The sequence below is a fragment of the Hyperolius riggenbachi genome, chromosome 1 (genome assembly GCF_040937935.1).
Source record: "Hyperolius riggenbachi isolate aHypRig1 chromosome 1, aHypRig1.pri, whole genome shotgun sequence".
NCBI classification, from domain to species: Eukaryota; Metazoa; Chordata; class Amphibia; order Anura; family Hyperoliidae; genus Hyperolius; species Hyperolius riggenbachi.
This window is the reverse complement of record NC_090646.1, coordinates 177,661,859-177,806,037: the sequence shown is the minus strand read 5'-3', so window position 1 is coordinate 177,806,037 and position 144,179 is coordinate 177,661,859. Positions and strand designations below refer to the sequence as shown.

Sequence of the window (144,179 nt, the reverse complement as noted above, 5' to 3'; positions counted from 1 at the left end):
CAGGTGTTCCCCAGGGCCGCTAGCCTCCTTTGTGGAGATCTGCTAGGTTGGATCACATCACCTCAGCCCTCCTTTGTTCTGTCTGAATAACAAAGAAAAAATTCCTGCAATGTAGTGCTGCCCCATCTACAGAGAGCAGCACAAGTGGCTATCTTTTGGGTCACCTTTTTGCTTTCCCTTTTGATTTGCTTTTTTTCTCCACTTTTGCTTTTAATTTTTCTACTTTTTTTTAGTAGCCCTTCTGCATTCTTATTTAAGTTTATACTTCCCTGTTTGCTTTCTCCCCCCCCCTCCCCCCTTAGATTAGCTTTTGCTTTCCTCATTGTTCTAATTTTTGATTAACCTTTTAGTTTGCCCTTTAATTTCGTAGTTGCTTTACTTACGTAATCAAAACAGAGAGAAAAACAGAAACATATAAGAAGCCAAAGGCAATGTAAAGCAGTAGGGCAGAAAATGTTAGCAAAAAGGAAAAAACTAAAGGTAGTCAAAAGGGGAAGTAAAAAGAAAGCATAAAAAAGCAAAACAAGTGGAAAACACAAAGGAAAGAAGAAGTTAATAAACAGGAAAACCTAAGGTACATCAAAAACGAAAGTGTAAGTTAACTTGAACCACAAAAGAGGAAGCAAATATGAAAGCAAAGTGAAAATTAAATATACAAATAAAAACATAAAAAAGGGAAAGCACACATTTCTAAAGGAAAGGCAAAATATAAAGCAAAAGGAAATCAAAGTGTTTATCTTTCTAGAGGCAAAACAAAAGGGAAAGGCAAAAGGAACAGAGATGCAGGTTTCATCCTTCTGAATCCCTATCATATATCACAAATTGAAATTAAAGGGACACTTAAGTAAAAAAAAAATGAGTTTTACTCACCTGGGGCTTCCAATAGCCCCCTGCAGCTGTCCGGTGCCCTCGCCGTCTCCCTCCGATCTTCCTGGCCCCGCCGGCAGCCACTTCCTGTTTCGGTGACAGGAGCTGACAGGCTGGGGACGCGAGTGATTCTTCGCGTTCCTGACCACAATAGCGCCATCTATGCTGCTATAGCATGTATCATATACCATATAGCAGCATAGAGGGTGCTAATGTGTCTGGGAACACGAAGAATCACTCGCGTCCCCAGCCTGTCAGCTCCTGTCACCGAAACAGGAAGTGGCTGCCGGCGGGGCCAGGAGGATCGGAGGGAGACGGCGAGGGCAGCGGAGAGCTTCAGGGGGCTATTGGAAGCCCTAGGTGAGTAAAACGCATTTTTTTTGTTTGACTTAAGTGTCCCTTTAAGTGCACTATTACCATTATTCCCAGTAGTATAGTGTTTATGTTAACTACCTCAGCCAAGAAATCAAAAAGATGAGCAAAAATGAAAGCAAAAGTGTATAGCAAAAGGAATGAAAAGGGAAAAGGCAGCGATAGATGAAGATAGAAAGCAAAATGGAAATCTAAAAAATGATTAAAACAGATAAAGAAACCAGAAAATGTATCAGAAAGTCAAAGATAAAGTAAAATGCAAAGCAAATGGAAACACAAAATGTTAATAAAAAGTAAATATAGTATTAAAGGCCTGAAAAAATGAACATCTTGAAAAGACTCCCATAGAAATATTGCTCCTGGTAAAAGACACAAGGAAGCTAATATCTGTGTATTATAAGTAAAGATGTCGCGAACCTCCGATTTTTGGTTCGCGAACGACGTTCGCGAACTTCCCCGGAAGGTTCGGTTTGCGTAAAAGTTCGCGAACCGCAATAGACTTCAATGGGGAGGCGAACTTTGAAAAATAGAAAAAATTATGCTGCCCAGAAAAGTGATGGTGGCGGAGTGGGATAGACACCCATAGATAGACACTAAAAGTCCTGGGGAAAAATCTGGATTTGACGCAAAGCAGCATTTTAAAGGGAACCAGAGAGGTTGGGAGGAAAGGTTTTATACATACCTGGGGCTTCCTCCAGCCCCATAAGACTGGATCGCTCCCACGCCGCTGTCCTCCGCTTCCTCTGTCCGCCGGTACTGGGTCCCGTTACTTCCGCCAGCCGGCCAGTCGGCGGGCAGACGCGACCAATATTCCGCATCACAGGGGCTCCCTCCTTGCCATGCGTAAGGCTATGAAGGGAGCCCCTGTTCATGCGGAAAATTGGCCGCGTCCGCCGGAAGTGACGGGACCCGGTACCGCCGATAGAGGAAGCGGAGGACGGCGGCGTAGGAGCGATCCAGGTTTATGGGGCTGGAGGAAGCCCCAGGTATGTATAAAAGCTTTCTCTATTTTTAACATAGCTTCCTCTCTGGTTCCCTTTAAGGGCAGAAATCACATTGAATGCTAAATTGCAGGCCTAAAGTGCTTTCAAACATCTTGCATGTGTATGCATCAATCATGGAGTGTAATTAGAGTACTGCTTCACACTGACACACCAAACTCACTGTGTAACGCACCGCAAACTGCTGTTTGCGTAGTGACGGCCGTGCAGGACTGGTGCGCAACATGGCCAGAGTGCAGGCCGTGGCAGTTTTCCAGCCCATATGGTCGCCTGTCAAGCTGATCAAATTTGGTCTGTCCACAATGAAGCAATGACCTTATTATCTTCTTGTATGTAGGTAGGCATAGGTAGGAGTCCCAGTATAGGTAGGTAGGTAGGCATAGGTAGGAGTTCCAGTATAGGTCGGTAGGCATAGGTAGGTGCCTCAGTAGTTATTTAGCTAGGCATAGGTAGGAGACCTAGTATAGGTAGGTAAGCATAGGTAGGAGTCCCAGTATAGGTAGGTACATGGCTCAGTAGTTAGCTAGGCATAGGTAGGAGGCCCAGTATAGGTAGGTAGGCATAGGTAGAAGTCCCAGTATAGGTAGGTAGGCATAGGTAGGTGCCTCAGTAGTTAGCTAGGCATAGGTAGGAGACCCAGTATAGGTAGGTAGGCATAGGTAGGAGTCCCAGTATAGGTAGGTAGGCATAGGTAGGTGCCTCAGTAGTTAGCTAGGCATAGGTAGGAGACCCAGTATAGGTAGGTAGGCATAGGTAGGAGTCCCAGTATAGGTAGGTAGGCATAGGTAGGTGTCCCAGTAGTTAGCTAGGCATAGGTAGGAGTCCCAGTATAGGTAGGTAGGTGCCTCAGTAGTTAGCTAGGCATAGGTAGGAGACCCAGTATAGGTAGGTAGGCATGGGTAGGAGTCCCAGTATAGGTAGGTAGGCATAGGTAGGTGCCTCAGTAGTTAGCTAGGCATAGGTAGGAGACCCAGTATAGGTAGGTAGGCATAGGTAGGTGTCCCAGTAGTTAGATAGGCATAGGTAGGAGTCCCAGTATAGGTAGGTAGGCATAGGTAGGTCCCCTAGTATAGGTAGGTAGGTGTCCCCGTATAGGTAAGTAGGTGCCCCAGTAGTTAGGTAGGCATAGGTAGGTGTCCCAGTATAGGTAGGTAGGCATAGGTAGGTGTCCCAGTATAGATAGTTAGGCAGGGCCTGGCTGGCACAGTAATAACAATTACCAAGGTCCAGCTGCAACAGTTAGGGCTGTATAATGTCAGTGTCAGTGAGCAACACACACACAAAAAAAAACACATCAGGAAAACATTAGCTCTCGAAAGAGCTGTTGATGGGTGCTATTTTAGCAATAACAATCAGCCAGGAGCAAGCCAAGAGCCTAACTAATCTTTCCCTAGGAGAAAAAATCTGCAGCAGCTCTCCCTAGTCTGTCTATTTGCTAGTGTTGTCCGGATCATGAACGATTCGGATCTTTGATCCGAATCTATTTTGTGAGTCGAATCATCCGAATCATCCGAATCATCAAAATGAGTGATTTGGATTGCAAAGGGGGTGGGGCGAGGAGCGACACGCCCCCTCTCAGCGGGCAGCGGGGTCCTGGAAGCAGAGCAGAGATGGATTGCTCTGTTGGAGGGGAGGCAGCCTTGCACAGCCACAGGTAGATGAGAGAGGGGGGACATCGGTGCCACTGCCAGATGTGTGTAGAGAACACATACTGGCTGCAATGTGCTGCTCATTATAGGCTGTCTGTTCCGCAGTTGTGCACAGTGAACACATTGGAAACTTTTGGCACAGCTCAGTAACGTTACAGGCAGCATGCTGGGCTAGGACAGGGCAGGCACTGTGATTGCTGTGCAATATGATCCTCCTGCACTGCTCTAAACAGCTGCACTTTACTTCTGGGAATGCTTTGGGGAATGGGAGTTGGGAGTATACAGATGAACATATAGGTGAAATGTATGTAAAGCATATGATTGCAGCATGTGGGTATGGTGTGCAAACAAACATTTCTGCTCTCCGCTCGTCCCTCCTCCCTTCTCTGTCCGCTCCCTGCCCCCTGTCCATCTTCTCTCCTTCTCTGTGTGTCCACCCCCCTCCCCTTCTCCTGTCTTGCTTGTCATTTCACCCCCGAATGCTTCCCTTGTAAAATGATCCGAGATTCGGATCAAAGATCCGGATCTTTTCAATGATCCGATTAGAATCATTCGGATCATTGAAAAGATCCGAACTTCGCATCTCTACTATTTGCAGCAGGCACACGAGTGAGTGTCATGGCCAGCGAGCCTGCCTTATATAAGGGGGGGTGGGGCTCCAGGGCTTAGTGTAGCCTGAATGGCTACAATGTGCCTGCTGACTGTGATGCAGAGGGTCAAAGTTGACCCTCATCAGGGCCGGATTTACCATAAGGCACTGTAGGCACGAGCCTATAGGTGCCTTTAAGTGACAGAGGCGGGTCCCGCCCGAATCTCCCCTCACTGGCTCTGCCGCTCTCTGCATCAGTGGGATCCTAATCCGGTTGAACAGCAGCTGCCCGCCCCGCACAACTCGGCAATTGTCCCCTGCAGGCATTAATAAGCAGCTGCTACTTCCCCAAGGATAGGCATCTAGAGGCAGCGCGCTGACTTTTTGTTGATTACACGGCTGCCAGGAGCCATGGGGAAACTATGTACTAGTTTTCCCATGGCTGGCAGCAGTGCCAGCCTTTCTCTTTTCTACCTGCCGAGGCTCTGACAGCAGTGGAAACCGGAGCTCAGTTAGTCAGGTTAGTTTAAAAATCAATGAAGAAAACTCCCCTTAATTTCTGCCGGTGCTCGAAACGTAGTAGCGGACAGTCCAGGGCAAGGAGAGGAAAGAGGATATTTACAGCAGAGTGCAGCCTGGACAGTGGAATACAGTCTACAGGGGATAGCTGCAGGGGATGTAGGCAACAGCTCCGCCCTCCTTGCACTCCAGTCTGGTGTGTGCAGCTTCAGCCGAAGAGAAAGTTTAAAGGCTGTGTATTTTTATTCCTTTGGTCAGTCTGTATGTGTGGTGGCTGCGTGTGGCTGCGTGTGTGTGCGTGTGTGTGCGTGTGTGTGTGTGCGTGTGTGTGTGTGTGTGTGTTATTCTTGCATTGTGTGTGTGTTATTTCTGCAGTGTGTCTGTGTGTATTGTGCACTGTGTGTATTGTGCAGTGTCTGTGTGTATTGTACAGTGTGCATCTGCGTGTATTGTGCAGTGTGTGTATTGTGCAGTGTCTGTGTGTATTGTGCAGTGTGTCTGTGTGTATTGTGCAGTGTGTGTCTGTGTGTATTGTGCAGTGTGCATCTGTGTGTATTGTGCACTGTGTGTATTGTGCAGTGTCTGTGTGTATTGTGCAGTGTGTCTGTGTTTACTGTGCAGTGTGTGTCTTTGTGTATTGTGCAGTGTGTGTCTGTGTGTATTGTGCAGTGTGTGTCTGTGTGTATTGTGCAGTGTGTGTCTGTGTGTATTGTGCAGCGTGTGTCTGTGTGTATTCTGCATTGTGTGTCTGTGTGTATTCTGCAGCGTCTGTGTGTATTGTGCAGCGTGTGTATTGTGCAGCGAGTGTATTGTGCAGCGTGTTTATTGTGCAGTGTGTGTATTGTGCAGCATGTGTCTGTGTGTATTCTGCAGTGTGTGTCTGTGTGTATTCTGCAGCGTCTGTCTGTGTGTATTCTGCAGCGTCTGTCTGTGTGTATTCTGCAGTGTGTGTATTCTGCAGCGTCTGTGTGTATTCTGCAGCGTCTGTGTGTATTTTGCAGCGTCTGTGTGTATTCTGAAGTGTGTGTCTGTGTGTATTCTGCAGCGTGTGTCTGTGTGTATTCTGCAGCGTGTGTCTGTGTGTATTCTGCAGCGTGTGTCTGTGTGTATTGTGCAGCGTGTGTCTGTGTGTATTCTGCAGCGTGTGTCTGTGTGTATTCTGCAGCGTGTCTGTGTGTATTGTGCAGCGTGTGTCTGTGTGTATTGTGCAGCGTGTGTCTGTGTGTATTGTGCAGCGTGTGTCTGTGTGTATTGTGCAGCGTGTGTCTGTGTGTATTCTGCAGCGTGTGTCTGTGTGTATTGTGCAGCGTCTGTGTGTATTGTGCAGCGTCTGTGTGTATTGTGCAGCGTCTGTGTGTGTTGTGCAGTGTGTGTCTGTGTGTATTGTGCAGCGTGTGTCTGTGTGTATTCTGCAGCGTGTCTGTGTGTATTCTGCAGCGTGTGTCTGTGTGTATTCTGCAGCGTGTGTCTGTGTGTATTGTGCAGCGTGTGTCTGTGTGTATTCTGCAGCGTGTGTCTGTGTGTATTCTGCAGCGTGTCTGTGTGTATTGTGCAGCGTGTGTCTGTGTGTATTGTGCAGCGTGTGTCTGTGTGTATTGTGCAGCGTGTGTCTGTGTGTATTATGCAGCGTGTCTGTGTGTATTGTGCAGTGTGTGTCTGTGTGTATTGTGCAGCGTCTGTGTGTATTGTGCAGCGTCTGTGTGTATTGTGCAGCGTCTGTGTGTGTTGTGCAGTGTGTGTCTGTGTGTATTGTGCAGCGTGTGTCTGTGTGTATTCTGCAGCGTGTCTGTGTGTATTCTGCAGCGTGTGTCTGTTTGTATTCTGCAGCGTGTGTCTGTGTGTATTGTGCAGCGTGTGTCTGTGTGTATTCTGCAGCGTGTGTCTGTGTGTATTATGCAGCGTGTCTGTGTGTATTGTGCAGTGTGTGTCTGTGTGTATTGTGCAGCGTCTGTGTGTATTGTGCAGCGTCTGTGTGTATTGTGCAGCGTCTGTGTGTGTTGTGCAGTGTGTGTCTGTGTGTATTGTGCAGCGTGTGTCTGTGTGTATTCTGCAGCGTGTCTGTGTGTATTCTGCAGCGTGTGTCTGTTTGTATTCTGCAGCGTGTGTCTGTGTGTATTGTGCAGCGTGTGTCTGTGTGTATTCTGCAGCGTGTGTCTGTGTGTATTGTGCAGCGTGTGTCTGTGTGTATTGTGCAGTGTGTGTCTGTGTGTATTGTGCAACATCTGTGTGTATTGTGCAGCGTCTGTGTGTATTGTGCAGCGTCTGTGTGTGTTGTGCAGCGTGTGTCTGTGTGTATTGTGCAGCGTGTGTCTGTGTGTATTGTGCAGTGTGTGTCTGTGTGTATTCTGCAGCGTGTGTCTGTGTGTATTCTGCAGCGTGTGTCTGTGTGTATTCTGCAGTGTGTGTCTGTGTGTATTGTGCAGTGTGTGTCTTTGTGTATTGTACAATGTGTGTCTGTGTTTTGTGCAGCGTGTGTATTGTACAGTGTGTGTCTTTGTGTATTGAGCAGTGTTTGTCTGTGTGCTGTGTCTGCAGTGTGTCTGTATGTGTTGTGCAGTGTGTGTGTGTGTGTGTGTTATTCCTGCAATGTGTATATATATATATATATATATATATATATATATATATATATATATATATATATATATATATAGGAAGCCAACTAACTTGTTTGTATGTTTTTAGGGTGTGGGAGGAAACCAGAGTGCCTGGAGGCTCCACATGTTTTATGTGGTTCATTGCCTGGAGGAAACCCACACAGACACAGGGAGAGCATACTAACTCCTTGAACATGGTGCCCAGGCTGGGATATGAATCGAGGCCTCAACGCTGCAAGGCGAGAGTGCTAACCACTATGACACTGTGCTGCCCAATTTAAAGCTGCATATGGATAGTCCGTGTAGTTTATTTACCATCATGCAAATATGTGTAAATAACCACTGTGCCCTAATGATTCACTGCAGTCGATATTTAACGTGTGTCTTGTGTAGTACGTTATTTACCGGTTCTGGTACTATATGCTGCGTTACTGTTTGTAGCTGAAATTTACTGCAATGTTTGGTTGGTCCCTGGTGTGCGTTATTTAATGTACACTAGTCAATCGGTGTTGTAGACAACGTTACAGCAATGCCCTGATGATCCGCATATTTTGGCATGCATATATACAAAATAACCGCAGCTCCCTAGTGTTTCACTGCAATCATGTTTAACGTATGGTTTATATAGAAAGTTATTTACTGGCACAGGCACTGAAAAGCAGCATTAGTGTTAGCCGGCAGTTACAGTTATGACTGCTTGGTCCGAGGTGTACATTATTTTATGTACCGTATGCTAGGCGATTTGTTTCAATTGTGACACCCAAATTGTACAGGAGCCGCTGTGCCCAAATAGTCTGTTACAATTGCAAAAAGCATTGTGGGCCGTTAAGGATCTTTCATCCCCTGTATATACATACAACAATCATTGGCTGAAATGGTCATTATCGGCCATTTTTGCCAACGCTTACTACATGTGCGTGCGTAGCGTTAGACTTTTTTTTGGGAGGGGGGTTCTTGTCTAGGCCTCAAGCTATCTTTTATACCTGCCTGTGATTAGAAACTATCACAATTTTTTTGTTATTGGTATTATTTCCTTTTGTGTGGTTTTATTTCCTAAAAGGAGGAGGCGTGTCTTGGAGGTGTAGCCTGAGCTGGTGGGCAGGTCTTAGGGCGCCAAGACGTCTGTGCCTATAGGCTCCTGAGCTGTAAATCCGGCCCTGACCCTCATAGTGCATTATGGGGCAAATCGAACTTCTGCAAAAGTTCGCCTGTTCCAGGCGAACGCGAACCCCCAAAGTTCACCTGGAACCGTTCGCAGGCGAACCGTTCGCGACATCTCTAATTATAAGGTGTTATTAAAGAAAAAGCTAAGTAAAAAAACTGTAAGGTTAAAGCTACATTGGCAGAGAGAGATCCCAGAAGCTATGGGTGATGAGTGGGAGTCAGTGCAAAGACTTTATGGGAGAATTGTAATAGCTTTAGCAGATATAATCATATTAAAACATCACATAAAGTATAGTATAGCCCAGTATGTTTCCATGTAACGTCAATGACTTTATGTTATGCCTATGTTTTGGCAATAAACTACAATACTACTACTCAGATATTATGCAGTTTACAAGCAAGCTATTAGTCAAAAATGTCATTATTACACCTCAGTCAGCATTGTTAGGCATACCCACTGCAGAATCTTTTAAATAAGCATGAAAAAAATCATCTTACAATGATGCTAGAAAAGGTATCCTTCTATTATGGAAATTACAAGTGCCTCCCAGATTAAATTATAGAAACTTCTTAAAGTGGAATAAGACATAACAGTCAATAAAAATGTGTTTTCCTACTTTTATTACCTCTTCAGTTATCATATATGCTTTTGTTCATAAGTAATATTACCTGTTTGCAAATTACAAGGTCTCAAAGTACTGTTTATCTGCACTGCGCTATATAAATACTTAAATAAATAAATATGGCATGAATGAGTGTCCTTTCCACTGACTACTCATATGAATTATGCTACAGATAGTTCTTGTTGTCATTAGATTTAGCTGCTAAGGGTTTCTCACAGATTTAGCTGCTAGGGGATTCTCACAAATGTAGCTGCTAGGGGCTTCTCATAGATTTAGCTGCTAGGGGGTTTGGGTTAAGACACATATACTTAATTGATCCTTAATGGCATAAAATGGATCCTCAGCAGGACTGTGCTTGCTTGTACACTGTAACATTCTGTCATAGTGAAAATGAATCACTATAATACTATAGTATGTGCTTTTCAAAGACAGAAGTTAAAGAGACTCTGAAGTCTCATAAAAATCATTTTTTTATTTCAAAAATGTCTTCAACATGATAGCCTTAACTAAAACGCTGCATCCCCGCGACTGTAATCTAACTAAATCCCCCCTAACTCCCCGTGGGGCAATTTGGGCAGCACTTCCGTGAGAGGCAGAGCTTTCAGCTGCAGCTCTGCCTCTCTATCAGCGTTGGATCGCCTCCGCCCGCCCCTTTATCTGGTGTGTCTACATGCCTGCCTAATTTTTCTGACTGCACTGCGGCTGCAACAACAAAACAAAAGGCATGTGCATGTGCCAATTCGTGATCATTACCTTGCCGCGGTGAAGGGGCTTGTGTATCACAATGAAGCAATGACCGATGGCTATATGAGTGTTTCTGGGCGGGACACATCCAAGATAATAAGGTCGTTGCTTCATTGTGGACATACCAAATTTGATCAGCTGGATAGTCACTGTTGTTATATCATTGAGCTACCACAGCCCGGCGACCATATGGGCTTGAAAACCGCCACGGCCTGCACTCTCGCCATGGTGCGCACCAGTCCAGCACGGCTGTCACTACACAAACAGCTGTTTGCGGTGTGTTACACAGTGAGTTTGGTGTGTCAGTGTGAAGCAGTACTCTAATTACACTCCCTAATTGATGTATACACATGAAAGATGTTTTAAAGCCCTTCAGGTCTGCAATTTAGCATTCAATGTGATTTCTGCCCTTAAAACGCTGCTTTGCGTCAAATCCAGATTTTTCCCCGGGACTTTTGCCATCTATCCCACTCATCCATGCAGAAACTCAGATGTTAGAGCCCTTGAAACATCTTTTTCATCACTTTTGTGGCCAGCATAAGTGTTTCTAGTTTTCAAAGTTCGCCTCCCTATTGAAGTCTATTGCGGTTCGCGGAAGTTCGCAAGAACCAAACTTTTGCGGAAGTTCGCGTTTCGCTAACCAAAAATCGGAGGTTCGGGCCATCTCTAGCTACCTATACTGGGGAGGGGGGAGGCAAATCTGGCTATCTATATTTTAGGGGGCTAATCTGACTACCTATTCTGGGGGCCCCTCTGTCTACCCATACTGAAAGTACTTCTAGTTGCTTATAATGTAACAACCTATACCGGGAAGTGACCTAATACTGAAGGGTATCTCTAGCTCCCTATAATGGAAGGCTACCTGGAGGACAAAAGGTACACTATAAAAAATAGTGGGGGCAATCAAAATTTTGCTATGGGGGCACAGGTTTTCTAGCTGCTACCCCTGCTTAGAAATTATCTCATGCCAATGTTATCTACTGCCTGAGTCTCCAGCTCTCTTCCTGAAAAACTCACACACTGAGTGGCATAGGCAGCCTCTGACTTCTGTACTGCAGCGGATTAGAACCCACATTTTTGGCTGAACACAGAGTCTACACTCCTAGTGGCATCATCAAGATGCCCATTGGGGAGCCTCCAGTCCCCAGAGACCATGCTAGGGCTAGGGCAACAGCATGTTTTCACCCCTGAATGGGAGGTCCAGGGCATCCTCTGCCATTCATGTAAAATAATTCTAATTTTTCAAACCCTACCCCTAGCGTGGCCTCCAGGGACTACGGAATCCCTGTTGGCTATCTTGATGACATCACAATGGAAATAGGCAGGCTTCATGTTCTACTTAAAATGTGGGTTCCCTTGGTCGAATGTCATGTTCCCAGCTGCTGTAACGCCCTACTGCTAAATGATAAATAATGATCCACAAGCTGGATTTTTTTTTTCTAAACAGGTAATAAAGTAGTAATTACACTTCTTCCTAAAAAACACAATAGTTTGCACTGCAGTAACTTTCAACCTATCTCTATAATTAAGCATTTTAGCCTTTTGTACGTTGCTGGTATGTCCAAAAGGCTGCTGCCGTACTGCTGAACGCTCCCACGGGCCGCTGCCCATTATCCCAGAGATCAATGAATGGGTACGCAGTTTTCATGCATTGATCTAAGTCCCCGTTACAAAGATTGACGACTACTATTAGAAGCCGCAATCTTTCTAAAGAAAAAAAAGTTTCACGTCCTCCCTTCACTTCCTGTAAGGAAGGGAAAAAAATGACTGAGGCCATCTTGTGGCCAAATAGTTAAACTAAATCTACATACATTTTTTTTTATTAAACACACAAACAATTATATTTAAAATTAACTGTTTACCTCCCACACTCCCAAAAAAATACCCAAATAAAATTTATAATGAAAAAAAAAAAAATTACAATAAAAAAAAAACCATAAATAGTTAATTAAGGTTTTCAACTTTTTAATGTGCATGTCAAGAGGGTATATTACTATTACTTTTTAAATTATAAGCTTGTAAATAGTGATGGACACAAAACGGAAAAAACACACCTTTTATTTCCATATAAAATATTGGCGCCATGCATTGTGATAAGTACATAATCTAAATGGTGAAATAACCAGGACAAATGGGCAAATAAAATACATGGGTTTTAATTAATATTCCCGTTAAAATGCTTTTAGAAAAAAATAATTCTTAGCAAAATGTACCACCCAAACAAAGCCTAATTGGTGGTGGCGGTAAAAACAAGATATAGATCAATTAATTGTGATAAGTAGTGATAAAGTTATTGGTGAATGAATGGGAGGTGAAAATTGCTCGGATGCATAAGGTGAAAAACGACTGAAGGCTGAAGTGGTTAATGTTGATATTAAAATCTATATTAAAATATTAGCCTTCAGAATAAAAAAAAATATAGATACATTATTAGGAGACCAGCAAGGAGGTTTTTCAAAAAGCTAATAAATAAGAGAAGGCCTTTGATCTGCTCAGTATGGGCTTTGTTTTCCATGTGCTGGACCAGGACATGTATGGGTTCGGCCTCCTTTTTCTATCAAGACTGAATTATCTATATTGTAATCAAATAGCATGCATTAAAGTCAAAGGTGTAAACTTTTTTTAGCTTTTTTATATCAAATGGTGTTAGACAGGATTGCACACTGTCCCCTTACTTGTTCAATCTTGCAATAGAGCCATTTTTTATAGCTTTTGAAAATGAAGGGAGTGTATACGTTCTGAAAATTGGGAAAACAGACTTAAAAACAATAGCATATGAATATGATAACTTATTACTCAAATTAACAAAGCCTCAAACCCAGGGGTCTCAAACTTAATTTACCTTGGGGCCACAGGAGGCAAAGTCAGGATGAGGCTGGGCCGCATAAGAGATTTCACAAAAAAAGTCAATCAGCAGCTCCTGATACCCCCCCCCCCCCCCCCCGCCACGTCCCTTGCATTGATTTTTATTTCAAAATCAAATTCACACTGAAGCAAACTATTTTGCCTATTTTATTTTATAGTTTGCTTCAGTGCTCCCATTATAAGTAATCCCGTGTGTCCCCGCCGCAAAACGAGGGCTGCAGAGCCCCGAAATTGCCCGGGGGGCAATCCGCCGGCATTTCCTGGAAGGGGCAGAGCTTTCAGCTTCAGCTCTGCCCCCAGAGAGGGGCGGGGAGAGGCGGCGATGCGCCGCGATTGATGTCAGGAGGGGCAGAGCTGAAGCTGAAAGCTCTGCCCCTTCCAGGAAATGCCGGCGGATTGCCCCCCGGGCGATTTGGGGGCTCTGCAGCCCTCGTTTAGTGGCGGGGATGTGGCGGAATATTTGGGAGCACTGAAGCGAACTATAAGGAAGCTTTTTCCTGCACGGGCCACAAAATATTGTATCGAGGGCTGCAAATGGCCCGCGGGCCGCGAGTTTGAGACCCCTGCTCAAACCTCATTCAAACATGTGGGGGAAATACTGGAGGCTTTTGGAGAAAGTTGCTACTTTAACCACTTCGCCATATCTGGACGCATATATCCGTCCAGATAGGCAGTGGTGCTGCAGCCGTGTGGTGCGCGCGATCGGGCGCGCGCCCGCGCGCGCCCCCGCTGCCTCCCGCTGCCCCCCCGATCAGTGAATGGGAATATAATTCCCATTCACCGATCCAAGTCCCCGGCAGAAATACCGACGCTTTCTCATCAGAGAGCGTGGTATTTCTGCCCCCAGGAAACAACTTCTCTTCATTTTAGTTCCTAGATGCGACATCGTTCGCATCTAGGAACTTTTTGAATGTGGCCATCTTGTGGCCAAATAGTAAACTGCACCCACATACCTGTATTGAATAAAAAATACATTATTTTACATCTAAAATTGGCTATTTACCTCCCAAACTAAAATTACCCAAATACATTTTTGTATTAAAAAAAATAATAAAAAAAATTACAATTAAAAAAAAAAAAACTACATAAATAGTTACCTAAGGGTCTGAACTTTTTAAATATACATGTCAAGAGAGTATCTTATTACATTTTTTAAAATTATAAGCTTGTAAATAGTGATCGACGCAAATTGAAAAAATGCACCTTTATTTCTAAATAAAATATCGGCGCCATAAATTGTGATAGGGACGTAATTTAAATGGTGTAATAAGCGGGACAAATGGGCACATAAAATGCATGGGTTTTAATTACTGTAGCATGTATTAATTTTAAACTATAATGGCTAAAAACTGAGAAATAATGTTTTTTTTCCATTTCTATCTTAATCTTCCTGTTAAAATGTATTTACAGTAAAGTGGCTCTTAGCAAAATGTACTACCTAAAGAAAGCCTAATTAGTGGCGGAAAAAACGAGATATAGATCAATTAATTTTGATAAGTAGTGATAAAGTTATTAGCGAATTAATGGGAGGTGAACATTGCTTGGATGCATAAGATTTTCGAAGCTGTAGGCTGAAGTGGTTAAGATTAATACAACTAAAACAATAATTCTATATTTGGGTTACAGAGCTGAAACTAAATAAAACATCTAATCTATATGCACATTTGGCTGGTTCAGTAATTTTATTAAATACCTTGGATAATTAATATCAGTGGAAACTTCAGTATCTCTTTAAGATCAGTGGAAACTTAGAGAATATGTATGGACTAAAATGTAGCAACCTTCTCTCCGACTTCAGTTTAAACCCCTAGAAACATCCTTTAGCTACTTAAAGAGCAACTGTCGCGGAAATCTTAAAAAAAACATACAAATAAGAAGTATATTTCTTCCAGAGTAAAACCCAAAACCTATCGGTAATGTCAGATTTTTACTACCTACTGTAAGTGACAGCAACATAAGAGAAAAGTAATGTATGGCACATTACTTTTTCTCCTATGTTGCTGTCACTTACAGTAGGTAGTAGAAATCTGACATTACCAACAGGTTTGAGTTAGTCCATCCCTTCATGGGGGATTCTCAGCATGGCCTTTATTCTTTATAAAGACATTCCCTGAAAATGATTTATACACATATGCTGGCCAGCCTCTCTGCTCACCGTACACTTCTTTGGCAGTTGTATGGAGCAACTGCCATTCACTAAGTGCCTTTAAAAATTAAGTAAACCCTGAGAAACGCCCATGAGAAGATGGGCCAGTGCAAAATCTGTTGGTAATGTAAGATTTCTACTACTTACTGTAAGTGACAGTGACTTAGGAGAAAAGTAATGTATGGCTCATTTTACTCTGGAAGAAACATACTTCTTAATTGTATATGTTTACATGTTTTTTAAATTGTAAGATTTCCGCAACAGAGGCCCTTTAATGAGCTTGGTACCCTCCCTAACCTGTTGGAGACGTGGGAAAGGGCGGCACGGCACAACTTTCATTCAAATCTGGTGGTCCTGTCCATTACTATGCACATACTTGGCTAACATTGAGTCGCACATCCAGAAAATAATTAAGCTTTTTTGGAGTGAATAATACTATTTCAGTTTAAATAAACAGAATTTCGGGGCTAAACTGTTAGTGCTGTGGGAACATGATTTGCCAGCCTAGGTTCTTCTACTGTTCTTTTTTCTTATTGTTTTTTTCTATTTTCATCCCCCCCCCTCACCCCTCTCTTTCCCTGCCCTCTTTTTATGTATATTTTAATGTTAATAAAAGCTAGAAAGCAAACTATGATGTTATATATGCTGCATCCTTCTATGTTGGGCATCATACAGCTATAACTGATGGTTTAAAGAGAACCCGAGGTGTGTTTAAAGAATGTTATCTGCATACAGAGGCTGGATCTGCCTATACAGCCCAGCCTCTGTTGCTATCCCAAACTCCACTAAAGTCCCCCTGCACTCTGCAATCCCTCATAAATCCCAGCCATGCTGTGAGGCTGTGTTTACATCTGTAGTGTCAGTCTCAGCTGCTCCCCGGCCTCCTGCATAGCTCCGGTCCCTGCCCCCGTCCCTTCCCTCCAATCAGCAGGGAGGGAAGGGATGCAGGCGGGGACTGGAGTTCTGCAGGAGGCGGGGAGAGCAGCAGACTGACACTATAGAGATAAACACAGCCAGCTCTGACAAGCTGTTTGTCAGCAGCATGGCTGTGATTTATGAGGGATTGCAGAGTGCAGGGGGACCTTAGGGGGGGTTAGGATAGCAACAGAGGCTGGGCTGTATAGGCAGATCCAGCCTCTGTATGCAGATAATATTCTTCAAACCCACCTCGGGTTCTCTTTAAAAAAAATAAAAAAACAGTTGTGCTGTATGACTTGTGTTCCCCATTGTTCTCAAATCTTAGTAAATGAAGGGTAAACGATGGTGCAGTATGTTTTCTATTGTCTGATCTGGCCGACACACTCCTAAAAGATTGATTTATGGTACATGAAGCATTGAACCTTACTGTTATGTGTCTGTAATGGAGCAATTCACAACACCAGAACCATATTTTGGCTCCAAAAGCGTAATCTATGATGTAAGCTCATCTGATGCGTTCTGTTCAACAAAAATAAAATGTTACAGGGCTCAGAAACGTTCCAGATGCTCTCAGGAAACCATGTTTGGTTGTTCTCTTGTTGTCACATTGACCTTATTTCCTGTATTTCTGAAAGACACTGTTTAACAAATTTTTAGACTCGTGAGTTGCGACAAAAAAAAAGCTGGTGAATCCCAAATACATGATGAAAATTACAGTGAGATGTTCTTTGCTTTAGTTTGCAGAATAAATAAAATGCATAAATTAGTACTCATGTTTAAGTTAAATGTTCTACTTTAACGCCAGGGGAAAAAAAAAGAACACCATTACCAGTTTTATGGTCTGTACAGTATATAATAAAGATGAAAGCTGACTTTGCTGAGCAACACCATTCTTGGCAAGCAATGCCTCAAAACATTAATAATTGCTATGTAAAGCAATAACATCCACAAATCTGTTTTCTCTACTGTCAGCTCAGAGGATGACAGTTAGCTAACTACGCAATGATGACCTAAAGGTTATAGAGCATAGGCAAACAGGGGTTAGGTTTCTTCTGTGATTGTAGAAAGGATGACATAAGTTCCATCCTTGACATGGTAACAGTTTCCTGTCTCAAACCTCACCCTAAAAGTTTGGAACCCTTGGACAAGAGTTTTCAGGTCTCTGTAAAGCCTTCTTACCTGTGTGAGAAGCAACATGACTTACACATAGCCAGCAACAACAGCAAGGAAGCAAGTTCCTGAAACGTTTAAAATGTGGAACTCACCAAAAAACAAAACAAGTAAAAATGTAGGCGGCAATGTTAATAGCCGTGACTGGAGACTATTAGAGGCGATTAGCAGCTAATAGCGGTATTTGGGGCTGAAGGTGCCCTAAAAAATAGCAGGTGTCGGGGCCACCCGCTATGCAATCTGCGGCGACAAATAGTGAGCGCAAAATAGTGAAAAGGAACACTTTCTACAAACTAAATCAAATGAATTAGCATTAGATATACAGTATGTAGGCAGCCACATATGCTGAAAAAGGGTTTTGCAGTAGTGTGTGTGTGTGTGTGTGTGTGTCACTCCAGGCGAGAAATCCTGTGGTGATTGCCCCCAGCCCCATACCCCCCCACTCCTGTGGTGAACCCCACCCCTGAAAATCATAACGCAGCAGCGTTTCACCAGAAAATACACTTATTGCGGCATGGGTTCACCAGAAAATAGTTGTAACGCAGCAGAGCGTTTCACCATAAAATATACTTATTGCGGCATGCACTCACACACAACACACAGTATATACACACACACACTATCCACACACTCACACAGTACACACACACTATACACACGTACACAGTACACACACATACACCGCACAAAATATGCACACGCACACACACTACACACACACACTACACTATACACACACACACTATACACACGCACACACAGAGCACACTATACACAGCACACAGTAATACACTATACTATTATACTAATCCCGGTTTTCACTATCTTATAGTGTGTCTGATCCCTTATGTAGAGAAATAATGAGGAGAGAAAAGCTGAAAGAGAGGGAAGAAGATATTTGCCTCACCAGGATTGCACTTTTATTTAGCTTTCCTGTATGACAAGAAGACAAAGACACCCAGCACTAGGGGAAGAGGGAAACAAAGGTGAATGAAGAAGGCTGGTGCACACCAAGAGTGCTTCAGAGCGCTTTTCAAATGTACAGCAATTTGAAAAGCGCTGGGCTAATGTTACCCTATGAGGGTGTTCCCACAGCAGTGTTGTGATCGCAAACATGCTGCAGGTAGCATTTATTGGAGCGATTCTTTCAGAAATCGCTTCACAAAGTCGCATTCGCGAATTGCTAGCGATTGCGATTTTGTTGTGCACTAGCCCAGAGATAGGAGTGGAGTGAGAATGAGAATAGCCTGAGATGGAGCAGAGAGCTTATCTGTATTGCAGTCCCACATTACACAGAGGCTAGTTGCTGTTAATAGGACTGCTGTCCCTGCCAGTCTCCCACACAAGTCAGAAAGAAGCCCTCCTGGAGTCTAGGGACTGTCAAAACTTTTCAACCTGTTTAACACCTTATCTGCACGTGCAGTCAATTTAACAATGGGGAGAGACCAGACAGATTTTTTCCCACCGACCCTCCACTGCATCATGCTGTGTATATTTACCAGCTTGCCTGCCCTATAATTGCACTTTTATCAGCTAGCCTAGTGTTTTACAATGCCTTACAACAACAAACCTGAATACAGCAGACACACCAACCCTAAATCACTGAACGAAAGGCGGCCTCTGGGGCAGGCAATGCCTGGCTGCTACAGTCTCTACTTCCACGCAGTTACCAGTTGCAGAGAGAGGGACTGAATGAATCTCAGGAGCTTATGCTGTACTTGGATCCCTGACTAGGATGAATGCCTTCTCTCACTGATTCATTCATTACTGTGGTTCTTTGAATCATTGAGCTGAAGGAAATTAATGAATCAGTCAGTAAATCAGTAAATCAGTCATGAGTCAGGCGCTGCTGCTGTGTAACCTGATACCTGAGTGAGTTGAGGCATTTCTCCTCTCACTACTCAGTTCAGCAGCGCCCTTCCCTCCTCCTGTCGCCCTTCCCTCCTCCTGTCGCCCTAGGCAAGAATTTATAGCTGCCTAATGGCTCAGATGCCTCTGAACAATACAGTTTATGGTGTTCATGTTTTTACATTTATTCTCTAAAGCTTCCACATCTGAAATTGCCTTTCAAATGACTGAACTAGCTGCCTTTAAATATATTTATTAGGTAATGGAACTCATAGTTTACTTTATGTAATCTACAATGTAAAGCAAAATAGTTTCAGATTAATTCTATAACCAGGTCATTAATGCAATACTTAGTTGAACACCATAAATGTATTAGACGATGTAACTTTAGCAAATGACTGTTATGAATCATCCTAATGCACACTAACTAAACAAACAGGTGGCTGATTTGGGCCTTTGCAGAGAGCAGCAAGAAAGAGCGAAGTTTTCATGAGCTAGCTGCCTGCAGTAATGCCAATGACATCAACCTGGCACAGCGTTCACCATATCCATTAATTGATGGATGCAGAAATTTAGCTTTTTGCTATTCTGCTCACTATCTGGCTGATGAATGATTGATTACAGACTTCCCAGAGACAGAAAAATGCTCATGGTCAGCGTGAGTCATCATAGGGTGGGGTAAACTTGAGTCAATTAAAGTGAATGGGAACTGCATTTAAAAAAATGAGACAGACACTTACCCAAGGAGAGGGAAGGTTCTGGGTCCTATAGAGCCTTCCGGCTCCTCTCCTGGTCCCTTCGTTCCAGTGCTGGCTCGCCCGGTAGCAGTATTTGGCTAAATTAGTCAAATACTGCTTTATCCGGCTGAAGGAGGCTTCAGAAGTCTTCAGGGAGCCCGAGTGCTCCTGAAGAAGGGCAGCCTGGTACTGCGCCTCTCTTGCACGCTCACGTGTGTGAAGTATGGAGCCGCCGGTCTTCGGGAGGACACGGCTCCCAAAGACTTCCAAATACTCTTTCGGCGGGGGATTGAAACGGGGGGGGGGGGAAGCCAGCACAGGATAGAGAGCACCGAGAGAGGAGACAGAAGGCTCTATATGACCCAGAGCTTTCCCTCTCCTTAGGTAAGTATTTGCTTCTTCTTTTTTTAAATGCGGTTCCCATTCACTTTAAAGGAGTTTAATGATCTTTGCTAGAACAGTTTTGTCTAGGATCCTAAAGTTTCTTGATACATTGATACTACTATTGGTGATAATGTTCATAACAGGATTCTACTCTTTAATGTAAACCTGAACTGAGTAAAATTATTTAAAATAAACACATGATGTACCTGTAAATGAATATTACAAACCTACCTCGGCATCAGTTCCTCTCAGAAGCTCATCATTTTCTTCTTACAATGATTCTTTACAGTTCTGTCAAGATTTTGTCAGAACTAAAATATATCAGTTGCTGCCAGTTATATATCAGTTGCTGTCAGTTATATCTGAAAGGACAACTGATGAGCAAGGTAATGTCCATGTTTCCCAATGGCTCAATGGGCATTATTACAGTTTAACAGTGTGCTAACCAGGAAGCTGTTATGGGGTAATGACCATTTTCAAAATGGAGGACAAGAATTCCATCGATCACAGTGGAAAATCAGGATGCAGCAGGAGAGGAGAAAGAGATTGATGAGTAGATTACACGGGAGGTAAGTATGACCTGTGTGGGTTTATTTTGACACAGGAATAACTGCAACCCACCATTTGGTCATTTCACAGGACTTGTGCAATCTGCGTAATCCTTGCTGCTTTGGCTTCTGAGAAAACTACTTACTGTCATCTCTGCAACACCTGTCAGGCAGTCAGAATAGCTTAAAACAAGGCTGGAATATGATCAGCCTGTCACCATGTGCATGATGAGCAACCACTTGAAACTTTAACACTCAGTTCCGTTAAGGGCCAACTTGAGCTAAAAGACAGAACAGCTGCCTCACTGTAACGATCGGAGAAGATCAGTGTCACACCCAGAGCCTTGATGATTTGTGATCCGCAGAATCACCAATAATACAAGGATTGACCCGATTATATAGCAATCTGCGTAATTGCCAATAATGCGGGCAGATCAAAAAGGGAGTGTACACAGGAACAGTGCAACAAAATACAAAATGCAGAATAAATACACTAGATTGTGGAAATGTCCACCACCCGGTAATTCCTCAGAGGTGTGGTTACCTCTGAATGGGAACCCCGTGTGTGAGATCCTCCAAGGAAGCAGTGAAGGAATCTCAGCCTCTGGCAGTAACGATCTGCTAGGGCGGGCGTCTCAGAGAGGCAAGCCTCAGATAGTACCCTACAGTGGGAGACATTCCACTGAAGGGAGAAAGGTCAGACAAATAGAGGTTCGGCAACAGATCAGGCGGCAACAGTACAGAAACGTGAGACGAGAGAATAGTCAGAAACCAAGCCAATAGTCGATAACGGTACGGGCTGGCAAAGTACAGAATCAGAAAACAGAAGGATGGTCAAGACAGGCACAGAGTCATACACAGGAAATCAATACAGTTCAATATGCGTATATACTGGCGATGAACCAGTATATAACGCAATATCAAATACAAGACTGGCTAAGTGTAACAAGAGCCAGAGTCCTGCCGGATTGTCACACGGGAACTAACTAGGTCTGAGTGCTGACACAGGGTATCGCAAACACAGTCGAAGTGTGACTGCAAAGCACTTCCTTATATACTGCCTGTGAGAGAAGTCTCCACCCCAAGCAGCAACCAATCAGGGCTGGCAAAAAACGTCAGCTGACCTCTAGGTCAGCTGACACGCTTACTAGGGGTATAAAGGCGTGCCTGATGCGCGTGCGCATCCCCTAGAGGTAAGATGGCAGAGCCCTGATGTGCAGCACGCTGGTGAGTTTGGCGTGGTGCGCCCGGAGCGGATGCGGACAAATTTCCGCATTCCGCATTGGAAAGTCCGCATGCCGGAACGGATGTGACCATATTTCCGCAATCCGTCCAGCGTCGTGGAATTTTCGTTACACTTAGCTAGCTTCTTCTCCCACTATTATATCTATACTGACTCCTCTACCTGCTGAAGCCATTCAGGTGCCCTCTTCTGCCTCTATACAGAGGGAGAAATATCCTGACATGGCCACTTTTTCCTTTTTGCAATCCACCACACTATACCCCTCCTTTCCTAGCTCTCACCCCTCCCAACAAAAGAAGGAAAGAAACAAAAGAGATTAATATAACCACTAGTGCTTTCAGGTAGATCAGAGGTGACCTGTGAGCTACTGTTAAAAATTAGCAAGTCAAAATGATCTACCTATGTACAATTTTAGGAGCACAACTCGTGATCTACCCATTGGGCACCCCTGAGGAAGATATATCTGCATTCTAAGGCTTTACTAACTTTTAGCAAGGAAGACTTCTCTAAGAGCATACCAGTAATGATGATAAGGCTCTTTTTTTTGGGAGGGGGAGGGGGGAGTTCTAGATTTTTTGATGCCTGAGGCAAACCTATGTGGATGAGCCCCCCTTCCCAATTTAGAATAATCGCACAGCACCCTACAATTTACACTGCTTAATTTAATGTTCTCAGTCAGCAAGGGAGCATATGCAACAACTTGAGACATGACATGCTGCAGCTCAACACAATCACACACTAGCTGGCTGTGAGTCTGTGACAGACAAACTGCTGCTAGTCAGCCGTCCTCCATTCCTCTTCAGTCAGGACAGTAGCACCACCTTCTCCCTTCTGCTGTGCAAGTCAAATGAAACACTACTGCTCTCTTGCATTCCCCCTCCTCACTCACTGTCAGACTCCTCACACAGCAAAACAAGCTGATTTTCCCTAGTGATGACCTCTTCACCTCGCTCTCCTCTCACTTCTCCTCCTACTCTGACTGCATTCTGTAAGCGTAAACACACAGTACAAACATGCTGCCCCTGTAATCTATACGCCTGATGCAAGTGTTTCACCTTGCTTCAGGAGAGAACCGGCCCTCGGGGGGCTGTCAAGTGACTAACAAGTGGCATTTGCTAAACTGACAGCAATTAAGGCTCCTCTAAATCAACTGGGATCTGTAAGGGGCATATGATAAAGAAAGGCGCACAGCAACGTACTTAGTAAAATATCGTTATGAAATGCTGATATTTTACTATAAAACATAAAATATCGATATTAAAGAACAATATTTTACTATAGGCAAACCTAACCTTCCCCCCCCCCCCCCCTCGTGCCTCTCCCCCTGTGCGGGTGCCTCCTTTTCCCCATGCTGTGAGCTCCCCCTGCGGCAGAGCTCAGGCAGCCACCTCCGTCCGCCCCTCTGTCGGGCAGGCTCAGCAGCAGACAAGCAGTCTCATCCTCACTCCTCCTCTTCCTGTCTGTCTACATCAGCACAAACACTGGTGCACATGGTAAGGGGAACTTCGATTATGTCTGACCGAACCCTCTCACCTGAATGTTGCTGAACTTATGCAATTCCTAGATTTGGTGCTGGAGGCACAGGTGTATACCATTACATTTGATTGGCTGACGGACTGTCTGCGCCCCATATTAAAATGGCGGATTGCTGGCTGGGAGTGAGCATTTGCTTCTCGTGTGTTTTGCTGTCTACATCAGCTCCAGTGAGCCCCACAGACAAAGGGATGGAGGCGGCTGCCTGAGGTCTGCTGTGGGGACCGGACTTTGCGGGAGGAGGGGAGTGGGTCAGGGGAGCGGAGCAGGAAAAAAGTTACATGCAGCAAGTGGGCTTATGGGCGCCGCCATAGACGACAATACAAAATAGCGGAATTTTGGCACCCACAATAGCCGATATATAGCGGGTGCTATATTAGTGCCTGCTATATATTGGGCGCCCAAATTTCCACTCTGGCGCCCAAAGATCGCTATTTTGTATTTGTGCCAATGGCAGTACCCAATTAGTCCACTTGTGTCCTTTTTTCCTGCTCCGCTGTAAGGGTGCAGGCTAGTGGTGTACCATATTTTCTGGTTGATTTTGATGGACATATGTCAGTTTTCAGCCTATCCGTGTAACGAGAGAGACATTGGCAACATATTGTGTGGATACTGTCAGGCTCAGACATAAGCCTTAGTGATTTAGTAGTACATTCAACATTCAGGGATGCCAGAAAGCTGTAAATTTGAGGATTTATGGCTTTCCCATAATGTCCTCCAAGCCACATAAAATGGCCCCTTGACACCTCTGTACAAATCTTTTCTTTATTTTTCTTTTTTAAAGACCAGGGCCTAGTGTGTCTTATGACAGGAGCAAACTTTGCTGTTCCCGAATGAAATTATTCCCTCATATATTTTTAAAAAAAAACATAAAGCCTGGTCTGTTAGAGGGGTGGGGGTAACACAATTGGGCTAGACTTACTGCTTTTGCATACAGAGCGCACCCTAGTGGCTGCAGCTCTGGCGCTTTGAGTCTGCCAGGAGAAAAGCGCAATATAAATGTTCTGTCAAAAACAGGAGTTGGAGGAGCACTCATCTATAGGAAGGAACTATTGTGTGCCCAAGCCTTGGATTCCTGTATCCTCAGAATCCTCAGTAGTCAAATGTAGAAACGAGGCTGGCACCACCAGAAGTAGAAAAGTAAAAAAATAGCTCTTTATTGATCAGTCATTAAAATGACAGCATGGTCAAAAAATAAGGCTTTGGCGGCTGCCAAAGCCTTATTTTTTGACCTTGCTGTCATTTTAATGACTGATCAATAAAGAGCTAATTTTTTACTTTTCTACTTCTGGTGGTGCCAGCCTTGTTTCTACATTTTATATAAATGTTCTGTGTATTGCCTTATCTTCCTGCCCTCCTTTTCCTGTCTACCCAGGCTGACATGTTGCACAAGAGTCCAGGTGTAACACTAAAGGGAAACTCAGAACTGTTTTTGTTTAAAAGGAACCTGCAGTGAGCGGGATATGAAGGCTGCCATATTTATTTCCTTTTAAACACTACCAGTTGCCTGGCTGTCCTGCTAATCCTCTTCCTCCACAGCTTTAAGTCATAGAACCTGAACATGCAAATTAAACACAAATCTGAGAAGATTAGCTGCATGCTTCTTTAAGGTGTGTGATTCAGATACGACTGCAGCCAAAGAGATCAGCAAGACTGCTAAGCAACTAGCATTGCTTAAAAGCCAATACTGTAAATATGGTTGCCTCCATATATGGTACCTCTCAGTTCAGTTTATCTCTAAATTATTATTATTATTATTATTACAACATGTGCACACAGCGGTGAGGGCCTCCTATGCTATTTATCTGCCTCAGCCACATGTGAAGCAGGAAAATTCTGTTTGCGTAAAAGAAAAACGACAGTACACACAGTACATCTACTGCTAATTTACGGCGCTAACTTCAGATCATTGCTGCTAACACTTGCCTGCATTTGGCAAAGGGGGAAAAAATCCACAGTGCAAAAAAGCATGAATATGGGAAAGAAAAAGAATGCAGAAAATGTTATACATTAGTACTGTCCCCCACACAGTTAATATATTTTCAGCACTTAGGGCTCGTTCAGGATTTTTAAAGTGCCAATGATTTAGAAAATCGCCCTAAAAGCGCTTGTTCACATCTGAGCGGTTCAATTACGATCCGCTCACCAAAGCGCTGCCTGTACAATTTTTGAGGCGAGTTGCCTATAATGGAAGGTATAGAGAAATTGCAAAACGCTTGAAAAAGCGATTGGTATAGAGATTTCCCGAGCGCTTTTAAAGCAATGGTCCAAGCTAGAAAAAAAAAGATCCACTTACCTGGGGCTTCCTCCAGCCCGTGGCAACCGTCCTGTGCCCTCGCCGCAGCTACGGTGGCTCCCGGTCTCCTCCGCTGGCACAGCTGACCTCGCCAGGTTGGGTTCCGGGTCGGCTTCTGCACTCCACCGCGCGGGTCACGTGGTCTCCCCAACATCATCAGGACGGTACTGCGCAGGCGTAGTAGTTCTGCGCCTGCGCAGTACCAACCTGATGACATCGGGGAGACCACATGACCCGCGCGGTGGAGCGCAGAAGAAGCTGACCCGGAACCCGACCTGGCCAGGTAGGCTGCACCAGCAGAGGAGACCGGGAGCCACCGGAGCTGCGGCGAGGACACAGGACGGTTGCCACGGGCTGGAGGACGCCCCAGGTAAGTGGATCTTTTTTTTTTTCTAGCTTGGATGTTTCCTTTAAGAATAAATACATTGTATTTATTCATTTCTGGGTGAAAGAGTTCACTTCCTGACGTCAGGAAGTGAAAAAAAAAGAATCGCTCTGCAAAAGCGCTTAGAAAAGCACTTTATAAAAAATTGCGCAAAAAAAAATCACAAAACGCTGGCGTCAGTGATTTCGATTTTAGATGTGAACAAGGCCTTATGTTTACTTTTAGCATCAGGGGTTTTTTGTTTTGTGATGATATTCTTGTTTCGCTGGGTGTGGCTCCCTATCTAATAGAGCATTACTTTTATGAGCTACATAAATGTGATCGTGTTACCGCATTGAGCAACTTGATATATGATTGCATTGTTGTGAGAGGTCAGCATAATGGTTCCCATTAACGATACAATCCCACAGGCGATCGATCAATTGTTTCCGATCTCCACAGTGATCAAACGGAAATGATCATTAACTCAGCTCGTCCATTACCGCCGGAGGGTGCCGCTCAGGCCCTGCTGGACCGATTTTCTTCAAATAAAAAGGTGCACACGCAGCCGGCACTTTGCTAGCCGCGGGTGCTACCTGATCGCCGCCGCTCTGCGGCGATCCGCCGCGAGCAGCGGTGAAAGAGGGTCCCCCCAGCCGCCCGAGCCCTGCGCAGCCAGACCAATCAGTTCCGGCCAGTGCTAAGGGCTGGATCGGAGACGGCTGATGTCAGGACGTCGGCTGACGTCCATGACGTCACTCCGCTCGTCGCCATGGCGACGAGGAAAGCGAAACAAGGAGGGCCGCTCATTGCGGCCTTCCTTGGTACTTCTGATCGCCGGAGGCGATCAGAAGTACGCATCGGGAGCGCCCTCTAGTGGGCTTTCATGCAGCCAACTTTCAGTTGGCTGCATGTAATAGTTTTTTTTTTTTATCAAAAAAAACCCCCTCCCACAGCCACCCTGGCGATCTTAATAGAACGCCAGGGAGGTTAATGGATGCCTTCCTGCTAACCAATCTGATCAGATTGATGGGATCGACTCCCCCGCACCAAAATAAAAAAAAAATTAGATTGATTCCATTAATCCAATCAAATTGGCTAGTAGGAAATTAGCCATTAATGGGAGCGACTAATTGTTTCCATTCGATTACCGGAAGTGATCGATCGGCCATGGCATTGTATAATTAATGATGAGCACCTATAGATATACATGTGAATTGGGAGAATGCACTGCTTTACACATCCACCAAGTGCAGCACAGTACATACTATAGTACAAGTTAATAAAATGACTTAAAGAGAACCCGAGGTGGCATTGTATTACGTTAGTGGGGCACAGAGGCTGGTTGGGCACACTAACACCAGCCTCTGTTGCCCCATCGTGTGTCTCAAAGACCCCCCTGCTCGCCGCTATACTCCCCGCAGTGCTGGCGACACGCAGCGCGTCGCCAGCACAATGTTTACTCTAGCGCTGTCTGTCAGCGCCGCTCCCCCGCCTCCTCCGCATCGCCGCTACCCGCCCTCGTCCCTTCCCTCCAATCAGCGGGAGGGAAGGGACGAGGGCGGGTAGCGGCGATGCGGAGGAGGCGGCAGAGCGGCGCTGACAGACAGCGCTAGAGTAAACATTGGACTGGCGACACGCTGCGTGTCGCCAGCACTGCGGGGGTATAGCGGCGAGCAGGGGGGTCTTTGAGACACACGATGGGGAAACAGAGGCTGGTGTTAGTGTGACCAACCAGCCTCTGTGCCCTACTAACGTAATACAATGCCACCTCGGGTTCTTTTTAATGGTAAAAAGTTAATCTATTCCAGGACATTTGTAATTAAAAGACTACAGTAAATATTCCATGGTTTGAACAAAAAAATACTTTTTTTTTTGCAAAAGTTTGCTGTTTTCCTTCTTATTGCCTTTGTTATATATACTTTTCTCTCTTTCCTCTCTTAATGACTTCTCAATTCTCTGTGTCCTTTTGGCTTCACTTTCTTTCACACTTAGCTGGTTGGGATTGGTAATGTGTCAACACTGTAAGCTCCTATGTGTACAGAATAAAATTGCGCCTGAAATATTCTTATCCTAAGTAGCAGAGTGTTGGCCCTCTGGGACCAGAGCTTGACCTCAACAATGAACTTTGCTAAATAAAACTGGGCAAATGTATACTGGAGCAACAGTAGGCTGCAGAATCCAGCAGTAGTAGGATATATACAGGATCTTCTCAAAAAATTTGCATATTGTGATAAAGTTCATTATTTTCTGCAATCTACTGATAAACATTAGACTTTCATATATTTTAGATTCAAATACACACAACTGAAGAAGTTCAAGCCTTTTATTGTTTTAAGATTGATGATCAATGCAGCTAGCTATCAGGAGATTTTAGAGCACTTCATGCTTCCATCTGCTGAAAAGTTTTATGGAGATGAAGATTTCATTTTTCAGCATGACCTGGCACCTGCTCACAGTGCCAAAACCACTGGTAAATGTTTTACTGACCATGGTATTACGGTGCTCAATTGGCCTGCCAACTCTCCTGACCTAAACCCCATAGAGAATCTGTAGGATACTGTGAAGAGAAAAATGAGAGACGCAAGACCCAACACTCTGGATGAGCTTAATGCCGCTATCGAACCATCCTGGGCCTCCATAATACCTGAGCAGTGCCACAGGCTGATTGCCTCCATGCCACGCCGCATTGAAGCAGTCATTTCTGCAAAAGGATTCCCGACCAAGTATTGAGTGCATAACTGAACATAATTATTTGAAGGTTGACTTTTTTTGTTTTAAAAACACTTTTCTTTTATTGGTCGGATGAAATATGCTAATTTTTTGAGATAGGAATTTTGGGTTTTCATGAGCTGTATGCCAAAATCATCAATTTTAAAACAATTAAAGGCTTGAACTACTTCAGTTGTGTGTATTTGAATCTAAAATATATAAAAGTCTAATGTTTATCAGTACATTACAGAAAATAATGAACTTTATCACAGTATGCAAATTTTTTGAGAAGATCCTGTATATGTAGTAGTAGGATATATTGATATTGTTTTCATACATTCTGTACAAACGAAAGAAGTCAAGATACATGGGCAGCACGGTGGCGTAGTATTCTGAGCTGCCCTCAGGGGCATAGCAATAGCCATAGCAGCCATAGCAGCTGCTATGGGCTCCTGGAGCAGAGGGGGCCCAGGCGGTACTCACGAGAATGTAAATTTCCATGATGACACTTAGCGGCCGACGTGATGACGCCTAGCATCACTGTTAAGGAAGTGTCGGGCCGACACTCAGCCTGGGTGTCGCCAGTAGTGAAGTCTGCAGCAGGACCGGGAGAGGAGCCAGGAGGACGCCAGGGGACCTCGCAGCCTACGGTGGGCTGGATTAAGCCCCAGGTAAGTACCGATTTCATTTATTTCTACTGCTCAGGGTCCCTTTAAAGTCTACCAGAGACGACAGATACTTACCTTTTTATACATACCTGAGGTTTCCTCCAGCCCAGGGGCACGGATCCCTCCCACGCCGCTGTCCTCCGGAGGAGGTTACGGGACCTGGTACCGGAGCTGCAGGCAGCGGAGGACAGCAGCGTGGGAGCGATCTGTGCCCATGGGGCTGGAGGAAGCCTCAGGTATAAAAAGGTAAGTATCTGTCATCTCTGGTTTCCTTTAACCCCACATGTGTCAATGTTTGATACGGTGTGGAGTTACCTATAAGCTAAAAAATACAGAAAAATAGTATCAAGTGCAAATCACTGTTTGCAAGCTCTGTTATAAATCCAATGCTATGGGATAAGTCGTCCACCCATCACAAGGGCACCCTTTGGGGAACAAACTCACCAAAGATGAATGACCACCGTTAGGTTGGTCAATTGCGCTTTATCACCGGGATCCTCCGTGTCATCAGTGTCCCAGTTCCTTGTACTTCCTTATGTGTAGTTTGTATGCAACCTCAAAAGAAAAAAGCTTCCATAGTGTAATACTGTTTTTTTAAAGGAGTTATCAGGGCAAATCTATGAAAAAGAGTGGTACTTACCGGGGGCTTCCTCCAGACCCAAGCTCCCAGGTCCTCCCTCGCCGCAGCTCTGAAGTCAGCCGTTCGGCAGAGCTCTGCCCCGGTCCCCGGTAATGACGTCACAGCGACCTCCAGGTCGCTCTGTACTGCGCCTGCGCGATCGGCGCTGTCAATCACCGCCACGTGGGCCGGAGCAGACAGCGCAGGCGCAGAACTACTGTGCCTACGCAGTCCGCTCCGGCCTACGTGGCTTAACTCCTTTAAATTGGGACTTTATTTATTAAAAACACTCACATGTTCCTCGGGGCTATTTACGCTTAGAGTAATTATTACGGGCTCTCCCCCATTGCCTTCACGGCTAAGGCTTGCCGCCACTCCGTTCGGCGTCTCTTGCAGGTCTGCACTCACTCCTCACCACACGCTGCTCTGTTTCCTGGTTCGTCTAAGCCTTGCCCTACTAGTTTCGTCACTGCCTCGTGACTCATCAGGAGCACCAAGGCCCAGGTGCACTACCAGGATATTTACACATTGGTGCAAGCTGCTATTGGATGCATTTCTCATCATCTCTCCTCCCATACTCTTTCCTCCTACTGCCAATCACTTGCAGCTACTCTATCACTGCCGCGCTTAAACTTACAGGGGAGAATCCGTTTACATGCAAATATATGCAAACTTTGTTACATTTAAATTAGGTGATTACAATTGTTATTTATTATTCCAGTCATTATACACCTTAAACCCTCAGACTTTACAAATTATTTAACACTTTACCTATAAAAAAACATTATAATATTTCATAAACATAATAAACCAAGTATCCGTAAATGCCGACTCCTAACCCAAATCAAATGTGCATGCCTAGACTCCCAATTGCATTGCACACCCCAATCTTAATCTTTCCTACCGCCTGCTAATATGCACTAGGACCACTACACACCCCAACCTTAATCTCTCCTACCCCCTGCTAATATGCACTAGGACCACTACACACCCCAACCTCAATCTCTCCTACACCCTGCTAATATGCACTAGGACCACTACACGCCCCAACATCAATTTCTCCTACACCCTGATAATATGTACTAGGACCACTACACACCCCAACCTCAATCTCTCCTACCCCCTGCTAATATGTACTAGGACCACTACACACCCCAACCTCAATCTCTCCTACCCCTGCTAATATGTACTAGAATCACTACACACCCCAACCTCAATCTCTCCTACACCCTGCTAATATGTACTAGGATCACTACACACCCCAACCTCAATCTCTCCTACCCCCTGATAATATTATGTACTGGGATCACTACACACCCCAACCTCAATCTCTCCTACCCCCTGCTAATATGCACTAGGACCAGTCCACTACACACCCCAACCTCAATCTCTCCTACCCCCTGCTAATATGTACTAGGACCACTACACACCCCAACCTCAATCTCTCCTACCCCTGCTAATATGTACTAGGATCACTACACACCCCAACCTCAATCTCTCCTACACCCTGCTAATATGTACTAGGATCACTACACACCCCAACCTCAATCTCTCCTACCCCCTGATAATATTATGTACTAGGATCACTACACACCCCAACCTCAATCTCTCCTACCCCCTGCTAATATGCACTAGGACCACTACACACCCCAACCTCAATCTCTCCTACCCCCTGCTAATAGGCAGGAGAGATTGAGGTTGAGGTGTGTCATGAAAGTGGGACACCTAAAACAGTATAATGTTTTCATCAGATGAAATATTTTCACACACCTTTTATGATAGAATGTAATTGGAAGGTAATTCTCACTTGTTCCAACAAACAGGTCGATTAGGGCATTTTCTCTCTTCGTAAAATCCAACTCTCGGATTGACTGAATTTTTAGTTCCAATCATCCAAGGAATTGTTTCACATTGATTTTCACCAAAATTCGATTGTAAATACTGCGTCAAAAAATATTGTACTGGTAGAAGGAAAGTCTGCTCGTCCAAATGACATAAAAGTCCAATCTTTATTGGCAAATCATTCTGGGCAGAGACATGTCAGCTGATATGAACGGACTTTCCTTCTATCTGTGACGTTTGGTCTGGCCACGCTTGGTCCTGCTTCCATCTCGGCATGGTGGTGTGGTGAGCAGTGTTTCCTTCTCAAAATGAAAATGTTGTACTTTTAATGGGCACCTTACGACTAAAAGTATTAGAGGCAGAGGATCAGAAGCATGTGTACGTGTAGAGGGGGTGCAGTGGTAACTCGGCCATCAGGGGAAACTGCTATTAGAATATCGGTTAAAAAAAACTAACTCTATTCTCAATTGAACCCTCCCTTTACGAAGTCTTGGAATTTGTTGTTAATTGCATCGCTTGCACTCTTTTATACATTTATTTCATCATGTTACATCTGCCATGGTAACCACCAGTTCTGTATTTTGTGCCAGTGTCCATATTTCATGTATAACATTATGTACCCCTTGTTCTTTCCCTACTTTGTACAGCACCGCGGAATATGTTGGAGCTTTATAAATCAATAATAATAATAACCACAACCAACCCCCTGCTGCAATCTACACTGACATCAGTGCCACCTTTGCTGTTAAATTCACCCTCTGCCAATATCAATGCTACCTAATTAAAAGTACCTACTGGTTGCCTATGCAGCGCCCATTTTACAGAAGTGTCGCCAGTTGCCTAAATTACCCGTTTCATAGCAAGACAGTCAGGCAATTTGCAATGGTTAGAATCAAATAAATATGACAGCCTTCATAGCCCTCTCACATCAGGTGTCCTTTAAGAGGGGTTTGTATGTTGGTACTGAAGGGGTTAATGTAGCCACACAGCTGTGCTGGAGAGATGTTAGCCTATGGGCTGCTATCTACCAGCACAGTTCCGCTGAGCATCAAGTCATCAAGTTAAAAAGCAGGACTGGAAGTGCAGGAGGGTGGTGTGATGCTGCATGCTCGGTGCCTCCCCCAGTCCTAGGCTGCTCCCCGCCCCCTGTAGACTCCAGCAGACATTCATGTGAAACCTTAGCAGAGCTGGGGATGGGGTTCTGGACCTGTTATTAGACTGCAGTGGAATTGCAGAGCGCAGATCACCTGCATCACATGAGCCGACAGCGAAGACAACATGTTCTGCACCAAGCTGAAAGACTTGAAGTTAACAGGAGAATGCCCCTTCTCCAGGCTGAGCCAGAGATCAGAGGAGGCTGAGGACAGTGATGATCTGGCTGCTGCTGCCGCTGCTGGACCACCTATCTGTACCGAAGTGGCAGAGAGCAGTGTCCGGCATAGGATAACAGCTGAAGAGCCTCCGCAGAGGAAAAGCAGCCGTACCAGGGTCTACCTGCACACTTTAGCAGAGAGCATCTGCAAGTTAATCTTCCCCGAGGTAAAGCTCCTTTTGTGGATTCTTTCTATGATCTGTAATGAGAAAATGCACTTTTTGCAGGCAGTGCCCGCTGCTATCCATCTCTCGCTTGATCAGTTTGCAGCCAAAACACATCAACACATCACTGGAGTAAATAAACACTCTGATAACTCTTCTGAGCCCCGATCTGGTGATAAACAGTATTGCCATTCAGAAAGAGCTTACACCTTTGTATTTGCAGTAATCTGCTTAATAGCAGTGATTTGTTATCAGTGCTGAAGGTGAAGGTGCGTTTTGTGCTTTATTTTGCTTACAAGTAGTGTCATCTATACCTATCCATGCATTTAGGAAGTAAAACAGGAAGCAGTTAGCTGAGTGTACATGAATATAGAACTTTCTTGTTTTATCAGCAGCGTCATCATCATTATCCTTTTCATCATTTGTATTATTTAGTCATTACATAGTATTATTTATTAGGTGACTGGGCAGGAAAGGATACAGTTATTACCACCCCAGGCAGATGCAGAAATAAATAATAAACACACCAGCAGCCACATCATTGCTTTTCTCAGCTGTTGAATCTAGCCAAGCTCCCAAATACAGTCCCTACAGCCTGGGTAGGATTCTGTAGACTGTGTCTGCACCTAACATTTACCTCATAGGTGTACTGTATTGGTACATAAGATAATTCTGTGATACATAGTTCCATGCTGCTGTCTTATATGGTGTGCATTGCTGTGCATCTGCTGTATATTATTCTTGTTTATGTGTTCATTACAAACAGAAAAAAAAAAATACCACTGCCTTTCACCTATACTGTCATCATATGTGCGAATTACATACAGTGCTGTGCTATGAATAGCACAAAAGTGAGCTCCCTCTATTAGCATACCATATATATATATATATATATATATATATATATATATATATATATATATATATATTTATTTATTTATTTGCATGTGCGCCCAATTATCCACAACCACTAGTCAGGCACAGTATTCATTATTTATAAGTGATTACTCTTGAAATGAGTAGTGTATGCTGTGTGGTTACACAGTGTACACTATCGTCAGCAGATGTGCCTAATAACTTGTTCTTCTCCTGTCTGGCACGGCTCTCCTGACGTACTTTGTCAGGTTGTCAAAAAGCCAAATGTGATCTTGTTTCTGGCTAGGGAAAAGCAGTCATAGAATTTAAGTGCGTTTCACTGTGTTTTATGTCCTACCTGTAGCCATTCATATTCTTTAGTTTCCAGGCTGCCCACTCCCAGGAGTCTCAGAAATAATGGTTTTGTTATGTGGATTGGTATAAACCCATAACACAGAGATCTGTAGTGGGGCATAGAGTAATATGTTACAGTAATGAATGCTCTCGAGCTGGTCGATTATCACAGGGGTCAGGCAGGGATGCTCGTCCAACCATCTGCCCTAGTGTTCTGGAGACCATCTCTTATTAACAAAGCATATATCTGAAATTCTCACCTGCATGGCTATACACCTATTGGAAATCACCTGTGTGTGCATATTATTATTATTATCCTGAAGAGATGTATAATGTATTAATAGGGGGCAGCAAACCTAAGCTGAATTCAATTATCACCTGCTATATTCTTTGAGAATTTACTTTTTATAAATGTATACCGAAGATCTGCCTTGCAGGCCCAAGAGAGTGTATTTCAATAATTGCTTAATTTTAGGATAGGATCAGTAGGCCTGTTATCAGACTGAAAATCTATCATAAGCTTATGAGCTGTCAAGTGATAGTTGCCAGGAAAACTGGAGAAAAATTGGAGAAGTTACCCAGAGCAAACAGTTAACTGTTCTATAAACCCATGTAACTGTCTGCTATGGGCACCCTGTTACTTTGCTTCAGTGTTCTTAAAGCAAACCTGAACTGAAAATGAAGTCAAAATAAACATACGTCATACTTACCTCCCGTGTAATATACTCATCAATCTCTTTCTCCTCTCCTGTGTCCTGTTTGTCCACTGTGACCAATGAAATTCTTCATCATCCATTTTGAAAATGGCCATTACCCCATAACAGCTTCCTGTTCAGCACATTGGTAAACTGTTATATTGCCCACTTGAGCCATAGGGAAACATGGATATTACCTTGCTCATCAGTTGTCCTTTCAGTTATAACTAACAGCAACTGATATATAACTGACAACAACTGTTATATTCCAGTTCTGATAAAATTTTGTCAGAACTGGAAGGGATTGCTGAAAGAAGAAAATGATGAGTTTCTGAGAGGAACTGATGGCGAGGCAAGTATGTAATATTCATTTGCAGGTACACCATGTGTTTATTTTAAATTTTATGGGTTCAGGTTCACCTTACCGTATATCTTCGTGAATCAGCGCCTCTGCTCATAGAAGCTATTAATAGTTACTTTCAGATGGTCGAAGAGATGCAAAAAATTCTGAGTTGATGCAGGATTCGGTATTCAATTGGCCCATTTTCATGCAAAAAATTCTGAGTTGATGCAGGATTCGGTATTCGATTGGCCCATTTTCTAGCTGCATAAGTTTGCATACAAACTTTTCATAATCCAGAATTGATTTGGAATTATTTGCATCTCATTGACCATCACTATTAATGGTATCCCTCCCTGTCAGGAGAAATATAAAACGTTTCTTTTCTTCTTTGCACAGATAGGTAATATAGAGAGATGTTCATTTTATTACGCTATAAGGTGTCCACAGGTTGTACATTCAAGATCAGTAATGGGTGTGTGGCTGACATTGTGGTGAAACTCCTCCCACAGTGTGATGTCATGACCATGGTCTTGAAAGTTTCCTTTTTGTGAACTTTCTTGCATTGTGGGAAGTAACCGCTGTTTCCAACTGCCAATCAACCAGTATCTTCCTCTGTGCATATGTATATGGCAGTTGGTGCTGTGTAGTTTTTTTCTTGTCTGCCAGTAGTGAAGAAGATTATGTGCAGGCTGAATGTGGATCAAACAACATGAATGAATTTTATGGCAAATAGCAATCATTTTTTGTCCTCTCTTCAATGTTTTAAATATTCACTTTGCAATGTTTTGATTTATTTTTCCCACCACTACTATTTTTTGGTACCGTTCCTCTTTAATTCTGCATTTTCCCCCTTAACCCTTGGCACCCAAGGGGGCCAGCGGGTGGCAGGCGCTGGAAGATACTGGAAGGGCCCGTTTCCACTAGGGCGGTTTCGCGCCGATTCTGCAGAGTTTCCCCGCACATCATTCGCACGGGGAAACTCTGCCATAGGGGATGACGGCGCCGCGGCGGAATCGCTTGCGGGAGCGATTCGCCCGGAACCCCCCGCAGATTTCGCCACGGAGGCTGCGAATCCCATAGCCGTGCATGGCACGGCTCATGGGATTTGCCTGCGATCCCACCCACCGGCTCATTGCGGTGTGCGTCTGCGAGACGCACGCCGCACTAGTGGAAACGGGCCCGAAGGCACTGGGAGCCCAGACAGCAGATCTCTGCTGGGGGGCATGGCAGATTGTAGTTATGCAATGTGTTTGCTACATTTGGCTTAGGAAAATGTGAGCACATGCAGAAGATAATAACAATGTTACCATTTGTATAGGACTCAAGTGCTTGAGAGCCGCAGCCACTAAGGGCTAATTTCCATATGCACGCTTTCAGCTGCGCTTATGGCAGTGTGATCGCATAGACTGCACTCTCTGATGTTTCCATACATGCGCTGCGATTCATCGCTAAATCACAGCGCATAGTTGCTTGCATTTTAGGGCGATTGCGCCTACGATACCATTCATTATAATAAATGGAATCGCAAGCACAGGGAGTCACGTGTAACGCAGAGCCCCGCTGACCAATAGCTCCTGCATTGCCTAAATAGATACTAGCCCTAAGGCCTTGTTCGCAATAGGAATGTTGCTGTACACTTTTCACAGTGCATTGCGCTGCACGCTTTCATAGGTACAGCCATATCCATTGATTCTAATGTAACAAGTTCCCATCTATATGCTTTGTTATTGTCCATTTGAGAAACGTAGTGTTGCATGCATTTCTGTGCGTTGCGCTGTGAAGCCCACAGTAATACAAGTGAATGGGTGTGCTTTTTAAGTCCATAGAAGCGCATAGCAATGCGCTTTGGCGATGTGATTTTTACCCCTAATTAAAAAAAAATTCAAATCAAAACAAATCTTTATTGACAACTGCTACATCAAATAAGCAAAACTTGCTTAAAATGCATTCAAGGGTTTTTAAGTGCATGTAAACGCATAAGTCCGCTTAAAAAACGCACTGAAACACATTATGAAACACTTATCAACGCATGGATTTTCTATCATGCGCTTAAATACGTTTCTGAGCGCACCCAATGTGAACAAGGCCTAAAGGCGTGCAAATTAAGCCACCCTGGAATGTTAGTGACTCCTTACTGAATAGGTAACTGGCTCCTGCAACAAAGATGCTATGGTAAACCAGTCCACTATCCAGCCACCCCATGGAAGCCATGCTGTTTCAGAGCTGTTTCTGGTCCTGCTTTTTTATTTTATGGTATAGCAGCTCATGTCTCTGTACATTCTACAAAGCACTGTAACCCTCACTGAATATGCTGTGGGAATACAAACAGAGGTCCCATATGCAATATATATCCAATCCATCAGACGGAACATGAAGGAAAGCTTAGATTTTCGATTACTTGTCATGGCTTTTTGACAACACGCAGCTCAGCAGTTTGACGTTCACTGAAAACCCTTACTTTCTGCTCCCAGGATGACAAGCAGTCATGTTCCCAGGCACAAGTCTAAACGTAGCGACATTTGCAATAAAACGCCTAAGCATCATGGTAGTGCTGGTGTGGGTGCAGTTACTGGTAAACTGAAAATGCTTATAATATTGTTTTCTTAACATGGTTGATTTAAAGCCTAACAACAAGATTTTTTTCCCTACTATTTTAGTTTTCAGCAGCGTGGAAAGGGGTTAGAACCTCGTGTGGGTTTTTATTGCTTTTTGGAGTTTTTCTGAGGAGATTTTCCTTCACATCCTGTCCCTGGGACCACCATAAATTCAATATAAATCCTAGGAGGCCCAGGGTCGGGATGTAGGGAAGAACTATAAAATCTTGAATATTTAAAATCTTTCCTACTCTACCAAACACTTCCTGTCAATATGTGCACACAGACAGCAGTAAAAACCTCAGTAAGCCTCTCAGCCTTTACAAAACTTAAAGAATAATAAATAAATAAAAACCCATAGTTAGGTTTAAAGAGAACCCGAGGTGGGAATTACTTTTACTATTGGGGCACAGAGGCTGGTTGTGCGCACTAAGACCAGCCTCTGTTGCCCCATCGTGTGCCTCCATGTCCCCCCTGCTCGCCGCTATACCCCCCGCATTGCTGGCTGTGTCGCCAGCTCAATGTTTACCTTGCGCTGTCAGTCAGCGCCGCTCCCCCGCCTCCTCCGCATCGGCGCCACCCGCCGCGTCACTTCCCTCCTATCAGCGGGAGGGAAGGGACACGGGCGGGTGCGCCGATGCGGAGGAGGCAGGGGAGCAGCGCTGACTGACAGCGCAAGGTAAACATTGAGCTGGCGACACGCTGCGTGTCGCCAGCAATGCGGGGGGTATAGCGGCGAGCAGGGGGGACATGGAGGCACACGATGGGGCAACAGAGGCTGGTCTTAGTGCGCACAACCAGCCTCTGTGCCCCAATAGTAAAAGTAATTCCCACCTCGGGTTCTCTTTAACACACTTTACGTTTTCTTTCAAATATTCATTTTAAAACAGATGTTTTAGGGGGTGTGCTTGACTGCTAAAGAGCCCAGACAGGAGATAAGAACTTCACAGTGCCATATACTGTATACTGTAAAGGCAAAAGGCCCTTTCTGCAGAGAGCATTTCTATTCTAATGTAAGCCTGGTGACATCAGACTCCTGTCACTCAAAGTCATTAAAATAATTTTATGTGAGGCTGAGAGTACTATAAGCAGTACAGTACAGTTTTTCATGTGTTTGTTGTGGAATCTTTTGTGCGTTTCGCGTTTGGGTTTTAATTAATTTCCCTAATCAATGGAGTAAAATAGATTATCATATTAAAAAACAAAACTAAAAAAATCGCATGTAAAACACATTCCTCTGTGTCTCCATTGAGATACATTATGTGCATTTTATTTACATTTTTGAAAATCACCATATTCGCCACCGTATAAGATGCTCTATAAAATAAGACACACCTAGGTTTAGAGGGCAGAAACCAGGAGCGTCCATGTTCCAGGAGCGTCCATGTTCCAGGAGACTCTTGTAGATGTTCTTCCCCGATTGGTGTCCTCCTGTTTTCCCATGTGTCCTCCCGTGTTCCCAGTGTGTTCCCTTTTGTCCCCAGTGTGTCCCCTTCTGTTCCCCATGTCTCCCCAACTGCCCCACCTCCTGTCCCCAGTGTGTCTCCCCTATGTGTCCCCAGCTCCCCCTGTGTGTCCAATGCCCCCGCGTCTCCATTTCCCCCGCCTTTGTCTCCTGCTCCCCCATGTATACTTAGCAGTGTAGCGGGACCATCTCTCACCTAATCCATGGCTCCCGCAGTGGAGGTGGTGGTGGGGTGATAGGAATGTGCGGTAGCGGCAGGGATCCAGGAGGTCTGTACCTTCTTACACTAGAATGAGGAGGTGACCCATGTCTGAAAACTTTGGGGGGCTGTGATTGGCAAGGGGGGGGGGACCAGAGGACACCATGGGGAGCCTCTACAAGATCCAGAGGTTTCCCTATTCTTAGGTGAGTATTTTCTTTTTGACCCGAGCTTTTGCTCAGGTACACTTTAGACCCCTTTCACACTGGGGCATTGCGTCGCTCTCCCTTACCGCTCCCCCACCGCAATTGCTATTAGTCTTTTAATGACTGTTAGTCTCTATGAGACTCTGGGCAACACGTTGTGACAAAAGTTCTTCTGGCAACACATAGTTTGCGGTGCGTTGCCAAGCGGTATCACCCGGTGCACGATTGCACTGGAGTCAATAGCACCACAACAGTGTGGGGGGGCATGCGCATCTCGGCAAAGTTGCATGACACACTGCCTGTCTGGAAGAGTGCAAATGACTTAGATGTCAGACGTCTATGATGTCTGACATCACATGCCCGCATGTTCGTGGAGTTGTGGCATGCAAATTTCCCTCGCAGGGACAAATCTGCATGCAATGGTGCAAGGCTATTCTGCTGTATGCAAATTGCACTGCACCAAGTGTGCCATTAGCCTTAAAAATAAACAGGTTGTAAAATTGGTCAATCAAAGATGTGGGTATGCAAGATATGATCTGTTAAAAGCAATTGCTGGCACCCAAATTATATTGAAATCCCACTATAGCACTAATAACATTACATTTATGGCGGCACCCAGGTCAGGCGCAACGCATGTATGCCAAAACTACCTGCTTCACTGTGGTTACTTGTGCAAATGCAGTTTTTCCTCTTTGTTGCCATTCAATCTATCAGATACAGTCCCCCTATTCAAATAAACAACTCAAAAGCCACAAACAGGAAGTATGTTAGACAATATACTCTGTACAGCGCTGTGGAAGATGTCTGCTCTATATAAATACTAAATAATAATAAAATGCTAGGCACATGTATTACAGCACATATGAAGCCAGCATTTTTGAATTTTGTACCAGTATATAGTAATAGGAAGTGTTTCTTATGCTCTTGTGTTTCATTAACCAATGCCCATATCTTTAATTCTCCATGTAAGTCTCTGCTGTATAGGTTCGCCAGCAGTGAATTCCGTTCCATAATGACCAGCATGATCTCTGACCTACTGTTATCTGCCCAGTGGCATACACGAACCTGCAGTCTACATAATAATCAAATATTGATAAACTGATGTCAGGGGCAAACCCAGGATTTTCAAGGGGGGATTCCTGAAAGGTGTCCTTCAGCCACGCACAATACAGTATAATAATATGGTAGGACATCATGCTGGGTACACCCAATGCAATTTCCTGTCCGACTCACAGGATCTGACGATTATTTCCGACATGTCCGATCTGCTCCTGATCGACAACTGGATAATTCAGGAGCAGTTTGGATACAGATAATGAGTACAGCCGACATTGCTAATGAAGGGGAAAGTGAAGCATTCATACAGCAGGGCACAGGGCTGTGCTAATACCTGACTCTCTTAAGTTCCCCAGAGCTTCTCCATGCTCTGTACACACACTGCTGCTCCATGCTCTGTACACACACTGCTGCTCCATGCTCTGTACACACACTGCTGCTCCATGCTCTGTATGTACACACACTACTTCTCCATGCTCTGTACACATGCTGCTGCTACATGATCTGTACACACGCTGCTTCTCCATGCTCTGTATGTACACACACTACTTCTCCATGCTCTGTACACACGCTGCTGCTACATGCTCTGTACACACGCTGCTGCTACATGCTCTGTACACATACTTTTGCTCCATGCTCTGTACACAAGCTGCTGCTCCATGTTCTGTACACACGCTGCTGCTCCATGCTCTGTACACACGCTGCTGCTCCATGCTCTGTACACACGCTGCTGCTCCATGCTCTGTACACACGCTGCTGCTCCATGCTCTGTACACACGCTGCTGCTCCATGCTCTGTACACACGCTGCTGCTCCATGCTCTGTACACACACTGCTGCTCCATGCTCTGTATGTACACACACTACTTCTCCATGCTCTGTACACATGCTGCTGCTCCATGCTCTGTACACACGCTGCTCCTCCATGCTCTGTATGTACACACACTACTTCTCCATGCTCTGTACACACCCTGCTGCTCCATGCTCTGTACACACGCTGCTGCTCCATGCTCTGTACACACGCTGCTGCTCCATGCTCTGTACACACGCTGCTGCTCCATGCTCTGTACACACGCTGCTGCTCCATGCTCTGTACACATGCTGCTGCTCCATGCTCTGTACACACACTGCTGCTCCATGCTCTGTACACATGCTTCTGCTCCATGCTCTGTACACACGCTTCTGCTCCATGCTCTGTACACACGCTGCTCCATGCTCTGTACACACGCTGCTCCATGCTCTGTACACACGCTGCTGCTCCATGCTCTGTACACACGCTGCCGCTCCATGCTCTGTACACACTCTGCTGCTCCATCCAAAATTAACTATAGCAGGAAATGTAAGGGGGCAGTGATGTGAACTGCGGGATGCCTGCAGATATTCTGGTGTCTCAACTTGCGCTGGTCCTTAGACACTGCACCGGCCCTGATCTGAGGGGGGATTCTGGGCAGCTGTAATCCCCCCTGCATTTGCCTATGGATATCTTACCATTCTTTTGGTTTTCTATCCTGATAATATGCAAAACATGCAGGAATGCTGTGCCACAGTACCTGAAAGAAGCAAGCATCAGCATTAGGGCCTCAAGTCAATACCAACTTCCAAACTGTATCGCAGCCTGTATAAAAAACAGCGAACAGTGTCACTGAAAACAGTGGGGATGGATGCAATGCCCAGACTAATGACTATTTCCTGTCATGCTTCAGGTTTGCAGGACACAGACCATCTGGGATCCACATTTCTTGTTTGATGACTAACTCCAATAATCCTTGTTTAAGATCCCTGTTTAAAATCTACTGTACATAAATGTCTCTTCATCTCCACTTAACATACCATTTTCAGAGCAGCCATCTTAACATTGGAAAATGGTGGGAGAGTGGCTGAACAAAATAAGATGGAATTAAAGTATAGCTAAGATGGCATGTAGATGTACAGAGGCGCCAAAAGTATAAAGTTTGCTAAAATGTTTAAAATATTCGGGTGGCGGCGGTGGACCGGCCACTCAGAAATAGACTCGATGCTGTCGCTTAAGATAAAGACAATTTATTCACATACTCCATGAACAGAACCGCAACGCGTTTCACGGGTATATTCCCGCTTCCTCAGGCAAAAAACAGACAGGAGTACACTGTAAAGACAGAGACAGATAGCGTGTCCTTAGACCAATGTATATGTGTGCTGATGATTTTTGGTGCATAGTTATGTTAACGTGAATAATGGGTAAACAATGCTGTGGTTAGAGGTATATTGGGAGAGGGGGTGAGGGGCTGTGCGGAGAATGTTATAAGAGTTAAAAATCGTAGTGAAAAACCGGGGGGGGGGGGGGGGGGGGGGAGTACAGAAAGGGGGGGGGGGGGAAGGGAGGGCTATTAGAGGAGGGGGGTTAGGGAAAAATTAAGGGTGGCAAAACACAATGCAATCAGATGTAGTAAAATGCAGAAAATCAGACTCACCAGTACAGTCTCAAGGCCCACAAACACGCCCCCAAGCTTGTCTCCTCCCCACCCATAGAAACACATTACCTGCCTATCACACAGCCCCCACCCCTTATTAACCATGCAATTGGTCCATCCACATACTCTTAGGTATATAAACCTTGATCTCCAGACTCACTGGTACAGAGGCGCTATTCGTGACCTTGAGACTGTACTGGTGAGTCTGATTTTCTGCATTTTACTACATCTGATTGCATTGTGTTTTGCCACCCTTAATTTTTCCCTAACCCCCCCCCCCCCTCCTCTAATAGCCCCCCCATCCCCCCCTTCTGTACCCCCCCCCCCCCCCCGGTTTTTCACTACGATTTTTAACTCTTATAACAATCTCCGCACAGCCCCTCACCCCCTCTTCCAATATACCTCTAACCACAGCATTGTTTACCCATTATTCACGTTAACATAACTATAAGATGACATGACTAGATAGACATGTAGATGTGCAGTGGCAAGCATATTAATAACTAGGCTGTGTTCCTTTTTTTTATCTTCGTCTGCCTGAAAGAGTTAAACTTTCAGATATGCAAGTGACAGTTTCTCTCCATTCCAGACTTGGTTGGACTATATAGCATAAGCCTCACTCATAGGGAATTACAGCCATAAAACTCTTTACTCAAGAGAACAGCTTTTGAGTGCAGGGAATAGATTAAAAAAAAGGTCAATAGTTCATATATTTGAGCTCTGGGACACTTGAAAGACTGCGTCATTAAATGTAGACAATAAAACATGAAATCTACTTTTTAAGCTTTTAAACATTAAATAAAACTGAGATATCTAAAAATAGGTCGTGTATAGGAGTAGGGGGATTGATATAACCGTCTATCTCATCAGTTTAATTTGACCTTGGGCTCACTTTAGGACCTGAGCACCCTTGCCCACATCTGTGCATTTTTAAGCAATGTGTATCAGGGATGTATTGCTGAAAAATGTACCGAAGTGTTCAAGTGTGCTCACGCTATAAGGATCTGTTCACATTACATCCATGGTATTGCAACAGACAATATAATTGCATCACAATGCGATGTAATTATATTTATGAGGGTTTTTACACTGTTACTTTTCTGGAGCAACAATTTCCGACAGGACAATGCACAGCATGCAGTACGCTATGGATGATACTTGGCCTACAAGCATAAAGTCTATGCACTGTTGCATCACAGCGGTAGGCTGCCATGCAGCATTACATCACCGATGCATTGCAATCCTGTTTTTCAGGATTAGCAATGCAATGTAAATAGGGCCATATGCAATTCACTTTTTCTCCTGAGTTTTCTCCTAGGTGATATTTCCACACCTTGTTATAAAATGCCCAGCAAGTAAGAATATTCGCAAAATAATTTTTTGGCCTTTGATCTCTTTGATCTGGAAAATAATAAATACAATGTATTTATTATTAAAAACGCAAACGCAGTTGCTGCACAAAGCAATTTTGTGAGCGTTTGCGTTTTTCCTATACCTTTCATTGAGGCAAAATCTCCTCAAAAATGGCCCATGCGCCAATTTTCTGAGCGAATCGGAAACAAACCGTTCAGGTGTGGACTGTCTCATAGAGAATAATGATGTAAGTGCTTTCAGGGCGATTTTTAAAAATCGGCAACGCTTAAAAAATGCAAAAAAAGCCTCTAGTGTGAACAAGCCCTAAAAGTTATTTTAAACAGAATAAGAAAATTATCTCCTAGGCAGGGCCGGCCCTAGACTTTTTGCCGCCTGAGGCAAATTTTGAAAAAATTGCCGCCGAGCTGGAGGTGTAGCTGGCAGGACGGGGGTATTCGGCCTAGCGGTGGGGAGGGGGGTCGGACCCCCCCTCCCTCGCCTGGGTTCCCCGATCTGCACTCCCCTCCAGCTTTAAATGTAGAGTAAGCAGCCGACACAGTAAGAGGCACGGGCGGGGGATCACTCACCTCTTCCTCGTTCCAACGTGCGCTCCACTGACGTCACTTCCTGCAACGCCGGCCACGTACAATACAGTGGGCGGGGTTTCAGGAAGTGACGTCAGTGGAGCGCACGCTGGAACGAGGAAGAGGTGAGTGATCCCCCGCCCGTGCCTCTTACTGTCTGTCGGCTGCTTACTCTACATTTAAAGCTGGAGGGGAGCGCAGATCGGGGAACCCAGGCGAGGGAGGGGGGGGGTCCGACCCCCCTCCCCACCGCTAGGCCCAATACCCCCGTCCTGCCAGCTACACCTCCAGCTCGGCGGCCGGCCCCCCCGCACCCACGGACGGGCGGATGCCGCCCCTAGAACTTTGCCGCCTGAGGCAAAAGTTTAACCCCGCCTCATGAGCGGGCCGGCCCTGCTCCTAGGAGATAACTCAGAAGAAAAAAAATATTTCCTAGGAGATAACTCATGAGAAGAAAATAATTGCATATGCACCAAAGTGTGAAAGGAGCTTTGAGGGCTACTCTGCTGTAGAACAAAAAGCAGTATAGTTGTTGTTGTTGTACAGTCTATCATTTTCCAATGCCAGCCTGCAGCTGTCCTAACACCTTTAGGCCTCTTTTCCACGGACTGTTGATGTACAGTGAAATGCCTCTCAAACTCTCTCACAACTGCTCACTGGTGTCTGATAACTGCTTGTTGCTGCCTGGTAACTGCTCAATGCTGCCTGGTAACTGCATGCTGAGCTGCAAACAGTTGACAGGCGTCATTGAGTAGTTACCAGGCAGCAGAGAACAGTTACCAGGTGGCAGCAGCAAGCAGTTGTGAGAGTTTGAGAGACATTTCACTGCCTATCAACTGCCCGTGGATAAGAGGCCTTAGGAAACTTCCTGGAAACATTGGCAAGATACAAAGAATACTCCCTGGGCTTGATTCACTAACCGGCGCTAAGTCGGTTAGTGTGCCCTAAGTGTTAGTGGGCGCAAACCACGGCGTTAGGAAATAATCACGCTCACTGCGCGCGCAGCAGTCGCACCCGATGCAACGAAAATGACGCATCGGGTGCCCGTTAAGCAGCGCTATGATGCGCCACTTCGGGGGCACCCGATGCGTCCTTTTCGTGGCATCGGGTGCGACTTTTAAGGACCAGCGGGTGCAACGTTATTGTTGCACCGCGCACTAATATTGGCGCACCCGCACTGTGCACGCAGTGCACGGGGCTTTTCACACCGGCGCAAACACTTAGCGCCGGTTAGTGAATCAAGTTCTATGTGTCCAATTGGTGCAAAAATCTGCACAAAGCAGGAAGTAACATTCATTGTTGCCTTTATCTGTTTAGCAGTGCTAGTTTACAGGAGTGACACATTCATTCCACACAGTGAATAGAGCTCACATCTGTGATCACTCCCAGCTTATTAACAGCTGTCACAGCCATGCAAAGCAGTGTTTACAGTTGTTTTCAGGTTTTAGGTTTTCAGAGCTTTTAAGGGAAGAGCAAAGAAAAAACTGAAATCACAGGTAATGCAGGAGGTAAAAAAAAAGATTTTTTTTTTTATTTAGAGAGCAACTGTAGTGAAAGAGACATAATTAATAAAACTGCTTATTTTTTTACAATATTAATGTATAGATTATTTAGTCAGTGTTTACCCATTTTAAAACCTTTCCTCTCCCTTATTTACATTCTGAAATGTATCACTGGTAACATCATAAGTCCTGCCAGGTGATCTGTATAAAATGTTCGCTACTGAGAGTTCTATGCACAGAGGGAGATACTGCTTGCTTGGCAATTGGAAAAAGCTGTTATTTCCCACAATGCAACTAGGTTCGCAGACAGAAAATTGTCAGGACCATGGTCAAGACATCACATTGTGGGAGAGGTTTCACCACAATATCAGCCACACAGACCCCCCTGATAATCTATTTGAGAAAAGAAAGATTTCTCATGGGAAAGGGGGTATCGGCTACTGATTGGGGTGACATTCAATCAATGGTTACCCATTGTTACCCTTTTTATGTCAGTTGAGGCTCCCAGAGCTTTAAAAATGAGGGCTTGGCCCTTCCCCTATTGCTTCTCATTTCTGTTGTACTTATTCTATTATGTACTTATTCTATTATGTACCAGTATTGCTTGATGTTTTTCTACCATGTATGAATACAGTATATACAGTCAGTTACAGTATATACTGTATGTGGCTGATTGTTAAATTGTAATATATATGACTTATTTATGTTTCTATGGACCCTACCACTGTCTGTTTTTTCCTGTTCAATAGAATGAGAGTCACAATGGGATCCCAATCGCAAATGCCGCAGTGAGAATGTATCCATAGGAATACATTAGCAGCAGCGCTTTGCTGATCGCCAGCGGTAAGCAAAGTGCTGCAAAAGCACCCAGTGTGAACCAACCCCTTAGTGTCTGCACATAGCAGGAAAACCTATGTGAAGTTTATCTTTAAATATATAAACATTTTCCACCCAAATTTGCAGTTATTACTCATCAAGTGTGTATTGTTATTTTTAGAGAGAGCTTTTCATAGGAATACATTGATTACAGAGTTACAAACTGCCAAACGCTATTCAAAACATGGAACAGGGAACAACTGAGAAGATAAGGAAACCAAAATGCTTTTATGTCAAGAATTCTTTCCGAAAGGGAAGTCATAGCAATAATGTGAATTCTAAGCATATTGACCTAGCCACACAAAGCAGAAAAACAACTTCATGCTTCCTAAGGCTACATTTTTATGCAAATGTAGCTTTGTATTATCTTTTAATGCTTGGTTCAATTTACTATCATAATAAATTATCATATTTTTATGCTTGTTGTGAATTAGTATGTCTACTTGCTGAAATATTGCCAATTGAACACATTAATTCTGTGTTCTACAGGGTAGAAATGCTCCTGCAGTGACTAGGTTGATGTTAGTTATAGGTAATTCAGTCTATAAAGCAAGCCATAGACATACTGGCCAATGAATGTCTCCTCATCTCCAACACAGGTTTGGCTACTGCTAAGTGGAGATTTCTATTGGCTAAGAGATTAGGTTCTGGTATGGATATTAGATCGAGAGGCTCTTCGAGGGACAGTTTGTGCCGGATTTATTATGGTTCCTGAAGGGTGGAGAGCAAAAAATATCAAGCCAACCAGTATTTTTTTTAAACTGTCAGCTATTAGGTGGCAAAAGTTTACATTTGCATACCTTGCATGGGTCATATCAGATCACAGGAAAGATTGCTGCAAGCTTACTGAAACAGTAGTAAGACTGCAACTGCATGTACACATCTGCAGTTTCCTTTATTAAACCCTTGTACACACATACGAGTATTCTTGCCTGCAGGGATCCGGAAACCTCAGGTGGCGGTTTGGGGCTGAGTGTTGTACAGACCCATTACTAGCCTATGGGGTGGTGCCTGGTGGGTGGGGTGAGGTGCTCAGGTTCCGTCAGTCATAGAATGTGGGTAAAGAGCCGCTATACTGGGGGCTCCTGTGCAAGTGTTTTGTTCTTGACCGAGACGGTCCTTAAAGAGACACTGAAGCGAAAAAAAAATGATGATATTATGATTTGTATGTGTAGTACAGCTAAGAAATAAAACATTAAGATCAGATACATCAGTCTAATTGTTTCCAGTACAGGAAGAGTTGAGAAACTCCAGTTGTTATCTCTATGCAAACAAGCCATTAAGCTCTCCGACTAAGTTAGTCCTGGAGAGGGCTGTTATCTGACTTTTATTATCTCAACTGTAAGGGCCCTTTTCCACCAGCGCGTTTGCGCTGGCTGAATCGGAAAGACGCAAACCCCTAGCGATTTACATCGCTACGGTTTGCTTTTTAACATAGGAATCGCGGTAGGTCATTTCCACTACCACGATTCGTTTTTGACTGTAACGCGAACGTGCGGCGGAGCGATATTTGCCGCGATTTTGCTATGCAGTGCATAGCATAGCAAAATCGCTGCCGCAAACGTCGGGGAATCGCCGGTAATTGCGATTCAGCAATCGCTAGCGTTCAGCGTGAACGCTAGCGACTGCTAGTGGAAAAGGGCCCTAAGTGAACTGTTTACGTTAATGCTGAGTGTTGTGTAATCTGCACATATTATAGAATAATGCAATGTTAGAAAAAACACTATATACCTGAAAATAAAAGTATGAGAATATTTTCTTTGCTGCTAATCGTCTAGAAATTATTCATAGTACACAACCAATTCATTATATCATATTTTTTTTTTCGCTTCAGTGTCTCTTTAACTGCTGCCTTGGCCTTTAATCCAGCACTTGTATGAAGCTTTAGACCTATAAAAGTTGTTATTTAATGTAAGGACTCCTTGTTACAGATGCATGAAAGTGACAACAGTCACATGCGTACAATTCTACTAACCTTCTGCAATCCTCCCTAAATTATGGTATGACCCAAGAGTGGGCTGCACAACATTTCTGTGACCTAATAGCAGACCATTGGTCAAACAATTCCATTTCCTGCTGGATTCTAGTGGTTTCCAGTTACATAGTTAGTTGGGTTGAAAAACAACATACGTCTATTGAATTCAACCAGAAAATATGGTGCAACACTAGCCTGCAGCCTTATGTATATATGCAGACGCTGCGCCTGGACCTGGATTGGTGAGTAACTTGGCTTCTGTTGATTACACATAGGCAGGGAGGGGGAGGGGGGATGAGGTAGAGGTAGACTGCCCCTTTTTTGGCTGGTGAAGGGCGGATGGAGGGGGGATCAAACCACACTGGCCGCTTTGGCTCTGGTGGTGTGGGGAGCCATTCACTCCTTCTGGTCCCCAAGTGCAGCCATTAACTTTGCTGAGTATTTAAATGATAAACAAATTCCAGCTTAAGAGGGTCACATGTTGGGGCCAATTTATACACTAGGTCGACTTATATCCGGGTATATACAGTAAGTTATTTTTTGCAATTTATATTGCACTCTTTATAATTGCTACGTCAGCTGCGATCCGTCCTGGCCTTACAAGCATTCATTCTCAGCTTTATTTTATCTCTAACCTTTCTGTTCATCTATAAAGGCCTTTTTTATTCATTGAGAAGATTTGTAAAAGTTTGATCAATTTGAAATGACTAAATCCAGTAGTGCATTCCCTTTAATTGGTTTACGGTAGTTACCATTTGAGTCAAGTAACTGTCTTGGTGGAACTTTTCAAATTAGGCCATTAGAGAAAAGAATTGTTCTATGTACTCTAAAAAGTGCTACAGAAAATGATCAGTGCTACATAGGATGCATATTTATGCAATTAATATTGTGTGAACTTTCCTGATTTCCCCGAATATCTCTGACATTCATCCACCATGGTTGGCCTTGATCATTTGCCCTGTGCCTTGTTCGGTTTGCTGTAAACAGATAATGTCACATTTGGGAAATGCAGCAATTCTTTAGTCTGTCCAATCCCGCCCTCCTGGCTCTGATGATGGTGCTATTTTCAGTGCCTGCTAGATTGTGCTTTAAGCCCATTTTCAGTCATCTGTCCACAAGCAATTGGATGTTGCCTGACTCTGTTTATGGTGATTCTTATATAAATAGGAAGGGTGGTGCAGAGACAGGCTTTGAAGGAGTAAGGGTGTTCTTTCATGTGTTTCTAACAGCTCTCCAGCCCCATTTCCACCTTAAAAAGCTTCAACGATTTAAGAAATCTTGTAATGTTTTATTCCTGTGCTTGTTTTGGGCCATCTTGCATCACACACCCATTGTAGGTCATTAGGTACCCGCTGTTATAACATGCACCCACACGTCACACGGTCCGGGCAAATCCACAGCGGATCCGGTGCTGCTTATGATTTAAACTCTAAATGCAGTTTCAGTTTAATATGAGTGATGCATTTTACAGTTTATATGTTTTTGTTTACAGAGTTTATATTTTAATTCTATTTTGCATAAGTCTACATTACGGCAATCTAATCTTTGTACATGCTGGACTCTATAAAGCGGTGAATAATACTGAATGAGGTGGGATCGAAACACTTTAATTAAGCTGTTGTTACCTTCACACATGTTACTGCAACTTACTTCATGCCTAGAGATGAGCGTAATGGCGTAATTACGATTTCACGAAATTTCGCGTAATTAGTGTAATTACGTTTATGGCCGTAAGTACATAATCGTAATGAAGAAGGATTTCGCGAAATTTCGCTTAAGCGTAATTTTCGCGTAATTTTCGCATTGCAACGGGTATTACGAAATTAATGCGTATGGCCATGCTCCCGAAGCTGAAAAGTTGACACATGGATCAATGTTAGGTAGCCGCCGACTTTAAGGGTTAATAGCAAAGCCCCCTTAAATGCTAAGAGCCTCAAATTTTAAGAATATATTAAGGAGATCAGAAGGAATAAGAGGAAAAAATTTTTTTTCAAAAAGACCTTATAGTTTTTGAGAAAATCGATGTTAAAGTTTCAAAGGAAAAATGTAAACATTTAAAAACCCGCCGACTTTAACGGTTAATAGCAAAGCCTGCTTAAAGTTTAAGAACACCAAATTCCCAGGGTATATTAAGGGGATCAGTGGGAATAAGAGGAAAAAAATTTTTTTCAAAAAGACCTTATAGTTTTTGAGAAAATCGATTTTTAAGTTTCAAGGGCGAAAATGTCTTTTAAATGCGGAAAATGTCAGTTTTTTTTGCACAGGTAACAATAGTGTATTATTTTCATAGATTCCCCCAAGTGGGAAGAGTTTTACTTACTTCGTTCTGAGTGTGGGAAATATAAAAAAAAACGATGTGGGGTCCCCCCTCCCAGACCTCTTTAACCCCTTGTCCCCCATGCAGGCTGGGATAGCCAGAATGCAGAGCACCGGCCGCGTGGGGCTCCGCACCCTGACTATACCAGCCCGCATGGTCCATGGTTTGAGGGGTCTCGGAAGGGGAGGGGCAGCCAAGCTTTCCCCTCCCCCTCCGAGCCCTTGTCCAATCCAAGGACAAGGGGCTCTTCTCCACCTCCGATGGGCGGTGGAGGCTGCGATTTCCTGGGGGGGGGGGTTCATGGTGGAATCTGGGAGTCCCCTTTAAAAAGGGGTCCCCCAGATGCCCACCCCCCCTCCCAGGAGAAATGAGTATAGAGGTACTTGTACCCCTTACCCATTTTCTTTAAGAGTTAAAAGTAAATAAACACACAAACACTTAGAAAAAGTATTTTAATTAAACAAAAAACATAACCACGAAAAAAGTCCTTTAATATTCTTAATTAACCATTAATACTTACCTGTCCCTTTAAATAAATGATCCCTCGAAATAGCCTCGGAAATGTTCTATCAGTTACAATGTAACAAAGTTATTACAATGTAACAACTTTGTTACATTGTAACTACGCCGCACCCGACGTCACTCGCCGCCGCCGCATACGCGTCTGCGCTGCACGGACCCGACAGAGCTCTGAGCTATATAGCTCAGAGCTCTCTAAAGCATCTTTGTATTTTGGCTCCAAGGAGCCCCATTGGTCCTTAGCAGACCAATGGGGTTCCTTCAAATCAGAAGGAACCCCATTGGTCTGCTAAGGACCAATGGGGCTCCTTGGAGCCCAAATACAAAGATGCTTTAGAGAGCTCTGAGCTATATAGCTCAGAGCTCTGTCGGGTCCGTGCAGCGCAGACGCGTATGCGGTGGCGGCGAGTGACGTCGGGTGCGGCGTAGTTACAATGTAACAAAGTTGTTACATTGTAATAACTTTGTTACATTGTAACTGATAGAACATTTCCGAGGCTATTTCGAGGGATCATTTATTTAAAGGGACAGGTAAGTATTAATGGTTAATTAAGAATATTAAAGGACTTTTTTCGTAGTTATGTTTTTTGTTCAATTAAAATACTTTTTCTAAGTGTTTGTGTGTTTATTTACTTTTAACTCTTAAAGGAAATGGGTAAGGGGTACAAGTACCTCTTTACTCATTTCTCCTGGGAGGGGGGGTGGGCATCTGGGGGACCCCTTTTTAAAGGGGACTCCCAGATTCCACCATGAACCCCCCCCCCCAGGAAATCGCGGCCTCCACCTCCACCGCCCATCGGAGGTGGAGAAGAGCCCCTTGTCCTTGGATTGGACAAGGGCTCGGAGGGGGAGGGGAAAGCTTGGCTGCCCCTCCCCTTCCGAGACCCCCCAATCCATGGACCATGCGGGCTGGTATAGTCAGGGTGCGGAGCCCCACGCGGCCGGTGCTCCGCATTCTGGCTATCCCAGCCTGCATGGGGGACAAGGGGTTAACCACTTGCCGACCGCACGCTTATACCGTGCGTCGGCAAAGTGGCAGCTGCAGGACCAGCGACGCAGTACTGCGTCGCCAGCTGCAGGCTGATTAATCAGGAAGCAGCCGCTCGCGCGAGCGGCTGCTTCCTGTCAAATCACGGCGGGAGGCTCCGTGAATAGCCTGCGGGCCGCCGATGGCGGCTCGCAGGCTAAATGTAAACACAAGCGGAAATAATCCGCTTTGTTTACATTGTACGGCGCTGCTGCGCAGCAGCGCCGTAAGGCAGATCGGCGATCCCCGGCCAATCAGCGGCCGGGGATCGCCGCCATGTGACAGGGGACGTCCTGTCACTGGCTGCACAGGACGGATAGCGTCCTGTGCAGCCCGGATCTCCGGGGAAGGGAGGTAGGAGAGGGAGGGGGAGAATGTCGCCGCGGAGGGGGGCTTTGAGGTGCCCCCCCCCGCAACATGCCTGCACGCAGACGCGATCAGACCCCCCCTGCACATCATCCCCATAGGGGGGAAAAAAGGGGGGCGATCTGATCGCTCTGCGTGCACCCTGATCTGTGCTGGGGGCTGCAGAGCCCACCCAGCACAGATCACATAATACAGCGCTGGTCCTTAAGGGGGGGTAAAGGGTGGGTCCTCAAGTGGTTAAAGAGGTCTGGGAGGGGGGACCCCACGTCGTTTTTTTTTTATATTTCCCACACTCAGAACGAAGTAAGTAAAACTCTTCCCACTTGGGGGAATCTATGAAAATAATACACTATTGTTACCTGTGCAAAAAAAAACGGACATTTTCCGCATTTAAAAGACATTTTCGCCCTTGAAACTTAAAAATCGATTTTCTCAAAAACTATAAAGTCTTTTTGAAAAAATTTTTTTCCTCTTATTCCCACTGATCCCCTTAATATACCCTGGGAATTTGGTGTTCCTAAACTTTAAGCAGGCTTTGCTATTAACCGTTAAAGTCGGCGGGTTTTTAAATGTTTACATTTTTCCTTTGAAACTTTAACATCGATTTTCTCAAAAACTATAAGGTCTTTTTGAAAAAATTTGTTTTCCTCTTATTCCTCCTGATCTCCTTAATATATTCTCCAAATTTGAGGCTCTTAGCATTTAAGGGGGCTTTGCTATTAACCCTTAAAGTCGGCGGCTTTTTTATATTATACGGAGCGTTACGGTTTCACGCGAAATTACGGTAGCGTTTAATGCGAAATTACGGCATGAACGAAACGCGAAATTACGCGTTGAAAATTACGCTTACGTTATTTTCAATTACGATTTTAATGGCAATTACGCTACCGTAATTTCGCATCGTAATCGCAAATTTCGCATGCGTAATTTTAGTAATGCGAAATTACGAAAATTTCAGCTCAACTCTATTCATGCCAGATTCTAAAAAAAAAAAAGTGAGATTTAAAGAGGAACTGTAACCAAGGATTAGACTTCATCCCAATCAGTAACTTTTGCCATGAGAAATCTTTATCTTTTCTTGAATAGATCATCAGGAAAGTCTGTATTCCTGATATTGTAGTAAAGCCCCTCCCACAGTGTAATATCAGACCCTAGCTCCTGATAGTTTCCTGTCTGTGAGCCTTGTTGCATTGTGGGAAATAACAGCCATGTCCAACTGCCAAGCAAACAGTATCTCCCTCAGTGCATATGTACTGTATATCTGAAAAAAAACAACAACAACCTTTTAGCCTATCACAATGTTAGTGGGTGTGGTTATAAATAATTGCAGTTGGTGCTGTCTAGTTTTTTTTCTTGTCTGCCAGTAGTAAAGATGATTTTGTGCAGGCTGATTGCGGATGAAACAACATGAACAAATTACATGGCAAATATCAATCATTTCTTGAGCTTTCTTCTATTTTTTAACTGCTCACTTTGCAATGTATTGATTTATTTTTTTCCGCTTTTCGCTAAAGTTCCTCTTTAACTCACTCATAAGCTGGTGCATTATGACTTTGCATTGCTCCATACATTCTGTGACTGGCTAAGCTAATTTGCTCAGTGACCACAGCTTAAACGGACCTGTGGATGAGATAGAGATTTGCATGCAAAACCTATCTTTTATACTTGTCTGTGCTCCTTTTTATATTTTTACATTGCAAGATTTAATTAACCAGAGCTTTATCTGTGTAGCGGATTCAGACTGTTACACCTCTCCTGACAACAAATTAATAGGTCATCAAACTTATATTCAGCCGTCCAAACAGTTATGGTAGCACAAGTTCAATAGGTCATCATTTCTTTTTGCGGGAGCTAATTAAACAGCATTGTCAGAGTGATGCTACATCTGGGTCAGACTTAAAAGGGGACCTGAACTCTTGCACAGAAGAGAAGGAGAACACAGAGAAATTCACCTTGTGTCCACCCTGCATATGTTTATAGAGAACAACCTGTCTAATTCTCCCTTCTCAGCAACTTATGAGCTAGTGTAATTGAGCTCACAGCTGTTGGACGAGTTGAGAGCTAATATGTTCACACAGGAGTTTAACCCTATTTAGTATCAGTTATAAGAATTGAAGTATTTTAGTAAGTAAGCTTATTTTCACTTCAGGTTTGCTTAAAGAGACACTGAAGCGAAAAAAAAAATGATGATATTATGATTTGTATGTGTAGCACAGCTAAGAAATAAAACATTAAGATCAGATACATCAGTGTAATTGTTTCCAGTACAGGAAGAGTTGAGAAACTCCAGTTGTTATCTCCATGCAAACAAGCCATTAAGCTCTCCGACTAAGTTAGTCGTGGAGAGGGCTGTTATCTGACTTTTATTATCTCAACTGGAAGTGAACTGTTTACTTTTCCTCTGGCAGAGGAGAGGTCATTACTTCATAGACTGCTCTGAAAGACTCATTTTGAATGCTGAGTGTTGTGTAATCTGCACATATTATAGAATGATGCAATGTTAGAAAAAACACTATATACCTGAAAATAAAAGTATGAGAATATTTTCTTTGCTGCTAATCTTCTAGTAATTATTCATAGTACACAACCAATGCACTATATCATATTTTTTTTTTTCGCTTCAGTGTCTCTTTAAAGAAGTTTTCCTTTGCTGGGGAACAGGGAAATCTTTCAGGAAAACCTCCTGACCTGGTTCAGTGCCCAGCAATGGGAGTAATGCTAGGTACACACGATACGTTTTTTCTGCTAAATTTTTCCATCCAATCGTTTTTTCCATTCGATCCTCTGCTCGATTCTCTTATGTTCGGCTCGTTTTTCTTATCGTTTTCCATTCACTTCTTTGAGGAATCGACCAGAAAAGCGATCGGAAGGAATATCGGACATGACGGAATTTATCTATCGGATCATCTATCGGACGCAAAAATGTATGGTGTGTACTTAGCATTAGGGTTTATATTTGGTTGCCCCAAAATCAGAGAGACAAGATAAGCACCCCTGCTGCAGCTAATGGGCACAGGGTGTTCTTGGGACCCCTTACACATCGGCACCTAGTGTCAATAAAGATACTGGTTGTGGTAATATTTATTATTTATAACTTGGTAGAAGTACTTAGGAGTCTTCATTGGAACCCTCATCTTCATCACCAACTTTGATTGTAGCCTGAATCCCTTCTGGTTGTTTGCAGCATTCTGTTCATGTTGATTGCAGTCTATCTCCTTCCTTGATGGTGGAAAGCTTGTTCTCATGTTGCTTGCTTGCAGTCATCTGTCTTGCTTAAAACATGCCTGGAGGAGTTCCATACTCTTTGAGCTCTTCCACTCAACCTGCTTCCTCCCACAGGCTACAGTTTAATTTGCAGAACAGTTGGGTGGCATGGCTGATCGTGTCTGCTGTGGTGGGAAATTCAAATACTGTTATGCCCTTTCAATTTCCCATTGTGGCTGGTTTGACAATCTCATACCAAGTTTGCAAACAGAGGCAGAGGCGGTGAGAGGAAGTCAGTGGGTAAATGGAAGTGTTGAAGACTACACTAGTTGCAGTTCTAAGCACTTGAGTCATACCCATCCACTTTCACCGCTGTATATTTTATCTTTGGTTGAATGGTGGCTCATCTACTTGGCAACTGCATGGTTTAGCCATTTGTGTGATCTAGGCCTGCTATAAAAAGAACTTTGATTTTTCATATTGTTCTTTACTACATCATGGACAAGTAATTTACTGTTACTAGTAATAATTCAATATGTTTTTCTTCCACCAATCATAAATCATCATGTATAAGTCATTACTCATAATAGCTTTACTTGCTGTTAATTTGAATATGTATTGTTTTGCAGTTTGACAGGCTGAACCTAGCTCTTCAAAGAACAATTACAAGGCATAAAATAAAATATAACACCAATAGGTAAGCTCAGCTGCATGTTTACTATACTACGTTTCATCTGCATGTGAATAAAGTCACAGCTTTTGTCATAAGGAAACTGGCAGAACCTTTCACCTCGCTGTTCTCCATGTTTATGTTTTGGAAGGCAGTCTAAAAAGAATCTGGTGGAAGTCTTATAATTGCTTCAGACATTGACCTGTCTTTCTGAATCTAGTCAAAATAGTTCATGTTAAAGAGAATCTGTACTCTAAATGTTTTACAATAAAAAGCATACCGTTCTATTCATTATGTTCTCCTGGGCCCCTCTGTGCTGTTTCTCCCAATCCCTGCTGCAATCCTGGCTTGTAATTGCCAGTTTTAGGCAGTGTTTACAAACAAAAGACATGCCTGCTAACAGCATGTGATAGGCTGAGAGTAGCTCAGTGTGTGAGTCATACAGAGTTTGGAGGGGGCCTGGAGAGGGTGTGTTTAGCTTCTGCCTATCACAAGCAGACCAGCACATTCCAGCTTGAGTGCCTGGGCCCGACAGAGCCGACAGAGGAAAAAAGATTAGATTGTATACCAGAGATAATACAGCCACTGTGCAACTAGGAAAGGCTGCAGGAAGCCAGAGCACATTAGAACAAGTATAGGAACTTATAGGATAGAAGAAATAAGGATGAAAATTTTGTTACAGGGTCTCTTTAATAAAACAGTACCTAGATAGCGCATGGTGACCTAAAACCACCAAGAGAGTAAAAGGGCTAAAAGAGACCAAAAAGGCCTCTTACTTAAAAAGCGATGCCTTCTTGTGGACGTTTTTGTAAGCGCTTTTGCAGAGTGCTTCCGTCTTTTGATCCGGAAAAAAATCAAGTCAATAAATACAATTTAAAAAAAACAAAAACGCTCACGCAATCTCTTGCCAAAGTGATTTTGTGAGCGTTTAGCGTTTTTCCTATATCTTCCATTGAGGCAAATCACCTCAAAAATGGCCCAGGCACCACTTTTCTAAGTGGATCGGAAACGAAACACTCAGATATGAACTCTCTCATAGAAAATCATTGCACAAGCATTTTGAGGGCGATTTTGAAAATCGCCTGTGCTTAAATTTTTTTTTACAAAAATGCCTATAGTGTGAACAAGGCCTAAGAGAGGTGTGACACAATGAGAGTTTCCACACCAGGTGACACCAATCCTAGTGACGCCTCTGCAGTTGGAGAAAGATAAATCATGAGTTTAGTCATTTAACCTCTTGAGGACTGCAGGGCTAAACCTCCCTAGTGACCAGGCTATTTTTAGTAAAATTGGCCACTGCAGCTTTAAGGCCAAGCTGCAGGGCCACACAACACAGCACACAAGTGATTCCCCCCTCCCCCTTTTCTCCCCACCAACAGAGAGCTCTGATCGCTCCCCCATGTTTATTTTTTTATAATAAATATTATAGTTTGTGTTTTGTTTTTTTTTAAACTGTTTCTTTAAACCCCTTCCCTCCCTCCCTCCCCACAGCCAGCCAATTACGGCAATCGGCTGTCATAGTCTTCTGCCTATGAGAGCCGATCGCTCTCTTGTCCCCCAGGGGGACAGCCGTGTCACACCGCTGTCCCCAGTGCAGCGCTGCTGCTGATCGCAGCGCTGCACCATGTAAATAGATGGCGATCACGCCGTCTAACAGTCTCCCGAGCGGCAATAGCTGCTCGGAGACTGAAGGCGGGGCGGAACTCCGCACCCCAAGCAGGAGATGCGCGCGCAGCGTGTGCGCAATCTCCTGCATTAGCTGGCCCCAGGACTTTTTGCCAATCTGCGTTAGGCGGTCCTGGGGCTGCCGCCGCGGCCACGCCCATCGGCGTGGCGCGGTCGGAAAGAGGTTAAGGAGAGATAAATTGTGAGTTAATAAGTAAGGCGAGATAATTCAACAGAAAAGTTTTGTGCATCAGCCCCAAGATCTTAGATTCTTACCTTTTTATGTTCATATGAGCACCAAGCCTTGCAATGTATTTTGAAAATGTGGAGGTGTTGACTTACTGTAATCACTCAATCAGGTCAAGGGTGTCAGAGAGAAAAACAAAGCTGAGGCTATGTTTCCACTAGTGCGGTGCGATTTCCTTACGGAAAATGCATAAACGAATTTGCATGCGAATTCGCATGCGTTTGTATGTGAATTTTCATGCAAATTCGCATGCGTTTTTGTGTATCTTTGTAGGCATGTGATTTTAACCAGATCAGTGCCTGTGTGCTTTTACATTGATTTTACAAGAAAACGTATGCAAATTCGCATAGAAAAATCGCATGCGAATTTCCTATTTATGTATTGATTTTATTTATTTATTGTATTTATAAAGCTCCAAAGCAGCGCTGTAATGTAATCCTATTGTTGACATTACATGCAAATCGCACAGGCCCATTGACTATTATTGGCTATGCGAATCTGCATGCAGAAAACGCATGCATATTCGCTCTAGTGGAAACGGGCCCTGAGTGTTCTTAGCAGCTAATTACTCATGCACAAAGATGTCCGGATATGAATTTGGGAAAGTTATGTGTACCAAAGTGCACATCAAACAATAGAGTTGATTCACATAACTTCTCATGGACTCTCTATGGAGAATGTATCTATTGTATCCTTATCTATTTATCACTTTGTCTATAAAATTACTTTTCAGCAGTTTTCAAGAAAAAAAAATTCACTTGTAATAAATGGTTTCTGATTAAATTAATGCTGCTATTACTCTTCTCAGCTTATTTTTAGTGCTGTTTTTGTTTATCGCTGAAAAGTTTTGTACGGGAAAAAACAGATGGAAAGTTAATTCACATGATACATTTTGTGATTTAACCCCAATGTTCTGTCTCTGTGTTTGCAGAGATATGAAATATGGCAATTATAGTATAGTATTTTAGCTGGTGTCAAATGGAAATGTGCACAGAGCTTAATTGTATTGAAATGCAGAATGATTTCTGCCGTACTGCTGTCTATTAAAGTAAATTATTAATGAAAACAATATTGCACGCTAAGGGGTGCATTCCCTAAACCGTGTTAAGCAGAATAATATGCATAAAGTCTTATCGCACGATGAGTAGAGCAGAATGCAATACATTACACGCAATGCACTGCGGGCTACTCTTTGGCTTCAATTAAATAAAGCATTACTGCATGTGGTAATGCAGAAAACAGCTGTTTTTACAGAGCATTTAGAAAAATGTCCACATGGCAAGCAGAAATTACCGAGCAGTGAGGTAAATTACTGACTTGTGCAGTAGATACCACAACAAATGTCAGTAAATGTCAATTCGTGAAGATTAGAGCATGTGGTAAATTACAGTTCCGTGTTCAGTTGTTACCTCCAGTTCTGGTGTGTCGGAGGGATGAGCTTCTTTACCCCCCGGGCAGCAGAGGAGAGAGCCAGCACAAAAGAGATTTCCCAAGCAGCCCTTTATACGGTAATCATTTAGGTTACTGTTTTTGAAGATACCAAGTGCTGAAATCATCCAAGAATGATGTGTCTTATAGAAGTATCGCTTTTATTTGCTTTGCTAAACATTTGCCATAAGTGGAGTAAGACCTGGACTAGGGAGTAGCACAGGATAGGGAAGGCCCACCATGATAGGGCTGGCTGAGCGACTGGGGGTGGTAACGGTTACGTTTCTTTTTGGACAGCCTTCTTTTTTTCAAAATAAGGATGAAAAATCAGACAGCTTCTCTGTGACTTAAAGAGAATAGAGATGTCGCGAACCTTCGATTTTCGGTTCGCGAACCCGATTTGCGAACCTTCGCGGAAGGTTCGCTTTGCGGAAAAGTTCGCGAACCGCAATAGACTTCAATGGGGATGCGAACTTTGAAAAATAGAAAAAATTATGCTGGCCACAAAAGTGATGGAAAAGATGTTTCAAGGGGTCTAACACCTGGAGGGGGGCATGGCGGAGTGGGATACATGCCCAAAGTCCCGGGGAAAAATCTGAATTTGACGCAAAGCAGTGTTTTAAGGGCAGAAATCACATTGAATGCTAAATTGCAGGCCTAAAGTGCTTTAAAACATCTTGCATGGGTATACATCAATCAGGGAGTGTAATTAGAGTTCTGCTTCACACTGACACACCAAACTCACTGTGTAACGCACCGCAAACAGCTGTTTGCGTAGTGATGGCCGTGCTGGGCTGATGCGCAACATGGCCAGAATGTAGGCCGTGGCAGTTTTCCAGCCCATATGGTCGCCGGGCTGTGGTAGCTCAATGATAGAACAGTGACTGTCCAGCTGATCAAATTTGGTCTGTCCACAATGAAGCAACGACCTTATTATCTTCTTGTATGTAGGTAGGCATAGGTAGGTGCCTCAGTAGTTACCTAGGCATAGGTAGGAGACCCAGTATAGGTAGATAGGTGCCTCAGTAGTTAGCTAGGCAAAGGTAGGAAATGCAGTATAGGTAGGTAGGTGCCTCAGTAGTTAGCTAGGCAAAGGTAGGAGACCCAGTATAGGTAGATAGGTGCCTCAGTAGTTAGCTAGGCATAGGTAGGAGACCCAGTATAGGTAGATAGGTGCCTCAGTAGTTAGCTAGGCAAAGGTAGGAGACCCAGTATAGGTAGGTAGGTGCCTCAGTAGTTAACTAGGCAAAGGTAGGAGACCCAGTATAGGTAGGTAGGTGCCTCAGTAGTTAGCTAGGCATAGGTAGGAGACCCAGTATAGGTAGGTAGGTGCCTAAGTAGTTAGCTAGGCAAAGGTAGGAGACCCAGTATAGGTAGGTAGGTGCCTCAGTAGTTAGCTAGGCAAAGGTAGGAGACCCAGTATAGGTAGCTAGGTGCCTCAGTAGTTAGCTAGGCATAGGTAGGAGACCCAGTATAGGTAGGTAGGTGCCTCAGTAGTTAGCTAGGCAAAGGTAGGAGACCCAGTATAGGTAGGTAGGTGCCTCAGTAGTTAGCTAGGCATAGGTAGGAGACCCAGTATAGGTAGGTAGGCATAGGTAGGTGTCCCAGTAGTTAGCTAGGCATTGGTAGGAGACCCACTATAGGTAGGTAGGCATAGGTAGGTCCCCTAGTATAGGTAGGTAGGTGTCCCTGTATAGGTAAGTAGGTGCCCCAGTAGTTAGGTAGGCATAGGTAGGTGTCCCAGTATGGATAGTTAGGCAGGGCCTGGCTGGCACAGTAATAACAATTACCAAGGTCCAGCTGCAACAGATAGGCCTGTATAATGTCAGTGAGCAACACACACAAAAAACACATCAGGAAAACATTAGCTCTCAAAAGAGCTGTTGAGGGGTGCTATTTTAGCAATAACAATCAGCCAGGAGCAAGCCAAGAGCCTAACTAATCTTTCCCTAGGAGAAAAAATCTGCAGCAGGCACGCGAGTGAGTGTCATGGCCAGCGAGCCTGCCTTATATAAGGGGGGTGGGGGGGGTGGGGCTCCAGGGCTTAGTGTAGCCTGAATGGCTACAATGTGCCTGCTGACTGTGATGCAGAGGGTCAAAGTTGACCCTCATAGTGCATTATGGGGCAAATCGAACTTCCGAAAAAGTTTGCCTGGTGCAAGCGAACGCGAACCCCCAATGTTCGCCTGGAACCGTTCGCCGGCGAACCGTTCGCTACATCTCTAAAAGAGAACTCGAGATGAGAGACATATGGGGGCTGACATGATTATTTCCTTTTAAACAATTCACAGTGCCTGGCTGTCCTGCTAATCTCCTCTGCCTCTAATAGCCAGAGACCTTGAAGCATGCAGATCAGATATTTCAGACAAGATTAGCATGCTTTCTGGTGTGTGATTAAGGCGTACGTACAAAAAGAGCGCCCGGACAAAAATGGCGCGGGTTGTATACGCTAATTAATAATGAATCATTAATAGTGTTTATAAAAATAGTGTGCTATATTTCGTTTACAAATAATGTTTTACAAAATTATAAATCATTAAATAATGTTTATGAAATCGGCAATTGTGAAATCGTTAATCTTCCCTGTTTCAAAAGTTAAACTTATAATTATGTTTATTACAAAAACAATAATATATGTTTAATTGTTATAATTGTATATTATTGTGAATAACCTTCATTTATGGTTTGTTCTTATAATAAAATCTGAAAATATTCTTTATAACGATGATATAAATATAACTACGTTCGTAATAAGTGTTGTAAAACATTAGTAAGTATTACTAAAATTTTACTAAAACTATACCTAAGCCTACTCTCACACAGAACCCTCCCTGTACCTATCCCTAACCCCTAGACCCCCCTGGTGGTGCCTAACCCTAAGACCCCCCTGGTGGTGCCTAACCCTAACCACCCCCCTGGTGGTGCCTAACCCTAACCACCCTCCGCTGGTGTATATTGTACTGTAACTATACCTAACCCTACTCTCACACAAAACCCTCCCTGTACCTATCCCTAACCCCTAGACCCCCCTGGTGGTGCCTAAACCTAAGACCCCCCTAGTGGTGCCTAAACCTAAGACCCCCCTGGTGGTGCCTAAACCTAAGACCCCCCTGGTGGTGCCTAAACCTAAGACCCCCTGGTGGTGCCTAAACCTAAGACCCCCCTGGTGGTGCCTAAACCTAAGACCCCCCTGGTGGTGCCTAAACCTCAGACCCCCCTGGTGGTGCCTAACCCTAACCACCCCCCTTACTGATCGCTTTATTATGTGGATAATAATGTTTTAGTAACTGTGGCTGCAAAAAATATTTTGCAATTTACGTTACGCGTAACTTAAATCACCACAAGCACAGTTATAAATCATTAAAAATCTCCGGGCGCCGTTTGTAAACGTTATTTATCTCCGGCGCCCTTTTTTCCTGCTCGGCGCCCATTAAACGTTATTTATTATGAGACTGAATGGCGGCACCCTTTTTGTCCACTAGCGGCCTGCGCCCTTTTTTCCAGCTTCCGTGATTAAGATAGTACTGACCAGAAAGAACAGCAGGATGTCAGGAAACTGGTATTGTTTAAAAGGAAATAAATATGGTAGCCTCTATATATCCCTCACCTTGGGTTCCTTTTTGGTACACTTGTACCCCATGGCACATATCATTCCCATGTAAAGATTGGTTTTGGAGAATATGCATCCCCCAGCTTCCAAAGTAAACGGTTCAGTCTATTAAGCATTCAGGAATCTGTACTCTGCTGCATCTCATTTCCTGGGGCAGATATATAGGCCTAGTTATATGCCCATAGATCTAGCTCCACCTTATATATTACATTTACCTGCCATGGCCCACACTGGGAGGCATTTCTCTTCTCCTATTCAAATATAAGCAACATTACATGACAATCCATGGCACCATCTTTGAATAGAATCTCCTATCTGGCCCCTACCTCTATTGGGTTAATAAAGGAATACAGAGAACATGTCCCGCCTCTTCCCTCACATGACTGCACATTGGTGATTAGCGCAGAGGTCAAAGGATTTGTCTTAACCTGGCACAACACATGGTTAAGTGTAGCTGTGTTTAAAGGGAACCTGAAGTGAGAGGGATATGGAGGCTGGTATCTTGGTTTCCTTTTAAATAATGCACATTGCCTGGCTGTCCTGCTGATCCTCTGCCTCTAATACTTAAAGCCATAGACCTTGAACAAGCATGCAGATCAGATGTCTATGGCAAATCTGACAAGATTAGCTGCATGCTTGATTCAGGTGTGTGCACTGCCAGGCAACTGGTATTGTTTAAAAGAAAATACATGTGGAAGCTTCCATAGGTCTCACACCTATTATTGCCTTTAATATAAGCTCACTCTTTGGAGACATCTTGGATTTTAGGTGGGAGTATCTCACTAATGGAGTCCTGGAGACAAGAAGCTATTATGGGACTCAACTTGCCGGAGGCAACACACAGCTAAAATGCCAGCAAAGCCTTTTTGATAACCTTTATAGGAAATAGTAGCTTGTAAAAATAGGATGAAACATGTTTTGTTGTTTGTATTCATGAAAAATAGCAATGTATACAACTAGTTTCTTTTTTTAATAAAGCCACAAGCGATGGTAGGAGAAAATCTTAATCTAAACTTCAGAAGTTCAGAGGCTACCATCGTGATTTCAGTATAAGGAAGCTGAGCTCTTGCCCTCTTCTTCTGATCTTCATAGATCTGGGAGTGTGGAGGTTTAATATTAGTACAGGTCATGTAGCTGTCTCTGATTAAAAAGCCAACAACATCACATCATAAAAATGGTGACATTATTGTTGAGTTACAAGATTCCTGAAATACTGCTGTATTGTGGTTTGGCAATAATGTGAGATTTTGTGTGTTGTTTAGAGGTTTAATTTCTTTAGCTGCCACAAGGTATGGCAAAGGTTCTTGGTGACACCAAAACATTAAATAAGAACAAGTTAACTTAGTTCTAATTGTTCATTTTATAAACTGTGCTTAGTACTGTGCTACTTAGTATATACCCTATTATTTTGCTACATTTTCATTTTAAAGGAACACTATCAAAGTATTTTTTTTCCTGAACCCCTTTAGGAAGCAGAAGGAATCAGTATCCCACACGCTGTAGTCAGAAATTCATTGAATCAATGCCCTTCTCATACAGGCTGCCTGCAATCTGCCCACCCACAAGCCTCTCTCCTGTCAGCAAAGTGTGGATTGTTTATCCATGTCAGACAGCCAAATGCCCCTCTGCAGAAGCAGGATAGTGCAGATAGAGGGAGAGGAGCTCTTACACATTACTGCTGCCCCACATAGCCTATCACTCGACACTACTGTCCTAGCACGCCATATACAAGGTCGATAAGGTGGCAGATTTTTTCTTTCTTTTACTACCACTATGTGCCATTACTAAGTCTCTTCTGCCTCCTAAAGTGGTTCAGAAAAAAACTAAAACTTTGCTAGTGTTCCTTTAAGGGTCATTTTGAAACTGAATTCCACAAAGTCAACAAAGTCGCCGGAAGTGGCCCCTCCATCCCATGCTACAAGTTATCTATGCTGCAGAGTTACAATGCTGATAACATCCTACACACAATGCTCCATGGCCTATTAACTATTCTCTTGAGTTTGCTCCAAGGAGATACTTTCAGACCTTACCAATAAAATAACTTTAAAGCTCACCATGCAAGAAAATACTAAATATAAATTTGATATTACTTTTTGACCTACATTTAAGTACCTTTTTTAATTGCCAAGTGCTGAAAAAGTTATTTTTTTGATGAGCTAAAAATGTATCTCCTTGGATAAAACTCAGGAGAAAATGTTAATTGGATAAAGGCCAATGTGCAACATTTTCCTCTCATCCATACTAATCACCTCTTTTCACTTCCACATGTAGGGTTTCTCATGTGCTTTTACTCACCTCTGGAACTATCCACCAAACCTTGAGATTTTAAAAAGGATAATACAATTTATTGGCTAACTTAAAAGAGAAAGTGTAAGCTTTTGGCTAGTAAGCCTTCTTCATACCCTATTCCTGTAGACTCTCCAAATTTTGAACTCTTCAAATGTGAGCTAAATAACCCTCTTTTTAGGAAAGCATATACTTTAAACTACAGACCCGTCATTGGTTTCAACTAAGCTATGCATAAAACACATTGGACAATGTTTTCCCCTAGGAGGAAATTTTTCATTTTCAATTTAAAATAACTTTCCAGCATTTTAAACTAAAAAAATACCCCAAAGTAGGTGAAAAAGTACTCTCAAACTTATTTTGTGCATTTTCTTGCTTTCTGGTGGCTTAAAAGGTATTGGCACGTTTAAAAATATCACCTAGGAGAAAACTCAGGAGAAAAAGTAAATTCCATTTGGGCCATAGACTGATCTTAATTACAGCTTATCATTTAGGATCCTCTCGGCACTGCTGTTTGGATTCCACTATTTCTTAGCATTTGAGCTCACTGGGCCTTTGAGAATGCACAGTAGCGCAAAATGGTCATCAGGCCTGTTGCCCTCCTAGTAACTTGTAATGTAAATTTCTTCTCCATTTCACCACATATAGCTTATTTGTTTGAGCTCTCAGAGCACGCCCTCCTGTTGGTTGTATTGCCAGTTACCTCCTCTGGATTTGCCTGATTGGGCCTATGAACAATAGTATTAAGAAGTCAGCGCAGATCAAAGAGGAATAAATACAGTCAATAAAACTTTACCACGGTGATATTCCAACCTCACATGGTCTCGTGGCCAACCATCACCAGAAAAGAGTAAGAGGGGCTTACCAGCTGCCAACAACCCACATTATAAGGTTGTATGTTTCGCGTTCAGTGGTAATCCTAATGAACCTCAAGCAGATATGGATCCAAACTGCCACCACTCCCTCATTAAAGTGAACCTTAAGTCAGAAAAAAAAAGTTTTACTCACCTGGGGCTTCTACCAGCCCTCTGCAGCAGTCCTGTGCCCTCGCAGCCACTCACTAATCCTCTGGTCCCCCGCTGCCAGCTAGTTTCGTTTTTGCCGACAGGCCCATCAGGACTGGCTACGCGTAGCTTTTTCCGCATTCCCGACTGCAATTAGCGCTATTGCGGGTGGCAACACGTACACAAATACGTGCATATCTATGCGTTCGTAATGCAGCAACGTGTATTTTTGTACGCGTTGCAGCCCTCAATGGCGCTAATTACAGTCTGGAATGCGGAAAAAGCTACGCTTGGCCAGTATTGATGGGCCTGTCGGCAAAAACGAAACTAGCTGGCAGCGGGGGACCAGAGGATTAGTGAGTGGCTGCGAGGGCACAGGCAGGGGCGTAGCAATAGGGGGTGCAGAGGTAGCGACTGCATCGGGGCCCTTGGGCCAGAGGGGCCCCGAAGGGTCCACCCTCTATCACAGTATTAGCTCTCTATTGGTCCTGTGCTGGTAATAATCACTTCTATAGATGCTTTGAATAGTAGTAATCCTTAACACACTGTTCCCCATTCCCTTCTTGCACCTCTGACACTGGGGTTGTCCTTGGCAGGTTTTGGTGCACCGTATCAATTGTTATGTATAGAGTGCTTGGGGGGGCCCCATGTTAAACTTGCACCGGGGCCCACAGCTCTTTAGCTACGCCACTGGGCACAGGACTGCTGCAGGGGGCTGGTAGAAGCCCCAGGTAAGTAAAACTCATTTTTTTCTGGCTTAAGTGACTCTTTAATGGTGCTGCCTGTCTTCTTTCCTGGAAAAGAAGTCAGGCGGCACCTTTAATTTCTTATTGGCTGTGGACCAGCTTACACGCGCAAGTTTTTATCAGGGGTTCCCAGTTCCTGGGCCCCTTATGTAAGTCTTTGTTTTTATCTTGTTTTTTACGGTCTATACCGATTGTTTTTACAATAAACGGTTTACACTTAGGCCTCGATTCACCAGAGGATGCTAACATAGTTAGCATGCCTAAAAGCTTTGGACGTGCAAACCAGGGTGCTAAGTAGTTTGCATGTCTAAAGTTGTTACTGATCGCACACAAAGTTTAGCGCTGCGTGGTGCACGCGAAACGTCGCGACGTCCGCGTGCAAAGTATACGAACAGTCCAACGTTTCCCGCACACCGCTCAGTGCTTAAACTTTGCGCGCGCAAACTTTTGCGTACATATTAGTGTGCGTGCAAACGCACTTTGCACGCACTAAGGGTCTTTTCACTGGCGTGCTAACACTTAGCACCCTTTTGTGAATCAAGCCATCAGGCACCTTTCACACTTAACGCGTTTTAACTGAAATCTTCTTCCCAATGCACTGCTATAGGAAAAAAGCATACCAACGCAAACTAATGCACACTAACGCACACCAACTGATTAAGTGTAAAAGGGGCCTTAGAGTTGCCTTTTTTTGTTGTGTTTATATATTGGCCTTACTGCCTAGATACCATACCATAAATCGGAATGAGGGAGTGGTGGAAGTTTGGATCCATATCTGCTTGAGGTTCGTTAACATTACCACTGAAAGCAAGACATACAACCTTATAATATGGGTTGTTGGATGCTGGTAAGCCCCTCTTACTCTTTTCTGGTGATGGTTGGCCACGAGACCATGTGAGGTTGGAATATCCCCGTGGTGAAGTTTTATTAACTGTATTTATTCCTCTTTGATCAGCTCTGACTTCTTAATACCAATTTTGTGGACGTTGTTCATTCTCGGCAGCGATCATATGTTCTATTTCCTTGGCGCTGATAAACTGTTTGCTTGTATCATTTGTCCTTTGTTTTAGCCGCCCTGGATTTTTATAGGCCTATAAACATTGTTTGACTACAGCAGGGCTGCCCAATAGGTCGATCGCGATCTACCGGTAGATCGCGACCGCCTGATTGGTAGATTAAATTGGTAGATTGAATTTTGCGGCCAGGAGCTGTAGAACGCAGCTGATTGGCCGTGTCCTATCAGATTCTGCTGCTAGTCGCTGATAGTGCGGCCAATCGGGAGGAGAGAGGCGCGGCCAATCGGGAGGAGAGAGGCACGGCTGAGAAGCCAGGGGTGGCTCTGCCATAACACAGTGTCATGGCTGGGGGCGGCGCCTGAAGCAAGACTTCCGCCTCCACTCACGCTGCCCGCCGGAGCCTCCCTCAGCCGCCGAATTGCATATCTGCACTCCAGGCAGCCACTGCTGAGGGAGTGAAGCCAGGACGCCACCGCTGGAGGGAGGTAAGCGTGCCTGCCCTATAATAAAGGCACAGCTTACCTCTTCTGAGGCACATGTACCCAGTTAACCTACACTGAAGGCACATATACCCAGTTAACCTATACTGAAGGCACATATACCCAGCTAACCTATACTGAAGCCACATATACCTAGCTAACCTATACTGAAGGCACATATACCCAGCTAACCTATACTGAAGGCACATATACCCAGCTAACATATACTGAAGGCACATATACCCAGCTAACCTATACTGAAGGCACATATACCCAGCTAACCTATACTGAAGGCACATATACCCAGCTAACCTATACTGAAGGCACATATACTCAGCTAACCTATACTGAAGGCACATATACCCAGCTAACCTTTACTGAGGCACATATACCTATCTAACCTATACTGAAGGCACATATACCCAGCTAACCTATACTGAAGGCACATATACCCAGCTAACCTATACTGAAGGCACATATACCCAGCTAACCTATACTGAAGGCACATATACCCAGCTAACCTATACTGAAGGCACATATACCCAGCTAACCTATACTGAAGGCACATATACCCAGCTAACCTATACTGAAGGCACATATACTCAGCTAACCTATACTGAAGGCACATATACCCAGCTAACCTTTACTGAGGCACATATACCTATCTAACCTATACTGAAGGCACATATACCTATGTAACCTATACTGAAGGCACATATACCTAGCTAACCTATACTGAAGGCACATATACCCAGCTAACCTATACTGAAGGAACATATACCCAGCTAACCTATACTGAAGGCACATATACCCAGCTAACCTTTACTGAGGCACATATACCTATCTAACCTATACTGAAGGCACATATACCCAGCTAACCTATACTGAAGGCACATATACCCAGCTAACCTATACTGAAGGCACATATACCCAGTTAACCTATACTGAAGGCACATATACCCAGCTAACCTATACTGAAGCCACATATACCTAGCTAACCTATACTGAAGGCACATATACCCAGCTAACCTATACTGAAGGCACATATATCCAGCTAACATATACTGAAGGCACATATACCCAGCTAACCTATACCAGGGTTGCCAACTCATCCCTTTAATTACTGACACATATGAATTATACAGGGTTTGTGGCTATTTAGATGCAGTTAATGCACTGGTTATGTGCAAAAAGCCCCAGAACCTGTATAACTTAGATGTGTCAGTAATTAAAGGGATGAGTTGGCAACACTGACCTATACTGAAGGCACATATACCCAGCTAACCTATACTGAAGGCACATATACCCAGCTAACCTATACTGAAGGCACATATACCCAGCTAACCTTTACTGAGGCACATATACCTATCTAACCTATACTGAAGGCACATATACCCAGCTAACCTATACTGAAGGCACATATACTCAGCTAACCTATACTGAAGGCACATATACTCAGCTAACCTATACTGAAGGCACATATACCCAGCTAACCTTTACTGAGGCACATATACCTATCTAACCTATACTGAAGGCACATATACCTATGTAACCTATACTGAAGGAACATATACCCAGCTAACCTATACTGAAGGCACATATACCCAGCTAACCTTTACTGAGGCACATATACCTATCTAACCTATACTGAAGGCACATATACCCAGCTAACCTATACTGAAGGCACATATACCCAGCTAACCTATACTGAAGGCACATATACCCAGCTAACCTATACTGAAGCCACATATACCTAGCTAACCTATACTGAAGGCACATATACCCAGCTAACCTTTACTGAGGCACATATACCTAGCTAACCTATACTGAAGGCACATATACCCAGCTAACCTATACTGAAGGCACATATACCCAGCTAACCTATACTGAAGGCACATATACCTAACTACCTTTCCGGGGGGGTGGGGGTGGGAGGGTTTCCGCATGCATTTAAATGTAGGTAGATTTCCTGGCCTCAACGAATTTTAAAGTAGCTCGTTAGCCGAAAAAGTGTGGGCACCCCTGGACTACAGCAAACACCGTAGTGCCTGCTGTTCTTCCTTTTTCTCCATTCAATGGACAGCTTATCATTTACCCTTAACACCCTTAACGGTTTTGTGCACTCATTATTCCCTTAGACAAGGCCCTCTTTTTTCTATTTAGTCTTCACATTGCTGTATTTATTGACCATCCCCTCCAAATGCATACTTAGTACAAGCTGTCCTATGCATCTGCGCTATCTCCATATTGCCCGTTTCTCCATGTAACTTGTTTGTAAAATATTTATTTGTACAGAAGCATGGAGAACACTGGCACCATATAAATCAGTAATCATAATAATGCAGCTGGTAACTGCCATCTGTTCCACTCTGACAGGGCAGTCTTGTGGTTTCTGCACATCCTCCTGTCTCAGGCAGGCAGTCTAGGACAAATGCTTCTCATTAGTGTTATTGCTGCTGAACACAGTGCTCACTGGAAATCCATGGAAATGAATGAGATGATGTACAGAGGGCTGGTAACCTGAACTTCCTGCAAAGTGTATGATTTGCACTATGCATGTGGCAAGCCATGTAGGAAGATATTGTTGAATTCATGATATTCTGTTTTAATGTATTGTGCAGCTTTCTATACACGATGTTAGTTTAACCATGATGTTGGAGCTTTTAACCACTTGCCGACCGCGCACCCATAACGCGCGTCTGCAAAGTGGTAGCTGCAGGACCAGTGACGCACATCTGCGTCGCCGGCTGCAGGCTAGTTAATCAGGAAACAGCCGCTCGCCCGAGCAGCTGCTTCCTGTCAATTCACGGCGGGGGGCTCCGTGAATAGCCTGCAGGCTGCCAATCGCGGCTCGCAGGCTAAATGTAAACACAAGCGGAAATAATCCGCTTTGTTTACATTTTTACAACGCTGCTAACAGTAGCAGTGTTGTACCAGATCAGCGATCCCCGGCCAATCAGCTGCCGGGGATCGCTGTCACATGACAGGCAGGAGCCTGTTAGAGGCTGCACAGGACAGATCCGTTCCTGTGCAGCCTCCGATCTCCAGGGCAGGGAGGGAGAAAAAGGAGAGGGGGAATCCTGCGGTGGAGGGGGCTTTGAGGTGCCCCCGCCAGCCACACGCAGGCAGGAGCGATCAGACCCCCCCCAGCACATCATCCCCCTAGTGGGGAAAAAAGGAGGGCGATCTGGTCGCTCTGCCTGGTATTTGATCTGTGCTGGGGGCTGTAGAGCCCACCCAGCACAGATCTTAGAAATCAGTGCTGGTCCTTAAAGGACTTACGAGCCCAAATCCATAAAAAAGGTCTGTACCTGTATCACATTTGAAGGCACGGAGGACGCCATCCGCGCCCTCCGTGCAGCTCCGCCGGGTCCCTGCTGCTTGTCCTCCCCCCGGCCGGGCCCCGACCCCCCAGCCCGGGTCGGGCTCTCCTGCCTCCTCAAATATGGCCGCCGGAGGAGGCCGTGGCTGCGCAGTCCGCACCGACGCGAGTGCGCCTGTGCAGCTCTAGGGCCTCCCTCCCCGATCCACGCTACGTAGCGTGGATCGGGGAGGGAGGCCCTAGAGCTGCGCAGCCGCACTTGCGTCGGTGCGCACTGCCCAGCCGCGGCCTGCTCCGGCTGCCATATTTGAGGAGGCAGGAGAGTCCGACCCGGGATGGGGGTCGGGGCCCGGCCGGGGGGAAGACAAGCAGCGGGGACCCGGCGGAGCTGCACGGAGGGCGCGGATGGCGTCCTCCGTGCCTTCAAACGTGACACAGGTACAGACCTTTTTTTATGGATTTGGGCTCGTAAGTCCTTTAAGGGGGGGGTAAAGGCTGAGTCCTGAAGTGGTTAATTCCGATGCGTTTAAGATACTATGGATTGGCAAATAACAAATAATTAGGAATGAGTGAGCATAGTTTCATCATGAGACGGTAACAAAACTGTACTCACATGTGCATGAGTGGGGGGCTGAGGCAGAAAGAGTTACCTGTCTCGCCATCCCCTCTAGCCTCTGTGTTGCATGCTGCTCTCCATCTTCCTGACACTTCCCCCTTCACTGCTGGAATTTTTGCTGTGATAGTGGAAGTGTCAAGCAGATGGAGAGCAGCATGCAATGCGGAGGCTAGAGGGGGCGAGAGAGGTAACTTTCCTCTCTCTGCTTTGGTCTGCTGCTCACACGCAAGCCGTTACTGTTTGATATCTTGCAAAACTGTGCTTGGTCATCCTTATAAGACAAGACAAATAACATTTTTATTGTGCTTTTCTCCTGGTGGACTCAAAGCTCTTAAGCTGCAGCAGTAGCAGTGTTAGGGAGTCTAGACCAAGTACTCCTTACTGAATAGGTGCTGGCTTACGGAATAGGAAGAGCCGAGATTTTAACCCATGTCTCCTGTGTCAGCAGATGTCCTTACACATGATACACTATATAACAAAACAGTATAATAAGGAGCCATCATTTTTCCTGGGTTGATCTTTTAAAAAAAATCCTTTTATGACATGGGGTTAATTAAAAAAACTGTTTGGTAAACACGGATACAGCTAGCTGTCACAAGTGCTTTATACGTCACCTAGTCTACTTAGATGTGTCTGCAATCATTTATGCTTACTGTCAAAAGATGTTGCATTATAGCAGCAGAAAATCAGATCTAAGTCCCTCAACAAAACGAAAGTTCAAAGTTTGACTGGGTTCAGTTGCTGTATCATGGTACAGATAATCTCTGTTTAACCAAATGATAAATATGAGCAGCTGGCATAAGCACGATGCTTCAGGATACTGGCTCCGAATGATCATATCAGATTTATAGATAAGCTCTTGCTTACGCTAGATAAACCATTTATTCTAGAGAATGAGGGTCGTTTTTTTATTTGAAGATTTCTGAACAACAAAACATTTGTAAAGCGCTTTTCTCCTGTAGGACCCAAAGTGCATAAGCTTGACTCAGATCAATACATAGTGATGTGTACAGGGGAAAAAGTTATGTGATCATAAATGCCAGACTAAACAGGTGGCTTTTCAGTTTTGATTTAAACGTGTCCAGGGTTGGAGTTGTCTTGATTAAGTTTGGCAAGTCATTCCACAGGGTAGCGGCAGCATGACAGAAAGCTCTGGCTCCAAAGGTTTATAGTTGGACTCTGGGCATGGTCAAGTCATTGGATCCTTTTGATCTGAGGTTGCAGGCTGAACACTGCTTGTCTATAGTAACTATAGTGGTGATCCTGTGTTTTTCACAAAATACATTTCACAGTAAAAACTGCCTTTTTGATATTTTAAAAATGTGCTATCCTGACCCCTTAGTAGTGCATGAAAACTGCACCTGACATGCTTAACCTCTATAGGGATTCATTAAGATCACATTCCACTTATTACATAGTCTTGGGTGCAGAATAAAGGAATCTCAGCAGCAATACATAGGTGGCCATACACTGGTGGATTTTTTACTTTGATCGATTATTATAACCGATAATTGAATTAAATGTATCAAAAATCAAGTTGTCATTTTGTTGTAGAATCAATTTTTATTGGCAGATATTCAATCAAGTTCTTAAAATGAATCAATCGAGTATGTTGGGTTATTTCAATCGATGGAACAAGAATTGAGTGCTTTTCATTATGTATTCCATCGACCTTTACTCAATCTGATTCATCAGGGTGCTTATTGTGTGATCAAAAATAGTCTCAGATCGATTAAAGGTTGAAAAATTAAACATAGTATATGGGCAAAAAATCGATTCATGTTCGATCAACTTATTTATATTGAATCGATTCTAAGAATCGACAGATCAATGGATTGTCCTATAATCGACCAGTGTATGGCCAGCATTAGCATGAATCATTTCCAGCTTTTGTTATGCAACTGTAAAGGAATCTGATGGACCCTCCGTACATACATTCTAATGCAGAATAATACAGCAAATCATCAGAACCTGCCCTCGCTGATGCTAGGTACACACCATACAATATTCTGGAAGATTTACCTGCCAGATTGATTATTTCCAACATGTCTGATCTGAATTTCGATCGATTTTTCGATTTTCCAATAATTTTTCCGATTGATTTTAATAGAAAGGGAACATGGAAAAATGATCAGAAAATGGATTGGAAAAATTGAAAAATCGATCGAAATTCAGATCGGATACGTTGGAGATAATCGATCTGGCAGGTAGATCTGCCAGAAAATTGTCTGATGCATACCTAGCATGAGATTTCTTCCCGGTTGATCTGCTTTCTATTTCATCAGTTCTAATTACAAAGGTGGTACATTTGGGAATCTCCAGGGTTGATTGGCCATTATTCTGGCCAGTTAGTGCGTAGTACGCTCAGTCATATCATTACTCAGCAGTATCATTACTCAACAGCAGTGAGCGATAGCTAAAGGGACCTTACAAGAAGTGAGGCCATGTTTGTTGTTTCCATGGATCCTTTCTATTATTCAGCATTTTAATGAATGCTTGGGGGGGGGGGGGGGGTTATTGGACTGCTAGGCCTACAAATACAAATGACTTTCTAATTTTTACTGCTGCCTACAATTCCACATTTGTTGTGGAGTTGGTACAAAAATTATCCAACTCTGGCTCCATTTATGAAAACTCTGACTTGGTAAAACAATTATTATTATTATTTATTTATAAAGCGCCAACATATTCCGTGGCGCTGTACAATGTAAGAAAACAAACACGGGATACATAATGATACAGACAATGATATACATCAAATATGAACACTGATACAAAATACAGCACTGCTGATTACAATAACAAATTTAACATGATGACTAAAATGTATAAATGTCTAACAGTGTGCAAGCAATTAAATTAATAACATTCCATGACACAAAAGGGTGAGAGCCCTGCCCTTGTGAGCTTACAATCTAAAGGAATGGGGTGGAAACAAGAGGTGGGGATGTATACAGTATATGTACAGGCAGTGCGTAATTAGGTTATTTAGTGGGTGCATGGCCTAAGCTAGAGAATATGCTTGTCGGAAAAGGTGGGTTTTGAGGGAGCGTTTAAAGATTTCAAAGGTGGGAGAGTGGCGGATGTGTTGTGGAAGGGCATTCCAGAGGATGGGTGAGGCACGTGAGAAGTCTTGTATCATCCGACTCCTCAGTTTAGGAAACCACCAACACCACAGCCCTGTGTGCCTGCTTTGGAAATTTCCATTCTTCTGCAGTCACTCAGTAAGTGCAGGTGTAGAAAATAGCTACTAAAACCTTATGCTTATTGCATCTGGTTATCTGTGCAGGAAAAGTTAACACCAGATTGTCTATATTGAAACACAGAGTGTAGATTTCCTGCTAGAAAATCATGCAGTTGTCTTTACTTGTTACTTGTTATACTTTTTCTCCTCCTAATTACATTTGATTAATATACCAAGAATAATGGCCTCAAAATTGCTGCACAGAAATGATCAATAATACATACTACAAGTCCATCATGTAGTGGGTATCATTTCCTGAACACATCTGAAATGCTTTGTGTATACAGTAAGCAAGATAAGCCAGTCGTAGCTCATCAACATTCACATTATATGTTACCCATGCTGCCCATTCTTACCTCAGTCAGCGGTGCACAGTGACTGCATCGCATTGGTTAAATAGTTCTCTGGCACTGCATGCACTAAAATGGATGTGTTGTTGAGTGAAGCCATCATAGGCAGTGTATAATTCCTTATTAGGTGCTACAGTACATTAAACTGTTCTTTGATAAAGCATAATAAAAAACAGATGAAAGGCATCACCACTTAGTAGCTAAACATTTATTTTGGTGCGTATGGTTTTAAAGAATTGAATTGTAACTAGAGAAAAGTTAGGACTAGGAGCAATGTGCTGTGGTTCAGTGAATAATATTCCAGAAGGATACACTGATGCATGTCATTTTTATTGAAAGCAAAGCTCACCGAATAGCACAGAGCTTTAAATAAGGCTGCCTTATGCCCAGGAGGCACCGTGTTTCACTGTCTATGTCAGTAATATTAACCTAGATAGCCAATCAAGTCTGGTAATGCTATCTAAACCAGAGGTGCTTAGACACTAACATTCTGGGGGGGGGGGGGGGGGGGGGTTGGGAGTCCTGGCATGCAAAGCATGATAGTCTGTATCTGAGGGCATTGCCATCTTTTTCTATGTCACATTGCTCGTATTGCTCGTATTGTCAATCCTGGTAGAATCTCATGCCAGGTCCCAATTACATTCCTACACAACAGCCTTTATGGCATTTACTGAATGAACAATCCTGACTATCACCAAACATAGGGCAGGGTTCACACTTATCATTGTGGAGAACTGAATGTTTTTCCTATAAAACATTGCATTGGTATGCCAATTTTTTTTGCACTTTTTTACAGCAGCTAATGGAAGTCAATGGGAATTTGCATGCAATGTGGGAATTTATGCTGCAAGATGATGGCGAAAATGTAAATGCAATATCGCAATGTTTTGCAGAAGTGCAATTTTCCATTCACTTTCATTAGATGAGCAATGAACAAGTTTTTGCACATTGTGTGTTTGCACATTTGCCTGTAATTTTAATAAGTGTGAACCCTGCCAAAGACCTTATTGTTTTTTCATCTTAAGGGGATGTGATTTCTCATCTTTATAAAGAAAGAGACATCAGGCATGAGCCATTCATGCTACAGAACGATCAATTGATGTGGGATTATGTTTGGCATACTTTAAAGCTTGCTGAATGCAATAAAGTTACATTTGTTCCTCTGTAGATCAACTTGTGGAACATTTAAGCTGCCTGGAATGCCAGTGTGCAGAAAAACCGCTGGGAAAGATGATTTCGAAAAAACTTTGATTGACCAATCAAATGCAGCAGGTAAGCTAACATTTGAGACATCTCTAAGAGTGGACTATTGTTAATGCTGAACTACACGTATGGAAGTATACATATAGTGTGGTCGCAAATGCACAGAATCCGACAAATATAGAGTATTGCTAAACAGAAATCTGGAAATACCTTTTGTGCTATAGGTTAGGTGCATTCTTAATCTCTTACCTGTATGCACTGGAAATGGAATTTCCACAGAAATATACAGAAATTGGCTGTTGGGAGAACTGCATTTCCCATGACCTTAAAGATACAGACATCTTGTGGGAGGAGTTGAGTGGGCGTTGGTTAGGAAGGAGCATTAAGGAAGTTTTAGGACGGAGTGAGCGGCTGGCAGTGGTCATGTATGTGGAAGCTGTGATGAGCATATCATTTATTCATTGTCAAGAATCCAGCATTTGTGTATGCCAGACCATTCAGTTCTGTCAACTTCATCAAATACTTCTATTTCTAACCAATAATGCATGATGATTCTTGAGTTGAATCCAGAGTTGAAAAAACTAAAGTTAGACACCTGAGTGGTGGGAAGTCTCTGGATAGTTCAGAAGCTTCCTGGATCCTTCTACACGCCAGCATTCTAGCCCCTGTTTATGTTCTGTCTATTTGAATGTAGTCATGGGTGAGCGCATTAGCACTGGGCATGCATGGACCATACCATGCCTAGTGGAAATGTACTCGTTCACAACTGCCATCCTGGCCAGAAGAAACATAATCAACTTGCTGGATTGATTAGGATTTGGAGGAATCCAGTGCTGAGACAGTGGGCTGTGTGGATCCAAAAAGCCTCAGAAGAATTCCCAATACTGAGATAAGCATGTATCTTTTGTTTTTTTATTCCACTTCAGGATTGCTTTAATATTAGCTGAAGCCTTACATTATCTTTCCTGTAACTGAACTCTGGCTTCCCTGATTTACGCTGCTTACAAAACTCACTCATTAACATTGAGGATGGGGATACATTCTTCCGGTGGCTTTACACACCAAGATCAGCTAGTGACAAACCCACTTGCTTCACTTTTTTTTTTAGATAGTACAGATTCACTTAAAGAAGAACTGTAATGACACATAGCCGAGGGTAATTTATTATTTAAAATACCCAACCTTCCCCTGGGCTTCCTCAAGCCCCATGAGGTATGTGAATGTTGATGAGCTGTCCTCTCCAGCCTCTTATAATCCCCCTTGGTAATCTGACTGGCCCCACTCTTCTGCACAGGCGCAGAACGCTCCGTGACGGCAGTGTGCGCTTGGCTAGGCCACGTGCAGAAGCGCATGACTGGCCAGATTACTGGGGGGATTTACAAGACAACGGAGTGGCTGAAGAGAACGGCAAGAGAGCCCACGCACCTCATGGAGCTGGAGGAAGCATAAATACAACAATACAACCAATCTCAGGTACACTTTAAAGGGACTCTGAGCACCTCTCATGGGTATGCCTTTGAGCATACCCACAAACAATTGAGTGTGTCAGCACTCTTACCAGCCACTTGTTTTATCCAAACTCCCCCTGGTATTGCCGCTAAAAAATGCATGGGGCCAGACGACTTCCAACAAAGTCGTGCTATGACCCCTTTGGAGGAGCCTCTTGCAATGGCCCTGTGTGTCACTTCCTCTTCCTACTCCATTCAGTGATGCAATTCTCTATCAGAGGATTACTCCTCTGGACAGGGGTGACCCGGAAGTTATAACATAGCCAAGATTGCAGCCCCGATTTTTAAATTGAAAACGAATGAAAACCATTTGGTGTACAAGGGCGATTCAGGCATCAAATGAAAGAGGCGAGCACAAGCTACCTAACGGTATGCATCTTTAAGTACTTTGCAGTACTGGTCGGAGTCCCTTTAAATGTAGAAGTGTTAAGTCTAAGAAAAGTATTAAGTATATTAGAAGTTTGATAATTTTGAAAATTGGAATTTACATTGTGTCTGATAGGATTCAGTATAGTTACACTATTTTGTAAAATAACAAAAATGAAAAAAAAAATGGTATACTCTGGGGTAGCTCTAGAAAGAATAAACATAGAGTTTATTTCAAGTGCCATAACAGTCAAAAGAACTTAATTTTGTAAGTGCAAACCTGTAAAAAATGTTCTTGTAATCATTTATTGTAGCCTACTGCTGGTCTGAAGTATTGTAATGTAATTTCAGGAGTTCCCGTGGAAGTTGTTAAAGAATCTTTAGGTGAAGAACTTTTCAAAATATGTTACGAGGAAGACGAGCATGTCCTGGAGGTTGTTGGAGGGTCACTGAAGGACTTCTTGAATAGCTTCAGCACACACTTAAAGCAAAGTGGACAAAGCAGAACACATGAAGACGGGTTTGGACTTCAAGAGGGGTCACTCTTGTGTCTGGAAAAAGATCCAGATTACTTAAACGTCTATTACTTCTTTCCAAATAACATAACTGTGTTGATCTTACCAGGAATAATTAAGGCAGCAGCGTATACTTTGTATGAAACCGAAGTAGAAGTAAAGCTGATACCACACCGTGCAAATGATAGCAATGACTTTATTAAGGAGCCTTATCTGTTATATTCTGTTCAGGTCAAAAACACCAAACCTTCCTTGTCTCCATGTAAACCTCAGTCCTACGTGGTTATCCCAGCAGCGATCTTCTCCAAGACATTCCCCTTCCATTTCATGTTTGACACGGACATGAACATGCTACAGGTTGGCAATGGAGTGAAAAGACTGCTCAACCGAAAAGAAATTCCTGGAAAATCCAGCTTTGTGGAATATTTTGAAATAATTTCCCCCAAGATAAGCAGTACTTTTAGTGCAATCATGACTATGTTAAATATGCAGTTCACTATAAGAATTAAAAGATGGGATACCACCATTGAAAAGTCATCTGAGGTAAGATGAGTTACAATCCAACAGGCCCTATTATGACTGTTGATATAGATATTGTAATGTGTTTTCTTACTAGGGTTTGTGATACAGTTATAACTGCCCAACTCCAGATACATCAGAATTGCCACCAATTGTTGCATAATCTGTTTGCCTAAACACACAACTGGATAATCTCTCAATATATTTTCTGTGTTTCATTTTGGTAAAAATATGATGTAATGGCCAAGGACATCTGATGCCAGTGATGCCACCATTATGTTGTGCCCCAAAATAGGGTTGAGATAAGTCCATAAATAACATGTTATCATGTTAAAGCACACTTAAAGTGAGAGGGATATGGAGGCTGCCACATTTATTACCTGTTAAACAAAACCCTACTGATCTCTTTGGCTGAAGCAGTGTCTGAATCACACACCTGAAACAAACATGTGACTAAATACAGTGAGACTTAGAGTCAGAAACATCTGATCTGCATGCTTGTTCAGGGGCTATGGCTAAGAGTAATAGAAGCAGAGTATCAGTAGGACAGCCAGCAACTGGTATTCTTTCACAGTAATTAAAAATGGCATCCTCCATATCTCTGTTAGTTCAGGTGTGCTTTTATTTCCGGTGTGCTGGTCTAGGTTGCTTTTGGACTTGAAGCTGCATTTTAACTGTTGCTTTTAATGATATAAGAAAACTGAAGCCAAAGTTAGAAAAAACTAATTTTAGTTTCAAATGTGGGGAGAAACTAAACCCCTTTTTGGGTTCTCATTCACATTTCTGTTCCCATCTGGTGGCAACAGCTGGAAATAAAAGCCTTGTGTTGTTGGGAACAGTTCAAATTTCTGTCAAGCGTTCATTTATGTTCTTCGTAGCATATAGCAGCATAGAGGGGGCTATTGTGGCCCGGGAACGCGAAGAATCACTCGCGTTCCTGGCCTCTCGGCTCCTGTTGCTGAGACCGGAAGTGGCTGCCGGCGGGGCCAGGAACATCTGATGGAGTCACAATATGGGCACAATACAGCTGCAGGGTGCTGCTGGAAGCCCCAGGTGAGTAAAACTCATTTTGTTTCCCGATACTTAAGTGACCCTTTAAAGTAGCGAAGGTCTGAATTTTAAATTGGCAGACTTTTTTCCTATGTTGTTTTCACTCACTGTTGGCAGTACAAATCTGACAGATTTCACAGGTTTTGGACCCTCCTCATAGGAGAGTCTCAGGGTTTTCATTATTTTCAAATGCTCTTACTAAATGGTGGTTGCTCAGTTCAACTGCCAAAATAGCATGCCAGCAAGTAGGGAGGCTGGCCAGTAATCTACAGTATATATGGATCCTTTCCATAGAATGCTTTTCTGAAGAATAAAGGAAATACTGCCTACTGTACGTGATAGCAACATAGGAGAAAAGTCATTAATAGTGCATTTACTCTGGAAGATATGTTCTTATTATAAATATGTATTTTAAATTTAATAGTTTTTGGCGATAGTGGTCTTTTAAGATCATAAGCTATTGCAGTGGTTTATCATACTTTTTGACAATCTTTCACTGTGGATTGCAAACAAAGGAAAAGACATTAGAATGCATTATTGGGATAACTTGAGTGATCTTTTTATGAAGTTCTACATTAAACTTATTTGCCAAGTAAAATCAGCTTTGTATTCTAAACTTGATCTTTTATTATTCTGTTAGGAATGTGTATATAGTACTGTTGAAGTAGATAAACCCTAGGGAGAAAAAAACATTTTAAGCATCCTTTTAGTGCCAAGCCTACTGATTACTCCACTGCCCACACACCGCCTTATCAAGGGATATAAAAGACCAGTAGATGTTTATAGCAGTATGATAAAAAATATTATGTTCTAAATATGGGATTAGCACCCAATGAAAATCTTAGTTATTTGTCTAACTGCAAGCCCATGTACTCAGCAGACATTATATTACATGGCCCATCATGCAAACCGTTTAAACTACATTGATTTCATTGAAGTATGGTACAATTGGAAGTAGTAGCGAAATTAGAAAATATTTGGGTCCTGACTCAATTACAAAACTAAGTAAAAACTCACCTGGTGAGTGTAAACTATCAGACTACACTCATTTGAATGGAATGTTTACACTTGCAATGCTAGTGTTATAATTTATTTGCTTGGTGCACTAAAACATCAGCTCAGTTAGGATACTGGTGTTAGGCATATTGGTGGGAAGTTTTATTAGCTCCTGGCGAGCTTTTTTCAGCACTACACATCACCTTTTGCTTTCTGCTGGACGTACTCCACTTTATTTAGTGTTAATATTCTAAAATATTCAATGAAAAAAAAACAGTGTTCCATGACCCTTTTTACCCCTTTTCACCTATGCATGCTGGTATTGCTCAAAATGGCTGAGCCCTCAAGAATAGGACCCAGCTTCCCGAGCAGCCCACTTGGCTCTTGATTTTGCAGAGTTCTTTGCAAGTGTGTGGGGAAAGTTATCATCCTTGCAAGGCGTTCTTGTTCAATGTCAAGGAATAAAAGTTAATGTCAATCTCCGGTGTCTGGTAGGTGGTAATAATAGTATACAGTAAACTTATGATAGACCCCTTAGAAAAACTATTTTAGCAAAGAAGCAATTTAAATTGCAATAATTTGTTTTCCAAATTCTTAATGATGTTGGCATAAAGCACATTTGATTGGCCTAATTCTAAGCTTCATATGGTGTGCATTACTTTTTCATGCAAGACACAACTGTTAGCATCTTGTTATGAGGATGGGTCTACTTGTCTACATGTGCACAGCCACAAAAGTTGGACCCTATCATACTGTAATTATGCTTTACAATATAGGAGGGAGTTCAGGAGATAAGAGCATGGGTTACATGATCATATGAAAATTCACAGAGAGAAACATTTTTTGGCAATTATTTCACATCATGAATTATATTGCAATGACAGATGCATGGACAGTGTACTAGGAACATACTTGGAAAAGGGCTTCATTGAAGTTCTGAGAAAGTGAATGAGAACAGTTTTTATACTTTCAGTAACATATTATTTCTGAAGTGACTGGCTTTTAACAAAACCACTCTCCTACAGAGCATTAATATCTTAAAAGCTCTTTGGAATGCCTCTAGGGCTGGATTTCTGGAAAGGCCACAAGGGCCAAGGCCTTGGACAGCTGCCGCCCAAGGGGCGGCTGTAATTGGGAAAAGGAGTCGCTGAACATAGTACAGAAGCCTGGAAATGGAAAAGGTAGTTGACAAATGGTGAGCAGTACATGGAAGAGATGATCTGCTGCTCAAGGGAACTGTGCATGGGACCGTTGATGTTACTCATGAAAGAGGAGAATAGGAGGGGTACAATTGCATGTGCATAGGTAACTACAAGAAGATGGACCATGGATTCCTCTGCAGGTTATATGCCTAATTCCTCAGCACAATGGAAGTCAGATGACAGTTAGAACCTGAGAGAAGTCTTTCCTCTTCCTTTGCTTACCAAAAAGTTTTTAATTGTGTCTCAATAGGGATTTTTTTATGCTCACTTTCTGTCTCAGTATTCTTTAACCACTTCACCTTCAAGTTTTTTTCCCCTTAAACACCAGAGCAATAGCGCTCCTTCCATTCATACGCTTATCATTTATTACTACTTATGACAGCAAGACAATCTATATCTTGTTTTTCTTGCCATCAATTAGACTTTCTTTGGGGGGTACTTGTTGCTAAGAATTATTTTATTCTAACTGCGTTTTAACAGGAAAAATAAGAAAGAAAAATCATTATTTCTCAATTTAAGCCATTATAGCTTTAAAATAATATATGCTACCATAATTAAAATCCACACATTGTATTTGCCCATTTGTCCAGGTTATTGCAACGTTTAAAAATTTTCCCTAGTACAATGTATGGCGCCAATATTTTATTGGAAATAAAGGTGCATTTTTTTCGTTTTCTCTCCATCACTAATTACAAGTCCACAATTTAAAAAGTGACAGTAATATACCTTCTTGACATCTTGACATACATATTAAAAAAATATTTTGATTGTGTATATATATATATATATATATATATATATATATATATATATATATATATTTTTTTTTTATTTATTTTTTTACAAAAACATTTTTGGGGTAACTATTGTGGAGTGAGGTAAGGGGTTAATTTCAAATGTAAAAAAATGTATTTTAATAAAAACAAGATGTCATTGTGCATAACTTCCCTATGCGTGGTATTACTACGTAAACAGGAAGTAATGCGTGGACGTGTGTGTATTGTTTTTTGTGAATGATGGTGCCTTCTCATACATGGCCGCAATCATTCACGCAGGAGTTCCCATTCATTGATCTCCCATCTAGCGATCTGCTGCGGTAACCAGCGTGGGAGCGCATGGGGGGCGAGCGTGAGTGCACGGCATCAAGGGAGGAGTATCTACATCCCTGCAAGGTAAAGCAGGGACGATATTCGTGCCGGGGGAGGTGAAGTGGTTAATATGCTGTGCAGGGAAAACTGTGCACAGAAACTAGTAAAAGTACAGAAAATTCAGTTTATTTAACAATAAAAAATATTTTCTAGAAATCATTCTCTACTATCTAACTAAAAAATGGATAAGGTTCTAGAATGATTAAAAATGATACTATGCATCTAAAAATAGCGATGTAGATGTTGGCTCGGATACCTGCGTTGCACGCACATCATATACTGCAGATGTGAAAATGAGGTGGTAAAATGACTTAATTTTATGCAGCAGCAATAAAAGTCTGCTGAATTTCATGGTTCATTCCTGTGCTTATCATTAAAACCGTAACTCAGCACCTCATTGCATTTGAGATACACAGAGATTTTAATGAAATGTGACAGTTTTTTTCCCTAGTAAGTTTAGTAAGTTTAAAGGTGATTATCTTTCGGTTGAAATTCATTAAAATTTTAGCTGGAGATTTATTTTGCTAGCGCTGGGTGGGGGTTGAGATTCGTTTTTAAAAAAGGTTTACGAGAATGACAGTTGCTAAGAATGGCAGACTGAATATTCACAATTTTTCCCTGCCTGGAAATTAATTTGTTGCACATGTGAGATTTGATTTGCCAGCCTGACAGGGCATTGAATTCCCCAGACAAGCGAAGGCTTCTATCCCGTGAGATGTGATTGCTGTGTGGCTTTTAGCAATTCCTCGGACCTGTTACGATAATGCATACCACGGCCCCTGATGGCACCGCATATCACATAATTAACTGTCTGACACACTGGCTTTTACTTTATATGGTTAAGCTATTTGTACTTGACTGGAAGCGTCGGCATGTATCGTCTTGATGTTTGCCAATGTACAGTGCACTCAGGCTTTAACTCGTGTCACAATTAATGTCGCAGTGAAAATATGATAGGAACAATATTATCCGTGAGCCTCACTTTTCTAGGAATTGCAAAATGACCTGTTGCTGACAGCATTGGTTGGATAGTGTACTGGTTAAAGGGCAACTGAAGTGAGTGGGATATGTAGGCTGCCATATTTACAGTATTACCTTTTAAGCAATACCAGTTGCCTGGCTATCCTGCTGATCCTCCGCTTTTAATACTTTTAGCTATAGACCCTGAACAAGCATGCAGCATATCAGGTGTTTCTGACATTATTGTCAGATCGGACATGATTAGCTGCATCCTTGTTTCAGGTGTGATTCAGACACTATTGCACTCAGAGTGATCGGTAGGGAGGCCAGGTAACTGGTATTGTTTAAAAGGAAATGAATATGACAGCCTCCATATTCTTCTCACTTCAGTTCACTTCTCACTTCATATTCTTCTCACTCCATATTCTTCTTCTTTTCAGAGGCCTGGGTTTGAATCTTGGCTCTTCCTGTTCAGTAAGCCAGCACTCATTCAGTATGGAGACCTTGGGCAAGACTCCCTAACACTGCTACTGCCTATAGAGCGCGCCCTAGTGGCTGCAGCTCTGGTGCTTTGATTCCACCAGGAGAAAAGCGCTATATAAATGTTCTGTGTCTTGTCATCTCAACTGTATTCTGTGCTTATAGGCCATATGATGTAATTGTGGGTCCCACATTTTTAATATCAATGGGACTATATGTGTGTGTGTGTTTGCGTGCATTAGGTATTAGATGATATTGCCCTACGCAACGTAATGTAATGCGCTCATGTGATTGTAGCCTTAAAAGGAACCCGAGGTGAGTGATATATGTAAGCTGTCATATTTATTTAATTTATTAAATTTTAAACAATACCAGTTGCCTGGCAGTCCTGCTGATCTTTCTGGTCAGTAGTATCTGGATCACAAACCTGAAACATGCATGCTCGCTCAGGGTCTATGGCTAAAAGTATTAGAGGCAGTGGCGGGACAGTCAGGCAATATGCATTTTTTAAAAGGAAATAAATATGTCAGCCTCCATATGTCTCTCACTCCGGCTTCCATTTAACCACTTCAAGACCACAGGCTTACACCCCTTAGTAACCAGGCCATTTTTCACAATAGAGGGCTGTGCAGCTTTGTCAACGTGCTGCACAGCCCTACAACTCAGCACACAAAGGAATTTAACCTCCTTTTCTTGTCCTTAATAGGACACTCTGTAGGAGGTCTCGCTGCTGCGATCTTTGGTTTTTTTTTTATTATTAAAAAAGGGAGGCTTTTCCCTCCCTCCTTCCTCCCTCTCCCACCCTCCCTCCCCCCGTGCCGTCCTAAATCGCCACAGGACGGCGATCGGCACTATCCCTGCCTCTCCGTACAATGCTGCAGGAGATTCGAAAATTGCGCAAAAGGTGGATCAGCGCAACACCAGGCCGCCTCCGAATGGCCTCCAATCAGAGATGCGCTGAGCCCCCCCAGGAACTACAAACGCACCTTGAACCCAAACAGAGGCTCTGCATATACACCAAAAGTATGGCTGTTAAGTGGGAGCAGCTGACCAAAAACGAATTAAATTAGTACATAGCAAGGAAATGAGCAGCGCTACTTAAAAACAGACTAGTGCCTACCTGCAAAAGAGTGCAGGCCCCACTTGTGGGGTCGAATACACACCGAGCATACACATGACCTGTCTACCACTGGAGGATGTTAGTTTTCTATAACAGCTTGCATGCAACCTATTAAGTACTCGTCCCTCCCACTGCGAAGAAGTCAATCCTCCATGGGAGGGGCCTAACACTAACTAAATCCTAACCTATGTATATTCATAGCCTGGGTGCGCTACCAAGTAATATTGAAAAATCGAAAATTGCGCAAAAGGTGGATCAGGAGATTGTAGAGCTGTACAAATGTAAACAAAGAGGATTTCTTTCCCCTTCCGGTTCTGTACAGTCTGCTAGCCGCAATCACGGCTAGCAAGCTCTCCGCGAACGGGCAGGGAACAATCGCATGTGTGCGCGTTCTCTGGTAAACTGCACCTTTATGCCAATCGGCATTAGGCAGTTGTTAGGTAGTTAACCACTTTCCCCACCACTACAGTATATCTACGTCAGCTGTGGCACCCTCCAAGCCACAGCCACGTAGATATACTGACCTGCTTGCAGCGCTTTTGTGCAGGAACAGGTGCGCTTTAGAGCGCACCCCCAGGCACTGTCAGCTGCCTTACTAATTGGCAAAAGGGAACATGTTCCCGTGTAGCCAATTAGTGACCCCCCTGCGGATGAATGGTCATCGCTGTAGCAAACAGCGTGATCATTCATCTCTCCCCCTCCGTGGTCGGAATGTTAAAAAAATGCCCCTGCAAGATGAATATCTTACCTGAACTGGTTCCTGCGATCATCCTGCAGCTCCAGCCTCCATGCACCGCTCTTCACTCAGCCCTGTGACACTGAATATCCGGGTCCCGGCTTGATGACGTCATCAAGCCGGGACCCGGTGTTCGGTATCACAGGGCTCAGTTGAAGCGCGGTGAATGGAGGCCGGAGCTGCAGGATGATCACAGGAACCAGTTCAGGTGAGATATTCATCTTGCAGGGGCTTTTTTTAACGATCTGGCCGGGGGGGGGGGGGGGGGGGGGGCATAGTGGTAAGGGGGGGCACATCTGGCTGCCCATAAGAGGGTGGGGGTTCCAAATCTGAAGTGGGGGGGGGGGTTGAAATTATTAATGGGGCCCATCAGGGTAATGGGGTGGGGGATTTCATAATGGGGGGCACATCTGATGGCCCTGAGGGACATAACTTAATGCTGGGGGCACATATGCAATAATAGGGCGGGGGCACTAATCCTGGGGGAACATCTGGCTATAATAGGGAACACTGATCCTGGGGACACATCTGGCTATAATGAGGGGGGCTTTATTGGGATACGCAGCTGTATATATATATATATATATATATATATATATATATATATATATATATATATGTGGGAGGTCGCAAATGCGGGGACATATCTGGCTATAATGGAGGCTGATATTTGGGGGCACATCTGGCTATACTGGGGGGGTCTGATACTGGGCACACATCTGGCTATCTATCCTTGGGGGACTTAATACTGATGGCATGTCTTTTACCTACTGTAGCACTTTGTATTTTTTACTAGAATTGAAGAAAACCTGAGAAATAATGCAATTGTAACGGTTTTCCCTTTTTTTTTCCCGCTAAAATGCGCAGAAAAAAAAATTCTCGGGACAAAATATCCCCAAATGAAAGTCTAGTTTATCCTGAAAAAAAACGATATCTAGATCATTTAGGTGTCGTGAGTAGGGATAAAGTTATTGCTGATTGAATAGGGACATACCGGTAGCTAAAACGTCAAAACTGCTCTGGTCAATAAGGGGAAAACAAGGTCTGGATGCGAAGTGGTTAAAGTAGAGCTCTTACTAGTTTCATTTCATTGAGCACAAAAGCTGCAGTGAGTCACTGTATTATTATTTGGAAGTAATGCAACATAGGGCTTGATTCACTAACTGGCGCTAAGCCAGTTACTGAGCCTTAACACTCTGGACTTGATTCACTAAGACAAATAGCGTGCCTTATCAGAGTTAAGGGGCCTTATCAGAGTTAAGGGTCCTTATTAGAGTTAGCGTGCCTTATCAGAATTAAGGGGCCTTATCAGAGTTAGTGTGCCTTATCAGAATAGCATAGCGAGTGATACAAACTTATGCTTGATAATTGACAATGACGAGAGCTCTACTTATTGTCAATTATCAGACATAAGTTCGTAACGCTCGCTATGCTATTCTGATAAGGCACGCTAACTCTTATAAGGCCCCTTATCTCTGATAAGGCACGTTATTTGTCTTATTGAATTTGTCTTAGTGAATCAAGCCCCTAGCTTAGCGCCGGTTAGTGAATCAAGCCCATATTATACAACCCTACTACCTCAGCAGCAGCACCACCTGTAATTATTAATGGCTCTGCAGAACCCTTGCTGTTCTCTACAGTCTAATTATGGGCTTGATTAATGTGCTTCTCCCACTTCCCCAGTTGCCTGACCTCAGCATTGTGGCAGTGGGTTAGCCTGTGTTGCTAAGGTGACAGTAGCCTGTGTATAGTATACAGCCTTGACATTCGTTTGCTGTGAACCTCTACAAATTCAGTATAAAGGAATATGTCGTGAAAATCTTAAAATTTAAAATTAATATAAACACATATAAATAAGAAGTACATTTCTTCCACAGTAAAATGAGCCATACATTACTTTTTTCCTATGTTGCTGTCACTTACAGTAGGTAGTAGAAATCTGGCATTACCGACAGGTTTTGGGCTAGTCCATCTCTCCATAGTGGATTCTCAGCATGGCCTTTATTCTTTATAAAGACATTCCCTGAAAAAGATATATACAAAGATGCTGACCAGCCTCCCTGCTCACCGTACACTTTTTTGGCAGTTGGAGCAACTGCAATTCACTAACTGCTTTTGAAAATAAAGAAAACCCTGAGAACCCCCCATGAGGCGATGGGCTAGCCCAAAACCTGTAGGTTCTGTCAGATTTCTACTGCCTACTGTAAAGGACATTTGACAGTAGGTAGTAATAAGCCTTACATCAAATTTATGTGATGTACTTCTTATATCACATAAATTTGACAGCTGCATCTTAAAGGACTTACGAGGCGAAATAGTCCCAAAAAGTTAAATTCCTGTATGAAATATCAATGCACGGAGGGCGCCGTCCGCGCCCTCCGTGCCGTTCCGCCGGGTCCCCACATCTCAATGTGCCCCCCTAGCCGGTCCCGACCCCACAGCCCGGGTCGGGCTCTCCTTCCTCCACTAAGATGAGCTGGCCGTGGCTGCGCTGTCCGTATATGCGCGAGTACGGCTGCGCAGCTCTAGGGCCTCCCCCTCCCGATCCACTCTATAGGCCGTCTCCTGTTGCGTGGATCGGGAGGGAGGCCCTAGAGCTGCGCAGCCGCACTCGCGCATATGTGGACTGCGCAGCCGCGGCCAGCTCTGGTGGCCATCTTAGTGGAGGAAGGAGAGCCCGACCCGGGCTGTGGGGTCGGGACCGGCCGGGGGGGGGGGCACATTGAGATGCGGGGACCCGGCAGAACGGCACGGAGGGCGCGGACGGCACCCTCCGTGTATTAATATTTCAAACAGGTATTTAACTTTTTTGGACTATTTCGCCTCGTAAGTCCTTTAAAGTAACGGAGAATGCCGACCGCAGTATGTTAGTTGTTTTTTGTTGCCTGATTTTTTTCGTCAAAATAGGACCTGCCAAATTATTGATGATGTTACTTACATAGTTAAGTTTGGTTGAAAATGACATCTGTCCATCAAAGCCAACCAGGAGAAAAAAAAACAAGTAAATAAGTAAAAATTAGGTAAATTTCTGTACTGCCCTAGTTTATCCATTCTAGCACTATGCATAGAACAACTTTCACTACCTGATATTTGCAATATCTCCCTCTCTGCCTAAAACTCTCAGTAAACAAACATTCTGCAGAGATAACCTGGCAGGACTTAGGGCCCATTCACATTGGGGCGATTCGCAGGCGTTTACTGCCAATCATCGAATCGCCGGCGATCAATAGCGCTTTTAAAATCGCTATTATAATTAAAATTATATGGCAGTGATATCATCACTGGCGTGATCACTGGCGTTTCGCAGTAAACGCAAACGCAGTGCATGCAATACTTTTTTGCAATTTTAGAGTGATTGCCATTGAAATGTAAAAAAAAGCGAATTGCAATCGCTCAGAAATCACGAAAATGTCCAATAAAAAATATGTGTTAATCAGAAAAAAAATCACAGTCGCAAAACGCTATTTTGCTAGCGTTTTGCGAGTGTGAATGGGCCCTAAAGATGTTTCCACCTGTGATACATTTCAGAATGTAAATCAGGGAGAGGAAAGATTTTACATTGGGCAAACACTGACTAAATCATTAATAAATGAATACTGTAAAAAAATGTATTCTGTACATTGTTTTCACTACAGTTTCTCTTTAATTCCCTTGCCTCATCACACGCTGCTCAGAAATAAGCTCCACTGACCACTTCTGATTTTTTGGATTGGTTTAGCCACCACTTCCCTGTTTCAGAACTGGTGCAGGTTGCAAGCTCCTTGTAAAATGCATACCAAATATATGCTACACTAGCTGGTCGCCCGGCGTTGCCCGGGTATGTAATTGGCTAGTGTTGGCTCTGTCCACTTTTTCTAATCCTAACACACAATTACCTAGTTTGTGAGCTTTGCGGTCTTTGGCATCAATAATTGGCTGTGGCTCCACTACTTTGAAAATCAATAGGTGAATTTTGATTAGCTTTTGTAGGCTCTGAATATTAATCCCAGTCACCCACTGTGCAAAGTTTAAGAACCCTGCCATTGACAGACAGTGTAAGAATGGCTGCAGTTTACATTCTGGCAGTTAAATTTTTATTTTTCTCTACCCACTGATGTCCTGATGTTTCCCGGGTATGTATTTGGCTGCTGTTGGCTGTGGCCACTTTTTCTAACCCTAACACACAATTGTCAATGGTCAATGACCACGTTTGTGAGATTTGTGGTCTTTGGCATGAATAATTTTCATTGAAATGAAACACATCTGATTCGCTGTTTGTAGCCCCACCACTTTTCTAAATATTTAACCCCAGTCACCCAATGATCAACTGTACCAGGTTTGAGGCTTGTGCCATTAACAGTGCAAAAATGGCAGCAATTAAATATTTGCCTTGAAAATCAATAGGTGAATTGTGATTGGTTTTTGTAGGCTCCACCCACTTTTCTGAATATTAATCCCAGTCACCCAGTGACCAACTATGCAAAGTTTTAGAACCCCACAATTAATAGTGTAAGAATGGCTGCAGTTTACATTTTCCCAGTGAAATTTGTGTTTGTCTCCGCCCACTGAAGACTCGGCATTGCCCAGGTATGTATTTGGCTGGTGCTAGCTCCGCCCACTTTTTCTAACCCAAACACAAAATTACTTAATGACCAAGTTTGTGAGCTTTGAGGTCTTTGGCATCAATAATTTGCATTGAAATAAAATAAATCTGATTGGCTGTGGCTCCACCCCTTTTCTGAATTTTAACCCCAATCACACAATGGCCAACTGTACCAGGTACAGGTGATTAACAGTGCAAGAGGCTTGTGCCATTAACAGTGCAAGAACGGCATCAATTAAATATTCCCCTTAAAGATTAATAGGTGGATTTTGATTGGCTTTTGTAGGCTCCACCCACTTTTCTGAATATTAATCTCAGTCACCCAGTGACCAACTGTGCAAAGTTTGAGAACCCTATCATTAATAGTGTAAGAATTGCTGCAGTTTACATTTTCTCAGTGAAATTTGTATTTGTCTCCGCCTACTGATGACCCAGCATTGCCCGATTATGTATTTGGCTGGTGTTGGCTGCGCCCACTTTTCCTTACCCTAACACACAATTACTCAATTACTCAATGACCAAGTTTGTGAGCTTTGCGGTCTTTGGCATCAATAACCTGCATTAAAATGAAACAAATCAGATTGGCTGTTTGGGGCTCCACCCCCTTATATAAATTTAAACCCCAGTCACGCAATGATCAACTGTACCAGGTTTGAGGCTTGTGCCATTAACAGTGCAAGAATGGCAGCAATGAAATATTCCCCTGAAAAATCAATAGGTAATTTTTGATTGTTTTTTGTAGGCTCCACCCACTTTTCTGAATATTAACCCCAGTCACCCAGTAACCAACTATGCAAAGTTTGAGAGCCCTACCATTAACAGTGTAAGAATGGCTGCTGTTTACATTTTCCCAGTAAAATTTTTATTTGCCTCCGCCCACTTATGACCCGGCGTTGCCCACTTATGTATTTGGCTGGTGTTGGCTGTGCCCACTTTCCTAACCCTAACACACAATTAATCAATTACTCAATTACCAAGTTTGTGAGCTTTGCGGTGTTTGGCAACAATAATTTGCATTGGAATGAAACAACTCTGATTGGCTATTTGTGGCTCCACCCCCTTTCTGAAATTGAATCCCAGTCACCCAATGATCAACTATACCAGGTTTGAGGCTTGTGCCATTAACAGTGCAAGAATGGCAGAAATGTAAATATTCCCCTTGAAAATCATTAGCTGAATTTTGATTGGCTTTTATAGGCTCCAACCACTTTTCTGAATAATAACCCTAGTCACCCAACGACCAACTGTGCAAAGTTTGAGAACCCTACCATTAACAGTGTAAGAAAAACAAAAGTTTGCTTTCTTAAAATAGAAAGAATTTGCAATAATTCAGGTTGGAGTGAGCTTGAGATGTCTCCCAGTGCATCACTGCTGTAAATATGCTAATTAACCATTGTTACCCTTAGAAGCTAAACACACCTCCAGAACCGCTGGAATGCAATGCTGTGTCAGCTTGTTAAATTGTACAGAGCCATAATTATCCAACATGCATACAGACTGTTTTGAATTTTTTTTTTTTTTTTTACCTCAGATTAGTCTTAATCTCTCCATAGAGACATAATTGCCCCCTAAAAGAGGAATCAGTCCAATCATCATATGGCGTTTTATTTTTGTAATCTTTTTCTTAGGTCATAAAAAATCAATATTCTCCAGAAATTAATTTTCCCCACAGTCTTTCCAGTTTAGACACATAATAACCCATTATCCTCACGGTCATATCATCCTGACGATAATCTGACAAATTATAATGATACACCTGCATCCTTCTTACAAGCCACAATGGGAAACCATACCTCCTCGCTGTTATAGCAGTATCTTCTCCAAGCATCTCTCTCACTACCATCATTATGCGTAAAGCAACATTATCCGACATACTATTCCACAACTTATTCGTCTCTTCCACCACCTTCACAATCTCTTTAGCACAACTTCTAGTCTGTATCACACAGTCCCTCTCAAGTGGCTCATAATACTGCCTATCCAGCCGCACACTGGGTATACTATGTTCCAATAACACAGTCTGATCACCTCCTTCTCTCCCAGATACAGCAACACATCGCCTGGGCTGCGGATCAGGGCTATCCGGCTGCCCAGCATCTTCCACCTGAACTTCCATCTCATCATCCGAATCTTCCAGTACAACATACGGATTAGGCGACAGGGGCACCTCTGGAGCACTCCCTACCCCCAACTTCAGCTTCTTACCCCCTCCTACTCTGCTTTCCTCCTCCTCCTTCCTCAACCTCCCCCTCCCTCCATGCCTCATCCTTGACTTCTGTTCCTCCCACCCCATCTTATCCTGCTCCTCCTTTTTATCCATCTCTGCCCCCCAATCTATGGGCTTCTGCGCCTTGGCCACACCCCCCACTCCTGAGGAACTACTACTCCCAGCCCGGCTACTCTGCACCTTCCCGCTGCCCATCCCACTGCTCACCTTACCTTTGCATACTGACTCCTCCCTCCTCTCTGGCTGACCCGCCTCCTCCCGCCGTCTCCCCCGCTCCTGGGTGACCCCCTGCCCCTCACTCACCCCCGCAATCACCTCCGCAGTCTTCCCAACACCGGACCCACTCTGCACAGCCGCTTTCCATGCCCGGGACTCCTCCTCCTCCTCCCGCAGCACGGCTTGCACACAGGTAGCGTCACCCACCGGCTCCTCCTCCCCAGACACGTCACCTTCTGCCGGTGCAGCTCCGCTCACTCTCCCTCCACGAGTCTCCTCCTCCATTCGCTCCAGAGCCTGAACACAAGAATCATCACCCACGGACTCCTCAGCCGTCACATTCCCATCTTCCGCAAACAGATCCGCCTGGCTACACGGACTCTCACCAACCACTGCCACAATCACCCCAGCCACTCCCACACCAGTCACCTCCGCAATCACAGCAGCTGTCACCTCCGCCGCACGCTCGTCACTCACCCCAGTCTCCCGGCGGCCATCCTCCTTACTGGACACATTCAGCAGCCCAACATCCGCCTCCTCACCACCCAGCGTCACATCCACCACAGCCGCATCATCCAGCAACTCCTCCAGCTCCTCAATCACCCCAGCAACAGTATCCAAGGACGCCGAGAGCGGGACCACCTCACTGACGTCACCACTCTCAGCATTCACTCCAGTCACCTCCCCACGCTCCACAGACACCTCCCCTTTCGCTGCAGCCCCGCTCTCCTGACCACGCCCACCACTCTCTTCAGCAGTCACGTGAGACGCCAAGCCGGCCACAGAACCTCCGCCCTCCTCTGCCACCGGCCCGGACGCCTCCATCCGCTCCTCAGCAACATTAGTAGCAACATTATCAGATACAGTATTGTCAATAACACAAACAGAGAACGGAGTCTTTTCCGCCCACCCAGCAAACAATCCTCCCACCTCCCCCTTCACAACCCCAGCATATGAGAACAGTCTGCGTCCCTTGTTCTAAGTACAGTTCCGGGCCATGTGACCCCCCACCCCGCACAGATCACACACTCGGGGTGCAGGGCACGCAGACGCCTGGTGGCCCCTCTCCTTACATATCCGGCAACACATCTTATTGGGACACTCTGATCTTATGTGCCCGTACTCAAAACACCCCCTACAGTACTTAGGCTGGCCCTGATAGTAAATGGTGCATCTCTCCCCAGCCACATGGAAGGAAGCTGGGGGGTGTACCGTGCCGCCATAGCCATCTGCATCTGGAAGCAATTTAACTTTGTATTTCAGCTTGCTCCTGTAGCAACCAAATGGGTTGTACAGCCTGTGAGCCTCGCTGACTTCAGAACAAAATCTCAAAAGAAAAGTCCTCACCACATACTCCTCCATGTAGGGGTTGTAGCAGTGTACAGTAAGTTCCTTCACTCCAGGATCAAAGCAAAGTTCCACCGACATCTTCCTCAGGATGGCATAGTCCGCTGAGAAAGCTTTAAATTTCCAGTTTTCATACCCAGCAATGCAGGTTTCCTCGGAATGAAACGTAAAACAAAATAAACCCAAATGAACAAAATCTTGAACCGAATGTAGATCCGTTACCTGGACATTGAATATCTTGAACATCACATCCGACACCACATCTCTCAGGCTGACACTCCCGATCTGGTCTCTAGCAACCTCCACCTTTATGGAGCTGCGCAAATTCCGCCAGTCCGCCATGGCTCCCTCCTTCGCCTCTCTGTTTTTCCTAGGACCCCCAAAAGGAGGTCCTCTCGCTAAGCCCTTCCGACCACAACCAAGGTTTTACCCCTGATCGCAGCCAAAAGGCCGAGCGGCGATGCACAGCCTGATTCGGATTGTTTGATCCTCATCAGTGCATGGCATAGATTAATTTGGCTCTATGCAGTAGGGCTTGTAACACCGAGAGGGACATGCTACCCAGCAAGCTCATGGTGACCCAGAACTCATTGGAGTGTGTAAGGGACTACAATGGTCCTAAAAGCCCCCTTACTAAGACGTTAAGAAAAACAAACGTTTGCTCTCTTAAAACAGAAAGAATTTGCGATAATTCAGGTTGGAGTGAGCTTGAAATGTCTCCCAGTGCATCACTGCTGAATATATGCAAATTAACCATTCTACCCTTTGAAGCTAAACACACCTCCAGTGTAACAGTGTAAGAATGGCTGCAGTTTACATTTTCCAGTGAAATTTGTATTTGTCTCTTTTTGGTTATGGGAATAATAAGTATCCTATACTTTATTCCAGGTAATGTACTATGTGTGTGCCAAATTTCATTCAAATCCGTTCAGCCGTTTTTGCGTGATTGAGTAACAAACATCCGAACTTTCCCATTTATTATATTAGTAGGATGTGGGAGAATTAGATTTTTGCTGGTTTATTGCCACATTCTGACTCTTCATTTCTTATTATAACACCGCAGCACTGGAAAAACTCATTCACAAATTTAGCAATTGTACAGGAGTAGTCTGTGCACATTGTTAAACTATAATTTTGCATGAGAAAAGAAAACATTAGAATTTTTCCCACGTGCATTAAGGGACTAAAGACTACAGTTTAGTTTCTAAAATGAACACACAAAAGTGTGCTTGCTCTTGGGAACAAATTTTGTATTTTTGACGGCGCTCGTTTGCACTTAAAGCAGCAAAGGGCAGTGCTTTCTAATCTACAGTTTCCACTTCTCTTTTTCCACTGGAGCCTGGGCTCTTAATGCATTTACCAATGCAGGATCATTCAAACACTTGCGGTGTGATACAGCACCATGCAAAAAATATGTCTGCAGGTGATTTAAAGTTGCGACAGTCTCATTCACTTGTATTGAATGCAGCCACAATGTGCTGTACTCAGCTGGCGTATCTAGGGCTAGGGAAAACTGTGCCTATAGCAAACACTGAAATTAGCCCACAGGGAAGGGGGGCAGCACCCTCCAAATATTTCAAAATGTGAAGTGAAACATGGGGTGTAAGAATAAAGTATCACAATAGGTCAGCGGATAAATATATCCAAATTAACAGTTAGGCAGTTTGTTTACCTTAAAGATGTAGCAATGCAGCAGAATGTCCCCCAGATAAAAACTAGTGTCTGTATGGAGAACACCAAGGATGCTGTGGAGCAGCTCCCCCAGTAACAGGCACCCATGACACATGCCATACCTGCACCCCTGTAAATATGCCTCTGTACGTCTCCATGTTCTGCAGCAGTGCCAAACTGTGTGCACCGAATTGCACTGCTACCAGTGTAAATGGTATGAGCTTTAAAGAAAACTTGTAAGGAAAACAGTGCCCCTGGGGGGTACTTACCTCAGGAGTGGGAAAGCTCTGGATCCTAATGAGGCTTTTTTCCCTACAGGTACACTGTAAGGTCCAGTTTAATTATTTTTTACAGGTTCCGTAATGGGTTTTTTTTTTTTTTTGTGCACAAGCTGATCTTTGTTCACTTTTTCAGCCAACTGAGCATTTTGATTCAGTTGGTACTTGATTGCATGAGTATTCAAAAAACATGTACACACATGACACATGTACAATGGTTTCTTCATTCTGATCCTTTATTCCCAGCAAGCATTGTGAGATTTCTTGGTCCTGTCCTACTATGCCGTTCAGTCGTTTGCACATCCACATGACATGAAAAGTTCACAACTGATACTATTGCCATGTCCCTTCGTTAAATAATGAAACAATTGTATTGACCCAGTTTATTATCGAGGGAATTCACTTTTGACTTCTGCACAATCAGATACAGTAATTTTGATTGGAACATTTGGAATTAAATAGCCTAAGCCTAACACTAGGCTTGAGAACATTGCAGAACCTATGGCAAGTGATCCAAAAAAGATGGAGTACATTTATTCAAAACTGCCTGCTATTAGCAGAAAGCTTGTAAGCATCACTTGGATCACAGCAGGATGGGGTGAGGATTGCTAAATAGCAGTTTGCAATGAGAATCATGGCCTGGACTGTGCATTTTTTTAATCAATCTCAGGTGGTCTTAAACGTATAACCGTACAAAACTCACTGTGGTTACTGCAGGTGCATGCACATAACTACAATCACATGACCACTGTTGCACTAGAGTCTAGATCACTTGGCAATAATGTGGTATGCTACTGTGATCTCCACTGATCCCCTCCCATCTTACGTGTGTGTGTCTGTGTGTGTATGCTTTGTATTCTTGAAAGTAGCGGTCAGTGTAAGTTTGTTTGTGCAGGGAATGAAGCATCAGTTATGCACAAAATTATGCCATAAATGTGCTTGTTTTTCTCATTATTAGTTATATGGATTGGGGAACAAAGATCAGAGCAGCTTTTTGACCTACAGAAAAGTAAACTGGCCACAAATGTTATCATCTCAATCTACAACTTTGTGCATTATTTACAGATCAGTGTTTTGATAGGGCCTCCCTAAGCAGTCTGTTTGGCTTCTTTTCAGTTTGTTGACTGTTATACTACATTGCTGTTGTGAAGGTTGTGCAATAATTGTGTAGAAGCAGGTTGTAGTTAGTGTTGGGCGAACAGTGTTCGCCACTGTTCGGGTTCTGCAGAACATCACCCTGTTCGGGTGATGTTCGAGGTCGGCTGAACATCTGATGGTGTTCGGCCAAACTGTTCGGCCATATGGCCGAACTAAGAGCGCATGGCCAAACGTTCCCCGAACGTTCGGCTAGCGCTGTGATTGGCCGAACGGGTCACGTGTAGTGTTGGGCGAACATCTAGATGTTCGGGTTCGGGCCGAACATGGTCGCGATGTTCGGGTGTTCGAGCCGAACTCCGAACATAATGGAAGTCAATGGGGACCTGAACTTTCGTGCTTTGTAAAGCCTCCTTACATGCTACATACCCCAAATTTACAGGGTATGTGCACCTTGGGAGTGGGTACAAGAGGAAAAAAAAAATAGCAAAAAGAGCTTATAGTTTTTGAGAAAATCGATTTTAAAGTTTCAAAGGGAAAACTGTCTTTTAAATGCGGGAAATGTCTGTTTTCTTTGCACAGGTAACATGCTTTTTGTCGGCATGCAGTCATAAATGTAATACAGATAAGAGGTTCCAGGAAAAGGGACCTGTAACGCTAACCCAGCAGCAGCACACGTGATGGAACAGGAGGAGGGCGGCGCAGGAGGAGAAGGCCACGCTTTGAGACACAACAACCCAGGCCTTGCATGAGGACAAGAAGCGTGCGGATAGCAATTTGCATTTTGTCGCCATGCAGTCATAAATGTAATACAGATGAGAGGTTCAATAAACAATAAACAGTAATTGGTGTTGTCCAGAATGCGCACAATGCGTGGGTCGCGTTCAATGCAGTCCTAGGCCGAAGAGGTCATAGCCTAGGGCAGTGGTTCCCAACCTTTTCCAGGTCGTGACACATCACGACAAACATTCAGATATCCGTGACACGTCACATCATGCCAAACATTCAGATATACATGACACGTCCTGTATGATAGAAAAGATTCAGTAACAATCTGATGATGCTGCAGGCACAATGATGGGCTCAGTAACAATCTGCTGATGCTGCAGGCACAGTGAGGGGCTCAGTAACAATCTGCTGATGCTGCAGGCACAATGAGAGGCTCAGTAACAATATGCTGATGCTGCAGGCACACTGAGGGGCTCAGTAACAATCTGCTGATGCAGCAGGCACAATGAGGGGCTCATTAACAATCTGCTGATGCTGCAGGCACAATGAGGGGCTCAGTAACAATCTTCTGATGCTGCAGGCACAATGAGGGGCTCAGTAACAATCTGATGATGCTGCAGGCACAATGAGGGGCTCAGTAACAATCTGCTGATGCTGCAGGCACAGTGAGGGGCTCAGTAACAATCTGCTGATGCTGCAGGCACAATGAGAGGCTCAGTAACAATATGCTGATGCTGCAGGCACACTGAGGGGCTCAGTAACAATCTGCTGATGCAGCAGGCACAATGAGGGGCTCATTAACAATCTGCTGATGCTGCAGGCACAATGAGGGGCTCAGTAACAATCTTCTGATGCTGCAGGCACAATGAGGGGCTCAGTAACAATCTTCTGATGCTGCAGGCACAATGAGGGGCTCAGTAACAATCTGATGCTGCTGCAGGCACAATGAGGGGCTCGGTAACAATCTACTGATGCTGCAGGCACAATGAGGGGCTCAGTAACAATCTGCTGATGCAGCAGGCACAGTGAGGGGCTCAGTAACAATCTGCTGATGCCACAGGCACAATGAGGGGCTCAGTAACAATCTGATGATGCTGCAGGCACAATGAGGGGCTCAGTAACAATCTACTGATGCTGCAGGCACAATGAGGGGCTCAGTAACAATCTTCTGATGCTGCAGGCACAGTGAGGGGCTCAGTAACAATCTGCTGATGCCGCAGGCACAATGAGGGGCTCAGTAACAATCTGATGATGCTGCAGGCACAATGAGGGGCTCAGTAACAATCTTCTGATGCTGCAGGCACAGTGAGGGGCTCAGAAAATCTGCTGATGCTGCAGGCACAATGAGGGGCTCAGTAACAATCTGCTGATGCTGCAGGCACAATGAGGGGCTCAGTAACAATCTGATGATGCTGCAGGCACAATGAGGGGCTCAGTAACAATCTTCTGATGCTGCAGGCACAGTGAGGGGCTCAGAAAATCTGCTGATGCTGCAGGCACAATGAGGGGCTCAGTAACAATCTGCTGATGCTGCAGGCACACTGAGGGGCTCAGTAACAATCTGCTGATGCAGCAGGCACAAAGAGGGGCTCAGTAACAATCTGCTGATGCCGCAGGCACAATGAGGGGCTCAGTAACAATCTGATGATGCTGCAGGCACAATGAGGGGCTCAGTAACAATCTGCTGATGCTGCAGGCACAATGAGGGGCTCAGTAAAAATCTGATGATGCTGCAGGCACAATGAGGGGTGCTCAGGTGTATAGTGGCCCCAGTATATGTATCCAGGTGTATAGTGGCCCCAGTATATGCAGCCAGGTGTATAGTGGCCCCAGTATATGCAGCCAGGTGTATAGTGGCCCCAGTACATGCAGCCAGGTGTATAGTGGCCCCAGTATATGCAGCCAGGTGTATAGTGGCCCCAGTACATGTAGCCAGGTGTATAGTGGCCCCAGTACATGTAGCCAGGTGTATAGTGGCCCCAGTACATGCAGCCAGGTGTATAGTGGCCCCAGTACATGCAGCCAGGTGTATAGTGGCCCCAGTACATGCAGCCAGGTGTATAGTGGCCCCAGTACATGCAGCCAGGTGTATAGTGGCCCCAGTATATGCAGCCAGGTGTATAGTGGCCCCAGTACATGTAGCCAGGTGTATAGTGGCCCCAGTACATGCAGCCAGGTGTATAGTGGCCCCAGTACATGCAGCCAGGTGTATAGTGGCCCCAGTACATGCAGCCAGGTGTATAGTGGCCCCAGTACATGCAGCCAGGTGTATAGTGGCCCCAGTACATGCAGCTAGGTGTATAGTGGCCCCAGTACATGCAGCCAGGTGTATAGTGGCCCCAGTACATGCAGCCAGGTGTATAGTGGCCCCAGTATATGCAGCCAGGTGTATAGTGGCCCCAGCACATGCAGCCAGGTGTATAGTGGCCCCAGTACATGCAGCCAGGTGTATAGTGGCCCCAGTACATGCAGCCAGGTGTATAGTGGCCCCAGTACATGCAGCCAGGTGTATAGTGGCCCCAGTACATGCAGCCAGGTGTATAGTAGCCCCAGTACATGCAGCCAGGTGTATAGTGGCCCCAGTACATGCAGCCAGGTGTATAGTGGCCCCAGTATATGCAGCCAGGTGTATAGTGGCCCCCAGCTGGAGCGGAGCAGCGCAGCAGAGAGGAGCATTGGGTAGAGCAGCGGGGAAGGGCGGACGTTTCCCCCCCACTTCCCTCACCTTGGGGCTCCTCTCCCTGGCTCTCCCCTCCATAACATTGCGGCGGTGGTGGCTGGCAGCGGCGGCGGTGGGCGGGACTTACCTCCTCCGGTGTTTCGGCGAGTGGACGGACGCTGTGCCTATGCGTGCAGCTAGTCTGGTCTAGTGAAGACCAGACTAGCTGCAAGCACGCACGCACAGCGTCCACTCGCCGGTACACTGGAGGAGGTAAGTCCCGCCCACCGCCGCCGCTGCCAGCCACCGCCGCCGCTGCCAGCCACCGCCGCAATGTTATGGAGGGGAGAGCCCAGACGAGCAGGGGGAGCAGAGAGCGGCGACACATAGCTGGTGCTGCCGCGACACATAAATGTGTCGCGCCACACCGGTTGGGAACCTCTGGCCTAGGGTCACAAAAACCTGTTTATTTGGGCAATTTCAATGGTGGCGAGTCTGACGTACATAAATCGCAGCAATGGCCGTTAGCAACGTCTGAATCTCACGAAATGTCTCATGCAGGTAGAAGACATATTGTTAGACTTGGGCTCCAAAGATGGGTTCCCTACATCTCTGCAAACCAGAGTTACAGGGCTCCAAATTTGGTAAAATCCCCCATAGGCTTTCATTGCCTCCCTATTTCACTTTCCAAAATCTCACATCTTTTCAAAGGGCAATTGCTCAGCAGTGGCAAATTTTCTAGCATTGTAGGGACCCTTAGGGGGAACATGACTGGTGAGTTTCGGGCCCCTAGGCCAAAGAGGTCATAGCCTAGGGTCACAAAAACCTGTTTATTTGGGCAATTTCAATGGTAGTTATGCTGACGTACATAACTCTGAGCCATGGCCGTTAGCAACGTCTGAATTTCACGAAATGTCTCATGCAGGTAGAAGACATATTGTTAGACTTGGATTCCAAAGATGGGGTCCCTACATCTCTGCAAACCAGAGTTACAGGGGTCCAAAATTGGTAAAATCCCCCATAGGCTTTCATTGCCTCCCTATTTCACTTTCCAAAATCTCACATCTTTTCAAAGGGCAATTGCTCAGCAGTGGCAAATTTTCTAGCATTGTAGGGACCCTTAGGGGGAACATGACTGGTGAGTTTCGGGCCCCTAGGCCAAAGAGGTCATAGCCTAGGGTCACAAAAACCTGTTTGTTTGGGCTATTTCAATGGTGGCGAGTCTGACGTACATAAATCGCAGCAATGGCCGTTAGCAACGTCTGAATCTCACGAAATGTCTCATGCAGGTAGAAGACATATTGTTAGACTTGGATTCCAAAGATGGGGTCTCTACCTGGTTCATGACCTGATTTTGCACCCTCCAAATAATCGTTTGCCTGAAGAAGCGGGACTGTTACCCGTGAAACGCGTTGCACTTTTGGAGTTACTAATAAATGTTACTTTAGACTGTAAGTAACCTGTCCATTGTCCGGCCATTTTTTTCAGAAGGGAGGTGAGTCCACCCACTTCCCCCTTTTTAACAATTTTAACTAATTTTATTCTGCTTGGCGCCTCTGTTATCGTATTTCAATATTATCTAGTCCACCCTTGGTGGAGGGGTGTATCCCCATTTTCTCCTATCTACAGAGAGCGACTTTTTAACCTGAGCGGAGTCAGGTTACAATTCTCCCCGCCGGCCTTTCCAGTTGTTGCCTTTGTGGCGACCCACCCTTGTGAGTATAATCATCTAATTTATTCACAACAGATCTCTCCATATTAACATACTGCACCATATTGGGCTCTCGGTTTCTCCCCCATTTTCAAGCTCTACCTGCATGAGACATTTCGTGAGATTCAGACGTTGCTAACGGCCATTGCTGCGATTTATGTACGTCAGACTCGCCACCATTGAAATTGCCCAAATAAACAGGTTTTTGTGACCCTAGGCTATGACCTCTTCGGCCTACGACTGCATTGAACGCGACCCACGCATTGTGCGCATTCTGGACAACACCAATTACTGTTTATTGTTTATTGAACCTCTCATCTGTATTACATTTATGACTGCATGGCGACAAAATGAAAATTGCTATCCGCACGCTTCTTGTCCTCATGCAAGGCCTGGGTTGTTGTGTCTCAAAGCGTGGCCTTCTCCTCCTGCGCCGCCCTCCTCCTGTTCCATCACGTGTGCTGCTGCTGGGTTAGCGTTACCGGTCCCTTTTCCTGGAACCTCTTATCTGTATTACATTTATGACTGCATGCCGACAAAAAGCAAGTTACCTGTCTACCTAAACAGACATTTCCCGCATTTAAAAGACAGTTTTCCCTTTGAAACTTTAAAATCGATTTTCTCAAAAACTATAAGCTCTTTTTGCTAATTTTTTTTTCCTCTTGTACTCACTCCCAAGGTGCACATACCCTGTAAATTTGGGGTATGTAGCATGTAAGGAGGCTTTACAAAGCACGAAAGTTCAGGTCCCCATTGACTTCCATTATGTTCGGAGTTCGGCTCGAACACCCGAACATCGCTGCCATGTTCGGTCTGTTCGGCCCGAACCCGAACATCTAGATGTTCGCCCAACACTAGTTGTAGTATGTGTGACCAGTGTTAGGTTAAAATGTTTTGGTTTGGTATTGAGCAATGAAGGCCAGGGAATTATTTGCAGTTGACTGCTTTAAGTGTATCCGAGGCCTAATTAAGTACAAAAATCACAAAGGAAAGCCTCTGGATGGTAATGATGCTTCCATCTGCATCCTTGTCTCTCGCGGCTCCTCCAAAGAATACCGCCAATTGCTTGTCGGTAATCTGATGCATGCGCTGCCGTGCTCAGTGCTACTGCACAGGCACAGCTGCACTCGTGCCAGAGCGCGGACCCAATATGCAGGAGGGTGGAGGATGCCAAGTTGAGCTCCACTAGGATCCAGAGGCTAACCTCTCCTTAGGTAAATATGTGCTTTTTGTACTTAATTAGGCATCAAGTTCTCGACTTTAACTTTTCTGGGAGGTGTAAATGTGTCTAATGTGGGGAGAGAATCAATGATGCATTGGTGGTCAGTGCTAATATGTATTGCATTGTATGTATTGCATTGTGGACCACTGCTAATCAATGGAAAGTACACTTATTCTTTAACCTCCTGAGCCCATACCGCCGCAGGGGATCGCATGGCCCCGGGTGGTTTTTTGTTTTAATAAAAATTGTTTTAGATCATGTAGCTAGCACTTGGCTAGCTACATGTGTCCCCCGATCGCCGCCGGCACCCTTTGATCCCCCCGATCGCCTCCCTTATACATACCACCCCCCGGAACCCGCGATTGCGCAGCCTCTCCAATAGCATCCAGGCATCGCTATGGGGAGGAGCGGGACTGCGCATGACGTCGGTGATGTCAAACGTCATGTCCGATCGTCGCCATAGCGACAAAAGAAGCTGTTCGGGGAAGTTGCGGTTCTCGCGGGATCGCGGCTAGGTAAATATAGCCGGCGGCGATCGGGGGATCAGAGCGGTGCCGGGGGACTTGGGGCACATGTGTAGCTAGTCTAGTGCTAGCTACACTATTTAAAACAATGCTAAAACTAAAATTTCCCTCCCGCGGACGCGTGGCCGCATCAGTTGAACGCCAGGGAGGTTTTTAACTGCACTGGATATTCAGTGATGAATACGTATACCAGCTACTAAGCAGCTTCAGCAGTTGGCAAAAGCCTCTCAGCTGCATCGTTTTATCTGGATAATAATCAGCTCCTTACAACAGTGCTCACTTAAAATATGTTATCTTTCTTTACCCATAAAAATGAGCTGATAACTTGCTCATGAAAGTTACCACTTTATAGATTATGAGCTCAGTGGACAATAATGTTAAAATGGACCTGTGTAAAAATTGTAAAGCAAGCTAAGAGAGGTGGCAAAGGCAGACTTGATTTGACTGTACAGTAGTTAAATTGGACCTGGACTCAGAACTCCTCTCTGCTCTAAAAGATAAGCAACAGCATAATAACCTTTTAAAAAAACATTTCTTTGTTACAGCTGTTACAAAGCCTATAATAAATCTGCACTTTGTCTACTTCCTGCTTTAATGGAGGCAGACATATTGTTAACATCCTGTGCTTTCAAATGAGCTTTTCTGCCTTATCTGCCGTGGCAGTCAGGTGACACAGGGGAGAGATCAAATTACAGCTTGTGATTAGACACAGATCAGGGGGAATTAGACAAGCTAAACTCTCTAAGTACATACAGGGCACATTTCTCGATGTTTTCCATCTGTCCTGTGCAAGAGTTCCGGTCCACTTTAATGTGTATTGCAGGAAAAGAAAAGTTTGTGTTTTGTTTGCACAGCAATTAGTGAATTACAAGACAATTTGATCATTTGTCCTGCAAATTGTAAAGTTATCCATTAGCTTCTGTGGATATTCCTTCAAGTGAGATTAGACTAGTCTGTTTATGTTTCATATTCGCTCCTTATTGTGTTTAATGTTTTTGAGCAAAAATGTAAGTGAGCTTTGTGAGACAGTTGAAAAATTGTCATGAATCATTAGATAATGCTGAAGGAGATCATTTATGCACAATTTAACACATATGTTTTCATTTATGTGCATTCGTTGCTCAGTGGCTAAAATAGTTGCTAAAAATCTGTGTGCTGCTTTCTGATGTTCAAATGTTTATGAGGAATGAGTTCTAACATTTTGTCAGTCTACAGAAATAGGGTCTGAGAAAGGCTTTCTGGGAAAAAGCTTACTCTTTTTCTTTTTAGGTAGCCAATAAATGGTATCAACCCGCTTTAAAACAGAATGAAAGCAAACCCAGGGCAGTTTTGAAATAACCACTTGGATATTTATCTAAGAAGAGGCCTCAGAGCAAACTCATGTCAAACTCAAAATCTGGCCCACAGTGCCATAAAATTTGGCCTGCAATTGGTTTGCCCACTTTGCATTATATTTGGCCCTAAGCATATATGGCTTAGTACAGAAACTGTGAAGCCACATGGTGAAGGGAGGGAGCCACTAGAGACCAGGGAACTGTATAGGGGAGGGAAGGGAGCCACTAGACACCAGGTAACTATATAGGGTTGGGAAGGGGGCACTAGGCACTAGGAAATGGTATAAGGGAGGGGGGAACTAAGCACCAGGAAACTGTACAGGGGAGGCAGGACCACTAGACACCAGGGAGATGTATGGGGAAGGGAGAGGGTGCACTAAACACCAGGTATCCTGGGTCACTGGGTATCCTGAATAATTGACTACATTCTACTATATGTCACTTTGGTGCCTCTTTAAGTTTTGATATCCATACCATATAAACAAATCATTTTATTAACCAGTCCTCATTTTTAATTCAGTTGTAGTAATTGTTCAGTTGATTGAGATGTGGAAGGTTACCAAATAGAGTCATATTACATGCTTGAAAAGCATCTCATTCTGTATTGGGTCATGTGATACGGTGTGAAAATGCTACTTTCACAGGGACATGGATCTTCTGTTTCTTTTAGGTACAACAATTGATTTTTGATGATGTATTTAATGTTACTGATTATCTTGTTCAGACCTAATTTTTTGGTCTTGCATTAACAGACGATGACTCTGAAAGGCCAGATGATCTATGTGTTTGAATCGAGTGCCATTCTGTTTCTGGGGTCGCCTTGTGTGGATCGACTAGAAGATTTCACAGGACGTGGTCTTTATCTCTCTGATATTCCCATCCATAATGCCCTAAGGGATGTTGTACTGATAGGAGAACAGGCCAGAGCACAGGATGGTCTAAAGAAACGTTTGGGGAAGCTGAAAGCTACACTTGAACTCACTCATCAGGCTTTGGAGGAAGAAAAAAAGAAAACTGTTGACCTTCTATTTACTATATTTCCTGGGGAGGTTGCCCAGCAGTTGTGGCAAGGACAAACTGTGCAAGCCAAGAAATTCAACAATGTAACGATGCTGTTCTCAGACATTGTGGGGTTCACAGCAATATGCTCACATTGTTCACCCATGCAAGTTATTACCATGCTTAATGAACTCTATACCCTTTTCGATTTTCAGTGTGGAGATTTAGATGTCTACAAGGTATGTCTCTTTTAACCTCTAACATTACAAGATGAGAGTTTCAAATTATTTGTTCTGGTGATAAAATGTAAAAATTAATGCCATGGTATGTAAGGACCTTATGGGTCCAAGGGCAAAATTCTGTTTCCTAAACAAGCACGTTTGGGTCTTGGTCTGGTAAGTTAGTAAACTGAAATGTGCATATTGAATGTAAAGGTAAGGATGGTATATTTAAGGTATGGAAAATATTAGCTAATGAAATGTTAAAGGAACCCTGAGGGGAAAAAAAACTTAGCTCGGGAAAGGGTACTTAGCTCGGGAAAGGGAAGTCTCTGGGTACCCCGAGGCTTTCCCTGTTGATCTCCCCTTCACCGTTCCACCACTGAGACCATTGCAAGCCCATCAACAAGGCCTTGTCAACGGAGCTTGCCCACACTGCTCAGGCCCAGACAGCTCACACCAGGGCACTAGGATAGAGCCGAACAAACTCAGCTTGACTGTGCAGTGCGGGTGAATTATGAGGTACTTCGAAGGTCTCAGTGCTGGAATGGAGGGACAGAGAGGGGTGAGGGAAGCCTTTACTGGATCCAGAAACTTCCCTTGCCCACAGTAAGTATCTACATTTTTTTACTTTGTAATTTGCCAGATTTGCTTTAATTACTGACCGATTACTGCTCTTTATGCAGTTTTTAAAAAATATTCATCTCATGCCTGTCCATCCCCACCCCCCTCCTTCCCATCATCCCCAGCTGTTATCAAGTCATGTAGGCAGTAGAGATCTAGTGAGCCCCAGACTGGGTAAAAAAATAGACTTCCTGCTCTGTTGTTACTATTAGTTTGACTTTAGTGATTCCTATGGTGTATGTAAATGAAAAATGAACTTTGTTTTCTGATCAGAATTGCTTTAGGCCTCGTTCCCATTGTGTTCCGATAGCTTGTCTGTTCGCATTGGCAGTTTTTTGAGGCATGTTTTTCCTTTCCCGGTGCTTGGGTGGGCATTGCTTTTTTTGTAAAAAGCACTTTTCCAGGGCGTTATTTTTAATTCACTCCCTGACACAAGTCAGGAAGTGAACTCTTTGATCTGGAAATGAATAAATACAATGTATTTATTCTTAAAAACGTGAACGCAATCGCTGCACAAAGCGATTTTGTGAGCGTTTTGCGTTTTTCCTATACCTTCCATTCAGGGCAAATCGCCCTGAAAATGGTCCATGCAGCGCTTATGTCAGCTGACAGCGCACGGAATGCCCCAATCTGAACTACACCATAGGAAAGCATGGTGTAGCCACTTTTAGGGCGCTTTTGAAAACTCGTCAGTGCTTAAAAATGTCCAAAAGGGCCTCTAGTGTGAACAAGCCCTTAGTCAGGATTACACAGTTGCCTCTAGTTACTTTTTCTAAACAACTGTAAATGTTTAGTTAAAGATCTTCGGGTATACAAAGCACACCTGACTGCGATTGGTCCTTTCATACCCTTAGCAGTGACTGAGTCAAATTTAACACAAGTTCATGTTAATCAATCTGCACACCATGCCAATCAATCTATGAGAAGTCAGTTATATAGTTCTGGACTTTTTGCTACTTCAGTCAAGCTTTAAAATGCCCCCTTCCCCTTTATCCAGCATACAGATAGAGGAGATAGTATGAGTGCTACCAATGGTAACTGTCTAAAAAATACTAGTCATATAAACTATTGATATTGAACTGTGAAATATTAATCACATTGAGACCAATGAATATTACAAATTGCTGTCCCCTCCCCCTCCTTTTGCAGTTGTCATTGCCCAAGACTGCTGTCTCACCTCACGTTGAGGTAGGGCCAGCCCTATAACTGCATAATAGATTTTCAAGAGATCCCCAAAACAATATTCTGCTTTTCCTCAAATATTATCATGTATATTTTGTATTTTACTTCTAGGTGGAAACTATTGGGGATGCATACTGTGTGGCTGGTGGATTACACAAGGAAAGTGATACACATTCTTTTCAAGTTGCTTTAATGGCATTGAAGATGATGGAGCTCTCTGATACAGTAATGTCTCCTCATGGGGAACCTATTAAGGTCAGTTAAAAAGTTTTAAAGTGATAAAGCTTTCATGTGCCATTCTTTGCATCATCTGACCAACAAATGGTTGACTGGGACAGCAGCGATTGCAGCATGTAAATATATAAATATGTATATATATATATATATATATATATATATATATATATATATATGTGTATATATATATATATATATATGTATATATATATATATATATATATATATATATATATAGTTGGCTGATGGTGTAATGGTTAAGGGCTCTGCCTCTGACACAGGAGACCAGGGTTCGAATCTCGGCTCTGCCTGTTCAGTAAGCCAGCACTAATTCAGTAGGAGACCTTTGGCAAGTCTCCCTTACACTGCTACTGCCAATAGAGCGCGCCCTAGTGGCTGCTGCTCTGCTCTGGCGCTTTGAGTCCGCAAGGAGAAAAGCGCAATATAAATGTTATTTGTCTTGTCTTGTCTATATTAGGCTAGGCATGTCCAAAGTCCGGCCCAGGGGCCAAATGCAGCCCGCCAAGCATTTCTGGTGGCCCCCAAAGCTTTCTACAGTTGTTAATTCCACGCTGCTTTGCCGGCTGCTTTGCCGTATGCAGGGGCCTCATTGTGTTGCCGCTCTGCCTCCCCCTTTGCTCCTCTCTAGGTTATCAGCCACCACTGTAGCAGTATCAGACACTGATTAGCAGCCACCACTAGGCCAGCAACAGTAACAGCCTCTGATTAATCAGCATGACTGTCACAGATGAATCAGTTAGTTTGGGTGCAGATCGCTATACCATTTCAGAACTCTAGTTTTAACATTTGACAGTATAATACCAGTAAATTTACACATATTCCAGTAATGGAAAAGTAGATAGTAGAATATATGTAAATGACGATATTCTTCTACTAGCCGCTAAATCCACACCCATTTTAACTCACAGCTTTTTTAAATGTATGAAAGCGAGCGCTGTGCCCAACTCCCAACTAAACAGGCTATTTCAGAGTACAGAGTGCTCCTTATCTGTTCAAATACAAGCGTCTTTTGCACTGAGGGGAGGGACATAGGCTGGTTCTTGTTAGTTAGTAAAGACTACAGAACTCAGACTTCTGTATGTTCCACTGTGATTATTTGCATCTGGAGATCCTGATAAACATTGCAATATTACTGTCTATTGAACTGCTTGGTTCACACATGACAAGGTGTCCAGTCCTGTCAGTTTTTGACAGTTGGCGTCAGTTGTGTATGTGTTTCTATGGCTGTATTCACTCATAATTCAGTTAATTTCTGATCTAGTCCTGTCCTGTTAGTTTTGTATTAGTTTTTGTATATGTTTCTATGGCTGTGTTCACACATAAAAGGTGTACATTTACGGTCCAGTCAGTCCTGCCCTGTCAGTTTTGAATGAGTTTTGTATCAGTTTTCTGTGGGTGTGTTCACACGTGAAAGGTGTACAGTTCCAATCCTGGCAGGTAAAACTGATAGAACACTCATGCAAAACTGACAGGACAGGACTGGAAATATACGGATTTATGTGTGAACCAAGTCTTAAAGGGAACCTGAGATCAAAGAAAGAAAAGCATGTATACTTGCCTGGGGCTTCCTCCCTTTCCATCCTCCCAGGCCGCTTCCTTGTCCTGCAGTCTCCTCCGGTAAATTCTCCAGTTGTGCTCCGGCACGCTCTACTGTGCATGTTCGTCCCCCCGATTGTGCTCCCATGCCAAGGAGCGTTCTGTGCTAGCTTTGCTAAGACTGTAACTGTGCAAGTGCAGAACACTTGGGATTGCCACCAGGACTGCGAATGTACAGTGGAGCGTGACTAGGGAATTTACCGGAGCTGACTGTAGAAGGACAGAGAGGGAGCTGGAGGAAGTCTCTAGGTAAGTATAAATGCTTGACTTTTATCTCAGGTACACTTTAAAGGTGAAGGATGACATTAGCAAAGCCTGTAGTCTTGCTACACTATATGCACTGTAATGTGCAAACATTTTATACAGTATATATATATATAAATATATATATATATATATATATATACACATTCCAAAAACATACAGATAAGTTAATTGGCTCACCCCTAAATTGGCCCTAGACTACAGTACTTACACTACATAATATAGACATATGGCAATGGTAGGGATTAGATTGTGAGCTCCTTTGAGGGACAGTTAGTGACAAGACAATATATATATATATACACTGTACAGCGCTGCGTAATATGTTGGCGCTATATAAATACTAAATAATAATAATAATAATAATACACATATATATATATATATATATATATATTAATTGCAGATGTAAACATGTGGCTAAAGGACTGTTTCACGTGTTTTTCAAAACTTTTATTCTTGCATTTCATGTTTTAGTGTCTTAGTAGTTATAACAGATTTACATCCATGTCTCTTTACTCTTTTTTCTCAATAGATGCGCATTGGGCTGCATTCGGGGTCAGTGTTTGCTGGGGTTGTAGGAGTGAGAATGCCACGCTATTGCCTTTTTGGAAACAATGTTACTCTTGCTAATAAATTTGAATCATGCAGCATACCAAGAAAGATCAATATCAGTCCTACAACATACAAGTAAGATGTCATTCTAGCAGTAAATTGGTACTTTTTCAATGCCTGGAATCTAAGCTTAAAGCCAACCTAAGGCGAAAATAAACTTATGAAATAATGAATTGTATGTATAGTACAGCTAAGAAATAGAACATAAGTAGCAAAGAAAATAGTCTCATATTGTTTTCCTGTACAGGGAGAGTTATAAAAAACTTAAGTTAGTATCTATGCCAAAATAACTTCTCTGAGCTCTTTCATCCAACATGGGCTTTGGAAGACAGTCTTTTTTTCTGAAGCACTTAAACAAACAAGAAACAGTGAAAGACAGGTTAAGAGAATGTTTTACTGCAGGGAATTTCAAAGGGTTATTAGTTCTGCATTGTTTTATAGTTTAAAATAGAGTGTGGCTTGTAATGTGATGCAATGTTATAAACAAGCTATATAACTGAAAATAAAAATTAGAAACACTTTTCTTTGTTACTAATGTTCTATTCATTATCCGTACTACACATACAATTCATTATATCGTACGTTTTTTATTTTCACTTTAGGTTTGATTAAATGCATATAATTCAATAAAAGAAAAAAAATAAAACAAAGATTATAATTCAATATACTGTTAACTAAACATTAGAAAGAGTTACAGAAAAGCTACAGTAGAAAAATTGGATTAGTTAAAGTTAAAATGCATGGAGGGTTGGTAGGGAGAGAAGCAAAATCCCCAAACGATTTTTATTCTATAAAGAGCAAAAATATTAGCATTTAGGCCCATTTGTCTCTGGCTACTGGGACACCACCAGTTTTTTATAGGTGTTCTGTAACTGTGTACATGCGTATCATAGAAATATATCACCAAAGTACAGTATGAATATAAAATCAGCACAGTTGCCCTTCTACTACTGTGACAGCCTCCATTCACACACTTGCACTTTTCTACATTTTCCTGCACACAAAAACATATTGGATCTGAGAGAGTCTTTATTGCAACTTGGAACAATATTTGCAGTAACTCTCTTCCTGCACCCTTCAACTGTGTTGGAGAATTGCAGATATGTGTCATGAGAATGGATCAACATTATGTGCCATGAGAATGGATCAACAGTACTGACGTCAATCCTCCTTCTAGATCACATACCTTTTAGCTGGCAATATAAATAACACTTACTCTTTGTTATGGTTTGGTAGCCAACCTCTTCATGATGACTAAAGTGGATTTTTGCACATTGATTAGATTTCTTTTTGCTGTGTGATAATTTTTGGGGGGACTTAAAGGATGCCTAAGTTGACTGACAATATCCTGAAATAAACATTAAAATGTGTCTGTTACAGGGCCCTAATACTTACAGGTCTCTTAGTTTAGCTGGCCTCCATTGCACCACTCTGCTCTCTATTCATAGCTCCGACTGAAATCAGTCAAACAGAAGCTGAAGGCACTTTACTCCTTTCGGTACATGCTTTGTCCCACTCTGCAATTCCTCTGTCGGCGCACCTGTCCCACTGTTTACATACAGTATGCCACGGTTGAAAGCATTTTGATCATGTGCCCTTCAGAAGTACTCCTGGCTATGAAGAGGAGTTTGGCAAGATCAATGGACAGTTCTGGTGTCGGTAATCAGAGGAATACTTCATTTAGTCTTATAAATTAATAAGGTGTGTTGCCTTTCACAGTGCTACCTGTTTTGCTTATCCGATTCCTGACCGACGTGGTTGAAATCTATGTCCTGCTGGTGACTGTGTGGCTCTGACAGGGCGCAGATTCCAATAAATCACCACCTCGCATTCCCGCCATCCTCGCCGCTCGCACCACTGTCTCAGTGAAAGCAGAGCTTCCGCATCTTGCTCAGGAGCTAATTTTATTGGCTCCTGACCCCGTGATCACTGTGAGCCAATCACAGTAATCACAGAGCACAATATGGAAAAAACAGCTCTGGTCCTTTAGGGGCCAGATCCTTCCAGGCCCCAAAGGGTTAAGACGCCCACATGTAGATTGTAAGCCAAAACATTTACAAACTGGGGTTTATATGAGCCAACACAATGATAGTTGCTTAGATGGGTATCACTTTAATTCTAATATTTTTTTGTACAAGGTGTAGAATTACATTCAGGGTAGACAAGTTTCTGCTTGTCTAACCTGGATGTAATTTCTTACCTTGCATATATATATATATACAGTATATGTATTGCGTGCCTCTGAGGGAGGCTTATAATATTAATGTAGGCAGGGGGCAGAGCATACTCATCTGTCATTTGGGTCTAAGACCCACATGTAGGTGTCAGGAACCTGTGGGAAGAGCTCCTGATCGATCAATGAGCAAAAAGCTTCTCTGCAGCTTGTACCTCTGCTCATTATTCAGCTAAAATGGCCCTCTCCAACTCTGTACAAGCCCACCTATTGAATATCTGCTCAGGCTTTACAGATCTTAGACACTTCTTTTGTTGGTACTCTATTGGCTGTATGGAGTGATCTGCCTCTGCTGATGCCACAGCCATTAGAAATATGATTAAATGGTTGGGGAGAATGTTGTTTCCATTGTAAAATATTCATGATTTCCAGCAGTACATCTAATTTATGACAGCAATAATGTTTGTGTTTAGTCTGTTACTTTAAACAGCTATTTCATTAGAGACAGCTAATAATTCACTTCATTCTTTAATAATGCATTGGAAATACAAAGTATTGGTTTAGTCTACACTGTTGTTGTTCCCTCACCATGCTCAAAGTGCTTTTCTCTAGGTTGATCTCTTTCATCTGATTCATGAGGGTGCTCAGAATATGAAGCAAACAAAAATGCTATGTCTATCAGAGAAGGCAGGTTGCAACAGTCTGTTAAAAATGTCATGCATTTGTTAAAGTACACCTAATCTAATCTATGCGCCAAATTGTTTATTAAGATATAACATTGACGTAACTACAATGAACATGAGGACAGCTCCTCCCCTTTCTGTAGTTTAGTGCAGTGGAACAGTTTATTATTTACCTGGACCAGTGCTGCTTTAGCAAAAAAGCATCAATCATCTAATGTGGCTCAAGGCAACATGCTAGCCTTCCCCTCCCACATAGTCTTTTTGGTAAGCCACACAAGGGGGTTAGGATGCCAAGAGGAGGCCCCATGGTAATTTTGCTGAGGGGTCTGTCGGGTTGTTGCTGCACCCCACTTCAGATTGACAATGTTTCAACCAGAAACCGTGTCACTACTGTGCCCCTCTGGTTGGGAAGGCAGTGTGTGATTGTTCTTTTTCTGCTTACAATGATGCACATTTAAAGCTCTGGAGGGCCACATAAAATCCCAAGGATGGCCTTGTGTTTGACACTTGTAATTTAGAGGGACCTTTTGCTGGAGGGGTAAGTTGTAAATTAATCTAGGAAGCCTCTGGATTATCCAAAAGCGTCTCACTACTGAGATAAGCATCCTACTTTTTTTCTTTTTAAATGATTCAGTTGTACTTTAAGCTTCTGTTGATTGTTTTATCTGATATTTTATACTCACTTTTATAATATTTTTCCAGTTTGCTCAAGGATTACAAAGGATTTAAGTTTATACCTCGATCCAGAGAAGACCTTCCACCCAACTTTCCATCTGATATTCCAGGAATCTGTTATTTTCTTGAAGCTTCCGATCAAGAATTGCTGAACAAAACTTGGTGCCAAAAAAAGACTGACGATCTACATTTCAGCAAAACAAAATAAACTCATTTCTATCTCAGATACATGTAATATGTTGTGTAGAAAACAAATATTGGTGTAAATGATAATCTTGTCTTCCTTTAATTTTACAGTTTTTATTTCAGTCAAACATCTCTTATAATGGCGTGTATTTCACATTCTAATTTTACTGCACAAAAGAGTTTCATAGTTCCAATAAAAGACAGTCCTCATTAAATTTTGACATTCAGATTCATTTGCCATATGTGTATCTCCGATATTGTTCAGTGCACACAGCTGCCTACCCTGAACATAACATTCAAATAAAAAAATAGGATTTCACAATGCTTTGTAATCAAAAATACCAGTCATAGCCCATAGTTAATGCAAGACTTGTCTTGCGATATCTTCATTGATTATACATGGTAAAATAATTAGTGTGAATCTGTATAGAAATGCGTACATGAAATAAAGAAGATGGGAAATTTGGGAGCGTGGTAGTAGCCAATAGTAGAATATTGGTAACATTTACCGATATTCTACTATTTTACAGTGGTCATGTTTGATAGTAAAATATCGCTAAGTTTTACCAATATTTTACTTCGGATAAACCTAACCCTAATCTCACACAGAAGCCTCCCCCCCCAATGCCTAATCCTAACCCACCCCCACTCTTAACCTGAAAACCCCCTTTCCTGATGCCTAACCTTAACTGCACCCCCCATCGCAAGCCCTTTTTCTGACACCTAACCTTAACTGCCCCCTCAACACAAACCCCCTTCCTTACATCCAACGTTGCTGCAGATTTTATGCCAATTTAGGTAGGTTGGAACAGCTGCTGCATAGAGTTACTGGATATGCAAATTGTTGCTATAAATAGCGCATCCAGCACCTGAATTTCCTGTTTCCAGATAAACATTTTTTCACAGTCACTCACCTGTCCACCATGGTTCCTTTTCCTAGCATTACAGGTCATAATAACTAGAATTTTTCCATCTCTGTCCATCATTATCTACTAAGTGCCAGTTAAAAAGAAGTTTCCACTTGTGTTTCCTGTTGTCAGTCACAACAAAAACATGCGGTGTAGTGGATTTTAAGATATTAACATCGCTCGGCTTGTGTAATTGGCTTTCGTGTTGTGCTTGAAATCTGCACAGCCAGAGCATGAAATTTAGTGTCTGTACCTTCAGAGTCCATTATATTTACTATTGTGAAGCTTTCTTCTATAGTGTGCCATGAAATTAAACATCATGTTACATATGTGGAAATGATATAATGTTGCTTTCTTTATTACATTGATCTTGTGATTATAAGACTCATATGGTCCCACTTAGAACTGCCGGTTGGAACTTAAAGTGATTTGTGTAAATGTATTCATAGGACCACATATAAATTGTAAACTAAACTATCCCACTTTGATAGTTACACCCATGTAGAAATACGGTATGGTATATATTGAATTTTTAAGGAGTGAGCCTTTTCAATGCAACATATGATAACCTTCCCCTCCATTTTGCAAAATGTTAGACAATGATACACAGTATATTGCTTCTCCGTAAAATGCTTATTTTAAAATGAGCAATTAAAAACAATAACATTTGCCAAAGTTTCTTTTAATGTTTTTCCTATCTCCCTCTGCTCTCAGAAGTTGTATTCTGCCAGGAAAACTTTTATAGCTGTAATTTGCTTATCAGTGATGTTTACTATATTCCTGATAAGGTACCGGCAAGACAGAAACTGTCACTTCCATGCATACAAATTAACTCTTTCATGCAGAAAAATAAAACAAGTAAAACAGCCTGGTTATTAATATGTTTTGCACTGTACATACACATTTATCTCATCATGTCACATGTCGCCACGGGTACACTTTAATGTGGCCCTGCGAGCTCCTAGATGTTTGTGACCAGGGCCGGCGCTACCATTAAGGCAAAGGAGGCAGCTGCCCTAGGGCCCCAGAGCTTGTAGGGGCCCCCAGTGGCTACAAGAGGAAAAAAACATTTCAAATCGGCCTTATAGTTTTTGAGAAAATCGATTTTAAAGTTTCAAAGGAAAAAAAAAAACATTTAAAAACCTGCCGACTTTAATGGTTAATAGCAAATCCACCTTAAATGCTAGAAACCCTAAATGTGCAGTATATGTTAAGGAGATCATTAGAATTAAGAGGAAAAAACAATTTTTCAAAAAGACCCTATAGTTTTTGAGAAAATCGATTTTAAAGTTTAGAAGGAAAAAAGTATAGTTTTAAATGCGGTAAATGTCACTTTTAGTAGCAAACCTAACGGTAGTGTAATTTTACATGCATCAAACGAAAGCGCAATAAATTTCCTGACGGGGTTTCCAGGGGGTCTATACGCAGCCGCAGCGCTTTGGCCAGGGATCGCTATACTGCCACAATATGGCTGTATGAAGATCCCTGGCATTTTTTCCTATTTTCCCAATTTTTTTTTATATTTAGAGTGTGGGAATTTTTTTTTTTAAATTATGTGGGGTCCCCCCTCCTGAAACTTTTTAACCCCTTGTCCCCCATGCAGGCTGGGATTGCCAGAATGTGGAGCTCTGACCGATTGGGACTTCACACCCTGACTATACCAGCTGCAAAAAAGGTCCCCTAATGCCGATTTTTGTTCCGGGGTATATGTTGAGGGGCCCCCCCAGGTTTATTTTGCCCTGGGGCCCCATTGTTGCTTAGACCGGCCCTGTTTGTGACATTGTAGCAGTATTACTCAAGAGAGCCTAAAGGATTCCTCCCAGAAAGATTACAAGCTGGGATGTCAGGGGCTGAGGTGTACAAAGTCTTAAGTCAAAGACTTAAGCGCAATTCTTATAATGGAACAGCTCAAGCTCAAAAACAAATTTAAAGGTCACATTGTGAGAGTATAAAGGTTCTGTGATATACTGTACCATAAAAAACCAAAGACCTTCAAGCACTTTAGTAACCTCAACTTGTTTTCATGGGGGGGCATGTATGAGAATATGTACAGGTTGAACGCTTCCTTGTTGATAATATAACTAGGACCATTTTCTGAGACAATAGCTGTTTACCAGTCATGGCTTATTGCTTACCTACTATTACTAGAAGGAAGTATGCAGACTAGACTGATGTTGCTTTCTCATCGTCTGCAAAGGTAGGTGCATAAAATTTAGTTCTGGTGATTCCAGAACCTGGAGAAAAGTTACATTTGCCTTTCAGTTTCTTTCATTGTCTTCCAGTTTACTAAGTGGGCAGTAATGTCTTAGACAGGGATGAACAAGCATCTGCAACTTCTGTATATCTTAGACCGTAGCAAACTTGCCAAGTAGTGATGAAACACTCATATCATCCTTTTGTGCTGTTACATTTTTTTGTTTTATTATTTTCGATTTAGTTGGCTCGTGGGGGGGGGGGGGTGTATATACACTCAAATCTGCCTATTGTTTCTTCCTCTCAGGTATAGTGTATCTGCCCAACTATACAGATCTGTTCCCTCCCACTTTTGGATACAGTATGGCTTAAGGGATCTGTCCTCTTTCTCTTATCACCACAAAAATAAAGCTGAGCATACTGGGGTTATAAACTCAAACAGGCAGAGCTACTGACATAGGACTTTGTCAGGGTTACGCATAGTAAGACAACAGTACATAATTCAGTGTAAAAACCCTCACCCATAATAAGTTGATCTCTGACTTGAGTGTCTGCAACTCTATGAGAAAGTTTATTAATTGTGAGTTTTTTACACTGTATTATGTACTGTTATCTTATTATGCGTACCCCTGACAAATCCCTATGTTAATGGGCGAAACATGCTGGGTTCAGGCGGTGGCACGTTTATGTAAAGCACATGCTTCTTACTGTATGTAGCTCTGCATGTTTGAGCTTTATATGTCCTTTTACACATAGGGCCTTTTCCTTTGGAGACTAGTTTATGTTGAATATTCTCCCTTACTTGTTGTAAGGTCTACAAGGCCCCAGTCCAGCAAGGGAAAAAAAAAAGTAAAATACTGATAAAAGTTACCTGTTTTATGATACAGATGGGGGTTAGTAAAAGTTTTCTTTTTGTCAAAACTTCCCTGGTGGTTCTAGCAGTGTCCAGTGTTCTATGCATGCTCAGCATTGTGTGCGCATGAGCTTTACCATTTCTAGCATTTTGGTGGTTGCTTGGAGAGCTATACACATATACAGTGTGTGCTAAGCATACTGCCAGCCAAGGGCTGCACACAGGAAATGCACACATGCAGAGTGTTAGTTGTATATGTTAGAGCTTAGTTTAGTGTGTGTAATATTTATTATATTGCACTATATATATATATATATATATATATATATATATATATATATATATATATATATATATATATATATATATATATATATTATACTAAAACCGCTTTCACTGGCCTTTGTGCACATGCCCTCCTACTCCCCTTTTCCCTCGATCTTTACGTAATAGCTTGTGCAATATTTACATGCACTAGAGTAAGCTTCATGCGTGGGGACACATAAAGGACATCCCAAAAACATATACTGTATGTATTTAAAGCATCTCCTGACTGCAGTCCATTGATTCAGCTTAGTGTGTGTTCCTGATTTGCTTCCTGTGCTTCCTATGTTGCTGATCTAGATTGTCTAAACTTGGCTTTTGCCCCTGTTGTTGATCTCTGCCTAAACTTTTACTTTGCCTGACTAAATTCTGACCTCTCCTGATTGTTGCATGACATGCTCTTATCAGAAACCTTGATAAGACATATTTTGCTCATCATCAGTTGCAGGGGCGTAACTAGAAGTCCCCGGGCCCCCCTGCAAGAAATTGAGCGCCCCACACCCCACCCTGGGGCCCGCTCATGGCCGTTTTGGGGGGGGGGGGCAGGAGGGGTCGCAGCATGAGGGGAGAGCTTTGCACATCAGCAGGGAGGGGAGTCAGTCCCCCCCTCCCTCACCTCAGGCTCTCCCCTCCTGCATATATCTAAGTGCCAGCAGCGGCGGCAGCAGATAGAACTACCTCCATTCATAACTGGAGGTCTCCGATCTGCAAGGGCTTTACATTACTTCCAGATCGGAGACCTCCGGTGGTGAATGGAGATAATTATAGCTGCTGCCGCTGCTTACACTTAGATAGATGCAGGAGGGGGAGCGCAGAGGGGGGAGCCCGAGGTGAGGAAGGGGGGGGACTGTCCCCCCTCCCCGCTGATGTGCAAAGCTCTCCCCTCATGCTGCGACCCTTCCTGCTCCCTCAAAACGGCCATGAGCGGGCCCCAGGGGGGGGGGCCCTGCGGGACAGGGGCTGCTTCCCCTATTGTTGCGCCAGTGATCAGTTGGGTGGTGACCTGGTGGAACCCAGCTGCAAAGCAGCTCAGACCTCTTTATGAGTGGTAGCCCGTTATCTCTTGCGGGGTGTGCTGGTGAAGACTCAACACTTTTGGGGATCACTTTTCCTGAATTAATAATTTAAAGGACACAGGAATTGAGAGGTTGTTATGGAGGCTACCATTTCCTTTTAAACAATGCAGATTGCCTAGCTGTCCTCCTGATCTTCTGGCTGTAATACTTTTAGCCATAGACCCTGAACAAGCACGCAGATATAATGTTTCTGACTGAAGTCTGACTGGATTAGCTGCATGCTTGTTTCAGGTGTGTGATTCAGACACTACTCCATCCAAAGAGCTCAGCAGGACTTTCGGGGAACTGGTATTGTTTAAATGAAAATAAATATGGCAGCCTCTATGTCCCTCTCACTTCAGGGTTCCTTTAATTTAATGTGTCAAATTAGCTTTTTTTGTATTTTGTGATACAGAGAATTCATATATTTTAGGTCAACTTATGACATCTAAGAAATAGAATCAGCTGAGTTGCTGCATTCCTTCTTTACTTTCACCAAAAACTCAGATCTGTTTCAGTGTATCTAATTAGGTTAAAAGTGAATACTCTGTCCAGTCGGGATGGTAAGGCCCCGTTCAGACTGCAGAACGCGGACCGCAACGCATGCGGACCGCAACGCGTACGAACGCACGCCATCCGCGTTCGTATGCGTTGCGTGGCTGATCCCATCACTGAAAAGTGAATGGGACAGCCATGCGTTTTTACAAAAAATGCATGCAGCATGCGTTCCCGGACCGCACAGGTCCGGAAACGCATGCAGTGTGAACATCAGACATTGCACTCTATGCAATGTCTGATGTCGTGCGTGTCGGCCACCTGCACGCGTTTCCAAAATGCGGCTGGAAATGCGTGCAGTGTGAACGGGGCCGTAACACTAGGCAGTGCGGGGAAGGTAATGTTTTGCTGCATATGCATTTGTGCATTTTTAGTGCATTTTCCATGCGATTCTGTGTGTTTAGGCAGAATCGCATATGCGGTTTCCATACCCCACAGTGGAAAACGCATATGAAATTCTGCCTAGTGTGTTCCTACTCTGTGTCTTTTGCGTTTTTTTTCTTGCACATGAGTTTTTCTTGCGTTTTGCGTGTGTCGCATATGTATTTTGTATGCGTTTTTTTAATGCTTTGTATGCAAATCACTAGGAAGGCAACAGGAAGTGAAAAATACATCATCAAACGTGTTTTTTTTTTAAATGCATACAAAACGCATACAAAACGCACTAAAATGCAATAACTCTGGGTCACGATTGACTTTTATTACTGGTATGTGCGTTTTAGATGCGTTTTGGAAAAATATCCAGCATTTTTAAAAATGCACATTGCAGAGTGCAACCCTATGTGTTTTTTCCATTGGACGTGTCAAGCGGAGGATGCAAAGGGACGCTGAGGTCATCCCCCAGATAATCATACCTTTACGTAGTCTAGCAATTTGTTAGTAACTGCTGATAGGAAAGATTCCTGTTTCTCGTTTGGAGGATAAACCGAAGCCAGAGTAATATCTCTGTTGCCCAAGGTACATTGGACAAAGAGAAACCTACCCTCAGGGTCAGATAGATTATTTCTAATTTGTAGCTCACAAGATTTATGTAAGAGAATAGATACTCCCCTAGTCCTACCTGCTGGGGAGATGGAGTGGTAGCCTCTAGTGTAATTTTTATCCCTCAAATAGGGCATTTAACGATTCGAGAAGTGTGTTTCCTGGATCATTGCGATCATAATGTTTTGGCTTTGGAGGAGATGTAGAAGGGCTGAACGCCTTTCAGGGGTGTTAAGTCCATTGACATTGTGAGATGCGACTGTCCACTGGACCGAGTCCTTGTTAGTAGGCATTGTGTTCGATATAGAGAGACCACCACTCCACCAGCCAGTCTCTCCACCACTAAATAGGAAAGAGAAAAAGAAATAAGAGAAAAGGGTAGAAAAGAGAAGAGTGAAAGAAAAATAGGAAGACAACATGAGCTAAATTCAAGGCTAAATCAATAGCGTATTAACAGAGTACTCTTAATGAAGTAAAGTATCAAATACGGTGTAGATAGACCAATCTATGGACTGACTAATTTGCAAACCAATTGAGAGTCAGTGCAGTAGAATACACTGTGTGGGGAAGTGAGATGACAGGAACCCAATAGATGGAGCTCTAGGATGAGTCCTGTGCTAACCCACCACCATTACCTGGTTTCAAGTTGCGAATGAAGAGAAAGGAAGAATCTTTATCTTAATAAGGTCGTACATGAGAACGTATTGCGTACGAAAGAGGGGGAGCAGAACAAGTCAATTGGGCCGGAGCTTTAAAAAGAGAGGTTATCCGGGACAACCGACCCCCCTACTCCCCCTCCCAGACAGCAAGACATTTTACATTGTGCAACCTGAAACAGTAAAGCCTTATCAAGTGCATAACAATCAAGAGTTATCATAAATTTCCCAGGAATCGTACGTCACATACATAGTGAACATGCAAATAAAAAAAAATAAAAAAAACAAAGAAAAGAGTCCAAATTGGACACAAACCATTTTAGACAGTGAACATGCAGTCTAATGCGAGAACATGTGCTATAAACTTATAGTGCCTGTATTAGATACAGATGTCCAAAATGGATATAGAGTGAAAAAAATTAGCCAGTAAAGATCCCAGGAGTGAAAGGGAGTTCTACCATCCTATGCGTTTTTTCATGCCCTTTGACTTGCATTATGTGCGTTTCCGCAATGCTGGCATTTCTACCTAGTGTCTTCCTACCCTCAAGCTAGCTTCCAATTTGTAAGTATTTCCTCATGTTTAGGTGGAACTTGCACATGTGAAGAGAACAAAATACAAAGAAATGACTGGATCAGCTATGCTTGCTGATGGTTTCAGATAATTTCTACCCCAGTGATGCCGCAGTAAACAAAGTCTTAAAGCTTCCACTGGTCTCAGAAGAATTTTTTAGTATAATAAACAGTTTTCTACATCAAAACAATAGAAATAATTGTGGGAGGCTAGTAATGTAACACCTAAATTAAAGTATTATTTTTGGAATGGACAAATGGAAAAACAATTCTGTAACCCATAATAAACACAGGTGCAATACTGAAATGATAATTACCGTAAAATGTTATTTGAATATGTTTTAATTGTCCCCCCTGTGAAATTTTACAATCAGTGTTCTGATTGTAAAAGCCACCCTGCAGTGAGAAGGATATGGATGCTGTCATAACTGTTTCCTTAAAACAATGCTGATTGCCTGGAAGTCTTTCTAATTCTGGGACTCTACGGATAAGCCAGAGACCCAGAGTATGCAGATCAAGTGCTCTGTCCAAAGTTTGGCCACAGTGAATACATATTTGTGTTTCAGGTGTGTGATGCAGGTACTACTGAAGCCAAAGAGATCTGCAGGACAGCCAAATAACCAGCATTATTGAAAAAGGTTTAAATTTTAAATAGCCTCCATCTCTCTCTTATTTTGGGTCATGGGTCCCTTTAACTACAAGGGAACAGCAAGCTCTGGCCCTTTAAGTAGCACAGCCTTTATTTTTTTAATTTTCTGCTTTGCGATCATTGTGATTGGCTCACAGTGATCACAGGGTCAGGAGCCAATGAAATTGTAGAGTTTTGTGCCAGTGGGGTCGCACAATCACATCCAAGTGCGGCATAGTTTTAACTCGCGGCGGATCTGAAAATACAATAGAATAGTTTTGCACAAGTACCTCATATTTGCTATTTTTTTAAACTCTGCTTCATTTATAGAATAATACTCATGATATGACTCACGTCATTTTGTTTATCACATACACATGACTATAACGAAGTCACAAATGCATGATATAGATAAAGTATATTTTTATGTGTTTCTTATGGAAATCTTTCTTAAAAAGTTTGGTATCTTATAAATGTTAAAATATTGATATCATTACTGCTATTGAAATGTCATAAATGATGCAGAAGTCATTTTATCAGTCTTCCTGCTGGTGTTGCCAAATACAGATACAATAAGCAGCTTCCAATAAAAAAAAAGTATGATTATTTTAGCTGTTGTGTCATTGATGTTTCTATAACTGTGTGCAGCAGTATTTTAATTGGGAAGTCTTGGAAAAAAACCATGCTATGTTTTATTGTGTGAGCCAGCTGGTATCTCTTTATAAATGATGTAAGCTGCAATAAAAAAAATATTGTGGAACAAAAGTGTCACCAAGAAATGTAAAATAAAGTTATTGTGTAATACTGATATGTCAGCCTTTCCTGCCACCGCTTCTTAGACAGAATGTTTCACTAGCTACTCCCTGGAATGTATTTGTTAGGAGACAAGCATAGGCTTACTGGATGTGAGCGTTAAGCAATATGTGCTATATAAATCTATTCAAATGTATTTAAAAATAAATAGTTATTATTGTAAAATATAGTTGTTGTAGTAATAAATGTTTTATGGTATTTACAAGATTGCAATTTTTTTCCACAACTGCTTCAAAACAGGATTTTATTTTATTTCTCTTTATATGTTTAAGTTTAGTATGAAGTAAATTGCTCCCCTTGGACCTAGATTTACAGCAATACTAAATTATTAAATGGGGGGGAGGTTTAAATTAATTAGTTGATATGCTTTTCCAAGTAAAGAACTTGATAAACAAACTGGTTAAATGGCTCGTTGGACCACGTAGCAGGTCTCTGCTTGCGCTAACCAATAAGTGGAAACAACACTGTCTTTCACTGCAACCTACACGACAACTTTGCCTTACAATTGGAAACTGCACTATTTTAATACGAATGTTTAGTTTTAAACTTCAACTGTAAATAGGGTCTTAAAGGAACACTATCGATTAAAACAACTTTTTTTTTTTGCTGTGTGTTAGGGCACACATTACTACAAGTACAAGTAGCAATTTCTTTCTTCACACAGCTCTTCCTCTCTGCTGTAAAATCATTGTCAGTTTTAGATACAAAAAGTGTCCGGCTCTGCAGGGGTGGGGAGGGGCGCTATCAACTCCTCAGTGTATGGTTTCTCAATCATCTGAAAGTATCTTATTCAGATGGTGGTAAGGGGTTAAGGATTCCAGAAACATGTGCTTGTTGTCTTCACTACCCTGACTGTTTACAAAGGCATTATCAGGATCTTTATCAGTGTCTCTCCCTCCCAGCATGGACAGCACACAGTAGCCTTGGAAGTAAATGCAGCCAGGAGTGTAACATCACAAGCAGCCAGTCAGTCAGGAGTAGTGTATACATATCTCCCTGACTGCTAGTTATATTAAAGTAATATTACAGCACATCTAGTTACCTGTTACCTCTTCAGATCAGCCTCCTCAGACTCTCCTTATGCCGTGACACAGTGAAGTATATTTGTCAGGGAGACAGGAGGAGAGTGAATAAATAAAGTTTCCCTAGCACTAGTGGTAAGGTGTACCCTAATTTAAAGTATTAAAAAAGTTGTTTTAATTGCAGGTGTTCCTTTAAAGTGGACCTGACCTCTTACACAGAACACAAGGAAACATAACAGAAATGCACCCTGTATGCATTTAGAGTTTAGCCTGTGTAATTCCCCCTCATTTGTGTCTAACCACTAGTTGTAATTTGATCTTCCCATGTCACATGACTGCCTATGGCAGATAAGCATATAAGCCCATTTGAAAGTATAGGCTGTAAACAATATGTCTGCTTCCATGAATCAGGAAGTATAAACTGTGCAGATTTATTTTAGGATTTATTGCAGCTGTAACAATAACCTTATATTTAACTCTTTCAGGCAGAAAAATAAAAAAAGGAACACAGCATAGTTATTTGTGTGCTAGGCACTGTACATACCCATGTCTATCTCATTATGTCACATTTCAGTTGGGGTATCCTTTAAAGAGACTCTTTAACAAAATTTTCAGCCTTATTTCTTCTATCCTATAAGTTTCTATACCTGTTCTAATGTAGGGATGAGCAGAAACTATGCCAGTGCGAATTTACGCATCATAATTCGCATCTATGCATCGTAGTTCGTAGGTGAAGTTTCAAAACTACGCTTACGAATTTACGCGTAGTGAAGTGCCGCTACACGTAGCTTATGCCCACTATGCGTAGTTAACAAGTGTATTGTGTAGAGAACTATGAATGCGTTACTCGCGTCTAATTTTACGCATGCGATTGTATGCTTACAAATTTACGCATTGGAAAGGGAAATGTACGCATAGAAGAGTTTCGGTTTAAGCATTTGAAGAGGAATTAATGCATAAAATTTTCTGCATACGGGCATAAGCATCCGCATATGCTATGCTTCGCACTACGCGTAATTGAGTATTTTAATGCGTAGTCTACGAAATGCATACGAAACGAATATTTGATTTCGAAGCTATAGTTTGGCAAAGCGTAATTGTGTAAAACTACGCATAGTTCCAGCGTAGCGAAGTTGGCCAACTACGACCATCCCTGTTCTAATGTGGTCTGTCTTACTGCAGCCTTTCCTAGTTGCACAGTGGCTGTATTATCTCTGTTATATAATCAAATCTTTCCTTTGACTGCTTTGTCAGGCTCAGGCACTCAGGCAGGAATGTGCTGCTCTGCTTGTAATAGGCAGAAGCTATACTCACCCTCTCCAAGCCCCCTGCAGGCTCTGTATGAGTCACAGACTGAGCTTCTCTCAGCCTATCACATGCTGGTTAGCAAACATGTCTTTTGTTTGTAAACACTGTCTAAAACTGGTAATTACAAGCCAGGATTGCAGCAGGGAGTGCGAGAAACAGCACAGAGGGGCCCAGGAGAACATAATGAATAGAATGGTATGCTTTTTATTGTAAGAATTTTAGAGTACAGATTCTCTTTAAGTTATATTTACAGTCTTGAAAAAGTTAATGAACAGATGTCACCATGATTGTTCAGGTCTACATTTAAAAGATACAAAACTAAGAGGTGTCCAATATCTGATAAAATAGCTAAAAAAATGTATGGCAAGTATTGGCCTTACATCTAAAAAAGTGTGTTGTTTACCAACTGGTGATCCTTATTGCATATTAGACCATGCCTTTTATGAGTCTTGCTTACTTGCTCAGGTCAATATATGGTGCCTACTTGGCAATCCACGGGAACCAAACCACCTTTTGTTGATTATATTAGTAAGTCCTGTCCCAAGGGTAGAAAACAATAACAGCAAAAAAAAAAAAAAATAAGGTCGGGCTCTAACTCTTCCGATTGAGCACAAACACATAAAAATGGGCACATTTGGTGAAAAAAAATAAAGTCTTGGCTTTCAAATTTTGATGTTGATTTTGACTTTCATTGCAAAGCCATCCTATCCTCATCAAATTTGCTGTAGAGGTCAAGGTCAGCTTGTAGCTTATGTGAATTTAAAAAAAAAATTTGGTAGAAAAACATGTTTTAGCTGTCAGATTGTGGTGGTGGTTTTTTTTCACTCATTATCATCCCTATGATTTAATGTACAATCATTTTGGAGACAATTCCGCTATGCATGAGGCAGTAGGCCCGCGGGTATGTCTTATGGTGGAATTTGGACGCTTCCTTTGATACCTCAATATCACCCACAGGTGTAATAAGCATAAGGATACATTAGTGTCCATTACCCATCTGCACAAAGGGACGTAGGGTAAACATTAAATAATATTCTTTTTTTTAAACCATAAATTCTTACTTTTTGTTAATGTTCTCACGCCAATATTTTTTGTCTACACTGTCTTGGCAGAGAGATTACTGTAAATACTATCATCATTATCTGGGCAATGGTGGCATACGGATGGCTGCATGGATCCCCTGATCCTGGTGATAAAACTAAGGCTACATTTAACAAAGAAAGAGGAATTTGACTTGAATAAAGAGTCCACGTGTTAAAACTTTATTTTGCTTAAGCTAGCATTTGTTTGTTGCTGAGGAAGGGGGGGGGGTGGATCCTGCAAGCCATATTGATGACATCATTGCCTAAATATGACGTAAGGGCTCAGACACTAAAGATGCATAGAAAACCTAAATATTTTTAGGTAAACACATTTAGACCATCATGTGGACTGGGAGCCAGAGTGGCATATCTTCTTATCTTCTCATCTTGTGGGTAATAAAATCTCCTCAATAGAAAAATGCTAGAGCATCTGATGAAATGGAGCAAACGTGTGAGCAGGATTGTGCGTGTTGGCTAACAGACATAATTCTAACAGGCACAATGTGATGCTGCTACAAATAGCGCAACTTCTCTTATAATCATTGTGTCTCAGAATAGCTGCAGACTGAATTTGGACATCATGCAGCCTTTGATCCTTAAAACTTCACAATCCAATGATTCCTACCGCTACAGGGGGTATCACTGCTTTTTAAAGAATTACAGTAAATCATTTAAACTTATTTTTAATGATGTTAAAATAAAATAGCATTGTCAATATTGGCAGTGCATCAAGAGCTTCATTTGCCTTTCATTTCCCATATATGGTTTTGTGTTATAAATGAAGGGGTTTATTTAAAGCTATGTTTATCCCATGTCACATGTTTCTTGCTATATCTAAATACATATTGTTTTCAGATTTGTATATTTATAGTATTTGAGCTATGAATGACACAAAAACAGTTACGATATTCTAGTACGCTGGGAGGTAAGTTTGTAATACTCTTTTGCAGGTACAGTACATCATGTGTTTGTTCTGACAAGCATATGCGCTACCTTAGGCCACTTCCATTTGTCCTAAGAACAAATTGCACTCCTACTGGGTATCTTAAAACACACTTTGCTTGATTCACTAACCGGCGCTAATCCGGTTAGTGTGCCTTTGCCTTATCACTTAGTGGGCACAAACTACAGCGCTAACCTTATCTGAGGTTAGTGTGCCTTATCTGAGTTAGTGTGCAATGTAGCTTTGTGCATCTTTTAGTGTACACAAAGCTATTTAGTGTGCAGAAAGCTACTTAAGGGGCACTAAGTTCAGATAAGGCACACTAACTCAGATAAGGCACACTAACCTCAGATAAGGTTAGCGCTGTAGTTTGTGCCCACTAAGTGATAAGGCACACTAACTCAGATAAGGAACACTAACCTCAGATAAGGCACACTAACCGGCTTAGCTCTGGAAAACTCTTTTTTACTCCGGCGCTAACACTTAGCGCCGGCTAGTGAATCAAGCTCACTGCCTCTATATATTTTATCGTATACTACCTCTCCTCTTGTTTCCCCCCATTCCCTTTAGATTGTAAGCTCGCAAGGGCGGGGCTCTCTCCCCCTTTTGTGTCTTGGAAATCATTATACATTTTACTCATCATGTTACTTTTATCACTGTCATTACCACTTCTGTATTTTGTATTCTGTATGCTGTATCATTTTTTGCATTTTGTCACTGATTATGTATCTTGTATATTAGTGTACACCATTGTCTGTATTATTATGTACCCCATGTTTGTTTCTTACTTTGAACAGCGCCACGGAATATGTTGGCACTTTATAAATCAATAATAATAATAGTATGCTAAAGTGATTTATATGTGTATTTTCAAAAGCAGCTTCTCAGTATGTTTATTTAACTTAATACATGGCATGTACAAAGTTTACCAAACAGCATAGTTTCGTCTCACATTGTGATCTAAGTGATTACTCTGTTTTCTGTGTAAATCATATCAGATTCTTTACATCACATACCAGCATAGGAAAAACAGTTACAGCCCACTTTGGATTATGGGAAGTGGGAGACTGAAATCCTTTGTGGTTAACATTAGCTAGCTCTGGCCTTCTTCCCAGGTGCCGGCTATATCCAGTCCAGATTTCCCAGGATAGACAGATCTTTAGCAGCGCCTTAATGAAAATGTTCTCACGCTCTTCTATTTGTGGTTACTGCAGACATCAAAAATGGTATAATGGTCAAGATTTCTATTTCTGGACTCAAAAGGCTTGCTGAAGCAATACGACGTGGCAGATCGCCCAAAACAGGCCTCTGGAATCTTAATGAAAATATCAAACACTAAACAGAATGTACAGTGACCAAGAAGACTTTGTGTTATAGGGAAACAAGGCTATTAACAAGACAAATAAAATAACACTATTATGACTCCAAGATATGACATTTATGTTTAAAAATTAATGTTGTGTTTATGCACAATGAAGGTTTGTAGATTGTTAACCTCTAGCCGACCGCGTCACGCCGATGGGCGTGGCCGCGGCAGCAGCCCCAGGAGTGCCTAACGCGGATCAGCATAACGTCCTGCGGCTCTGTTTTGCAGGAGATCGCGTGCAGGTTGCGCGCGCATCTCCTTCTTGGTGGGCGGAGCGGGGCTCCGCCTTTAGTCTCCGAGCGGCAATCGCCGTCTAATTAACATGTATAGCGCTGCGATCAGCAGCTTTGCTGTACAGGGGACAGCCATGTGACACGCTGTCCCCCTGGGGGACTCAGAAACGATCCGCTGTGATAGGCTGAAGTCAATCACAGCCGATCGCTGTGATAGGCAGACGGGGGGAGGGCAATTTGCATATTAAAAAAAACAAAAAAATTAATCAAAAAAGAGAGTAAATATTTATTAAACAAACAAACAAACCTGGGGGTGATCAGACCCCACCAACAGACAGCTTTGTTGGTGAGGGGAAAAGGGGGAGGGGGATCACTTGTGTGCTGTGTCATGCGGCCCTGCAGCTTGGCCTTAAAGCTGCAGTGGCATATTTCACACAAAATGGCCTGGCCTTTAGGGGGGTAAAGCCTGTGGTCCTGAAGACGTTAATTCACTTTACTGTTAGTTTTAGAGCTTAAGGGCTGTATGGATTAAAGGGAGTCTGAAGCCTAATGTTAGCAGTCCATGACCGTTCACGGCAAGAGATTCAAACGGAGGACGAGCCTGCGGGGGAACAAGGACACCATGAGGAAGACGGAAAGGCTCTATAGGACCCAGAGCCTTCCCTCTCCTTGAGGGCCCTTTTCCACTAGCTGCATTTTTGCCAAAAACGCAAAACGCATACGTTTGCTGATTCTTAAGTACAGCCTGTTTAAAATAAGAATCTTGGTTGGCCTTTTCCACTGCTGCGTTCCGATTTTTTAAAAAACGCAAATGCATGTCTGTGTGATTATGATGCATTTTGTGTTTCAATGTAAAGTATAGGAAAAACGCATGAAAAACGCATAGAAATGCGTTTGCATTTTGTATTGATTTACCCACTAGTATCTATTTTCAAAAATCAAGACAACACTTGGCAATCAGAAAAACGCAAATGAATAAAAAAAGCACATCAAAATTAATCAAAAAAGTTTTTTTATTTTTAAGTGACCGGAAGTGACGTCAGCCGCTAGAGGGAGAAGTCTCCGATGGAACGCACGGAAGCAGGTATGTATCTGCCCGCCGCTCGCTGCCCACCACAGCCCCACAGACACTTACGAGCTGGAGGGGAGCGCAGAGGGGAGAGCCCCGAGGTGAGGGAAAGGGGGGAACTACCCCTCTCCCCGCCGACTGTGGGCAAGGCTTTCCCCTCATGCTGCCACCCCTCCAGCACTCACAAAACGGCCGCGAGCGGGCCCCGGGGGGGGGGGGGGGGGGGGCGGGGGGGGGGGGAGCCCGCTCAGAAAATCTGCAGGGGGGCCCGGTGGGGCCTAGTTACGCCCCTGGTAGAAGGGTCAGCTGACTTTCCTGTCAGCTGACATCTACAGGGTCCCTGATTGGTTGGGCTTCTGGGCAGATTAGCTGAGGGACTCTCAGCATATAAGGAGCTGGGCTTCAGTTGCTCCTTGTCTGCTGTCGTGATTACACTTTTGTGTTAGCGCTCAGACCTTAGCTCAGTGCCCTGGTGTTGATACTAAGGATTTCACACCTTAGTTAGGATTGTATTATTGTATATTGATCTGTGTCTTTGACTCTGGCTATCCATGACTATTCTATCTCTTGCTGATCTTGTACCTTTGCCTATCTGATCTTTGTTGCCGACCTCTGCCTGATTACCGATTACTCTTCTGCCTTCCGTTCCTGTACTGCTGCCGCCATCTCTGTTGCCGAACCCTTGCCTGTCTGACCTTTCTCCCTTCAGTAGAACGTCTACCACTGGAGGGTTATCTCTGAGGCTTGCCTCTCCAAGACACCTGCCCCAAGCAGACGGTTACTGCTAGGGGTCGAGATTCCTCACTCTGCCTGGTTAGAGGCTCTCACTCACGGGGTTCCCATTCAGAGGTAACCACACCTGCCGTGAGGTGGATATTTCCACACTTTTGTGATATTACTGTATTTATTGTGTTTCATTTGCTGGGCGTCCAGAGGTTAGCGATATATCCGTATTATCGGTAAATCTTCAGATCGCCAATAATCGGTTATATATCTGCATTCTTGGCGATACTGCAGATCGCCAATAATCAGATTCTCTCTGGGTGCTGACACCGATCATTACACTACCCTTTTCAATTTAAAAAAAATGATTTTAGAATAAACATGTCAGTTGCATCTACAATGGATTGAGGACAGTATTATCCTTGGATATCATACTGGTAGAGAGGAGGAAAACTATTAGGGCTGGTTTCCACTAGCTGGATCTGCGTCCTGCAAGCACTTGAATTGATCCGAGCACGCATCCAGATCGCTTAGCTGTGCCATGTTGGCTATGTGGTGATACAGGTGTGTGCTTCCAGAATCACACCACTGCGCATTTCGGATGGCAACCAATGGAAAGTATAGGCAGCTTCTACCGACTCGTTTACCAAATCCCCATCGGGGACATAGCAATTGTATTTTGGGGTGTTTTTTTTGGGGGGGGGGAGGGGTTGGGCGTAAAGTGAAAGGGAGGCTGTCAACTCCAGTACATTTGAAACACTGAATCAGTCTTAAGAGTTAACAAGGTCAGAGTCTGAAGGATGCTGGTATGATAAAAAAAAAGTACTAGATGCACAAAGGATGAGCATCAAAAAATAAAATTAGATTTGGGTATATGTCTCTAATTTTGATCACAGTAGTGTGGAGAGGTCATAGTAGCATCTTCTTTCTGCTTTGGGTGGTTTAGGAGAGCATTTATGCTGTAAATCAAAGGTTCTCACCTCAGTCCAAGTGCCGCACCAACACTACATGTTTTGTAGATTTCCACACAGGAAAATTCTGCTAATGAATGTATCAGTGATTGTAACACCCTGTTTCATAGAGAGGGAATCCACAGAAGCATGCAGTGGTGGTGAGTTCTGAAGACAGGGTTGAGGACCTCTGCTGTAGAGTCTGCTTGAATAAAGCACAGCATCCTGTCATCCAAATCGTTCATGCTGAATTAAAATGTAAGAGAACAAATCTGGCACTGCAATTTACTACAATTGTACTTGCAGATATAATCTTTGGATGACCTATTTATGGCTTAACAAGAGTCATCAGTAATTATTTAAAAATAACATAGGAGCATAAAACATAACATATGACCAATATCCTTAGTCTTAATTCTTTTTATTTTCTTTTGCTGTTAAAGAGGAACTCCAATGAAAATAATGTAATAAAAAAAGTGCTTCATTTTTACAATAATTATGTATAAATGATTTAGTCAGTGTTTGCTCATTGTAAAATCTTTCCTCTCCCCGATTTACATTCTGACATTTATTACATGGTGACATTTTTACTGTGGGCAGGTTATGTAGCTGCTGCTAGCTGTTTTGGCTGTTAGAGACAGCTGTAAACAGCTAATTTCTGTCTGTGAACCTTGTTACATTGTAACAAACTGCCAAAAGTACCGCGGTCCCAGAGCTTCTTGTGGGAGGGGTTTCAGCACAAAATCAGTCATACAGCGCCCCCTGATGGTCTGTTTGTGAAAAGCAATATATTTCTCATGTAAAAGGGGGTATCAGCTACTGATTGGGATAAAGTTCAATTCTTGGTTGGAGTTTCTCTTTAAAGTATTTTTCAAGCAACTATCCTCAGTCTAGAACTGACACAGATGGTTTTGAGGAACCTGGGAGGTAAAGTAGAACAATGTTAGAGATCTAATGCCATGTTTGTGGATATTGGTTAGTAACGTGGCATGTTGTTATGTACATAGATGGAACAAATCACCCAGCTCTGGCAAAGTGCTTAATGCCCTTCACAACCTGACGCCACATCTCTTCATGCTGCTGAGGGCTGGTCTGCTTTTGCCACTTTCACTATACACTTGTCCTTTCGCATCACACTGTATTTCAAAGTAGGACAAATTACATAGATTTAGAGCAGTAGCAAATGTAATCAGGGCCTCAGCAGCACACAAGTCATTTATATGTAGGTAGGGTGCAGCCAATTATCAGATTATGACAGTATAAACAGCAGAACATATTAACCCATTTGCAATTCACTTTTTCTCCTGAGTTTTCTCCTGAGAGATAATATTCACTTTGCAATAGAAAAAAATACCAAAAAGTAGGTGAAAAGGTATTGCCAGAATCATGTGTTTCCTTGCTGGTGGTTTATAAGGTATTTTATTGATGAGGTGCAGTGGTGCTCAAATACCCCTTTTCAAAATTCGAGTTAGGTCGAATTCGAATAGTAAATTATTCGAGGTCAGTCGAATATTCGAGTTGAATAATTTTTACTATTCGATTCGACCTCGGAATTCGAGCTCACTATTCGAGTCGGTATTCGAGCTCATTATTCGAGCTGACTATTCGAAATGGCCTTAAATAGCTTCCAACACTTGTTTTGAGGGTGAATGATGCAAGAAACCTCTTTTTTTTCCAAGTAACAACAGCAAGTGATTATGTGGGGATGTTCCTTTAAAAAAAAAAAGTTGAAAAGAGAAGTTGTGTCCAGAAATTTGTTCAGTACTGTATATACTTCTTCTTCTTCTTCTTTATCTTCTATATCTTCTTCTTCTTCTTCTTCTATATCTTCTTCTTCTATATCTTCTTCTTCTATATCTTCTTCTATATCTTCTTCTTCTTTTATATTGTCTTCTTCTTCTTCTTCATCTTCTTCATCATCATCTTCTTCTTCTTCATCTTCTTTTTCTTCATCTTCTTCATCTTCTTCATCTTCTTCTTCATCTTCTTCATCTTCTTCTTCTTCATCTTCTTCATCTTCTTCATCTTCATCTTCTTCATCTTCTTCATCTTCTTCTTCTTCATCATCTTCTTCTTCTTCATCTTCTTCATCTTCTTCTTCATCTTCTTCATCTTCTTCTTCATCATCTTCTTCGTCTTCATCTTCTTCATCTTCATCTTCTTCATCTTCTTCATCTTCTTCTTCTTCATCATCTTCATCTTCTTCTTCTTCTTCATCTTCTTCTTCTTCATCTTCATCTTCATCTTCTTCTTCATCTTCTTCTTCTTCTTCTTCTTCTTCTTCTTCTTCTTCTTCTTCTTCTTCTTCTTCTTCTTCTTCTTCTTCTTCTTCTTCTTCTTCTTCTTCTTCTTCTTCTTCTTCATCTTCATCTTCTTCTTCTTCACTTATTTCTCTTTTCAAATTTTTTTTTTTAAAGAAATGCAGCTACCGTCTTTCCCCTAAAGTAAAACATCCTCTGATTATAAGGCCTAGCTGCAATTTCATGCCTTCTCTGAATATAAGGCATCCTCTGAATATAAGACCTAGCCCCAAAGCCACACATCCCCAGCCGCAGAACACATCATATCCCGCCCCCCCAGACTGTCTCTCCGCTCCCCTGTTTTAAGTGTGTCCCCCCCCCCTTCCGACCCGTGTGGCTGCTCTGTCCCGCTTCCTTGTCTGGGTCTCTGCTCCCCGTGCATTGTGTCCCCCCTCCCTTCTGACCCCTGTGGCCGCTCTGTCCCGCCCCCTTGACGGTGTCCCCCGCTCCCCGTGCACGCTAAATGTAATGGCAGCCAGCGTGTCTTACTGTAGCCATGCTGCCCGGAGATCACTGGCGTCCTCACTTCTCCCTCTAGTAACCGGCGCTTGTGTAGATGACGTCATCTACACAAGCGCCGGTTACTAGAGGGAAGAAGACAGGACGCCAGAGATGTCCGGGCAGCATGGCTACAGTAAGAGACGCTGGCTGCCATTACATTTAGCGTGCACGGGGAGCGGGGGACATCAACAAGGGGGCGGGACAGAGCAGCCACAGAAGTCGGAAGGGAGGGGGACATGATGCAGGGGAGCAGAGACCCAGACAAGGAGGCGGGATAGAGGGCCACAGGGGTCGGAAGGGAGGGGGACATAATGCAGGGGAGCAGAGACACAGGCTAGGGGGCTGGACAGTGCGGCTACACGGGTCGGGAGGGGGACACAATGCAGGGGAGCAAAGACACAGGCTAAGGGGCTGAAGCAGCCACACTGAGAACAGAAGGGGACACATCGTGCAGTGCCGATCAGGCACTTGTCATGTCATCCTTGCACACAGCAGGTTTATCATCTGTGTGCAGGGATGACATGACAGGTGCCTGATTGGCACTGTGACATTACAATGAGCAGCAATAAGAGGTGGCCAGCATGGGACATATCATGCAGTGCCAATATAAGACATCCCCTGAAAATAAGCCCTAGCACACTTTTTGGAGCAAAAATTAATATAAGACAGTGTCTTATTTTCGGGGAAACACGGTATTTTTGAGCGTAACAAATAGCTGGTGGCGCACGCATGTTGGAAGCGCCATTGTATGTGCTCCCTGGCAGTGGAAACACACAGACAGCAGGAGGTAAATTCAGCAGCAGGAGGAGGAGGATGAGTGTGTGGCAGCAGGCAGTCAATGAGGCAGGCAGCGTGACATAATAGCCCTGGTACCTAGCGGTGATACCAGGGCTGTAAATAAACACAGCAGGCAGGAGGTCCCAGACAGCGGTCGTGCAGCCCACATTGTGTCCAATACACAACTGGGACAACACAGTTTTCAACCCGGGCACCTCAGAAAAATTAAACCTTTTTTTTTTTTGGTTTTTTTTGTTTTGTTTTTACAACAAATTACACAGATATAGCTATTTTTTGACGTAATAGCTGGTGGCAGAGTGGCAGCAGAAGGTAAATCTGTGTACCCTGGCAGTGGGAAACACAGACAGACAGACAGCAGCAGCAGCAGGAGGAATGGAGGAGTAATTATGTGTGCAGCTATTGTTTGACGTAATAGCTGGTGGCAGACTGGCAGCAGAAGGTAATTCTGTGTACCCTGGCAGTGGGAAACACAGACAGACAGCAGCAGCAGGAGGAATGGAGGAGTAGTGTGAGTGTGGCAGCAGGCAGGCAGCGTGACATAATAGCCCTGGTACCTAGCGGTGATACCAGGCCGTAAATGAACACAACAGGAGGTCCCAGACAGCGGTCGTGCAGCCCACATCGTGTCCAATACACAACTGGGACAACACAGTTTTCAACCCGGGCACCTCAGAAAAATTAAACCTTTTTTTTTTTGGTTTTTTTTGTTTTGTTTTTACAACCAATTACACAGATATAGCTATTTTTTGACGTAATAGCTGGTGGCAGAGTGGCAGCAGAAGGTAAATCTGTGTACCCTGGCAGTGGGAAACACAGACAGACAGCAGCAGCAGCAGGAGGAATGGAGGAGTAATGTGAGCAGCTATTGTTTGACGTAATAGCTGGTGGCAGAGTGGCAGCAGAAGCTAATTCTGTGTACCCTGGCAGTGGGAAACACAGACAGACAGCAGCATCAGCAGGAGGAATGGAGGAGTAGTGTGAGTGTGGCAGCAGGTAGGCAGCGTGACATAATAGCCCTGGTACCTAGCGGTGATACCAGGCCGTAAATGAACACAACAGGAGGTCCCAGACAGCGGTCGTGCAGCCCACATTGTGTCCAATACACAACTGGGACAACACAGTTTTCAACCCGGGCACCTCAGAAAAATTAAACCTTTTTTTTTTTGTTTTTTTTTGTTTTGTTTTTACAACCAATTACACAGATATAGCTATTTTTTGACGTAATAGCTGGTGGCAGAGTGGCAGCAGAAGGTAAATCTGTGTACCCTGGCAGTGGGAAACACAGACAGACAGCAGCAGCAGCAGGAGGAATGGAGGAGTAATGTGAGCAGCTATTGTTTGACGTAATAGCTGGTGGCAGAGTGGCAGCAGAAGCTAATTCTGTGTACCCTGGCAGTGGGAAACACAGACAGACAGGCAGCAGCAGCAGCAGCAGGAGGAATGGAGGAGTAATTATGTGTGCAGCTATTGTTTGACGTAATAGCTGGTGGCAGACTGGCAGCAGAAGGTAATTCTGTGTACCCTGGCAGTGGGAAACACAGACAGACAGCAGCAGCAGGAGGAATGGAGGAGTAGTGTGAGTGTGGCAGCAGGCAGGCAGCATGACATAATAGCCCTGGTACCTAGCGGTGATACCAGGCCGTAAATGAACACAACAGGAGGTCCCAGACAGCGGTCGTGCAGCCCACATCGTGTCCAATACACAACTGGGACAACACAGTTTTCAACCCGGGCACCTCAGAAAAATTAAACCTTTTTTTTTTTTAATGGTTTTTTGGTTTTGTTTGTAAAACAAATTACACAGATATATAGCTATTGTTTGACGTAATAGCTGGTGGCAGAGTGGCAGCAGAAGGTAAATCTGTGTACCCTGGCAGTGGGAAACACAGACAGACAGCAGAAGGGCAGTACACAGCAGCCCACTGTAGGTGTAAAATGTGTGGCTGCAGGCGACGTAATAGTCAAAGTGAACCAGGCTGGCTTAGTGAGCAGGAGCCAGGAGGTGGTAAAGGGTGGTAAGGCACATTAACGATGGTTCTTAGCCAGTTCATGTCCCCCTCTCGCCGACAACAGGGGCCAGGAACTCGCCTTCCACCCACGCCTGGTTCATCTTGAGAAACGTCAGTCTGTCCACAGACTTGTGAGACAGACGTGAGCGTTTCTCGGTGACCACACCACCAGCTGCACTGAAGCAGCGCTCAGACAGCACGCTGGAAGGGGGGCAGGACAGCACTTCCAGGGCGTACTGCGCCAGCTCGCTCCAGATCTCCAGGCGCTTGACCCAATACTCCATGGGATCAACAGGGGCATCGCTGTCAAGCCCGCTGTAGGACCCCATGTAGTCAGCCACCATGCGGGTCAGGCGCTGGCTGTGACCGGTGGAGGATGCTGCTGCATGCACCTCCTCTCTAGTCACTGCTGCCGGAGCCTCTACAGTCCTGTAGAGCTCATGGCTGAGAGACAGCAGGTCTGTGGGGCGCTTGCTGCTGGATGCAGGCACCTGCTGCTGCCTCTGTGCTGGCTGCTGGACAGTGGGGGTGGAAGGCTGGGGGAAGGCTTCCTCCAAGCGCTCAACAAGGGCCTGCTGCAAGCTCCTTATTTGTTGCGCTGGGTCTCCTCCTGCAGGCGGCAGGAACTGGCTCAACTTCCCCTTGAGGCGTGGGTCCAACATCATGCTGATCCAGATGTCCTCCCTCTGCTTCATCTGGATCACCCTGGGGTCTCTGCGCAGGCACGTCAGCATGTGCGCTGCCATTGGGAAGAGGCGGGCCACGTCTGCTGGCACATCGACGGCAGTGCTGCTGTCCTCATCCTCCTCCTCTGCCTCGTCAGCCTCATCCTCTCTCCACCCCCGCACCAACTCAGCTGCACTGTGCTGCTCCCCCTCATCACCAGCAAGGTCAGGGACCTCCACCAAGTCCTCCTCCTCCTCCCCCTCAGAGGTGGACTGTGCAGCTGCTTGCCGCTCCTGCTGGTCCAAGGCTGCCGCTCCCTGTTCCAGCAAAGCATCGAGGGCCCTGTTCAGCAGACAAACCAGGGGCACCCACTCGCAGACCATAGCATGGTCCCTGCTCACCATGTTAGTGGCCTGCAGAAAGGGAGCCAGCACTAAGCACACCTGCTGCATGTGCCTCCAGTCATCATCGGGGACGATGGACGGGATGTTGCTGGTCTTGTCCCTTCTCTGAGCGGCGGAAACAGTGGCCAGGGCAAGGTACTGGTTGACAGCGTGCTTCTGTTCAACCAGACGCTCCAACATCGCCAGGGTGGAGTTCCAGCGAGTCGGAACGTCAAGGATCAGC

General features: G+C 43.5%; 1 protein-coding gene across 2 annotated transcripts; it reads left to right on the top strand.

Moving 5' to 3' along the window:
- The first annotated feature begins 33,170 nt into the window (after positions 1-33,170).
- On the top strand, positions 33,171-119,084 carry GUCY1A1 (guanylate cyclase 1 soluble subunit alpha 1). 2 transcript variants are annotated; one of them, XM_068278883.1, is made up of 8 exons: positions 33,171-33,557; positions 58,122-58,189; positions 79,344-79,447; positions 81,604-82,310; positions 110,326-110,811; positions 112,708-112,851; positions 115,250-115,404; positions 118,888-119,084. In XM_068278883.1, exons 1-8 carry the CDS (start codon positions 33,297-33,299, stop codon positions 119,066-119,068), a joined length of 2,106 nt encoding a protein of 701 aa, XP_068134984.1. In that variant the 5' UTR covers positions 33,171-33,296; the 3' UTR covers positions 119,069-119,084. The 2 variants fall into 2 exon arrangements, with proteins under 2 accessions (XP_068134984.1, XP_068134985.1); XM_068278884.1 differs by lacking the exon at positions 33,171-33,557 and adding an exon at positions 39,000-39,074.
- The last annotated feature ends 25,095 nt before the right edge of the window (positions 119,085-144,179 follow it).

Excerpts from the sequence above, each read along its gene's own strand:
- GUCY1A1 (XM_068278883.1), top strand. The coding sequence starts at position 33,297 with ATGTTCTGCACCAAGCTGAAAGACTTGAAGTTAACAGGAGAATGCCCC. Across the intron at positions 58,190-79,343 it reads ATAAAATATAACACCAATAG|ATCAACTTGTGGAACATTTA; the intron begins GTAAGCTCAGCT and ends GTTCCTCTGTAG. Across the intron at positions 79,448-81,603 it reads TGACCAATCAAATGCAGCAG|GAGTTCCCGTGGAAGTTGTT; the intron begins GTAAGCTAACAT and ends ATGTAATTTCAG.